The sequence below is a fragment of the Oryctolagus cuniculus genome, chromosome 7, assembly GCF_051225735.1.
Source record: "Oryctolagus cuniculus isolate XC-2025 breed Fujian yellow rabbit chromosome 7, ASM5122573v1, whole genome shotgun sequence".
NCBI classification, from domain to species: Eukaryota; Metazoa; Chordata; class Mammalia; order Lagomorpha; family Leporidae; genus Oryctolagus; species Oryctolagus cuniculus.
The window spans coordinates 78,223,020-78,367,198 of NC_142873.1; the positions used below are offsets into that span (position 1 = coordinate 78,223,020).

The following is a 144,179-nucleotide window of genomic DNA, read 5'->3' on the forward strand; positions in this document are numbered from 1 at the left end:
ATACCACAAATATTGAAGATATAATGTTATATGTTACAATATTTTTTTTTTAATCCGTGGACCTGATAGAGGTATGTTCTTGGTTCTGGAAGAGACCCGTGACAAAGGGATGTGCAAACTGAACTTAAATCTTAGTCACAACTTTTGTCTTAGCTGACCTAACAGGATGTCTGTCCCTCTCCCAACCCTCTGGAACAAGCTTTACTTCCTTAAAATGTCCATGTCTCCTCAAGGAAAAAAAAGTTCATTTTCAAAGTTATCTAAGAAGGCTTAATGTATTTTCAAGAGGGACCCAATTTCTCAGCAAATTTCTTTTTCTGCTTGTTGTCTCAAATTCTGCATAGGAAAAACTACCTTACGTTCATTCCCCTAAAAATATTAAAGACAAATTATTTAAATATCAATTATTGTTAGAACAACACTAATTATAATTCATCACTAAAGGTACACTGCTACTTCTGAAACCTCCTGGTAAATCACTTAACTTAAATTTACAAGTACATGTTGCATCTTTAGTATAATTTACTTGTTTTAATTTATATATGCAAATTAATGATTTATATAAATACATATGGCAATGGAATCAAATGTTTAAAATCATTCAGAAATGCTATTTTTCCACCAAAACACTTCAAAAATTTATAAGCTTTTTAGTAAGCTAACGTTTAACCTCCACTTGATATGAAAATAGCCGCTGGGTATTCATTCACGTGTTGCCAACATTAAATACTAAAGATTATCAGGTAGGGTTGAACTTCAGAACTACAAACCATTATCTGAGGTGTTTTTGTCCTTTGTCCTAATCAATTTTTCCCATTTAGAGACATTGTCATACCCACTGGGAATGTTATGTCACAGGGTAGGAAAAAAAGATTGAACAGGTTTCTAGTAAACAGAAGGAAAAGGAAGTAGACTTAGAATTGTAAATGGGATACATTTAGTTTCATCCAGAAGTACATTTTATCATGTGTGAAGGTTTTGTTCATTTGTTTGCTTGCTTAAATCCAGTGGAAAGGTCTCTTCGATGACAAGTTACATTCCTTGAAGATACAGGACAAATAAGTAGCTAGTAAGTATCCAGTTTTCTTCTTTTTTAAAAAGATTTATTTATTTGAAAGGCAGTTACAAAGAGGGAGTGTAAAAAAGGGAGGTATCTTCCATCTGCCGGTTCACTCCTCAAATGGTGCAGCCACCAGGGCTAGGTCAAGTGGAAGACAGGAGCCTGGAACTCCATCAGGGTCACCCACCTGGGTGGAAGGGTCACAAGCAGTTGGGCCATCCTCTGCTGCTTTGGGCCATCTTCTGCTGCTTTTCCAGGTGCAGTAGCAGGGAGCTGGAAGGAAAATGGAGCAGCCAGGACTCAAACCAGCACTCATGGGATGCCACTGTCAGAGTGGCAGGTGGCCACTTAACCCACTGTGCTACACCAGTCCCAGTATTCAGTTTCTATACTTACCATCTCCAACAAACAGAAAAATACAAAGGTAACTAACAAAGGGGGATTCTGAGGGAGTTGAAATGAGGGGAAGGGATGGAGAGATAAAAAAAGTTATGAATTAATCTGTAATCTTATTCTAATTTTAAATATAAAGACAGCATAATATTTTGATCTAGCTATTACTCTAAAACATTTCAATTTTATATAACTTAAAAGTCACAATCAATTTGTTTATACAGCTTCTCCCATCTACAAATTTACATGAGAAAGACATCTGGTTTCCTGTTACAAATTAGAAAAGAATCCATGATCAGATAAAAGTCTTAGTTTACATTTAACTTTCAACTTTTTATTCTCCTGAGGAAATACCATGGACTGATCACCAAAGAAATCAAAGGAAATTGTGGTACTCAAATACAATTAAGAAGAGCTTTTGTTTCTCAAAGTTGCATGGGCACAACCTCGTTCAAACAACTCATGAACCACACTATAAAACAATTTGGTAGAGGCAGGCATTTAATCTAGCAGTTAAGGTTCAGTTTAGACACTCAGGTCATACATCAGAGTACCTTGGTTTGATATCCAGCTAAGGCTTCTGTCTCTAGCTCCTAACTCCAACTTCCTGCTAATGAGTGATGGCTCAACTAACTGGGTTCCCACCACCCACACAGGAGATGTGGCTGAGCTTCTTATTTCATCTTGGCCAGCATGGGCTGTTGCATTCATTTAGAGAGTGAACATGAGGATGGAAGATCTCCGTCTCTCTCTCTCCCTTTTAAATAGACACATCTTTAAAAAACAAAACAAAAAAACAAACAAAAAAACCTGATAGAAGCTACAAAGTGAAATCACGTTCCAATCAAAATTTAAGTACTGCATAGAAACTCAATAAAGTAGCCCAAAACACAGTTTTACTCGCCAGCACTAATAGAAAACTTGTACATACATGATAGAAACCACACACATACTTGCACATACCTTCCAAAAAAAAAAAAAAAAAAAGATGATGATACCCTTAACTAACTCATGGACTGAATATTCACTTTTACAAAAACATTTAGTGCTAAAATACACCTAGCAAGTTCTGGTTTCATCAGCCCTGTATCAGATTTGCAGAATAAATCTTATAGCTCCTATTCTGCTCTAGTTATGTCATCTAAGGATCTAAAAATTCATGTTTATCACTTAATACCAGATTCTAAGAAATTTGTTTTGAATAAAAATGGAAGTATAATAAGTAAGGTATATAATTTATACCTCTTCTCCTTCTGTAGCTTAGAAGCAAAGCTTTTTGAAAAAAAATAAGAAATCCTTTTATATGAACCCTGGCACATTCTATGTAAGAAGAAAACACAGTTATAAAGAGACAAGACAGAGATATAGTGTCTTTCAAATATAATATAAAGTGTGCAAGCTGGCCACACATAACTTTTTTCCAAATGATTATTTAAGGTGAATATGAAATAGTTATTAATATTATATGGGGGACAGGAGAAAAGTGAAATCAAAGTTTTCTATAAATTAAAGTGAAATTGGGAATCCTTACTTCCCTAACTAAATAAAAGCAGTCAACTACTGCACCAGTGTGTATTTTCAAGCAAATACAGAAGCAAAACTCATTAGCTCTTTTAAAAATACACACATTTAATGTTGGTCTGTTTTAATTTTCTAAGTAAAGCAATTCCAAAAATACAAACTGAACATCAGAGCCATGTGAACCACCATGATAAAATAAAACAGACATTCACAATAATTACGTCTAAAGACAGTTCAGCTTGATAAGTCGTCTTCAAAGTATGGTAACGTTAAAGAATTACTAAAAATACTGCTGGTGTTCAGTTAGAATTAAAGGACTTCAGGGAAAATGAAATAGTATGATACAGGTGGAGTGAATAAGGTTACATGGGATTTACATTTTCCATTACCCCTAGATATAAACAAACATTCAAAAAAATCAACACAAACTGTGTGTGTTATTCAAAATATTGCAGCTGCAGGAAAGGCAACTTTAAATTAATAGCTAGGGGAAAATCAAGTTTTGGTGGAGGTAAACAGAAGTGACAGTTTTTAATTTGCACTTTTGTAAAGCTCATTTATACCTGGCCAACCAGGAACCAAATGCAGGACAACCAAGTTCTCTGCTTCTTTTGGCTATACTGTGACAAGAAAAGGTCATCTTTTGAAGATGTTTAAAGAAATAAAGCAACTTCTTTATAAAGTCAAATAATCAATTAATGGAATAAATAAGCACTAACCCACCACTCTGTAATCACTACTTTACATATTTTTCCATTTTGGTGGCAAATACCCCAATTTTTATTCTAAAATCCACCAATCTTAAAAGTAAAATGAAAGCCAGCAAATAAGAATACTCTTCTGTTTACTCTTTGGCTAAAAAAAAAAAAAAAAAAAAAAAAAAAGGCAAAAAAGAAATAGAAGACAACTCTAACACTGGTGATAAAAGAAACTGTTTTCTTTTTTACACGTAAAATAAAGTTATCAATTTAAATCTTGGTACATTTTATAAAAACAAGAGGTAATGTTGTAATAAACAGCAGTAGCCTCAGCTGGCAACATACTGTTTGTTAACCCTGTGCAATAAAATACTTTGTTCATACTACACTTATCCAAACATGACTAACAGTTACTACAAACATTTTAGGAGTCTTCATGGGACTCCTATAGACTGTTAAAACTGAGAGACATTTACAATCATAATGTGCCATGAAAACTTGAAAACGTTACTTCTAGTAGGAGATAATGTTCATCTTATTTGAATGTTTTAGGTACTGAACAGCTGAGTTACAAGGACTGAAAGTGAAAAGCATTCTAAAAGCCCATGAACACTTCTTCACATTCTTCTTCAGAACACACTAGACTGGTTTGACACATTTCTCTTCATACATAGCAAGCAACAGCACCCAATAAAAGCCTGAGAAGAAATGCTGCTGTGTAAATACTGCAACTATTCCTGAAAAAAGAATTATGGGATATATATACTCCAAAGCTGCCCATTCCCATAATTTGTATTGCATAGGTCACATAATCACACACATATATACACACCTATGTGTATATATATGCACATGCAAAGAATATATTAAGACGACAATGAAGTCTAGTCACAGAGCAATTTACAGGCTCAATATATTTTTTACACTTTGCTTGAAAGAAAATTTCAATATTTTACAGTCTTTCAGTAGGCATTATATACACTGCACTTTATGAAATCTAAAAGGTATTGAAATAAATTTTTTCCAACATTTTGGTAACAAAACAGACAATGTTTCTCCAAATACTTGTGCTATCTACATGATCTGTTTGATCTGATAACCACTAATCACAAAAACTGACCAAATGGAATAATTAGAAAATTATCTAACACCATGCATGGGTTTGAATCATTTTTAATATCCTATCCTAGAAACAGTCTACAAATCTTAAGATTTAAAAAATTAAGTCTCTGTTCTGATTTTTAAAAGATATCTTTTTTATGACAATATCCATAACATTAACAGGTTCATGTTAAGGCTAGTATCATCCCCATTCATGAATTTTTTTTTTACTTTTTTTTTTTTTTTTTTTTTTTTTTTAAGAAAGATAGTAAAAGCCAGACTCCTTTAGGGCTTTGAACTGTACCTACAGAAAATGAGAGTGCAGTGAACATAATGTTCAGTCCTACAGTCAGGATGCAGTTGCTCCTTCCCATTCCACAAGATACTGCACCTTTCCGTCAAGTGTCACCCGACGAGCCAAAACTCGGTATTTTTCACCACATGCTATTCTACCTGCAGCACCAAAATAACTGGTAATGGAGTTTTTCAGATGATTGAGTTGTAACTCCTGATCTGCTAAGTTATTCAGAATCTCTGTGTTGAGTTCATCAAATTGATAATCTTCTTTGCCTTCATCATCTTTTACGATTTCTGAGTTCTGAGTCTGGAGTGCTCTTCTTGGAAGACGACCTCTTCTTCTCCGCAAATGTGGTATTGCAGCAGGCCAAGATCTTCCTGTTCGAGTTCTTTTTCTGGAGTCAGACAATCTATGGAACAGAAAAGGTAAAAAATTGTCTACTGAGAATTTAAAGCATCCTTTGCCCAAACAATGTGGTCTCTGACTTTAAGTCACTCTTCTATAAGAATATATCCTGGGGCCGGCACCTGCAGCGACAGCATCACATATGGGTGCCGGTTTGGGTCCCGGGTGCTCTACTTCCAATCACGCTCTCTGCTATGGACTGGGAAAGTAGTAGAATATGGCTAAGTCCTTAGGCCCCTGCACCCATGTGGGAGACCCAGAAGAAGCCTCTGGCTTCGGATCATTGCAACTCTGGCCGTCATGGCCAACTGGGGAGTGAACCAGCGGATAGAAGACCTCTCTCTCTGCCACTCCTCCTTTCTCTGTGTAACTCTTTCAAATGAATAAATAAATCTTAAAAAAAAAAAATTTATCCTTGCTGACATAAAAATCAGCCAAAGCAAAACAATAAATGCTATTATAAATGGACTATCACTTGCTTTTCTTACTTTAGATACTATCATCTTCTTGGGACTAACCTTTCTACAGCGTTTCCTCCTAAATTATACTATTAAGCTTAAAAAGAATGAGAGCCAAGTTTTGAAGCAGGGGTGGGGGTGGAGTTAAGGAGTCAGTCTTACTAACAAGTCTTAAGTCTCATCAACAAGAATGTTTATTCATTGCAACAAATACTAAGTGTCAACTATATACAAGACACTGTTCCATGTGCTTAGAAAGCAGAACTAAACATCATCTTAGTACCAGTTCTAGGCCTACTGAATGTAATGAACTGAAATAAGTACAACCTAGAAGTAACAATACTCTATTACTTTGTCAAATTCAAATCTCTTACACCATATGTTCACTTATTAAAGAATTGAGCTACATAATCCTTGAGGTCCTTTTTAGCATGAAAATGAAATGACTAATCTGAGCAAAAGAAGAATACAGCATACAGCTAAATTCAAAGACTTTCCAATCACACCGCCTAAGTTTACAACCCAGCTCTGTTATATATGCTAAACGAGCAATGTTGAGCCTGTTACTTAACACCTTCTTAGTCACAGTTTTCTCATTTGTAAACTGGGAATACCAGGACCTGCAACTCAAAAACAGCGACTCCAAGTAGACTAAACTTCTCATACCTGACAAGACATGCTTTAGGGAAAACTGGACCTGCTGAAAAGTTGGGTTAAATAAAATAGTCAGTCATGTGTTGCTCAACCAGGGGAATATGTTCTGAGGAATTCACCAAACTAAAACATCATAACATCATTTAGCAATATAATTTTATGGGACCATCATGTATGAGATTCATCGACAGAAATATTATGTGCTACATGACTGTACCATCAGGTAGAGTCTGCTATTGATAAAAACCCTGAGTTTTAAAATCCTTTCACTGACAAAAAGACTTACACAACCAATTCAACTTCAATTTCCTGGGCACCAGTGCTGTGACATAGCAGGTAAAACCAAAGCATACAATGCTGGCATTCCATATGAGCCCTGGTTCCTGTCCCAGCTGCTTGACTTCTGATCCAGTTCCCTGATAATGGCCTGGGAAAAACAGCAGAAAATGGCCCAAGTGTTTGGGCCCCTGCCATCCACACGTGAGACCTGGATGAAGCTCCTGGCTTCAACCCGGCTCAACCTTGGCTGTCGTGGCCTGTGGAGTAAACCAGCAGATGGAAGATTCTCTCTCTCTCTCTCTCTCTGTAATTCATATAATAAATCTTTTAAAAAATTTTCTAATCTCTGAAAAGCAAGTCATACTTGCATAGCAGAAACAAAAAAAAGCCTAACAGAAAAAAGAACTGCTTCCACCACTGGTATGCCTCCTCTTCCTTGTCCCACAAAGGAAATTTCCAAACTTGAAAAATGTCATGCTTGTGGCTCTAAAAAGCAAAAATATTCAGATTATTTATTAACAATTTAGGCAACATGGAACAAGGATTTGGTGTAATGGTTAAGACATTGCTTAGGACACAGACATTCATAGAGTGCCTGGTTCAAATCCTGGCTCTTATACTTTTGATCCAGTTTCCTGCCAGTGTACACCGTGGGAGGCACCAGATGATGGCTCGAGTATTTGCGTCTCTGCCATCCACACGGGAGACCCAGACTGAGTACCTAGCTCCTGGCTTCAGCATTTGGGGAGTGAACCAGGAAAAGATCATTCTCTGTTTGTCTCTCTGCCTTTCAAATACAATGAAAATAAATAAAAATTTTAAAATAAGGGAATATACATATGGATTATTTCTCAAAAAGGTGAAAAACACATATCATTTTCAATTACTAAAAAAATACTCAATCATCACTTTGCAAACAGAAAAAAATAGAAAAAAAATTAAGAACATAAAATATCTACCCATAATGCCTGGGAATACTAGACGAGGTAGTTTCTTTTGTACTGGAAGCACCCGTGAAATCCACATCTGAGGTATTGGATGAATGTGCAGTTCCCTCAGTTCTCCTGAGACAAAAGAATTTAAATGGTATAAAAACTATATTACATAACAATAGAAACACTAATTTCCCCCCAAAAGAAAATTCCTAAGAAAGGAATAATAATTTTCTATTTACCCTATAGAACAAGGTAAATCCAAAGAAGGATTCTCTGAAACTGATTCCTTATCCTGAAAAATAAATTATGTACTTAAAGCATGGTTCTAAAGAAAGCAGATAAAATATTAGCTTCTTGGTGATTTCATGCATCCTTCCTCCTCTCTGAGAACATATACCAACATATCTTCTTACCAAAGGTGGCTCAGCAGTTTTTTGAATCATTTTTCGTGTATATGGGCCAGGAGGACGACCCACAGACTTTTTCTTTCCTTTTTTTTCTATGCCATTACTTACTTCCCTGAAACAGAAATCATCATGTATTTAATCTATGCATAAAGAAAAAGACAATGGCTTTACATATGAAACTACATATGTACATATTGTATGTTTATATTAATGGATATAAAAACTACATTAAACATAAGTTCAATATGTAAATCTAGTCAAGTACATAGCTAATACATTCTAATTTACATAAATATTTAAGAGATTTTTACACTTATGAAAGGTTTATGGGGGAAGTATTCTCTTTATTATAATTACAAAAAATACATACCATCTAAAAATCAACAACAAAAATCAGGTAACTATATTGGATGTGAGATTTGAAAACTCCTAAAAAATATCTAGTTTGGGTTGTTCTACTTTGGGGATGTATCAAAAATTTACTACTAAACAATGTGAATTTCAGTAGTTAATCTTCTGGAGCCAGGAAGTATCTATGTTAAAATTATAGTAGCTTTGAAGAGAGATTGCCTTTAGAAATAAGTGCACATATATATGGATTCCTGAATGCCATTATCATGTAGAGAATGAAGCCCAGGCTGACAGAATATAAAGGAGAAAAAAATTATTCATACTGGCAGTAAGTCACTCAGAGGGCAAAAGTAAAGAAAAAGGGGGCAATATCCAAGGACACTTCTAATTAATAAAAAAGAAGGAAAAATGGCAAATAGCAATATATAAAACATCTATTTCATTTATTCAACAAACAGCAGCTACCATACAAAAGGGATATTAGATAACAGGGATACTGAAACACTCCAGTGCTAAGGGATTCAACAATATAGCTAGAAGGTAATAAATGTGCACACAAGCAAGGCAATAAAATGGGGAAACAACTGTAAGAAACTTAGCCATGAAAACTGAACTTCCAAAAAGAGGGGCCAGCGCTGTGACGCAGCAGGTTAAAGCCCAGCCTGCAGTGCAGCCATCCCTTATGAGCACCAGTTCAAGTCTTGGCTGCTCCATTTCCCATCCAGCTCTCTACTGTGGCCTGGGAAAGCAGTGGAAGACGGCCCAAGCCCTTGGGCTGCTGTACCCGTGCCGGGAGATCCAGAAGAAATTCCTGGCTCCTGGCTCCAGATCAGCTCAGCTTAGCTCTGGCCACAGTGGTCAGCGGGGGAATGAACCAGTGGATAGAAGACATCCATCTCGCTCTTGCTCTCTCTCTCTCTCTCTCTCTAACTCTTTCAAATAAAGAAATAAATCTTAAAAAAGAAGGAAAAAAAGGAACAATACTACATAACAGGTCTTAAAAAAGGTAAATGGAGAATATTAGGGAAAAGCCTACTCCCCCCAGACAACAAACTAAGATCAGAGAATAAGGATGGAATATGAAGGAGAAAGTAAAGGAGCTGTAATAACAAAATACAACTAGACCTGTAATCAAAAGTCTCAAGGAGTGCTAAGATAGATGGGACATAAAATTTTCTGAGAATTAAAAAAAAAAAACCTAACGCTTACAAAATCACTGGACTAAAGAAAATACTCAAAAGACTCAAACCCCAACATTTATAAGATCACTGGACTGGAGAAAATACTTATACTAAAAGGACCTATCCATACACAGGGCCCAGAAGAAACTGAGAAAACCTATAAAGAAACCTGAACTCTGGTCTAGTGGAATCACACATGACCTGAGAGCTATCAAAACCATGACAGGAGGACAGAGAACATTAGTGAAATTCTTTTTCTCTAATTCATAATAAGGGTAACTACTAGCAAAGATCACAGTAATAAAGCCTCAAAGTGATAGGAATAATAAGCATGTTTTCTTTCAGGAAAGAAATTTTAAGTTAACCACTTTATTACTAACTTCAAATGGCTATGATACACTGTCAACATTTTATTATTTTCTTATTCTCCAAGACAACTATTCCATATCTTTTATTTACTCCTTAGAATTCTCTCTCTCTAGAACCCTTTTCGCTATCTTTGCCTATTTCATTGAGAAAATAGCTTGTCATCTTCTAACTGCCCAATCTACAACATAACCAGCATCTGTAACCACCTTGTCTTTTCACCTCGTTTAAAAAGTTTACCTTTCCTTTCAAAAGCCATACCAATATGCAGACTGAATCCCTTCCATTTTAGATTCTCAAAGGCATCACAGTATCTTCAATAAGCTCTACTCTCTCCTACACCAATTTCTTCTCCACTGGTCATTCCTACTAACACACAAAAACAGATTCCAACTGTCTCCTATCTAAAAAACCGCCAATTAACTAGGTCTATTCCCCTCTTCAGCTGTCATGCCATTTATTTATGCTTTCTTTCACAACACAGCTTCTGAAAGTTAATGATATATACCAACCCCTTCCACCACTTTCTCCTTCAGAATTCTAAAAATGTTTTGTTTTCCCTTTTTATTATTATTATTTTCAATCTACCTATATCCCTCATATTCTTCTCTCATGTTAATCTACCTTTCACTGGCATTTAATACATTTTAATTCACCTATCTTTCTTCAAACATTCCCCTTTTGCTTCTCATGACCCCAAACTTTCCTGGCTTCCTCCTTATCTCATTGATCAATCTTATTCAGTCTCCTCTACTCATTCCACCTCTTCAAAATGCATCAATATCAAAACATTACTCTGACCACATAAATTCTCTATTTACTCTAGATAATTTCATTCATTCTCATGACTTTATAAATACAAATTTTTATAACTTGCCCTGATCTTTCACGAGTTCCTGACCTACAAATCCACGTGCATTTATCTCACACTATGACTTACATATCCCTCATAAGAATGTCAAACTCAGAGGTCATCAATGTGGCGCAGTGGGTTAAAGCCCTGGCCTAAAGTGCCAGCATCCCATATGGGCATCAGTTCTAATCCCGGCTGCTCCTATTCGAATCCAGCTCTCTGCTATGGCCTGGGAAAGCAGTAAGAGATAGCCCAAGTGTTTGGGAAATGGCTACAGCCTTGTGCGAGACCCAGAAGAAGCTCCTATCTCCTGACTTCAGATTGGCTCAGCTCTGGCCGTTGCAGCCATCTGGGGAGTGAACCAGCGGATGGAAGATTTTTGTCTCTACTTCCCTCTGTAACTCTTTCAAATAAATAAAATAAATATTAAAAAAAAAAAAAAAAGAATCTCAAACTCTGCTATGGCCTGGGAAAGCAGTGGAAGATGGCCCAAGTCCTTGGGCCCCTGCACCCACATGGCACCTGGCTCCTGGCTTCGGATCGGCGCAGTTCCAGTCGTTGCAGCCAAATGGGCAGTGAACCATCGGATGGAAGACCTCTCTCTCTGCCTCTCCTCTCCCTGTGTAACTCTGACTTTCAAGTAAAATAAATAAATTAAAAAAAAAAAAAAGAATCTCAAACACAATGAGTAGAAACAGAAGAATTCTTTGTTCACTTTGCCATAATCTGTTCTACATCTGGGTAACAAATACTACCATCCACCAGTTAGTTCAACCCACAAATATGGGCAATATCTGACTTCATTCCTCCCTTTCCTTCATAAATTTATTTATCAAATTCAATCATCTCTGCCTTCAAAAGATATCCTGGTTCTATTTTCTCTGTGACTGTTAACCACCCACCCATACATAATGAACCATCACCTATCTCTCATTAGACAATTACAGGAAGCCCAATTTCCTCCTGTGTCTACTAGTATTTCAAACAATATCCAAAGAAGTGGTTATAAGAGATGATTAAATCTGCTTACATTCCTTAAATGCCTTCCTACTGTCTTTATAAAAAACCCAAATTCAAGAGACCCATAAGACCCTATGCAATAAAACCCTACCCAACCTTCCTAACACCTGATGCTATACTCTAGCCCTACTTCATACAACGAATAGTCATCTATGAGTCCCTAAAACAGTTTACAAGGTCTGTGCACTATTTCTGCTACCTGGAGTAAATTTTCCTTTGTTCACCTTTGTTCTTCAATTGTTAGATTATTCTCATTAAGTGGAGCTTAAATATTATTTTAAATTGCCCCTACTTAAAATATAAATTTCCCTTCCCTACTGATCTCAGCAAATTCTAAGACAGCATGCTATTTCCTAAATGATCTGTAATTATTTTACTTATCACCTTTCCCCCCCCTATTCATATAAACTCCCCTATTTATATAAACTCTACCGGGCAGAAGGAAAATCTATCTTAATGAATCCCCACCACTCAAGACAATAAGGCATTGACAAATAAATGGTCATGAAAGAGTTGAGTGAATGAATGAATGAATGAATAAATGAACATGCCAGTTTTTAAGTTGAGATAATTGATATATATCTCAACAGAATTTATTCTTGGAAGGTCAAAGACCTAAAACAAGCAAATATCTAACATCAATTCTATGTACCTTGCCTACGCACAAAATTATAAACAGGAAATAAAATCAGGGTTACTGCCACTTATTCTTTAAAATATACTATGAGACTAAACAATGTACATTTTTAGTTACAAGTCACTAAAGAGAAAAACTAAGCCACAGATCAACTTTTACCTTGAATCAGATATAGGTTTGGATGCCTTTCTGCCTTTAATTTTAAATTCATGGGATGTTCCTTCAGGTTCTTTCTCTGCCTTGAAAGCCACATTTGGTGGCACAGGAGGAACACGAATTCGCAACCCAAACAAATGCTTCTTCTTCTTTATTTCTTTCCCAGACATAAACCTAAAGTTTGAGAAAATTAACTAAAAATTTAAAAACTGAACACATTTACATTACAGACCCTAACTCATAACTTTCGGATACAGGCCTTTACATATGAAAGCTCACCATATACTATAAAAACTCTTTTTCCCCCTTGCTTTCCTTGATTCTTGTCTGTTCCAGACAATCCTTAGCAGAGTAAAATAGGAGGAAGGAATAGGACCAGAAGAGAGAAATGCACATGTCCACTTTTTTTTTTAAACATGGCCTCTAACTTTTTAAAGGAAGAAAGAAGAGCACAAAATGCTATTTTTTTAATTCCAGTATGTTTTACCATTATTTTAACACCATGTTAGAAATATCTCAAAAAAGCTTTAGAAGACAGGATCTTAAGGATAGGAATCTTGGTTGAAATCATAGGTGATACTACTAGAAAAGAAAGTAGAAGGTAAATCCTAGAGTCAAGAAAATTAACGGAGTCACTAATATGGTAATAGTGTTACTTCAGTTGACAGTGGACTTGGTCCTCTACAGACGATGCTCCCTAGCCCTTTCCTTTAGTTCTTTAGGGTCCTTGTTCCCAAGGACCTCCATCTACTTTAGCTCTACTGGAGCCTAGCTGCACCTATTGTTTGCAACATTTTTCCATTTTTACATAGGTTTAAGAACAGGGATTTCCATCTCTACATAATAGCTATACTTCTGTCATTCTAAGTTGGAGTTCAGAATTCACTGTTCTATAAAGTATCTTTACTGGTCTAAAGATCTAGCCACTATAAATTGTAACATTATTTAACAAAAAAACACTGTTAAATTCAAAACAGTAACTTGTGGCCGGCGCCGTGGCTCAATAGGCTAATCCTCCGCCTGCAGCACCAGCACACCGGGTTCTAGTCCCGGTTGGGGTGCCGGATTCTGTCCCGGTTGCCCCTCTTCCAGGCCAGCTCTCTGCTGTGGCCCAGGAGTGCAGTGGAGGATGGCCCAAGTGCTTGGGTCCTGCACTCCATGGGAAACCAGGAGAAGCACCTGGCTCCTGCCATCAGATCAGCGAGGGGCGCCGGCCACAGTGCACCGGCCACAGCGCGCCAGCCATTGGAGGGTGAACCAACGGCAAAGAAAGACCTTTCTCTCTGTCTCTCTCTCACTGTCCACTCTGCCTGTCAAAAAATAAAAAATAAAAATAAAAAAAATTAAAAAAAAAACCAGTAACTTGTTACAAACAAAAATTTTATAACTCAAGAGTTTAGGTGTTGGCGCCGCGGCTCACTAGGCTAATCCTCCGCCTTGCGGCGCCGGCACATCAGGTTCCAGTCCCGGTCGGGGCGCCAGATTCTGTCCAGTTGCCCCTCTTCCAGGCCAGCTCTCTGCTGTGGCCCAGGAATGCAGTGGAGGATGGCCCAAGTGTTTGGGCCCTGCACCCCATGGGAGACCAGGGTAAGTTCCTGGCTACTGCCATCGGATCAGCGCGGTGCGCTGGCCGCAGCACGCCAGCCGTGGCGCCCATTGGAGGGTGAACCAATGGCAAAAGGAAGACCTTTCTCTGTCTCTGTCTCTCTCACTGTCCACTCTGCCTGTCAAAAAAAAAAAAAAAAAGAAAGAAAAAGAAAAAAGAAAAAAAAAGTTTAGAGGAGTCAGCATATACAAGTATAAACTTTCTACTGCATTTTGAAAATGTTTTTAAAGAAACATACATATGCTGGTTTAAAAAGAGAGATATCGATATGGGACTATATCAAGTAATATCACTTAATTATCTTAGGCCACTCAACCAGAAAAATTACTTCTCTGTAACTGATAACAATCACACATCTTAAAACCAGATTTCAATCCGTTTAAAAAATCTGCATTCTCTGGAATCTTTTCACATACCTTTTGCACATTCCCATCAGCTACCAATAGTTTTACTTTCAGTAGACTACATTATAGAAATAGGTTATCATTGAATATGCTTTTTTAATGGTTCAGGCCAATTCCCCCAATAAATATTAAAATGCCTCTCAACCCACACCCATAAGGATCACGCTTCTCTTCACTCTCCAACCCTAGAGATCACTGTTTTACTATGACCAAAAGACAAAGGAAGGTCACTTGAAAGTTTAAAATGGTATATACTTGTTCTATATGCCAATCCCACAATTGTTTAAACAATGCTATCAATGCTTATACTTACTAAATTTAGTCTCCCTCATAGGGATACATAAAATAAATCAACTTACATGGTCTTGTAATCATTTAATGCTTCCAGAACATGCTCATATCTTTCAGATTTTGGTGTGTCTGCCAGCTGTGAAGTATCAAGAAACAATTTAACGCACTAAAATTTCATCAATTAGTAATATACAGGTGCCAGAAAGAGGCAATGTGATGTAGATGAGAAATGTACTGGTAGTCAGAAGACCTAAGTTCTAATTCCAGGTCTTCACTAGAGTGACCTAGAGCCACCTCACCTCTCAAGTCTTATTTTCTCATCTTTAAGGAGGAGAGTATAATGCTTGCACCAATTATATTACTAGTTCACTATATGGATCAAATGATATGACTGCTAAAAAACTGTAAACTGGAAATACTATAAAATGGGATTTTGTTATTATTAAATTTTTAAGATCTATAAGCTGAGGAAATACATTAAAATATTTTAATATTTACAATGAAAGCTTTTACATACGAAATAGACTAAAAGTAATGAGAAATACACCACTTTATTTCCTATTAGCTCCATTATTTTCATAAACTAATAATCTAATTTGTAAAAATTTTATGGGGGCCAGCATTGTGGCATAGCAGATTAAGCCCCTGATTTCAACAGTGGGATGCCGGTTCAAATTCTGGCAGCTCCGCTTCCAATCCAGCTCCCTGCTAATGCAACTGGGAAAGCAGCAGAAAAAGGCCCAAGTGCTTGGGCCCCTGTACACACGTGAGAGGAGACCCTGATGAAGTTTCAGGCTTCTGGCTTCAGCCTGGCCCAACCCCAGCTATTGCAACCCTTTGGGATTAAACAGATGGATGATCTCTCTTTCTGTAACTCTGCCTTTCAGATAAATCTTTAAAAAAACAATCTCTGAGTTGGAGGATTTTTATTTTCATTAACAATTACAGACCTTAGCACTAAGTGGCTTGGTAATTTTTCATCATCTTAAACCATTTTAAAATTCAAATATTGGGGTAGGTCTTGAGGCACAGTGGGTTAAGTTTCCACTTGAGATGCCAGCATTCCATATCAGAGTGCCTGTTTGAGTCCCAGCTGCTCTGCTTCCAATCCATCTTCCTGTTAATACACCTGGGAAGAAGTAGAAAATGTCCCAAGTGCCTAGGCGCCTTGCGACCCATGTGGGGAGAGGAAAAGAGTGTTCCTGGCTTTAGCCTGGCCCAGCCCTGGCTGTTCTGGCCATTTGGGTAGTGAACCAGTAGGTGGAAGATCTGTCTTCACCACCCCAACTCCCACCTTTCAAATAAATAAATAAATCTTTAAAAAACTACAACAAATTCTAAATTTTCAATTATAGTAAATATTCATATTGTTGTATTAGGGTTTTCCCCCACAACTTTCTGCTTCTTTCAAAATTTAAAGACTGAGGCACATCAGCAAAAAAGTCTAAACAATAAAAGGACCATCCTGAATTAAGGCCACAAAAAAAAAAAATCTAAAATATCACAGTTGACTTTGAAAATAATAGGCAGTATATTCTTTACCACTTAAAATTTCTAAGCTTCATAACTTGAAAAACCAAATTTGTGAAAAAGAATGTTCAGGCTAGATTAGACTTAGAAGTCATCTACTCCTATTCTATTTTACACAAGTTAACAAATACAAAAGTTAATTGAACTGCTCAAATTCACCTGACAAATTAGGAAGAAAGCTAGAACCTGAACCCAAGTGATGATAAATCGACTCTTTCAACATTCACTGAGAGCTCACTCTGTGGCAACATGTTGGGTGCTACAAAATATATAAAAGAGAACAGTTAGGTGCTCATTCCTCTATACCATACTACCACCTACTATTATAATTTGGAAGAGTCCAATAACAAAGAATTTTTAATAGGAATAGAGAATCCAATTTTAAAGTTTCAAATGGACACTTAGTTCTAAATCAACGTTCCTGTGGATAGTCATTCAACTTGGCTTAATGATTACCACAGCTAATAAAGAACCTAATTAGGAAAACCACTCCATAGGTATGCAAAATCTTCCTCCCTACAATGTTTTTATTCTCTTTTCTAAGTTAGCTCTTTGAATATTTGAAAGCAGCAGTTCTCGTTCCGGTTGCTCCTCTTCCAGTCTGGCTCTCTGCTGTGGCCGGGGAAAGGGGGGCACAGTGGAGGATGCCCCAAGTGCTTGGGCCACTGCACATGCATGGGAGACCAGGAAGAGGCACCTGGCTCTTGGCTTCGGATCGGCGCAGTGCCAGCCATAGCAGCCATTTAGGGAATGAACCAATGGAAGGAAGACCTTTCTGTCTCTCTCACTGTCTATAATTCTACCTGTCAAATAAATAAATTAAAAAAAAAGTCGGTTGAACTTTTCTAACAGCAACATTGTATGATTACTCCACATCAACCTTTTGGCTAACTGTATCATCCTCTGACTCCCCACCCCAAACAAACTGCTATCAAATCAAGTGTACTCTATCATTTATCTGTACCACTTATGCCAAAGAGCAGAACTCTGTAACTGTTAATTTGATTTTTGTCTTAGCTCAATGTTCCAGATGATCTTTTCTCTCAATCCTAAAATGCTTAATGAATCTAGGATACAAAGACAGGGCCTTGTGGTCCTTTAGCCCTCAATATTTTGTTACTTTTTTTCAATTAGTTACAAATTCATTTAATTTTTACTTCAATCAGTTCCCATTTCATCTCACATTTCATTGTCTCATGAGAATCAAGTTATCCGATGTCTATAGCAAACCCACAGCATTTGAAAAACCAATGCTGCTAACTGTATCAAAAAAGAATCCACAGTATTTAACATCATTAATATCACTAAACTAAGATTTCTAATGAGATTTTCCTCATTTTTCTACATTTTTACAAAACTATATCTCTGAAAAACTCTGCTCAGTTTTGCTGGAAATCAATTATATAACTGATTTCCTAATTTCTAAAGCCTGCTTACTGAAAAATCAATGAGCTCTATTATGCTTATTTCCTAGTTTCTCAGAAATTTTATCTATTAAGATTCTTCAGAAGTCCATGACTTTTTAACTCAGAGATGCCAAGACCTCCCTTTGTGTGTTTTGTGAACTAAAAGTGCAAATATTATGTACTGTAAATCAGATAATTTGCACTGGAAGAGCTTCATTTTCTATGCGTTTCATCTAACCATGAAGTTTATAAAATATGACTCTGGGCTGGTGCCGTGGCTCACTTGGCTAATCCTCCACCTGTGGTGCTGGCATCCCGGGTTCTAGTCCCGGTTGCTCCTCTTCCAGTCCAGCTCTCTGCTGTGGCCCGGGAGTGCAGTGGAGGATGGCCCAAGTGTTTGGGCCCTGCACCTGCATGGGAAACCAGGAGGAAGCACCTGGCTCCTGGCTCCTGGCTTTGGATCGGCGCAGCGCACCGGCTGAAGTGACCATGTGGGGGTGAAGGAAGGAAGGAAGACCTTTCTCTCTGTCTAACTCTGCCTGTCAAAAAAATAAAAATTAAATTAAAAATAAAATAAGACTGAAAATCAGAATTATTTCTGCTACTTTCCAGACACTAATCTTACACTGTACTTTGACTTTCAGGTTTATGTATTTCTGTATCTGTCTTTATACAGACAAAAAAGAGTCTAAATCTTACCTTCAATAAAACACATCCTTTATCAATATTGACTTCCATGCCATTTGGGCTTCAAGTATGCCAAGAGCTTAAGTAATCTGTTTGCCAACCTGTACACTATGTGCTAATATATAACTCAAAGCCCAGGGACTGCTGTTAAACAGATTTTTTTTTTTATCTTCAATTTAGAAAAAAAAAAAAAAATCAGGCAGGCATTTGGCAGTTAAGACACCAAATCACACCCTACTGGAGTGACTCTGTTTGCTCTTCACCCAATTCCAGCTTCCTGCTAATGTACACCCTGGGAGAGAGCAGGTGATAGCTCAAGTATCTGGGTCCTTGTTACTAATGAGGGAAGACCCAGAATGAGTTCTTGGTCCCTGGCTTTGACCTGGCCTAGCCTATCCCCAGCTGCTATAGGCATTTGGGAAGTGAAACAGCTAAATGGAGATATCACTGTCTCTCAAATTAGTTTGGAAAGTTACCACCTCTACTATATACATTTTTATCTAGCCATAAAATTTGAATTTCACCTATGCTCTTCTCCCCACCTCCCTCAAAATTTAGGTATCACTTAAGTATTCTACTACACGCATTTATTTTATTTGAAAGGTAGAGAGAGACAGAGTGAGCAAGGACGGGAAGGCACAACAGTGTAAGTTGTGCCTCCACATGGTTCATTCTCTCAATTGTCTGCAACAATCAAGGATGGGCCAGGCTGAAGCCAGCAGTCAAGAACTTCCCATGTGGGTGGTAAAAACTCAAGTACTTAATCCATCATCCCTGTTTCCCAGGCAGATTAGCAGGGACCTTGATCAGAAATGGAGTAGTGAGGTTCTAACTGGATACAGGCGTCACAAGTGGAGGTCTAACCTGCTATGCCAGAATGCCCGCCTCAACCTTAATGTTTTTAAAATAAAAAATTTTAAAAAAAAAGTGCACTGTAACAGAAATAAAATTTCAAATCACATTAGAAATCAAAGACAAATGACAATAGGCAGATTCCAAAAAGTAGCTTATTTAATTTAAGCTCTCCAAAACAACTTGATAACAGCCATACTACATTTTCATTGTAAATAAAAGCCTCAAGAAACCTTTATTGTGGTCTCAAATGTTACACTATTAAATATTTTTATTATCTCAAAGAAAATATTTCAAAAAACAGTAGTCTTCTAGCAGCTACACTCAGTCTATATGATAATAATTAAGGCACTATGATGCCAAGATGTTTGAAACCACATAAATAAACATGGTGTAAACTATCATTATCTTGGAGCAGGTATTCGGTACAATTGTTCAGTCACTGCTTATGATATCCACATTCCAAATGGTTCATCAAGTACCAGCTCCACTGCTTCCAATCCAGCTTCCTGTTACTGAACCTCTTGGGAGATAGCAAGTAACGGTTCAAGTACGTGGGTCCCTGCCACCCATATAGGACACCCTAGCTCCAGGCTCCTGGGGTTGGCCTGGGTCAAACCTAGCTGTTGCAGGCATGTGGGGAGTGAACAGGTGGATAAAAGATCTGTCTCCCTGACTTTCTCTCTTCCAAATAAAAAACAGAACATTTAAAAAAAATCATTGAATATGAAACAAACAATTCAAATACAGGGCAAAAGTTTTAGTTTCTTTTCATACAATCTTATGAAACAGTCAAGTTAAGAAAATCCATATGACCAATGGTTTGAGTCCCAGCTGTTCCTTCTAATGCAGCTCCTTGCTAATTAGCCTGGGAAGGCAGCAGAGGATGGTCTAAGTGCTTAGGCCTCTGCCACCAGGGTCCTGGCTTTGCCCTGGACTACCCACTGCCATTGTGGCTATTTGGAGAGTGAACCAGCAGAAGGAATACCTTTCTCTGTCTTTCCATCTCTCTTTCAAATAAATAAATAAATAAACAAACCATTTTTAAAAATATATATATTTTTTAAAAAATATATATGAGATACATGAATGTTAAATTTGTCTTTAAATGTGAAAAAATATTGTCTCCAAAAGAATTTTATTATTTTTGAGCTTTGGGAAGTAATAATATGTCAGTGTAGTTTCATCAACTACAACATACCACTCTAGTGGGGAATATGCTAATAATGGGGGAGGGCAATTCCAACTGTGGGAAATGGAGATAAACGGGTTATCTCTACACCATCTGCTCAATTTTGCTGTAAACTCACATCTGCTCTCAAAGAAAACTTAAAAATAGGTCACAATATCTCCTTTATGATACCTTTATTATAATCAAAAAAAAAAAAAGTACAGCACACAAAACAGAATGATTCAATACAAGGTTGAAGAAGCAATATTTACAAAAGTAAATTAGGGGCTGGTGCTGAGGCATAGCAGGTAAAGCCATCCCCTGCAGTGCCAGCATCCCAGTTCCAGTCCTGGCTGCTCCACTTCTGATCCAGCTCCCTGCAGATATGCCTGGGAACATGATAGAAAATGGCCCAAGCCCTTGGGTCCCTGCACCTACGTAGAAACCTGGAAAAAGCTCCAGGCTCCTGGCTTCGGATCAGCCCAGACCCTGTCATTGCAGCCATTTGGGGGAGTGAACCAGTCTGTCTCTGCCTCTGCCCCTGCTTCTCTCTAAGTATGCCTTTCAAATAAATAATTAAATCCTTTAAAAAAAAAAAAGTAAATTAACATACAAATATCACTAAAATTTAACCAGTGTCATCAAATATAAAATTGATTTACTCCACATTAAACCAAAAGAAAAATCTCAACTATTGTGTTTTGTTTCATTTTTAGGAGAAATTTCTAAAGTAAATGCTTATATAATCTATATTATTTTCAATAAGATGATGTTCAAAATCACTTCAAGTACTCAAAGGTACTCAATTATAAAATATAAACATAATAATATGTTTAGTATACACTATTTCCCATGTTTGTACAGAAATCAATGGAATTTACAGAAAAACTTTTAAGAATATAAACAAATTGTGTAAACCTAAATATGAATTAGAGATTAAACTGAATTTGCAATTTGCAAGTCAATTTCAATAAAAGACTGACTATTAAAATCACATGTACGTAATTCATATCTCTGAATCTATGACCACAAACATTTAAAAGTAAAATAAAGGGGCTGGCGCTGTGGCACAATAGGTTAATCTTCGACCTGCAGTGCCAGCATCCCATATGGGCGCCAGTTTGAGTCCTGGCTGCTCCACTTCCAATCCAGCTCTCTGCTATGGCCTGGGAAGCAGTAGAGAATGGCCCATGTGCTTGGGCCCCTGCACCTGTGTGGGAGAACCAGAGGAAGCTCCTGGCTCCTGGCTTCAGGGCACAACTCCAGCCATTGTGGTCATTTGGGGAGTGAACTAGTGGATGGAAGACCTTTCTATCTGTCTCTACCTCTTACTGTCTATAACTCTACCTCCCAAATAAATAAAGAATATTTTAAAAAACTGAATAAACATTATAGACTGGCACAGACTCTATGATCTCTTTATTAAAAGCTTTTCTGAAAAATTAATTATAATTACAATATAAAGATATAAAAGATTAACAGAGAAAAATTAAACCCCTGAACTTGAGTCAATAGCCGCTCTGCATATGAGATATTTTCTTTTTTTAATGCAGAGATGCAGTAATGAGAAATTATTAGAAGTCACATGTTCTGGCTGGCGCCGCGGCTCACTAGGCTAATCCTCCGCCTAGTGGCGCCGGCACACCGAGTTCTAGTCCCGGTCGGGGCGCTGGATTCTGTCCCGGTTGCCCCTCTTCCAGGCCAGCTCTCTTTTGTGGCCAGGGAGTGCAGTGGAGGATGGCCCAAGTGCCTGGGCCCTGCACCCGGCATGGGAGACCAGGATAAGCACCTGGCTCCTGCCATCGGCAGCGCAGTGCACCGGCCAAGGCGGCCATTGGAGGGTGAACCAACTGCAAAGGAAGACCTTTCTCTCTGTCTCTCTCTCTCACTGTCCACTCTGCCTGTCAAAAAAAAAAAAAAAAAAAAAAAAAAAAAAAAAAAAAAAAAGTAACATGTTCTAATAATAGATTTTGGCTCAAAAAGTGGAAACCTTCCTTTAAAAACATTTTATTTCTAAGACAATACTCTGACAGTCCACAGAAAACAAAAATATGTATTTACTTGCTGAGGTGAATTTTTCTAATATGTATCAGAAGATGGTCCAAGTATTTGAGCCCCTACCACCCCCATGGAAGACCAAGATGAAGCTCTTGGCTTCCAGCTGGCCCAGCTCCAGCCATTGCAGCCACTTGGGGAGTGAACCAGTGGATGGAAGACCTATCTCTCCCTTTCTCTATAACTCTGCTTTTCAAATAAAATAAATTAATCTCTAATTTTTAAAAGATTTATTTTACTACCTTGAAAGGCAGAGTTAGAGAGATAGAGAGGGAGAGATCTTCCATCCGCTGGTTCATTCCCCAAATAGCCACGACAGCCAGGGCTGGGCCAGATGGAGGCCAGGAGCTTCTTCCAGATCTCCCATGTGGGTGCAGGGGCCCAAGTACTTTGGCCATCTTCCCCTACTTTCCCAGGCCCATTAGCAGGGACCTGGACTGGAAGCAGAGCAGCTGGGATTCAAACCTTTGCCCATATGGGATGCCGGCAAGCATCACAGGTGGTACTTTACCTGCTATACCACAACACAGGCCCCATAAATCTTTAAGGAAAAAAGAATAAAGATAGTGGTTGGGATGCCTGCATCCCCATAACAAGTACCTGCGTTCAAAACATGGCTCCACTCCAGATTCTGGTTTCCTGCTGATGCATACCCTAGGAGGTAGGTGATAGATGTTGGATTTGGGCTCCTACCACCTACGTGGGAGTCTCTGACTGCATTCCTTCCATCTTGGACTAGACGTGGACCAAGGTTGGTGTGGGCATTTAGAGGGGGTCAATCAGCAGGTGGTAGCTCAATCTGTTTCTCTCTCTCTCTCCCCCTTTCTCTCCCTTTCCCCCTACCTATCTCCTTTCATCCGTTCCAAAAATTTTAAGAACTTTTTTAAAAAAGCATTTAACAGTTAGTATTATAGTCCAATATGTAACACAACATCTTATGTCAACAGAATTTCAACAGCTTAGGGGTTGGTGTTGTCATGTAACAGGTAAAGCCGCCCACCACCTGTAACACCAGCATCCCATATGGGCACTGGTTCATGTCCCAGATGCTCCACTTTTGATCCAGCTTCCTGCTAATGGCCTTGGGAAAGCAGCTGAATATGCCTCAACTGTTTGGGACCCTACTACTCATAAGGGAGACCTGGAAGAAGCTCCTGGTTTCAGCCTAGCCCAGCCCTGGTCATTGTGGACAGCTGAGAAGTCAACCAGTAGATGGAAGATCTCTCTCTGTATGTCTCTCCCTCTAACTCGATTTTCAAATATGTCAATAAATCTTTAAGATAAATATTTTGTAAAAATTTCAACATCCTAGGTTTGAAAACTTAAGTACCTTCAGGTACTTGTATTTTGTGCAGCTGACTAACCAACCACATGAACATTAAAAAAAAAAGTAACAAAAAAGAGCATATTCTCTGATGTCCCATAAAATTACTCAAATTCAGAAACCTTCTTCACATCCTATTTGATATGGACTTTATAAACCTCCCTCAGGGCTGGTACTGTAGTGTAGCAGGTAAAGTTGCCACGTGCAGTATTGGCATCCCACACGGGCAAAGGTTCAAGTCCCGGCTGCTCCATTTCTGATCCAGCTCCCTGGTAATACGTCTGAGAAAATAGTGAAACATGGCCCAACTTCTTGAGACCCTGCACCATGTGAGAAACCCAGAAGAAGCTCCCAGCCTCAGATCAGGCCAGCTCCAGCTGTTGTGCCCATCTGGGGAATGCACAAGCAGACGCTACGATTTCTATCTCTGGCTCTCCCTCTTTCTCTGTAACTCTGCCTTTCAAATAAATCTTTAAAAAAGACAAACTCCCTCATGTCTAAAACCTGCAAATGAGGAAATCTGTCCTAAATTGCAAATCAGTTTTCCAATTTTTACCTCAAAAACTAATGATTAAAATATATGTATATGGTTTTTATATTTTAAAACAAATTCTTTAGTTTTAATCTGAAAATCATTAATAGCGTAACTAAACTTTATTCTAGTCACTTTCCTCTTTGTGGTATCCTATAATTCCAAAATATTCTTCAACAAACATGAGTTACTTTAATATTCCTTTGGAGAAAAAACAAAAGGCTCTGTAGACCAGCATAGGTAGTGACAATTTACAAAAGAGAAGCAAAATGAGGTGACAGAATGACAACCATTATCTGCAACTCAGGTGGCTTTACTCTGTAACTCATGATTCTAACACTATTTCTATAAGAAAGCGCCAACAAGAAAGTAAAGAATATTGGTTATACATCTGAGTTAATAGGGAAAAAAAAAAAAAAACACACAGAGGGAGGTGGAAATCATGAGTTAGATACCCAATACTAAGGATTTCTCCCTCCCTCTTATTTTTAACTACAATGATTCTCACTTTAGAAAACAGAAAACTCAAATATTTTACTTTCTCCAGCAATTTTCCTGAGTCAACAATGAAATGAACAATGGATGAAAGGGCTGTCCTTTCATAACTTTGCCAAAGTTGTTTCTCCCCAGAGCCAAAACAAAATGCTACTTTAGTTGTCTAACTTATATATGTCTTTAGTTGTCTGACTTATATATGTCTTAGTTGTTCTTCAGAATCAAAACAAAACAAGAAATTCATCCAGTAGCCAATAAAGTTAGCTCTAAGACCACCTACCTCTCCAGGGTGCAATCTATCCCAGTTTTCATTAATGTATGTCATAAGCTCAAGTTCAGAATCAAAGTATTTCTTCTTGTGAATAACACTTAGGTTGTAAAGGCATAGGTGTGCTATATCTACCCTGGAATCCAGAAGTAATCAAAATACACAAAAACAGTGTTTGTGGTTATTATTAAATTACAGTTTCTTTATAAAACCTGAAATTAAAAATCTAAAGTAAAGTATTTTAAGTGGATGGGGTCAATATTCTAAGTCGTATTCATAAACAATGAATTATATATAAAAATAATTAGAATACACTGACTAAAAACCTTATCCTGCGTAAATTAAAAGATATCTGAATTAATTCTTTAAAGCATTCAAAGTGGACAGGACTAAGAAAAACAACTTACAATCGAGATTTTTGTGTTTTCACTACTACATAAAAGCTACAGAATAGATCATACTTTGCCAGGTTTATTTTATTCATGAGCTAAAATTGTATCTGTTCCTAAAATATATAACAAACATTGCTGTAAGCATTTTATTACTAAATCTCTAAATTTGTCACCTCCCACACACAATACTTACTACACTGAAGCACAATCTGTCATATTTAATATACTTATCTCTTCTACTGTATGATATTCTGATGGCCCAAAAGAAATGGAAGCATGAATAAGGATATTGAAAAGTCTACAAGACATCAAAAAGCTACATTTATGTCATTTAACATGAGCAGCCTTATCAATTTAGCAATAAAAGTAGGTAACAATAATAAGATGATATGAGGCTTTAGGACAAATAAAATAAAGCCAGGCATAAAAAATAATTTTTTATTTGAACCAAGTAAATGCATACATAAAGTTTCATCTTGTAACAGTAAGATGTAAGGATATGGCTTTTTTTTCTGAACAGACTGCCCATGCTTACCATTGTAATGGTAGACGTTTGAGGTATTCTGGTCCAGAACTGCAGACAGAGCAAATAAATGTATAAAACCTAAGGAAAAAGGGAAACATTTTATACTGAATATTCTAGGGCACATACAAATTGTTGACTACAGCTTGTAGTCAACAAATAAATATCCTACAATTGCTGTAAGGAGTGTTAAGCTAAAATACAATTTGAATCATAGCAATTGATCCAAGGAAATTTCTTCTTCAATAACAAAAAAAGTTCATAGTGAGGGGAAAGGGACAGTTTTTTTAAACTATGAGTCCTTTGAGGACTCATACATCATTTCATTCAATGTTCAAAATAACTTGGCAAGATAAAGCCCAAAGGAAACAATTTGATCTTTCCAAGGTCAAAAAGATAAGCAGAACAAACCAAATTAACCCAGGATTTAGCTTCTCTCTGTCTCTCTCTCTCACTGTCCACTCTGTCAAAAAAAAAAAAAAAAGAGAGAGAGAGAGAGAGTGCCTAGGTTCAAGTCCCACTCCATTCCCAATTCCAGCTTCCTACTACTGTGTACCCTGGCAGGCAGGCAGCAAGTGATCACTCAAATAGTTGGGTCCTTGCCACCCACATGGGAGACCTGGATTGACTTCCCCACCTCTCCCATCTTTGGCCTGGCCCAGCCCTACCTATTGTGGACATTTGGAGAGTGAGCCAGCAGATGGGAGATCTCTGTTGCCTATTTCTCTCTCTCAAATAAAAAAAATTATAAAAATAATAAATCAAGGTTTTTGATGGTAAATTTATTGCTCTTTTTCTTCCTGAAGTTCACTCCACTATTCCATATTACCTTAATATAGAAAGCAAATTAACTCACCCTAATATAGAATACAAATCAACTCTAGTTTTGGAAATTCTTTATGTCCAAGATTCGAATTCTGTCTATAGCAAGGTCCTGTGGCCTTTTCCAACTCTCTGTCACTCTATCCCTTTAAAGTTCTTTTACTAACAATACTTAAAAGCTTTCTGTAATAATATTCAGAAGCAAAACAATTATGTGATTTTAAGTACATTATTCCATATTTACCTTCTTAGGTGACCTTTACTGTTTTATTTTTAGAAACCAGAAACTGCACTGTCTGGTGCCTCGACTCACTTGGCTAATCCTCTGCCTGCGGCACTGGCACCCTGGGTTCTAGTCCTGGTTGGGGCGCCGGGTACTAGTCCCGGTTGCTCCTCTTCCAGTCCAGCTCTCTGCTGTGGCCCGGGAGTACGGTGGAGGATGGCCCAAGTGTTTCGGCCCTGCACCCACATGGGAGACCAGGAAGAAGCACTTGGTTCCTGGCTTCGGATCGGCACAGCGCTCCGGCTGTAGCGGCCATTTGGGGGGTGAACCAACGGAAGGAAGACCTTTCTCTCTCTCTCTCTCTCACTGTCTAACTCTGCCTGTAAAAATAAATAAATAAAAATTAAAAAAAAAAAAGACCTCTCTCTCTCTGCCTCTCCTCTGTGTAACTCTTTCAAAAAAAAAAAAGAAACCTGAAACTGTGCCATACGCATGATTTATAAGCTCACAAAAATCAATCAGTGAAGTTTAAATATAGTTCTCACCTGTCTCCAAATAGCATTGGTTTTTGAAGGCATTGCACACAAGCCTCATGAAACCACTGCTTACATTTGCAGCACTGTAGCATCTTTAAATACCAGCTATAAGAAAAAAAAGTTAGGATTAAAACTTCTTGATCAAGTAAAATGTTCATTTTTTAAGCCACAAAGTGGCATTATCTAGAATACAGTTTAGATTAAAATATTACATTTCTACTGCACTTAGTGTTGGATGTTTTCTTTCCAAAAAGAACTTGTAATTCTACCATTTCATTCCTCTTCTCTATTTTTTATTCATGGAAATTTGTAAGTCCTTGAAAATGCATCTACCATTTCTAGTCAACAACGTCTGGCCTACACTAGTAAAAGACATTTCTCTCAAAGCACAAGCCTGGGATTTTCTTCATTTCAATGTGCTGCACCAAAGGAAAGGTCAGACTCAGCCATTACACTGATTGCCCCAAATACAAAATGACCTTAGGGAGCTTTCAGATTAGAAACATACCATTTTATATCTTCTACTGTGTTTCCATTATTCTTGTATATAATAAAGAAAAACAATGTGGTAATTTAATAAACCTGGCTAACCTAATTATAAATCAAAGACTCTACAAATGTAATGGTTTTGTGACAGGTTTAGCTTTGTTTCAATACACAGATCTGTTTCAGATAGGTAAAGATGCTAAAACAGAATTTTTCTCTAAGAAAGATAACCCTCTCTCTTTAGTTAGTACATGGTTTTCACATGATGATATTCCTATTTGAAAATAATAAGACAGGAGAAGGTATTTAGCCTAAAGGTTAAGATCCCCACATCCCACATTGGAATGCCTAGGTTTGATTCCTAGCTCCAGCCTTCTGCTAATGCAGATCCTAGGAGGCAGCAGTGAGGGTTCAAGCTAACTGAGCCACCCAAGTAGGAGATCTAGACTGCATTCCAGCTCCTGGCTTCAGCTCTAGCCACTGTCACATTTGTGGGCTAAATCACAGGAATACTCTCTCATCTACCCGCTCTCTCATGCTCTCTTCACAAATAAATTAAGAAGAAAATTACTCTGGCCTCAGCATCAGCCCTTAAGGCATTCGGATCCGCCTAAAAAGTACATGAGATTATTTCAGGAATGGAAAGCCAAGACACCCTGGCAAAAAAAAAAACACCTAAATGAAAGATCTCTGTGAGTGAGATCCCAGAGGAAAGAACGGGCCATCAAAGAAGGAGGTACCTTTCTCTGAAGAAAGGAGAGAACTTCCACTTTGACTATGCTTTGACTATGGCCTTGTCTAAAAAAGATCGAGTCGGCAAACTCAAAAGGCTTCCATAGCCTTGGCAACTCATGACAAGAGCCTCGGGTGATTACTAACGCCATAAAAGCAAGAGTGTCAATTATTAAATCAATAACAGGAGGCACTGTGCACTTACTCCCCATGTAGGATCTCTGTCCTTAATGTGCTGTACTATGTGAAGTAACGATATAACTAGTACTCAAACAGTACTTTATACTTTGTGTTTCTGTGTCGGTGCAAGCTGTTGAAATCTTTACTTAGTATATATTAAATTGATCTTTTGTATATAGATAATTGAAAATGAATGGTGATGAAGAATGGGTTGGGAGAGGGAGTGGAAATGGGATCATTGCAGGTGGGAGGGTGGTTATGGGGGGGAAAGCCGCTGTAATACAAAAGTTGTACTTTGGGAATTTATATTTATTAAATAAAAGTTAAAAAATAAACTCAAAAAAAAGAAGAAAATCAAAAAGAAAATAAGACATTCTTCCTAAATAATGTATTTCCTCTCAACAGCCAAGCCCTCCATTAATTTTAACCCATAAAGAGGCAAAGGCAAGAAGTTCATTATTTGGTCAGGTCACTCATTCATCAAGTGACTGGTAAATACTAACTGCATTCCAAATACTCTGCTAAGTGCTTAACAAAAACATTCATAGTTCTCATCCTCATGATGCTTAATGAATAATGATCTGCCTCATAAAATATTACGTATAATTACATTTACCTACTTTGAAGGAAAAGGATCAATCTTGAGGCCTACTGATTGTATCTCCTTTTATTAAAAACCCAGACGCGGGTCGGCGCCATAGCGAGCAGGTAAAGCCGCTGCCTGCCATGCTAGCATCCCAGTTCGAGTCCCAGCTCCTCCATTTCTGATCCAGCTCCCTGCTAATGTGCCTGGGAAAGCAGTTTAAGATGGCCCAAGTGCTTAGACTCCTGCACCCACATGGGAGTGAGTCCTGGAAGAAGCTCCTGGCTCCTCGCTTTGGATCAACCCAACTTCAGCCTTTGGGGCCACTTGGGAAGTGAACCAGCAGATGGAAGATCTCTCTCTCTCTCTCTCTCTCTGCCTCTGCTAACTCTTTCAGTAAAAAAAAAAAAAAAAATTAAACAAAAAACCTAGACAGAATGTTTCTTAAATCTTCAGGTGATCAAAAACTAAGCAGTGCTACAAAATGTTAACACAAATAAAAATTGCATGAAATCAGAAATGACACAGAATAAAGAACTAAAAATTTATTCACTTGTATATAATTTTCATCACCAAACACTAGCTATTACAGCATTCTCCTATAAGCATCCCTGCCTTAAAAAATAAGGTGATAGGGAAGAAAAACACAAGAAACCAGTAATTAAAATTTAAATAGGCTCAAATATAAAATTGTTCGCTGATGATTTTTTTAAAATGTAGTATATGATATACAACTTGGAATAATATCAATTTTTATAAAAAAGGACGATGCCAGAGTTGTAGCATAGCAGGTAAAATTGCTGCCTGTGGGGCTAGCGCTGTGGTGCAGTGGGTTAACGCCCTGGCCTGCAGCACCAGCATCCCATATGGGCGCCAGTTTGAGACCCGGCTGCTCCACTTCTGATCCAGCTCTCTGCTGTCCTTGCCTCGGATCGGCACAGCTCCACCCATCGTGGCCAATTGGGGAGTGAACCATTAGATAGAAGACCTCTTTTTTTATTTTTATTTTTTGACAGGCAGAGTAGACGGTGTGAGGGAGAGAGAGACAGAGAGAAAGGTCTTCCTTTGCCACTGGTTCATCCTCCAATGGCTGCTGTGCTATGGCCGGCGCACCGCGCCGATCCGAAGGCAGGAGCCAGGTACTTCTCCTGGTCTCCCAGGGGGTGCAGGGCCCAAGGACTTGGCCCATCCAGTCACAGCAGAGAGCTGGACTGGAAGAGGAGCCACCGAGACTAGAACCCGGTGTGCCAGCGCCGCAGGCAGAGGATTAGCCTAATGAGCCAAGGCGCCGGCCGGAAGACCTCTTTATCTCTCTGCCTCTCCTCTCTCTGTGTAACTCTTTCAAATAAATAAATCTTCAAAAAAGAAAAATTGCTGCCTGTGATGCTGGCATCCCATATGGGTGCCAGTACATGTCCCAGCTATTCCATTTCAGATCCAGCTCCCTGCTAATGGCCTGTGAAAAGCAGCAAAAGATGGTCCAAGTGTTGGGGCCCTGCCACCCATGTCAGAGAACCCATATGAAGCTCCTGGCTTTAATCTGGCCCAGTCCTGCCCATTGCAGCCATCTAGGGAATGAACCAGTGGATGGAAGATCTATCTGTTTTTCTATAGATAATATTCAAATAAAAAAGCAAAATTTTTTAGGCCGGCGCAGCGGCTCAGTAGGCTAATCCTCCACCTTGCGGCGCCAGCACGCCAGCTTCTAGTCCCGGTCGGGGCGCCGGATTCTGTCCCGGCTGCCCCTCTTCCAGGCCAGCTCTCTGCTGTGGCCAGGGAGTGCAGTGGAGGATGGCCCAAGTGCTTGGGCCCTGCACCCCATGGGAGACCAGGAGAAGCACCTGGCTCCTGCCTTTGGATCAGCGCAGTGCGCCGGCCGCAGTGTACCAGCCGTGGCAGCCATTGGAGGGTGAACCAACGGCAAAGGAAGACCTTTCTTTCTGTCTCTCACTGTTCACTCTGCTTGTCCCAAAAAAAAAAAAAAAAAAAAAAAAAAAAAAAAAAATTTTAAAAAGGGACTAAAGTTGGCCAGCGCCGTGGCTAACTAGGCTAACCCTCCACCTGTGGCGTCGGCACCCTGGGTTCTAGTCTCGGTTGGGGCACCGGGTACTAGTCCCGGTTGCTCCTCTTCCAGTCCAGCTCTCTGCTGTGGCCCAGGAAGGCAGTGGGGGATGGTCCAAGTGCTTGGGTCCCTGCACCTGCATGGGAGACTGGGAGGAAGCACCCAGCTCCTGGTTTCGGATCGGCACAGTGCAGGCCATGGCGGCCATTAGGGGAGTGAACCAACGGAAGGAAGACCTTTCTGTCTCTCTCTCTCTCAGTCTATAACTCTCTCTGTCTCTCTTTCTCTCACTAACTCTGCCTGTCAAAAAATTTTTTAAAAATCTAAAAATTAAAAAAAAAAAGGACTAAAGTTACTAGTTGATCAGTATAAACTCAACATAAGAAACAATGTAGTACAAGCATGTAATGTACAACATGGCTTATTAACAGTTTACATTAAAAAAAAAAAAAACTAAAGTTAGAAGTTGATCACTTGGGGCCGGCGTCATGGCTCACTTGGTTAATCCTCCACCTGCCACACCAGCATCCCATATGGGCACTGGTTCTAGTCCTGGCTGCTCCTCTTCCAGTCCAGGTCTCTGCTGTGGCCCGGGAGGGCAGTGGAGGATGGCCCAAATGCTTGGGCCTTGCACCCGCATGGGAGACCAGGAAGAAACACCTGGCTCCTGGCTTTGGATCGGCACAGTGCAAGCTGTAGCAGCCATTTGAGGGGTGAACCAATGGAAGGAAGACCTTTCTCTCTCGCTCACTAACTCTGTCACCAAAACAAAACAAAACAAAAAACAAAACAAACAAACAAAAAATTCACCACTTATAAACCCAATATAAATCAAGAGAATACGAGATGACCAAAATAGGTAATATAATCTCTCTTCACAACAGATGCCTCCCAATGCCAGAATTCTAACATACACTGACTCATTATATTCCATTTCTGGAAACACTATATGTTGCAATCATGACATCCTATTTCAAGAGTGATTTTTCACAAACTGGAGAACAAAGACAGACTTTAGACATCACATCACAAAGAATGTTCAATATAAGGGAAATTTAGCATGGAAAAGAGACTATTATTGCTATATGCATAATAGAATTGGAAAATGTAAGTGCTGACTTGAAATATTTGAAGATTTACACTTACGAAGGGTAAGACATATTTGCTTAGTTCTAAAAGCAGAACTAGGACCAGTGATCAGAAGCTAAAGGTAAATTTCTAAATATTTTCAGTTAAAACTCTGGTTTATTTACTTGGCAAACACAATGATATACAAAATTACTGTCTATAATTATGGATGAATAATTAATTAGAATAGTCAATTTCATGTTTTCCTTTTATAATCTTGTTAGATGATAATTAATAACTATTTTATAGCCATCAAAGAATTAGGGAACCCTAGAAATGAAACCAAACACACACAGGCATTTAGCATTTTGGTGTGGTGCGTTAAACTGCTGCCTGAAATACTAGCATCCCATATCAGAGCTCTGGTTCAAGTCCCTGCTGCTCCATTTCTAGTCCAGCTCCTTGCTAGTATGCCTGGAAAAGGAGTGAAAGATGGCTTACATACTTGTACCACCCACGTGGGAAAATCACACACAGTTCTGGGCTCCTGGCTTCAGCCTGGCCCAGCCCTGGCAATTGCAGCCGTTTGGGGAATGAACCAGCAAATGGAAGATCTTACTCTTTTTCTCTCTTCTCCCTCCCTTTTCCCGTCCCACTCTGCTTTTCAAATAAAAATAAATAAAACTCTAAAAATATTGCTAACACACAAAGTATATGGTGAATGTTGAAGTCAAATACCTTGATTTAAGTTTAAATATCCTACTTATTAAGTCTTTATGACTCCCATTACAACTCTCTAGTTTATCTGGATGGGATATTTTCAGGTAAAAACTTAGGAAAACTATTTGTATCTTCTGAAAATGATACATATGGACCCCTAAGAAATTCAATGTGTAGGAGAGAATAGTAATGGATACTCTCTCTTCATTCTGTGAAGAGTTTTACCTTGATTCTATAGTTAAATACCAAACTGCCTCTTTTTCTCTCAAATGATAATATCAAGTTTGCCAGTTTCTAAATGGTTAATCATATTAAATATGACATCTAATAACACTAGGTAAACACACCTCACACTGGGCCTTAGCAGTGTATGTTTTCCTTCTATAGTTTATTTTTTGAATTAAATATTTACAGCTCAGCTCATTTCTAAAAATCAAACATTATCATGAGGTTTTTAAAATACATGGATATGTTCAAAAATTAGATGAGAACTTTTTTGGGTGTAAATAATGGTTTTTTTTTCTCCTATTTTATTGACATGTTCAAGTATCTGAAATTCACTATCACTCTCACATCACAATCATTAAAATAAAAGTGTAAGTAAATAAAATCATTTAAATAGCATTAAATAGCTGTATTTACTTACTCTCCAGGGCCTCCACAATAGCAGTAACACTGCTGGACATTGGTTTTATGACCTGCATCCCATTCAAGGTCAGCCACACTATAGGGTAATGTCTGCTTCATGACTTGCAATGCTTTGGCATTTGGTCCTTTCTTAAGTGCACCACCCCTCTACATTACAGGGAAAAAAATCATTTGAAAGAACGAAGGCTACAATTTTAAACATTAATTTTATAATTCAAAAATAATTTTACCACTCCTGAAAACATTTTCATCCCAACTTTCTATTGTATCACAAGCATTATTGCCCTAATTCCAATATCACTAAAGTAAGTACAGAAATAATTCTAAATCACTTAGGCTTTATAAGTTAACAACAAACAGCTCCTCTAACAGCACTGATCATTCACTTCATTCAAATAAATTTCCAACATACACCATCATTACTTTGCTAGTGTCTTACAAATTCCATTTAGGGCTTTAGCCCAAAAACACTTAAAAAATACCTTTGTTGTTGTTGCAAAAACACACTGTCGACACAGCCATTTTTCATCTGAATCAATCACACTGGAATCAATATGAGGTGTGTGACACAACTGATGATATCCTTAATTCAAAAAAAGCATAAAGCAAATTCTATTTATTCATAAATACTGCAACACAATTTTAAGAAGGCATTTAATATATTTACAATAGATGAATAAATAGGATAGTATCTTCAAATTACCACCGTGAAATATTTTTGTCATTCATCTTCAAAGACATTCAGTAGACAACAAAACTTTTCCACAGGATAAAAAGAAATCAATGTTTACCTTGGCCACACTTATCACATATAACCATTTCATTGGGAGCTTCTGAATACTCTTCTTGACATATTGTACAGACCATTTCCCCACTTCCACTGGCTCCTGAAATATTTAAAACATACATTAAAAAGAAAGCCATAAAGAGTTTCATATAAAACTACTTTTTTGACTTCATGGGTAACCAATATGTACAATATTTACTAACCAGATCATAATGCCTCACATGGCAAAGTACTATACATAAAACCCTCCCTTATCTGTTTTCTCCTCAGCTTTAAACTGACTGTACATTTGTAATTTGAACTGCTTTTTGGCAGAAGGAATAATTTAAATTGCACTCAGGTAGCTTCCCTTATTCATTTCTAATATTCCCACCCTCAGAGGTTAGACTGGAGGAGGAGCGTGGGAGGCTTGCTGAGTACTTTATTTCCAGAACACACATCTATCCATGTATACATACTCACTCATCCTGTAATATTAATATTATGAAGACTCAAAAAAGGGGCAAATAGATATGTTCTTGTAGATTATCCCTTTCTCTCTAGATTCAGAAGTTGTTTTTATTCATTAATTTAAGAAAGAAACCCCAATAAGTTACGCTCCACCTTCTGAAATCCAGAAATACAGTATCTAACAATGTACCGTAAACAGAATTACACTGCAATAAAAATTAGGCATGCCACAGTTTTTTAACCTGGACCAAAAAAATCACTTCTTCCTCAAACATTTGTAATCCACACAAGAAAAAACACACAAAATTTTAGAATATGATTTTATCAGTCTAACACAACCATCATTTCTAATATTCTCTTCCTGTCTATTTCAATATAGTCAAAATCATTAAACTAAAACTTTATTTATAATTTTGTGCAATAGGTCAAACACTGTATTAAGCTTTTGGTACATATTATTTAATTCTACAACTAACTTATTAAATAAATAACTTTGCATTGAGATGACAATAGCTAACTAACTCAAGAACTTTCAGAAAGCCCCAAGGCTAGGATTCAAACCCAGATATGCCAGACTCCATTTCATCTCTACCATGAGGCTTCATTACAAATTTTTGTTGCTTAAAATAAAGCTACAGTAAATATTTTGCAAGTTTTTTCTTTTGAATTCTTATGAAAACTACAACTAGAAGTAGATTAGATAGATGAAATAATACAACCACTTTTATGCATTTATTGCAACTGCTTAAGTAATAACCAAAACAGAAATTTATATTGCCACTAGCATTTCAGGCATGTAACAGAAACCAAAACAGCATTAGGTATCAAAAGTCCTTTTTAAACTTATGTATCTTAGCATATGTGTATCTTTTTTTTTTTTTTTTTTATTTTTTATTTTTTTGACAGGCAGAGTGGACAGTGAGAGAGAGAGACAGAGAGAAAGGTCTTCCTTTGCCGTTGGTTCACCCTCCAATGGCCGCCGCGGCCGGCGCGCTGCGGCCGGCGCACCGCGCTGATCCGATGGCAGGAGCCAGGAGCCAGGTGCTTTTCCTGGTCTCCCATGGGGTGCAGGGCCCAAGCACCTGGGCCATCCTCCACTGCACTCCCTGGCCACAGCAGAGGGCTGGCCTGGAAGAGGGGCAACCGGGACAGAATCCGGCGCCCCAACCGGGACTAGAACCCGGTGTGCCGGCGCCGCTAGGCGGAGGATTAGCCTAGTGAGCCGCGGCGCCGGCCGCATATGTGTATCTTAATGCTGTTTATTAACATTAAATATTTTTCCTCATTTATGTAAACTTTTAAAAAATCTTATTAGTCTTGATATAAAGTTATCTTGATATATATGTTACCAGAAGGTTTCTTACAGAGAAGAAAAATACTAAATCTACTTCCCATTGAAATTTGCTAAATTGTGGTTTTCAGAGTAATTTGTTCACTTCTGCAAGGTTTGTGTGTGCTCCTTTCAGGGTGTTACAAATAATTGAATGGCCAAAGAATAATCCTTTATCTTTCTAAGGACAATGTAAGAGACCAAGGAAGAAAGAACTACACTAGTAAGTTGTATGGGGCATCTGTTGGACAAATCCTTCACTTTCAGGGCTTTCTAACTCCACATACCACTGGGTTTCTACTTTTCTGCCACTTTTAAAAAGAAAAGGGGGAGAAGACGACAAAAAGGCAAATAAACAGACCTATATTAAACCCACAGGAACCTCCGGAACATGGGAAAGCAGAAAGGGACACACAGCTAATAGAACAAGACAGGAAGCAGTGTAAGATGTTTTACTCCCACTAGAGATCCAGATCCATGTTTATAAAATGAGGAAAAGGAACACTTTAACCTCTTCTCAAAGTGTTAGTGAGTCACTATAGTCAACAAACATTGGAAAATGACATGTTAAATTTCAGTAGAAATCATTTTTAAGAGAAACAGTAACACCTGCCTGTTTGAATGTCCTTCCAGAGAACCCAGGATTTAGAACTGTCTTCAAATATGATGAAGCAGCTCTGTTTCAATATGTTTATCTGCAATACAGAGGAATACTTATGGAAATCTCTTAACAATTATAAACATGAAATTAAATTTTAAGATTATTAAAAGTTTACTGCAAAACAGCAAAAGCTATCTTAATATTAAGGTAACTTGCCTTTTTGATAGTTCCAAGATAAAATAAGCCATCTGACCATCTAGCTAGGACATCCTGACCCTCTTCAAATTTACATGCTGGCTTTTTGGCTTTATGTCCATCCTGTAAAGACAGCTTGGTCAAGGATGTTGGGGTCTTTTGGTTTCGACGTAAAGGAGACCGCTTGTGGACCAGTGAATTACCTGCCCCTGTAGAGTCTCTGTTTAGGGAATAAAAAATCTATTTAAGATTTACTTGTAGAGCTTATTTTATACCAATGATATATTTCATGTGTTGAATCAAGAAATCCAATTTATTAAAAACCTTAAATTGAGGAAAAATATAATAATACCTCAAATCACAAATGTTCTCCAGAGGGTATAAAATAAAATGACAGCAACTTTCAATATTCACTCATTGCCTACCCTAAGTGAGAAGAGGATTCAGCAGCCCCTGAATAACATATTCAGGGCAGCTGTCATCAAAATAACAGCTGAAAGTTCAGGTAGGTAGGCCCTAAGTCATAAGCAAAGGATGCCTTAAATCTCATGACTGGGTTTAAGAACTTAAGTTTAAACCTCTTAATTATGACACGTGCAGCTAAAACACACTAACCAGTGACTTTGGGGGTAGACAGGTATATCCACACTCACTGGAAGAGCAATTATGACCCTGTTTCTACAAGGAATCACCAGATAAGCAATCATCACCACTTTTTAATACATCCATCAAAAAGCTGAGCCTTCATTGACAGTGTATCACAATCCTTTAAGTATGCAGATTCAGAGTTAAAAAAAGAACCACCAAAATTTCATAAATGCATACTTAAATGAAGTGTATTATTAAGAGCATTTATCTTTTTTAAGCAAAAGACCTGAAAACTATATCCTGCAAAACTACATTATAATACATATTAGTCATTCCATTAACACTGTAGTATACCTCTATGAATTTTCTTCAAAGTACCAAAGCAACACATGGTTTCATTTATCTAACTTAAATTTTCCACTAAATAAACATACAATGACATATAAAATTACATTGACAATAATCCTAAAATAGCATAAAAGTTTAGTAAAAATAAAACAAGCAGGGGAGGGAAAAAACTCAATACCTGAGAATTAGGAATGCCTAATTTCAAGACCTAAAATTAAATATATTCCAGGAAACTGTAATATAGTATAGCACAGATGAACCTTGAAGACACTATGATAAGTGAAATAAATCAGACAACTATTGTTTAATTCTACTTACATGAGGTACCTAGAGAAGCCAAATTCATAGAAATGGAAGTAAAATGGGAGTAAGAGTATGAGGCGGCGGGAGATAGAGGATTTTAATAGGTGTAGAGTTTCAGTTTGAAAAAAAATGCATTTAAAACATTTGAAAAAAGAGTTAACTGCTATCTTCCCGTATCTGTTGACAAATAAAGCTTACATCCAAGAAGTTCAACAAACACCAATCAGGATAAATTAAAAGAGATCTACAACTATCACATCATAGAAAAAAATGAAGACAAAAAGAAATCTTGAAAGCAGCAAGAGATAACTGATGTATCACATGCAAGAAAATCCCAGTAAGATTAACTGTTGACTTTTCATCAGAAACAATGAAGGCCAGAAAGCAGTGGGAGGACAAATTCAAAGTGCTGGGGGGGGGGGGGGGGGGAGGCAGACTAAAAATCTTACATCCAGCAAAATTTTCTTTCAAAAACGAAACAGATCTTCCAGAAGAACAAAACTTGTATTATATAGTACAGAACCTTACAAGAAATATTAAAGGAAGTCCTTAAGGTTGAAAGCAAACAAATCCAAATGAAAATTCAAATTCACATAAAAGAAATAAAGATATTAACTAATTTTGAGACAGTATGAATTTATAGCTCCTCCAAAGCAAGTATACAAAGCAATTTTACATAATTGCACTGTTAGGTTTAAAACATACACAAATCTAACATTTTTGACAATAACAGCACGAAGGAGGAGTATGGGAGCAAAACTGTCTTATAATGACACATGGAGCCCTCACTGTAACACAGTGGGTTAAACCACAGCCTGCAGCATCCATATAGGAGTGCCAGTTCAAGTCCAGGCTGCTCGGCTTCCAATCCAGCTCCTGGCCAAAGCATCTTGGAAGACAGCATCAGCTGGTCCAAGTACTTGGGCGCCTGCCATTCACGTGGGAGACCTGGATGGAGTTCCTAGCTCCTGACTTCAGCTTGGCCCAGCCCTAGCTGTTGCAGCCACTTGGGGAGCCAAAAGGAAGACAAATCTCTCAATCTCTCTCTCTCTGCCTTTCAAATAAATAGAATCTTTTTTTTTTATTTTTTATTTTTTTATTTTTTGACAGGCAGAGTGGACAGTGAGAGAGACAGAGACAGAGAGAAAGGTCTTCCTTTGCCATTGGTTCACCCTCCAATGGCCGCCACGGCCGGCGCGCTGTGGCCGGCGCATCGTGCTGATCCAATGGCAGAAGCCAGGTACTTATCCTGGTCTCCCATGGGGTGCAGGCCCCAAGTACTTGGGCCATCCTCCACTGCACTCCGTGGCCACAGCAGAGAGCTGGCCTGGAAGAGGGGCAACCGGGACAGAATCCGGCGCCCCGACCGGGACTAGAACCCGGTGTGCCGGTGCCACTGGGCGGAGGATTAGCCTAGTGAGCCGCGGCGCCGGCCTCAAATAAATAGGATCTTAAAAAAGAGAAAGAGAGAGAAAGAAAATGATACAAGATGTTAAACTCAAATGAACAAATGAAGAAAACCAAAACTGGTAAATAAAATAAATATAAAATGAAGTCATTTCAACAAAATATCTACCACATACAGAGGTCAGTTACTATTTCAAGTAAAAACTGTGTTATTTACTTTAAAAACAAAAACTTACATTTATTTGAAAGGAAGAGGGGATAGCCAGAGGGAGAAATAAAGGGAAAGAGAGATCTTCATTTGCTGATTCACTCCCCAAACGCTGCAACAGCTGGGGCTGGGTCAGGCAGAAGCCAAGAGCCAGGAACTCCATGTGAATCCACCATGTGGGTGGCAGAGAAATGAGTACTTGAGACATCATCTGTTGCTTCCCAAGCACATCAGCAGGGAGCTAGAACAGAAATGGAGTAGCTGGGACTCAAACCAGCACTCAGACATAGGATGTGGGAATCCCAAGTGGCAGCTTCACCGGCTGTGCTGCAATGCAGTCCCCCAATCAATGTTCAAAGAAAAAGCTCCTGGTTCAGCTGGCAATTCAAACAATGGCACTTTATACATACTTCCCATTTCATGAAAATTGACATTAAAAACTTAAAGTTCAGATTTAATGACAATAAATTTTACTGTTTCAACAAGAATGTTCTTGCATGAGATCAGACTGTGTTTTTTACTGTGCTACATGACAATGAAGAATACTATGACAATTTGATATCACTCCCTTGACCCATGTTAAAGCACAAAGGAGTTTTATCTAACACTGTTTTTGTGAAATCTGTACAAACACCATTATAGTGGAAAAGGCAGAAACATCTTAGTATTACCATGAAAATAGTTATGACCTTGCAGATCCCCTGAAAGGATCCATGGGTCACATTTTGAGAACCACTATTATAAATAAAGGAATGAAGACATTGCTACTCAATATACTACTGTCATAGTCAGCAATGAGGAAAAGGTACTTTAGTACAATGATTAGAGGGGTTAAAGGTTTCAGCATTTGACAGAATGAGTGTTAAAAAAAAAAGTAAAAGTGGAGGATCAAGCACAGGAATTTTACCCACAGGAATGCTCAAGACCACGCTGAGAACTTTTTCCCAGTAAAACAATTCAATGCCTTCAGAACACAGTATGAAAATGACTCTAGTGGCAAGCAACTTTTTTTAAAAAGCTCTAAGTCCAGTGGCTATGTGAGGGATTTTGTGTCCCGTAACTAACCAAACCCTGAACAACATAATTATGGGTGAGAAAACGCCTCAACAGAAGGCCAAGCAAATTGTGCTAGTACCTACAATCTTTCAATTCTAAAAAAGTAAACTGTACAAGAAAACCAAAGTTACAAACATTCCATATTTCATAGGTTCTATTATTTGAACAAATTCTCTTTATTCATAATTTTCTTTTCTCCACTGTACCACTCGCACTGCACAGCATATCCTCAGATGGGCCCTAAGATATCAAACATTTTTAAATATTTCCACCTCCTAGCGTTTCCACTCTGTTTCTTAGTATTCCTGGTGTGATGGGTTTCAAAAGGAAGGGCAGGAGTTTGGCCTGGTGGTTAAGCTGCCACTTGGAATGCCTACACTGGAATGTCTGGGTTTGAGTCTCAGCTCTGCACTCAATTCCTGTTTCCTACTAATGTGCACCCTGGGATACAATAGGTGATGACACAAGTAGTTGGGGCCTATCAAGTACGTGGAAGACCCAGACTGAGTTCCTGCCTCCTGGCTTTGGTCAGGACCTAGCAAAGGCATTTTAGGGAGTTAACCAGTGGACGAAAGCATACATAAACACATCATGCGCACGCGCACACACACCCACACACTCTCTCTCTCTAACAAATAAATTTTAAAAAATTTAAAATTCCCAGTTCTTTAAAAAAAATACTTGCAAGGTTGTTGGTGGGGGTAAAAAAGAAAACTAAAATTCTCTTGATATTCTGTGACCTCTTCCTACCACTTCCATTTTCTCTTCTCCCATTTAGAGTCAAACCTTTTAGGAAAAGTTTTACACTCTGTCTCTATTCCTAGTCTTCCCTATTTAGTCTTCAGCTCACTGCAACCTACCCAACTTCAGTCTCCACCTAACAGGAAATATCTATCATACTTTTATTCACAATTATAGTCTCAATGTTCTCCATAGGACACAGTATATAAGTAAAACATAGTACGTGTATGTGGATTTACAAAGTTCAAGAAAAGCATATTGAAGGTACTATATTTTTTTCTAACAATGACTGTACAATCTCAGTTTTGTGCTAAGGAGTAATTTTTTATTTAAGGTAAATACATACCAATCTTTTATCCACATAAAGAACAAAAAATTTCATTATAAATAGATCTCTAAAAGCCTTTTCTCTTTAAAATTTCTTCATCCAAAGAATCTTACAGACAACAAAAAAGGGTAAATGGTCTGTAATACTACAGCAAAAACATAAGCAGAATAAATACCTCTGTACATCCTGCCCAAGTTCCTGTCCCCCATTCAGAACCCCCAAGGTGAATTGATTACTACCCTCCTTTCTTGAATATGACCTTTATTTAGAAGCAAAGTTAAATTTTCTATTTTTTTATGTCCTTTTTGATTACAACAGTAAAATATGTAATACAGAAACACATAACTAAAGGTATCTCCAAGGGTGGATGCTATGGTACAGCAGGTCAAGCCACCACTTAGACACCCATAACCCATATCAGAGTCATCCATCTCTCTGCTAATGTGCCTGGGAAGCAGTAGATGATGGCTTAATTTGAGTTCCTGTCCCACAGTGGGAGACTCACATGAACTTCTGGCTCTTGGCTTCAGACTGGCCCAGCCCCAGCTGTTGTGGGCATTTGAGGAGTGAACCAGTGGATGAAGATTGATCTCCTTCTCTCCCTGTCACTCTGCCATTCAAATAAATAAATGTTTTTTAAAGATTTTATTTATTTATTTGACAGATAAAGTTACAGACAGAGAGACAGACTGAAATAAAGGTCTTCCTTCCATTCGTTCACTCCCCAAATGGCCACAACAGCCAGAGCTACACCAATCCAAAGCCAGGAGCCAGGTGCTTCTTCCTGGTCTCCCATGTGGGTACAGGGGCCCAAGCACTTGGGCCATCCTCTGCTGCTTTCCTAGGCCACAGCAGAGAGCTGGATTGGAAGATGAGCAACTGGGTCTGGAAACAGCGCCCATAAGCGATGCCGGCGCCGCACACAGAGGATTAACCCAGTGTGCCACAGCGCCAGCCCCAATAAATAAATAATTTCATTTTTTGACAGGCAGTTAGACAGTGAGAGAGAGAGACAGAGACAAAGGTCTTCCTTCCGTTGGTTCACTCCCCAAATGGCCGCCATGGCAGGCACGCTGCACCGACCCGAAGCCAGTAGCCCAGTGCTTTCTTCTGGTCTCCCATGCAGGTGCAGGGCCCAAGGACTTGGGCCATCCTCCACTACACTCCCGGGCCACAATAGAGAGCTGGACTGGCAGAAGGGCAACCAGGACAGAATCTGGTGCCCCAACCGGGACTAGAACCCAAGGTGACAGCGCTGCAGGCAGAGGATTAGCCTAGTGAGCCACGGTGCCGGCCACTAATTTTTAAAGTGAAAATTTCCTGTGCTATCTTCTCCAGCAAAACAAAACTATCAATATGTTCATTTTTCTTATGTATATAATTCATATAAGCTTAATTTTTTAGTAAAAGTTAAAGATTATATATACTGTTCTATAACTTTTCTCACATGTCAATGGATCTTGGACAACATAACTACCATCTGGTAAGTATTAAAAGCTTAGGAAGGGGCAATAAGCCTAGCCATCAAGTCACCCTTGTCCTACATCGGAGTACCTGAGTTTGATTCCCAGCTCCAGCTAACTCCAGCTTCCCACCAATGCAGACCCTGGGAGGCAGCAGCGATGGTGCAAATAACTGGGTTTCCAGCACTCAAATGGGAAGCTTGGGTTGAGTTCCTGGCTCCCAGTTTCATCTTGACTCCGCTCCAGCTGTTGTGAACATTTGGGAAGTGACTTAGCAGATAGGATTGCTTAAAAAACTGTGTGTGTGTATGTGTGTGTGTGTCTTTTTGCCTATCAAATAATTTTCAACAATAAAAGTATGCAAGAAAATCTTTTCATCAGCTGATATGCTACTGTCCACCTATTATCCAACAGAGAAACATTTAGGATCTTTCCAATGTCTTAATATCACAAGCAGTAACACAAAGCTCATTCTTCACATTTCTAACTAACACATAAATTCACAAAAATTACTATATCAAAAATGCATATTCTTCCTTATTATGAAAGTACAACATATATAAAAATAAACAAAACAAATATAATAAAACCATCCAGTACCTACTACTAACTTTCAATTTTCATCTCATGGCCAACACTGTTTCATTTATACACCCATGTCCACCTACCATCCTCAAATAATGTATAGTTTTTAATGTCATATATACTAAAATTATTCTCTCAGAAGTTATTAACTCTCAATGACACTATCAGAATAGGGAATGTTATCATTCCTTTGCTCTTTGACAAACCATGAGTGTGTACTCACTCTCTATCTCCATTTCTGTTGTTATTGTAAAAGCATTTTTTACAGGTCTGTCAACACTTTCTTTGTCTTCTTCTGAAAACTGAAGTTCATGTTCTTTGCCCATTTTTAAATTGAAACATTAATCTGTTTCGTAATAGTTTAAGTATATTAAATATCATCAATAATAATCTTTTGTTAAACATACTGCAGCTACTTTTCCCAATTCAAGTACTGTAAAGTGCCATGATAAATATACTTTTATTAGGAGGGTCAGTTTGCCTTTGAGGGGTAGGCAACTGACTTTTTTTTTTTTTTTTTTAATTTATTTCACAGATGAGTTATAGACAGTGAGAGAGAGAGAAACAGAGAGAAAGGTCTTCCTTCCATTGGTTCACCCCCTAAATGGTCGCTATGGCCGGCACTGTGCCGATCTGAAGCCAGGAGCCAGGTGCTTCTTCCTGGTCTCCCATGCGGGTGCAGGGCCCAAGGACCTGGGCCATCCTCCACTGCCTTCCCAGGCCACAGCAGAGACCTGGACTGGAAGAGGAGCAACCTAGACTAGAACCCGGCGCCATATGGGATGCTGGTGCTGCAAAGAAGAGGATTAACCAAGTGAGCCACAGCACCAGCCCCTAGAAACTGATTTTTCCAAGTAGTATTCTCAAGTATGTATTCCTCTTACCATCTCATTTCTGACTCAAGCTGCCTCTTCAGTTTTTTCATTTCTGATTCAGGCTGCTCCTCCAACTTTAAGAAGCCAGTCCAGGAGCTGGCACTGTGGCGTAGTGGATTAAGCCACCACCTGTAGTGTCGGCATCCCACATGGGTGCCAGCTGGAGTCCCAGCTGCTCTACTTCCTATCCAGCACTCTGCTATGGCCTGGGAAAGCAGTAGAAGATGGCCCAAGTCCTTGGGCCCCCGTATCTGCATTGGAGACCTGGAAGAAGCTCCTGGCTCCTGGCTTCAGATGGGTGCAGTTCCAGTCACTGAGGCCATATGGGGAGTAACCAGCAGATAGAAAAACTCTCTTTCTCTGCCTCTGTAACTCTTCCTTTCTGCCTTTTAAATAAATGAATCTTTTTTTTTTTTGTTCTACTTAATACTATTGGTTGAACTCTTTAATTAACACACAATTATTCTTAGGTGTTTAAATTTAACTGAAAAGTGATCCCTGTTAAATATAAGAGTGGGAATAAGAGAGGGAAGAGAGGTACAGTTCGGCACATGCTCAATCGGACTTGCCCCAAATGGTGGAGTTAGAAACGTGCCAGGGGATTCCAATTCAATCCCATCAAGGTGGCATGTACCAATGCCATCCCACTAGTCAAAGTGATCACTTTTGTTCACAACTGATCATAATGATAAGGGGGAAGGGGGAAGAGGGAAGGGAAGAGGAAGGGGAAGGGGGAAGGGGAAGGGGGGAGGGAAGGGGAAGGGGGAAGGGGAAGGGGGGAGGGAAGGGGCAGGGGCAGGGGAAGGGAAGAGAAAAGGGAAGAAAAGGGAAAGGGAAAGGGAAAAGGAAAGGAAAAAGACCTAAATGAAAGATCTCTGTGAGATCCCAGTGGAAAGAACAGGCCATCAAAGAAGGAGGTGCCTTTCTCTGAAGGAAGGAGAGAACTTCCACTTTGACTATGACCTTGTCTAAATAAGATCGGAGCTGGCGAACTCAAAAGGCTTCCATAGCCTTGGCAGCTCATGACAAGAGCCTCGGGTGACTACGGATGCCATAAACAAGAGTGTCAATTTCTTAAATCAACAATAGGAGTCACTGTGCATTTACTCCCCATATAGGATCTCTGTCCTTAATGTGTTGTACAATGTGATTTAATGCTATAACTAGTACTCAAACAGTACTTTACACTTTTTGTTTCTGCGTGGATGCAAACTTTTGAAATCTTTACTTATTATATATTCTAAATTTATCTTCTGTATATAAAGAAAATCGAAAATGAATCTTCATGTGAATGGAATGGGAGAGGGAGTGGGAGATGGGAGGGAAGTTATGGGGGGGGAAAGATACTGTAATCCAAAAGCTGTACTTTGGAAATTTATATTTATTAAATAAAAGTTAAAAAGAAAAGACCACAGAAAATTTAAATTTAAAAACAAAAACAGAAGAGTTGGCCCACACATCATTCCCTTAAGCCCTTGATCCTCCAAACATCCATTCAAAATCTCCACTCCACTGCCCCAGGCCTTTATGGTTATGGTTTCCGAAATAAGCTCCCAGAAAGTTTTTTCTTTTTTTTTCACAGAGTGGACAGTGAGAGAGAGAGAGAGAGAGAGAGAGAGACAGAGAGAAAGGTCTTCCTTTGCAGTTGGTTCACCCTCCAATGGCCACTGCGGCCGGCGCACTGCGCTGATCCAAAGGCAGGAGCCAGGTACTTATCCTGGTCTCCCATGGGGTGCAGGGCCCAAGCACTTGGGCCATCCTCCACTGCACTCCCAGGCCATAGCAGAGAGCTGGCCTGGAAGAGGGGCAACCAGGACAAGAAGCCGGTGTGCTGGCGCCGCTAGGTGGAGGATTAGCCTGTTGAGCCGCGGCACCAGCCAGCTCCCAGAAAGTTGTAATGTGGCTTATTTCACATCTCAGAAGTGTCAGAATATATTTACTTTCCTAAATTTGGTAAGCGTTGAGATAAAGTGTTAAATATTACAAAAGACATAGCTGGCGCCGTGGCTCAATAGGCTAATCCTCCACCTGGCGGCGCCGGCACACCGGGTTCTAGTCCCGGTTGGGGCGCCGGATTCTGTCCCGGTTGCCCCCCTTCCAGGCCAGCTCTCTGCTGTGGCCACGGAGTGCAGTGGAGGATGGCCCAAGTGCTTGGGCCCTGCACCCCATGGGAGACCAGGAGAAGCACCTGGCTCCTGGCTTTGGATCAGCACAGTGTGCCAGCCGTAGCATGCCGGCCGCAGCGGCCAATGGAGGATGAACCAACGGAAAAGGAAGACCTTTCTCTCTGTCTCTCACTGTCCACTCTCTCTCAAAAAAAAAAAAAAAAGACAAAGTAAAATGTAAACTTTGAAATCTAACAAAAAAATGTAGAATACTGTTGTGATGCTGTGTTAAGAGCACACATTCAACACAGATCTTTCAAGCTTATTAATGAAAACAGAAAATTTATATAATTTATGCACACTGTAAACATACATAGAAAATGCCATATATTTTTAAAAGACAACATACATTTGCAACAATATACTCAAAATGAGTATGTCCAGACAACTGATAAATGAGAATGGGGATCCAACCAGGGACTGAGAAAACTAGATCTAAGTAATCATGGTCTTAGGATAACATAGTATTTTCTTCTGCTATCACTATGATTTAATTTCATCAGCTGCTCATAATATGAGTCAAATCACACTAGCAGATATGACACCTAACATCTAGACAGGCAACAAAAGAAAAAACAGACTCCATCAAAACTTTAAAAACTGCATCAAAACAGTTATCAACAGAGTAAAAAGGCAACCCACAGAATGAGAGAAATGTAAGGGATTAACAACCAGAATATACAGTGATTCCTAGAACTCAACAACAAAACGAGAGCATTTGTCCTAGCAGTATACCAGCTAGGATAATCACATCCCTTAACAGAGTGCCAGGGTTCAATTCCCAGCTTCCCTCTGATGTGGACCTTGGGACACAGGATGATAGCCTAAGTGACTGGGTTCCTGCCACCTAAACAGAAGACCTGTGAGTTCTCAGTAGTAGCAGGCATTTGAGGAGTGAGCCACAGAATGGGGAGTGCATGTTCTCTTTCTCTTTCGGGCTGCAGGATGGGCTTTCTCTCTCAAAGTGATTAGCTTTAACACTCTCTCTCTCCCCCCAAAGACGACACACATAAATGACCAAGAAGCACATAAAGATGCTCAACATCACTAATAGAGAAACGTAAGTCAAAACTGTGATAACATCTGTCACTGATTACGATGGTTACTATTAAAAAAAAAAAAAAAAACAGGAATAGGTGTTGGTGAGAATGTAGAGAATCTCCAACCATTGGGCACTGCTGACAGAACCACTGTGGAAACCAATATGGCAAGTTTCCCACAAAAAAATGAAAAACAGAATTACCATATGACCCATCAAGCCACTATTGGGTATAAAACCAAAGGAACTGAAAGCAGAATCTTGAGAGAGATCAGTACACCAACATTCACAGCAACATTATTTACAAAAGCTAAAATGGGGAAGCAACTCATTGTGTCATGGATAGGCAAAATGTGGTACATACATACAATTGAATATTATTCAGCCCTCTAAAGGAGGGAAATCCTGATATACACTACAACATGGATAAACCTTGAAGACATTAAGCTAACAGAAATAGGCCATTCACAAAAAGACACTGTATGATTCCACTCAAGATACTGAAGAGTAAAGATCACAGAGACAGGGCCGGCGCCACGGCTCACTAGGCTAATCCTCTGCCTGCGGTGCCGGCACACAGGGTTCTAGTCCCGGTCGGGGCGCTGGATTCTGTCCCGGCTGCCCCTCTTCCAGTTCAGCTCTCTGCTATGGCCCGGGAGTGCAGTGGAGGATGAATGCGAGACCAGGAGAAAGCACCTGGCTCCTGGCTTCAGATCAGCGCGGTGCGCTGGCTGCAGCGCACTGGCCACTGGGTGATGAACCAACAGAAAAGGAAGACCTTTCTGTCTCTCTCTCTCACTGTCCACTCTGTCAAAAAATTAAAATTAAAAAAAAAAAAAAAAAAAAAGAAGATCACAGAGACAGAATGTAGAATGGCAGTTGCCAGGGGCTGAGGGTCAAGACAAATGGGGAGTAAGTTACTGTTTAAAAGGTATGGCATTTTTAGTTTTACTAGATTTAAAGAAATATGTAGATGGATGGGAGTAATGGTCATTAACCTTTTCAATGTATTTTAATACTACTGAACTATATGGTTAAAATAGTAAAATTTAGCCGGCGCCGTGGCTCAATAGGCTAATCCTCCACCTTGCGGCGCCAGCACACCGGGTTCTAGTCCCGGTTGGGGCGCCGGATTCTGTCCCGGTTGCCCCTCTTCCAGGCCAGCTCTCTGCTATGGCCAGGGAGTGCAGTGGAGGATGGCCCAAGTGCTTGGGCCCTGCACCCCATGGGAGACCAGGAAAAGCACCTGGATCCTGGCTCCTGCCATCGGATCAGCGCGGTGCGCCGGCTGCAGCGGCGGCCATTGGAGGGTGAACCAACGGCAAAGGAAGACCTTTCTCTCTCTGTCTCTCTCTCACTGTCCACTCTGCCTGTCAAAAAAAAAAAAAAAAAAAAAAAAGTAAAATTTGTTGTTTGTATTCTGCCTCAATAGAGAAAAAAATGAGTAAGAAAAAGAACAGTCATTGCCACTGCATCAATATAGCCATATTCTGAGACTGCCTGGATAAAAAAGTTTCTTGAGACCACATGGAAATCAAGGATTCAAGCCATTACTTCCTTTTAAGTTTAGTATGCTCACAATAAACAAGACTCTAACTCAAAAACTTGGAAATTGGATAATTAAAAACTAATGTGATTTACGGGAAGCCTGTGACTAATTCTTCCCAATCTACTCCTTGATTTATTACTTCAGCTAACTAGGAGACTATCTAAATAATTAGTTGTGAGACATTGAAGAGTTTATTTAATATAAGATAACCTCTGAGTTATTGTGAGACTAATATTTAAAAAAACAAAGGTTAAGGCTGGCACCATGGCTCACTAGGCTAATCCTCTGCCTGCGGCGCTGGCACACCAGGTTCTAGTCCCGGTCGGGGCGCCGGATTCTGTCCCGGTTGCTCCTCTTCCAGGCCAGCTCTCTGCTGTGGCCCGGGAAGGCAGTGGAGGATGGCCCAAGTGCTTGGGCCTGGCACTCGCATGGGAGACCAGGAGAAAACACCTGGCTCCTGGCTTCACATTGGTGCAGCACCGGCCGTGGCGACCATTTGGGGGGTGAACCAACAGAAAAAAGAGGACTTTTCTCTCTGTCTCTCTCTCTCTCACTGTCTAACTCTGCCTGTCAAAAAAAAAAAGGAAAAACAAAGGTTAAGAACATAGCATAGTATAATTTCTCAATAAACGATGGAAGAAGAAGCCATCAAGAAACTAGACCTACTTTCAGTTCGATCTTTATTTTCTTCAAAAAATATTTAATGATTGCCTGGGCTAGACTCCTAGGGAATGGTGAATAAGATAGACAAGGTACCAATCCTAAGGGCACAACTTTCTGGTAGGAAAAAGTAAGCTAGATACTCCTTTTTCAAGGCTTCTCTCCTGGTTAAAGGCCACCTATGAACTTTAAGTTAGATGTCCTCTTGGTTTGTATTTTCTCCATTATTATATTTCTCTGTGATCCATTTACCTACTTAACTTTTTATCTACTCCCAACCTCTCAACAGTCTATACTCTGAGAAAGGACCATCCCATCTTGTTTAACATTACTTCCCGAGTACTTAGCACAGTGACCATAATGTAGTAAATTATCAATATCTTACCAGCAATACCTGGTAATGTAATTAAAGGTAGTCTCTAGGAACCAAATTCCACTACCCCAACATAGGACTCACCTCCCCAGTAGAAACTTTCATCCCTCTACTGTGCTGCTGAGGACTGCCCTCCTCTTCTCTGGTAACCCCAATCAGCCATGACAGATTCACCATGACCGTGTCTCCAGTACCCCTGCCACTACTCTTCAGCCCACGAAGTACCATTTGGCAGCTAAGGGAGAAAAGGAAGGAAAAATCTAGTCCCACTTTACACTGCCACTTAACCCCATTAGAGTACCCCCTCCCCTTGACTCACCAAATCACAAAACTGACAGCAGGAAAAATAAAACAAAACAGCACTGCTGACAGAGAAAGGGAAGGAAAAACCTACTCTGCTGATAACACAAGCTTCAAAGGTATCATCTGTTAAAGATCACAAAGCTGTCATCTTTCCCATGCTCTTCCCCTGCAGAAAGTAGCAAACACGTGCATTAAATTCATGGGAAAGATACAGTGTAACTTAACAAAGGTGCCACTTTGGGTGGGATCTTGCCCAAGAACAGATTCAAGAGACCAAGCGAGGCCAACATAGGGACCAGGTGCAAGGGAAGCAGCTAGCAAACCACATTATGCTTGGCCCTATACAACAGCTACTGGGAAGAAATTCTCTGATCTCTTTGAGACAATCATAGCAAAATGAAGCCTGAGACCAGCTGCCTTCTTTCTGGCTGAAGTTTCCTTGAAAGTAGAATGTCAAAGAGACAGCAGGGGTTTGGTGTAGTGGTTACACTCCATTTAGGAGTCTACATCCCATAGCAGAGAGCCTGAGTTGTTTTGCTGCAAGTCCAGCTTCCAGATTCCAGCTTCCTGTTAATGCACATTCTAGGAAGCAGCAGATGATGGCTCAAGTACTGGGATCCCTGTCACCCATGTAAGAGATCAGGACTAAGTTCCCAGCTGCTGGCTTTTGCCCAGCCCCAACTATTGAGGCATTTGAGGAATGAACCAGCAGATGGGCGGTCTCTTCCTCCTAGCTCCTACACCCACAGCCCCAGGTGTGTACCTTTCAAATAAATAAAGTTGTTTTTATTTTTATTTTTTAATTTATTTGAAAGTCAAGAGTAATGGGGGGGGGGGATGTGAAGAGGGGGGGGGGGAGAGAGGTCTTCCATCCAATGGTTCACTCCCCAATTGGCCACAACGGCCAGAGCTGGGCGATCTGAAGCCAGGAGCTTTTTCCAGGTCTCCTGCATAGGTACAGGGATCCTTGGGCCATCTTCTACTGCTTTCCCAGGTCATACCATACCAGAGACCTACATCAGAAGTGGAGCAGCTGGGACTCGAACCGGCGCCCACATGGGGTGCCAGTGCTTCAAGGCCAGGGCATTAACCCACTGCCACAGCGCCAGCCCCTAAAATTGTTTTTAAATATCAAAGGGAATCAGAGTTGAACCTAGAGGGCAGAAAGCATAAACAGGCACCTTAAAGGCTAGCCTTACTCTATTTCTTATTTTTAGGAACACCACAAACATAATAAAACATACGTGGATAAGGTGTTTTTTTTTTTTTTAAATAGTACATACAAAAAAGATTAAATGAAAAGCAATAGTTCTCATGACATCACTTTCCACATCCCAGTCCTGCTATCTGATTAAAACAAAAACATTATTTGGTTGATGATTTGAAAGGCAGAGTGAGAGAAGAAGGGAGAGACAGATTTTTCAACTGCTGGTTCATTCTCTAAACAGCACCAACAGCCAGGTCTGGGACAGGCTGAAGCCAGGAGTCAGTAACTGCATCTGAGTGTGGCAAGAGCCCAAGTTCTTGGGCCATCATATGCTGCCATTCCAAATACATTAGCAGGAAGTTACACTGCAAGATATAGCTGGGACTCAAACCAGCAGTCCAACATAGGCAAGCAGTGGTTTAACCTAAGGACCACGATGCTAGCCCCCACCCCAGTCCTGCTTTCAGAGAAGGGTACCTATTTTAAACTCTCTCAATATTTCTTCTGGGAGGGATTTCGGTATTTCTTAACAATATGCTTCCAATTCTCTTTTTATTTATTTTTTTAAAAAGATTTATTTATTTATTTGAAAGTCAGAATTACACAGAGGAGAGGCAGAGAGAGAGAGAGAGAGAGAGAGAGAGAGATCTTCCATCTGCTGGTTCACTTCCCAAGTGGCCCCAAAGGCTGAAGTTGGGTTGATCCAAAGCGAGGAGCCAGGAGCTTCTTCCAGGACTCACTCCCATGTGGGTGCAGGGGCCAAAGGACTTGGACCATCTTCTACTGCTTTCCCAGGCCATAGCAGAGAGCTGGATCGAAAGTGGAGCAGCCAAGTCTCGAACTGGCACCCATATGCAATGCCAGCGTTTCAGGCCAGGCCATTATTAACCCACTGCCCCACAGCACCGGCCCCCCAATTCTCTTTCTAAATTAATCAATTTCACATCGACTTTTTGCTATAAAAATAGGTAATTCACATCTTATAACACCCACTTCCTACTTTCCATTCTCCACACATTTTATTGAACTATTTTCAATCAGTTAAGTTTCACTGTACAAAACTGTAAATATTGGGCCCAGCGCCGTGGCTCACTTGGTTAATCCTCTGCCTGCGGCATCGGCATCCCATTTGGGTACCGGGTTCTAATCCCAGTTGCTCCTCTTCCAGTCTAGCTCTCTGCTATGGCCCAGGAGGGCAGTGGAGGATGGCCCAAATGCTTGGGCCTTGCACCCGCATGGGAGACCAGGAAGAAGCACCTGGCTCTTGGCTTCGGATCAGCACAGTGCTGGCTGTGGTGGCCATTTGAGGGGTGAACCAACGGAAGGAAGACCTTTCTCTCTTTGTTTCTCTCTCTGTAACTCTACCTGTCAAATAAATAAATAAAAAATCTTTAAAAAATATATTAAAAAAACTATAAATATTAGTCACTGAGAAAATAAATGGTATACTTATTAAATTTCCTTCTTAGACATATATAATTATTCCCAAAATTGTCTAATATACGTCACTCTACTACCTCGTTTCAAATTGCCAAGGATAATTTCAAACCTTTTTCCCAGCAGTAATTCATGTTTTGAGGGTTCCCATGTTCCAATGCCAATCTGGAATTACCCTCTAAGCCTTTTCCTTGTAATCTTGGAAATTCCTCTTTTATCACTTTGCTTTTAATAACATCTTCTTTTGCAGAGCAGTGGCTTGCGATAAAGAATATGCCCATATAAACTTTCTGAGCACCTATTTATCTAAAAATAACCCAGTTCCACCCTCAACTGACTGGCAGTTCCCTAGCAATAAATTTTATGTTTTATTTTCCTCAAAACTTTAATGGTATTCTTCTACTACACTCAACATCCACCATTGATAAAGAAAAATATGATGTCACTCTTAATGTTTACTCCTCGGTAGTTTATAATTTTCTTTCTTCCTCAGGAAGCTTTTGGAATCCTCTGAAAGACAAAATATGGAGGTCTTTATTCAGGACCTTTTCAATGTGAAAAACCTTCACGGGCCAGTGTTATGGCACAATAGATTAAGCCACCACTTGTGATGCCAGCTTCTGTATCAGAATATGGGTTTGAGTCCAAGTCCCTTCCACTTCTGATCCAGCTTCCTGCTAATGTGCCTGGGAAGGCACCCCAAATGGCTGGGCCCTGTCACCTTTGTCGGAGACCAGAATGGAGTTCCTGGCTCCTGACATCAGTTTGGCCCAGACCTGGCTGTTGCAGCCATTTGAAGAATGAACCAGCAGATGGAAGATCTATCTCTCTTTCTCTGGCTCTGTGTTTCTAATAAATAAATTAAATACAACTGGAAAAAATAAAAAAAACACCTTCACATTCTTCACCTGAGGGGCAACTTGGAATGGGTATACAGGCAAATGTCTCGTTCTTACCATCTGTGGATGTTATCCTCTCATCCCTCACCTTGCTGGAACCCTTGGTCAGGGTTGCTACTAGTGGCTCAGAATCAGCAGACACCCTAGTCTCACAGCTGGGCAACACTGAGAAGAAATGCATTCATTAGAGCATAGGTTAAATTCTGAAACTCTTAGAGCAGGTATTAAGTATCAGGAACACTACAAGTACACTACATTACAAACTATTGATCAGGTGACTTAGAATCCGAATCCCCATTTTATAATACTTTATGTGCAAAAATGAAAACCTCATTATAAATACGCTCCTATACACACTTTTTGCCTCCCAAGCTGCTGATATTTTATAGTTTGAAAATTGGTATATCAGAATATACTTTTTAATTAACTAGACATTTTTTATTTTTTATTGACAGAGTTAGACAGTGAGAGAGAGAGAGAGAGAGAGAGAGAGAGAGAGAGAAAGAGAGAGAGAAAGGTCTTCCCTCTGTTGGTTCACCCCCCAAATGGCAGCCATGGCTGGAACTACACCGATCCGAAGCCAGGAGCCAGGTGCCTCCTCCCAGTCTCTCGTGCAGGCGCAGTGCCCAAGCACCTGGGCCATCCTCCGCTGCCCTCCCGGGCCATAGCAGAGAGCCAGACTAGAAGAGGAACAACCGGGACCAGAACCTGGCACCCATATGGGATGCTGGTGCCGCAAGTAGAGGATCAACCAAGTGAGCCACAGCGCCAGCCCCTAGCACATTTATTTTAAGATATAGTTATTTCAAGTCAGAGTTACAGAGAGGGAGAGATCTTCCGCAGACTGGTTCACTCCCCAATGGTTGCAATGGCTAGGGCTGAGCCAGGCTGATGCCAAAACTTCATCTGCGTCTCTCACGTGAGTGGCAGAGGCCAAAGCATTTGGGCTATTTTCTACTGTTTTTCCCAGGCTCACCAGCAGAGAGTTAGATCTGAAGTGGAACAGCTGGAACACAAACCGGCAACCCTATGGGATGCCAGCATCAGCTTTATCTACTACGCAACAATGCCAGCCCCAACTAGCACATTTTAACCAACCAAAACAATCTATTTCTCCAATCATTTTATGACAAGAGACCAATGATAGTGAAGGAAAACATGATTTTTGATAATGATAAAGTAATTTTTGAATGTCTGCTACGTGTCAGGTACTACAATGTATTTAAGAAAAGCGGTGGGGCGGGGGGGAGGGATAGGGGAGGGGACGGCGTTGTGGCATGGCGGGTAAAGCCACCGCCTGCAGTGCCAGCATCCAATATGGGCACCAGTTTGAGTCCTGCTGCTCCACTTCTCATCCAACTCTCTGCTATGGCCCGGGAGAGCAGAAGATGGCCCAAGTTCTTGGGCTTCTGCATCTACATGGGAGACCCAGAAGAAGCTCCTGGCTCCTGGCTTCAGAATGGTGCAGCTCCAGCCCTTGAGGCCTCCTGGGGAGTGAACAAGCGGATGGAAGACCTCTTTCTCTCTGCCTCTCCTTCTCTCTCTGTGTAACTCTGATTTTCAAATAAAATAAATAAATCTTTAAAAAAAAAAAAAAAGAAAAGGAAAGAAAAATAGGGGGGCTGGCTCTGTGGCACCTGGCTCTGTGGCATGGTGGTTTGAAGCCACAACCTGCAGCGCCAGCATCCCACATGGGAATGGGTTCAATTCTTGGCTGCTCTACTTCTAATCCAGTTCTCTGCCTTGGCCTGGAAAGCAGAAGATGGCCCAACTCCTTGGGCCCCTGCACCTGCGTGGGAGACCCAGAAGAAGCTCCTGGCTCCTGGCTCCTGGCTTCTGATCAGCTCTGCTCTGGCCGTTTTGGTCATTTGGGGAGTGAACCAGCAGAATAAAAGACCTCTCTCTGGCTCTACCTCTCTCTGTAACTGTCTTTCAAATAAAAAAAATAATTATTAAAAAAAAAAAGAAGAAGAAGAATGAAAAACAGGCTGGCACTGTGGGGTAGCAGGTACTACCGCCTACAGTGCCAGCATCCTAGATCGGCACCAGTTTGAGTCCCAGCTGCTCTACTTCCAATGCAGCTCCCTGCTGATGGCATGGGAAAACAGAAGATAGCCTAAGTCCTAAGGGCTAAGGCTCCTGCAGCACATGGGAGACCCAGAAGAAGCTTCTGGCTCCTGGTTTTAGATCGGCCCAGCTCTAGCTGTTGCTTACATTTGGGGAGTGAACCAATGGATGGAAGACCTCTCTCTCTGACTCTGCCTCTCTGTAATTCTGCCTTTCAAATAATTAATAAATAAATAAATAAAAATTTTTAAAAAGAAAAACATGTGGAAAGCTATAAAGTACATATACCAAAGGATCACAGTCTAAATAGACAGAGACACAAAGACACAAACACACTCCCAAAAACTGTATGTAATTTAATTCCTAAAATGACCACACACAAGAATAATACCTAATCTATTTAGGAGCAAAAGGTAGAGTCAAACAAGCTTTCCTAAGACTCAACTTCTAATTTGAGACCTGAAGGATAAGTAGTTTCCTAGATGAAATTTAAAGAGGGCTTCATATGCCCAGGGAACACATGCAAAGGTACCAAGTCACAAGACAACAGATGTTTTTCTAAAAACAAAGCTTTACTACAGATATAGCTCAAATTATAGTAAAGAGAAAGTGGTAAAATTAACACTGGACAAATGAAAAAGACTACAAGAGCTCCATTACAGATCTTACCTCTTTGTCTTATTGCCATATATCCCCTACACTGGGCATATAATAGGATCTCAATACTAGTCGAATAAATGAAGAAATATTATGTAGAAAAGATGGGAACCCTAATCAATCTACAATAATTATGAAAAAGAAGAGAGAAATTGGAATTACTGCCATGAAGATGTAGAAAGAGAAAAAACTCCTGGGTAGTAGGGCTTTCAGTAATTTTTATATTTTACAAAGTTTTAAAAAATCATAGCATTATTCTTATAAAAAGAAATAATTGGGAGGGGTTGGCATTGTGGTATAGTAGGTAAGTTGCAGCCTTCAATGCTGGAATCCTATATGAGCACTGGTTTGTGCCCCAGCTGTTCCACTTCTGATCCAGCTCCCTGCTAATGTGCCTGAGAAAGCAGTGGAGGAGGGCCCAAGTATCTGGGCCCCTGCCACACATGTGGGAGACCCAGATGAAGTTCCTGGATCCTGGCTTCAGCCTGTCCCAGCCCTGTCTGTTCCAGCCATCTGGGGAGTGACCTAGTGGATGGAAGATTTTCTCTCTCTCTGTCTCTCCCACTCTCTCTGTAACTTGACCTCTCAAATAAATAGTACAAAAGAAAAGGAAAAAAGGAGAGAGAGAGAAAGGAATTAACTAATTAATTAATTAATCTGGGGCCGGGGTTGTGGCATAGCAGTTTAAGTTGTCACTTGTGATACCAGCATCCCATATTGTAGTACTGGTTCAAGTCCTGGCCACTTTGCTTCTGACTCAGCTCTTTGCTAATCTGCCTGGGAAAGCAGCAGATGATGGTCCAAGTACTTAAGCCCCTGCCACCCACGTGGGAGGCCCAGATGAAGTTTTTGGCTCCTGACTTTAGCCTGGCCCAATCTTGGCCAATGTGGACATTTGAAGAATAAACCAGCAGATGAAAGATCTCTCCCTTTCTGTCACTCTACTTTAAAAATAAAAAAAAATTTTTTTAATATTTATTTATTTACTTGAGAGGCATAGTTACAGAGAGGGGAAGAAACAGAAAGAGAGAGAGAGAGAGGTCTTCCATCCACTGGTTAACTCCCCAAATGGCTACAACAGTCAGAGCTGAGCCAACTTGAAGCCTGGAGCTTCTTCCCTGTCTGCCACACAGGTGCAGGGGCCCAAGCACTTGGGACACCTTCCACTGCTTTCCCAGGCCATCAGCAGGGAGCTAAGTTGGAAATGGAGCAGCCAGGACTCAAACTGGTGCTCATATAAGATGCTGGTGCCGCAGGCAGAAGCTTACCCTACTACACCACAGCACCAGCCTCTTTGTCACTCTACCTTTCAAATAAATAAATAAATATTTCATTAAAAAAGGAAACAATTTAAAAGTAGAATAGCTATTGTGAATTAACCTTATTGGTATTAAGAACAAGGGAGAAATGTGGAATAACTCTCAGATTTTTTTTTACTGAAAAGCAAAGTTACAGACAGAGAGGAGAAACAGAGAAAGCTTCCATCAGCTGATTCACTCCCCAAATGACTGCAAGTGCCAGGGCTGGGCAGGCTGGAGCCAGGAGCCAGGAGCCAGGAGCCAGGAGCTTCTTTCAGGTCTCCCATATGGGTGCAGGGGCCCAAGTCCTTGGGCCATCTTTTGCTGTTTTGTCAGGCACATTAGCAGGGAGCTGGAATGGAAGTGAAGATGCCCATATGGGATGCCAGCATGAAGACACCTGCTTAACCCACTAAGCCACAGCACCAGCCCCAGCCCCAGATATTTTTTTTTTTTTTTTTTTTTTTTTGACAGGCAGAGTGGACAGTGAGAGAGACAGAGACAGAGAGAAAGGTCTTCCTTTTTGCCGTTGGTTCACCCTCCAATGGCTGCCGCGGCCGGTGCATCGCGCTGATCCGATGCCAGGAGCCAGGAGCCAGATGCTTTTCCTGGTCTCCCATGGGGTACAGGGCCCAAGCACCTGGGCCATCCTCCACTGCACTCCCTGGCCACAAGAGAGCTGGCCTGGAAGAAGGGCAACCGGGACAGAATCCGGTGCCCCGACTGGGACTAGAACCTAGTGTGCCGGCGCCGCTAGGCGGAGGATTAGCCTAGTGAGCCGCGGCGCCGGCCCAGATTTGTTTTTAATTTTAATTTTACTTGAAAAGCAGAGGGGCACGGAAACAGAGAGAGATCTTCTATCTACTGCCTCACTCCCCAAATGCCCTCAATAGGCAGGACTTCGCCAGACCAAAGCCAGAAGTCAGGAACTCAATCTGGGTCTCCTGCATGGATGGGTGGCAAGGACTCAACTACTTGAGTCATCACCTTCTGCCTTTAAGGAAACACACTAGCAGGAAGCTAGGCTAGAAGCAGAGCCTGGACTCAAACCAGGCACTTGGACAGGGGATGCAGGTGTCCCAAATGGCATCTTTACTGCTGAGCCAAATGCTCACCTCAACTCTCACATTTTTTAATTTGGGTAACTAAAATGATGACACAGAGAAATTAGGGGAAAAGCAGCAACAAGATTAAATCATCTATACTTAATCTAAGAAAGAATGGCTGCTAGATGAAATATTTATAAAACTGACCATATATTGATCCATAAAGAAAATCTCAACAAAACAAACTAAAAACCATATAGCACATATGTTCTATGACTACAATGCTGTAAGACGCAAAATGAGTGTTTTGAAGTTTTAAAATCAAGACAGGGGCCGGTGCTGTGGCATAGCAGGTAAAGTCGCTGCCTGCAGTGCCAGCATCCCATGTGGGTGCCGGTTGGAGTCCTGGCTGCTCCACTTGTGATCCAGCTCTCTGCTGTGGCCTAGGAAAGCAGTAGAAAATGGCCCAAGTCCTTGGGCCCCTGCTCCCACATGGGAGACTCAAGAGAAGATCCTGGTTCCTGGCTTCAGATTTGCACAGCTCTGGCTGTCACGGCCAATTGAGGAGTAAACCAGCAGATGGCAGACCTCCCTCCCTCCCTCTCTCTCTCTCTCTCTTCCTTTCCTTCTCTGTGTAACTCTGACATTCAAATAAATAAATAAAAATCTTAAAAAAAAAGAAAGAAAATCAAGACAAACATTTCCTAACAGAAATTACCAAGTATCTGGAATTGAACAATAAAAACTACATATTAAAACATATAGGATGCAGGCCAGCGCTGTAGCTCACTAGGCTAATCCTCCACCTAGCGGCGCCGGCACACCGGGTTCTAGTCCCAGTCGGGGCACCGGATTCTGTCCCGGACGCCCCTCTTCCAGGCCAGCTCTCTTTTGTGGCCTGGGAGTGCAGTGGAGGATGGCCCAGGTGCTTGGGCCCTGCACCCCATGGGAGACCAGGATAAATACCTGGCTCCCTGCCATCGGATCAGCGAGGTGCACCGGCCGCGGCAGCCATTGGAGGGTGAACCAACGGCAAAAAGGAAGACCTTTCTCTCTGTCTCTCTCTCTCACTGTATACTCTGCCTGTTAAAAAAAAAAAAAAAAAAAAAAAAAAGGAGCTAATGAATTAAGTATCCATCTCATGTCAAGGGGAAAAATAGGAAAGCCAAGCCCAAGGAAAGTAGAAAAAAACTAAAAAGCAGAAATTAAAAGAAAAATTATATGGAGTAGCAAAAAGTTGGTCCTTTAAAAAGACTAATAACAAGTGGCAAATATCTAGGGAAGATTCATCAGGAAGTCTAGAAAGCAGTTGGAAATCATGATTCATGGCTCGTAAAGAAAATTGGGTTTGGAAATGAAGACCTGTAAGTCATGAAAATACTCATCGTATTTGAGGCCTGGATAGAAATAAGAGAAAAAAAAGGCATGAAGACGACTTTTTTTTTTTTTTTTTTTTGACAGGCAGAGTGGACAGTGAGAGAGAGACAGAGAGAAAGGTCTTCCTTTTCTATTGGCTCACCTTGCAATGGCCGCTGCGGCTGATCCAAAGCCAGGAGCCAGGTGCTTCTCCTGGTCTCCCATGGGGTGCAAGGCCCAAGCACTTGGGCCATCCTCCACTGCACTCCTGGGCCACAGCAGAGAGCTGGCCTGGAAGGGGGGCAACCGGGACAGAATCCAGCGCCCCGATCGGGACTAGAACCCGGTGTGCCAGCGCCGCCAGGTAGAGGATTAGCCTAGTGAGCCACGGCGTCGGCCAAGACTTTTTTTTCAATGAGAGCAAAGATTTCTCTCTTCCTTCCCATCCCATAATGAAAAAAAGAACAAGTTAAAACACATTCCATCCTACAATACACGTGAAACCTCAAATCATAATATACGAAGATGGAAAACAGTTGGAATAATAATATGGTGCCATGGCGCACTAGGTTAATCCTCTGCCTGTGACACCGGCATACCATATGGGTGCCGGTTCTAGTCCCAGTTGCTCCTCTTCCAGTCCAGCTCTCTGCTGTGGCCTGGGAAAGCAGTGGAGGATGGCCCAAGTGCTTGGCCCCTGCACCCACATGGGAGACCAGAAAGAAGTTTCTGGCTCCTGGCTTCAGGTCAGCGTAGCTCCGGCCGTTGTGGCCATTTGGGGAGTGAACCAACAGAAGACCTTTCTCTCTTTCTCTCTGTCACTCTACCTGTCAAATAAATTTAAAAAAAAAAAAAATCATAAAAAAAAAAGAAAAAATTTAACTTATATTGAAAAAATGGCAAATGAAACTATAATCTTTAAGATGTAAAAATGCATAGCAAGACCATAAAGAAAAAAAAAGTAATAACCATAAAAGTCAGGAATGATGGCTACTGTTGGGAGGATAGAAGGGCTGAAATTTGGGCAATGTTCTCATTGACTCTGTGATGATTACAGAAGGTTTCACTTAGGGAGCCAGTACTGTGGCATAGCAGGTAAAGTTGCTGTCTGCAATGCTGGCATTAATATGGGTGTCATTTCATGTCCTAGTTGTTCCATTTCTGATCCAGCTCCTTGTTAATGGCCTGGAAAAAGCATTGAAAGATGGCCCAAGTGCTTGGACCCCTGCACCCACTTGGGAGACCTGGATGAAGCTTCTGGCTTTGGCCTGTCCCAGCTCTGGTCCCTAAGGCCATCAAGCAAGTGAACCAGCTGATGGAAGATCTCTTCGACTCTGAGCCTTTCAAATCAATAACTAAATTTTTTTTTAAGTCTTCACTTATAATAATTTATTAACCAGTAAATTTATTATATGCAATCTATTTGTGCTACACACACAAAAAAATTTTTTTAAAACTATAATAAGGGTGGGTTACGGCACAAGAGGTTAAGTCAGTGCTTGGCACACCAGCATTCCATATTGGAGTCCTGGGATCAAGTCCCACACCTCTGCTTCTGCTTCTGCTTCAGCTTCCTGCTCATGCACCTGGGAGGCTGCAGATGAAGGCTCAAGTACTTGGGTTCCTGCCACTAAGGTATGAGACTCTGATGGAATTCCTGACTCTTGACTTTGGGCTATTCTAGTGCAAGGTGTTGTGGCACTTGAGGAGTGACCCAGTGGGTAGACAATCTCTCTCCCCAACCCTCCCTGTCACTTTGCCTTTCAAATAACTAAAAATGAATACATAACCATCAAAAAGAAAAAAAAAAAAAAAAAAGAAAACCTTCTTTTAAAACAACACTTGAGGGGCAGGCGCTGTGGCATAGTAGATTAAGTATCTGCCAGCGCACCAGCATCCCATACAGGCACTGGTTCATGTCCTGACTGCTCCTCTTCTGATCCAGCTCCCTTAAGGCCTGAGAAAGAAGTGGAAGATGGCCCAAATGCTCAGGCCCCTGCACCCACATGGGAGACCCAGAAGCTCCTGGCTCCTGGCTTTGGATCCACTCTGCTCTGGCCGTTGCAGCCATTTGGGGAGTAAGACAGCAGATGAAAGCCCTTTCTATCTGTCTTTCCTTCTCTGTTTACTCTACCTCTCAAATAAATAAATAAAATCTTAAAAAAAAAAAAGACACTTGAAGGCAATGCTTAACACAGAAGGAAGAATGGTATAACCTTAGCTATCATCAGGGGATGTTTGTCTAACAATGAAAAAAAAAACTGTAATACTATCTTCAAGAGATCTGAGAAAATACTGCATAAATTTAATGAGAAAAAGAACAATCAACTCCGAGAAATAAAATTAGAGCTAAACGGCACTGAAGCGTAGCAGGTGAAGCCACTGCCTGCCTGTAACACCAGTATCAGTGCCAGTTCCAGTCCTAGCTGCTCCACTTGCAATCCAGCTCCCTGCTAATGGCCTTGGAAAAGTAGCAGAGGATGGCCCAGTTCTTGGGACCCTGCGCCCAAGTAGGAGATCCAGAAGAAACTCATGACACCTGGCTTTCGCCTGGCCCAGCCCCAGCCATTGCAGCCATTTGGGGAGTGAACCAACAGATGGAAAATCTCACTCTCTCTGAGTCTCTTCCTCTCTCTGAGTAACTCTTTCAAATAAATAAATAAATCTTTTAAAACTAAAATGAAAGCCAAGATGAAATTTTAATATAGCAAAACTCAAATATGGATAATAAAAGAAGTCAGATTAGGAAAATCAGGGTGGGCACAGAGGTATACAGCAAGTTACACTGCCATTCAGGAAATCTGTACCCATATCGAAGTGCTGGTTCAAGTCCCCACTGCTCCGTTTCCAATCCACCTCCTTGCTAATGCATCTTGAGGCTATGACAGATGGAGCAGATGATGGTTCAAGTGGTTGGGCCCCTGCCACCCATGTGGGAGATCCAGATGAAGTTCCTGGCTCCTGGCTTTGGCCTCACATGGCCCTGGCTGTTGCAGGCATTTGGGAAGTGAACCAAAGGATGGAAGATCTCTCCCTCCGTCAGTTTTTCTTTCATAAATGTTTTAAAAATAGGGGGCAAGGATCTCTCTCTGCCTCTGCCTCACCTTCTAATTCTTTCAAATAAATATTTAAAAAAAAAAATAGGGGCAGGCATCGTGGTATAGCTAGTAAAGCCTTTGCCAGCAACATCAGCATCCCATATGGGAGCCACTTTCGATCCAGCTCTCTGCTAATGAGCCTGGGAGAGCAGATGATGGCCCAAGTTCTTGGACTCCTGCACACATATGGGACCCCCGGAAGAAGCTCCTGGCTCCTGGCTTAACCCAGCTCCAGCCATAGCAGCCATCTGGGGAGTGAACCAGCAGATAGAAGACCTCTCTCCTTCTCTCTCCCTCTCTAACACTGCCTCTCAAATAAATACATAAATATTTAAAAATAAAAATAAATAAAAGATCCTCGTACTAGAAATCAAGAATATATACTACATGCTTAGAAACAGAGAAAAAGGTACTTTTTGAAAGTGCTAAGAATGGCAATCATTTTATCAAGATTAGAAGCTAGGGGCCGGCGCCGCAGCTCACTAGGCTAATCCTCCACCTAGCAGCGCCGGCACACCGGGTTCTAGCCCCAGTAGGGGCACCGGATTCTGTCCCGGTTGCCCCTCTTCCAGTCCAGCTCTCTGCTGTGGCCCAGGAGTACGGTGGAGGATGGCCCAAGTGGTTGGGCCCTGCACCCCATGGGAGACCAAGAGAAGCACCTGGCTCCTGCCTTCGGATCAGCGCGGTGTGCCGGCCGCAATGTGCCGGCTGCGGCAGCCATTGGAGGATGAACCAATGGCAAAAGGAAGACCTTTCTCTCTGTCTCTCTCTCACTGTCCACTCTGCCTGTCCAAAAAAAAAAAAAATCTGAGTGAAAAATAACTTATACAAAGTCAATCAAAAGGGCAAAACTAGTAGATTTTTCAGGCATATAAAGTATGAATGAAATATACTTTCTTTGGGCTTGAGAGCCAATACTAATATCAAAGACAGTAAACCAAGTAAAAACCAGACATGGTATGCAAAGAATCCAACACAGCAGACATACAAAATAATTCCCAGGCAAACCCCAAGACAATTCCTATGCAGCTCTAAGTCCAAATTAGAGCAAAACTTCACAAGTGCTCCAGGGGCGGGTATCTCTGAGAAAAAGGAAATGCAACTGATAAATTTTATGACTGGCACTGTGGGAAAGTAGACTGTGAGATACTTTATATAACAGTTGAAGATCTGTGAAGATTTCAATACTCCAAGAAAACTAAGCAAACTGTGTTATATTATGTTTAATATTTATTTATCGGCCGGCGCCGCGGCTCACTAGGCTAATCCTCCGCCTTGCGGCGCCGGCACACCGGGTTCTAATCCAGGTTGGGGCGCCGGATTCTGTCCTGGTTGCCCCTCTTCCAGGCCAGCTCTCTGCTGTGGCCAGGGAGTGCAGTGGAGGATGGCCCAAGTGCTTGGGCCCTGCACCCCATGGGAGACCAGGAGAAGCACCTGGCTCCTGCCTTCGGATCAGCGCCGTGTGCCGGCCGCAGCACGCCAGCCACAGCGGCCATTGGAGGGTGAACCAACGGCAAAGGAAGACCTTTCTCTCTGTCTCTCTCTCTCAATGTCCACTCTGCCTGTCAAAAAAAAAAAAAAAAAAAAAAAAAAGATTTATTCATCTATTTGAAAGGCAGAGTGACAGGGAGGGAGATTCAGAGTGACAGAGGTACCTACTATCTGCTGGCTCACTCCTTAAATGCACCCAACAGCTAGGTGTGGGCCAGGCCAAAGTGAGGAACCAGGACTTCCCCATCCTAGTCTCCCACATTAGCAGCAAAGGCCATCTTCTGCTGCCTTTCCAAGTGCATTAGCAGGAAGCTGGATCAGACGCAAATGAGCCAGGACGCAAAATGGCACTGATATGGTATGCCAGCATTTAAAGTGACAGTTTAATCCACTGTACCACAATACTGCCCCCCCAACTTTTCCCCCTAGGGAAAATGGCAGAGGTCAGCACATCCACAGTGCAATGAGGTAAGCCTTGCCCTGGGAAAACCACCTTCCTGATCATGATATCTCCCCTGCTAGGTAAGTAACAAATTTTGGTTTTTAATGAGATAATTTTTAAACCCAATTGTATAAGAAATATAATTCTAGAAATAACTAAAAGTTAAAAAGCATGACACTGTTTTTTAAATTCTTTGCATGTATTTGCTCTCTCATCACTACTTTGAAGTATCACATATAAATAATTTTTATATAATCATAAATGAAAACAGGGTTTGAAATTTTTTATACGGGGCAGGCATCTGACCTAGTGGTTAAGATACCAATTAGGACACATGCAGTGTGCCAGTGATTAGGACATCAGAGTGCCTGGGTTCAACTCCAGGCTCCAGCTCTTGATTCCAGCTTCCAGATAATGGAGACCCAAGCAGCTGGGATCCTGACACCAATGTGGAACTCAGTTCCTGGCTCCCAGATTTGGCATCCTGCCTGCCCCTATTATGGTGAGTGTTTAGGAAGTGAACTAGCAGATGGGAACATTCTTTCTCTCACTGCCTTTCAAATCAAAATTTTAAACAGAAATTTTTTGTATAACCATGCTGGAAGAAGGGGATAGGGGCTGGGAGAAATTTCTCATTTAACATTACAGGAAGATCTAAAATTGATGAAGATGCAATAATATTTTATTTAGAGAAGAATCAGAAGTAGTTGTCTCTGATGAGCAGGGAAGCATGAAAGGAAGAAACAAGAAACTGTTATCATTCTAGTAAAAAAATTTTTTTAAGATTTATTATTTATTTGAAAGTCAAGAGTTACATAGAGAGAGGAGGAAAGGCGGAGAGAGTGAGAGAGGTCTTACATCCACTGGTTCACTCCCCAATTGGTCGCAAAGCCAGAGCTGTGCCAATCCTAAGCCAGGAGACAAGAGCGCTTCTTCTGGGTCTCCCACTTGGTTACAGGGGTCCAAGGACTTGGGCCCTCTTCTACTGCTTTCCAGCAGAGAGCTGGATCAGAACTGGAGCAGCTGGGACTCGAACTGGAGCCCACAGGGGATGCTGGCACTGCAGGTAGTGGCTTTACCTGCTACACCACAGCGCAATCCTCAATATTCTTTTTTTTTTTTTTTTAAAGATGTATTTATTTATTCCAAAGGGAGAGACAGTGAGAAAGAGATCTTTTTCCCACTGGTTAACTCCCCAAATGGCACAACGGCTGGGGCTGGTCCAGGCCAAAGCCAGGACCCTGGAGCTCCATCTGAGGCTCCCACATGGATGGCAGGGGCTTACTACGGGATGCTAGCATTGCAGATGGCACCTTAGCCTGTTGCAGCACAACCCTGGGCTCCTTACAGGTATTTGAACACCAGTGTTGACCGTCAGTCTAAGGATTTTGACAGTAATTCTTGAATTCTTCATCACTGGATAGATAGAAGGATACTAGTTTATGCTGAGGTGGTTAAAAGCACTTACCTAGTACTAAAAATACTTTTTATAATTTGAAAACATTTTATTAGTGTAGTTTTGTATCCTAATGACATTATTTCTTAATTATAAAACCAGGTTAGATTCCTGGCTCAGATTCCTGTTTATAGCTTCCTCCTGCTCATGCAGACCCTGGGAAGTAGTGGTGATGGCTCATGTAATTGCAGTCTTGCCACCCATGTGGGGGACCTGGATTGAGTTCCCAGCTCCTGGGCAATGGACCAGTGAATAGGAGCATTCTCTCTCTGTTTCTCTGTCATTCTCTGCATCTCAAAATTTAAAAAAAAAAAAAAAAGAAAGAAAAGTTATATGAAAATTAAATGCAACCTGTAAAACTTGATTGAATCTTGGATTTCGGAAAAAAAAAAAAAAAAAAAAAAAAAAAACAACTTTCGGGGCCGGCGCTGTGACGCAATGGGTTAATGCCCTGGCCTGAAGCGCCGGCATCCCATTTGGGCACCAGCATCCCATTTGGGTGCCAGTTCTAGTCCCAGCTGCTCCTCTTCCCATCCAGCTCTCTGCTATGGCCTGGGAAAGCAGAAAATGGCCCAAGTCCTTGGGCCCCTGCACCTGCATGGGAGACTGGGAAGAGGCTCCTGGCTCCTGGCTCCAGATTGGCGCAGCTCCGGCCATTGCAGCCATCCGGGGAGCGAACCAGCGCATGAAGACCTCTCCTCTCTGTCTCCACCTCTCTCTGTAACTCTTTCAAATAAACAAAATAAATCTTTAAAAAGAAAAAAAAAACTTTCATGAAAGACTTTTTTTGTCATTTTGATATTTCTTTGCCATGCTGAAAACACTTGATATATTTAACAGCATCATTTACAATTTTTAAAGTCTTTCTGTGATCATAAAAACATACTTGTTGAAAAAACCTCAACATACAAAAATGTTTTATAAAACTACTAATTAACCCTAAAATTTTAGATGTTTAAGGATATTTTCTGTAATCTCATGGACAGTACTAAAGGCACCTTCAACAGAAATGTAAATAAACACCTGTCATTGCCTAACCTGTTAAGTGGCTAAACTATTTTTAATTGTAGAGGGCTTGGGCTAACTCCAAAGTCAGGGTAAAGAAGTTTTAGTCTCCAAGTGACATGAAATTAGCTACAATTTTAGAAGACTTTTTGCTTTTTAATTGTGGATAATTACATGAATAAATTTGGAGCTGTGTGTAGTGGAATATGTGCTTTCATAGTGCAGTGATACCTGCTTCATTAAATGTAGGATTTATTTACTGGTAGGTGTACTTTTTTTTTTTTTTTTTTTGACAGGCAGAGTGGACAGTGAGAGAGAGAGACAGAGAGAAAGGTCTTCCTTTGCCGTTGGTTCACCCTCCAATGGCCACCGCGGCTGGCGTGCTGCGGCCGGCGCACCGAGCTGATCCAAAGGCAGGAGCCAGGTGCTTCTCCTGGTCTCCCATGGAGTGCAGGGCCCAAGCACTTGGGCCATCCTCCACTGCACTCCCTGGCCACAGCAGAGAGCTGGCCTGGAAGAGGGGCAACCGGGACAGAATCCGGTGCCCCAACCGGGACTAGAACCCGGTGTGCCGGCGCCGCTAGGTGGAGGATTAGCTTAGTGAGCCGCAGCGCCGGCCAGGTGTACTATTAAGTACAGGCTTTCTTTAGTACACTCAGGAGATATTTTTAGGTACCTACTTTATAAATCAGGCACTATGAAAATTTTTAGCGATCCAATGAAAAGCGGACTGTTTTAAGCTGTCATTTACAATGGAAATTCCATGTGTTTACCTGGAATTAATAGGTTTGTAAATTTCTAGAAAATTGTTTGATTCTGCTTTTAATGTGTATTTTATGTCAAAGACTCAGGCTTGTCTATCAAAGTAAGACTGTTGGAATATGCATATTATCGGTTAGATTATTTTTCTTATTTTTAAAACCTCTCCATTTTTGTGAACAGTAACATATGAATTGACTCCCATGGCCAAGCCTTTTTTTTTTTTTTTTTTTAAGTTCAATTTGTTTTTATTTATTTGAAAGAGTGACAGGGAGAGAGACAGACAGTGAGTGAAATCTTGCATCTGTTGGTTCATTCTCTAAATGTCTGCAACAGCCAGGATTGAGCCTGGTTGAAGCCAGTGGCCTGGAACTCCATCTTGGTCTCCCACATGGATGGCAGGGACCACAGTACTTGAGCCATCATTTGCTGCCTTCTAGGATGTGCATTAGGGGAAGCTGAATTGGAAGTAGAACTTGTAACCAGGCCCTCCTATATGGGATGTTGATGTCCCTAGCAATGCCTTAACCCATTACTCCACTATGCCTACCCTTCTTTCTTTATTTTCAAAAGTTAATTTTTAACATTTGTCAAAATATTAGTTGCTAAGAGTTTGAGACATCAAAGGTAAAGTTAAAAAAAAGAATTTTAGGGCCAGCATTGTGGATAGTGGGTAAAGCCACCACCTGTAGCGGCGGCATTCCTTATGGGCGCCAGGTTAAGTCCCAACTGCTCCAATTCCGATCCAGCTCTCTGCTGTGGCCTGGGAAAGCGGTGGAAGATGGCCCAAGTCCTTGGGCCCCTGTACCCAAGTGGGAGACCCAGAAGAAGCTCCTGGCTCCTGGCTTTAGATGGGCCCAGCGGATGGAAGACCTCTCTCTCTCTGCCTCTTTGTAACTCTGCCTTTCAAATTAATTAAAAAAGAAAAAAAAAAAGAATCTGAAGCTAACATGAGGACAGAAAAAACTGATATTCTCTCTTCTAAGAAATGAAAATTGGTTCATTTTGCTTCTATATGTTTAAAGCAACTTTAATTTGCAGAAAAATGAATTAAAAATTTTTGGCTAAAAAATTGTATACCCATGAAGTTTTTTCATAACACGCATTCTCATGAACTTTTTGAAGACTTTTCATATGCACAGATTTCAAAAAAATTTTTGTGTCACAATAAATATCCTTTTGCTGCCTTTTTTTTTTTTTTTTTTTTTTTTGAAAGAGCGAAAAAAGAAGAGAGGTATTTTCCATTTGCTGATTCATTCCAATAAAGGCCTGCAACAGTTCAAACCAAACCAGGCCAAAAGCAGCAGCTCTTATCCAGGTCTCCCATGTGAGTGGTAGGGATCCAACCACTTGAATACCACCTGCTGCCTTCCCAGGGTATATGCCTGCAGGAAGCTGGAATCAGGAGCAGAACCAAGACTTGAACCCAGGCACTGATATGGAATGTGGATATCCCAAGCAGCATCTTAATCAATACACCTAATACTTGCTCGTCAATGCCATTTTTCCACAAACCTTTTGAAGTACCCTTATATTATAAAACTAAATTTAAAAACAAACAGCCAAATGTCACAGAAAGAGGAAAGTGGTACTTTTGCCAGAATCTCCTCAATGAGCTTAAAGTTCAAGATGACAAAGACCTACTCTTGTGGACTCAAGGAACTTGAAATCAGCAGAAACCCACTAATTACATTTATTTCCAAAAAGTGTAGACATATATACAAAGTAATTAATGGGCAAGGAGATAACTGTCCCAAAATATTATAATCAGAAAGAAGCTGGTGAAATTCCTATCCACATCACAAGGTGTGATAGTTTAGAGAAAACAGAAGCTACAAAATGTGAAATTCATTAACTTTCTTTCCATGCCCCTTTTCCCTAAACCCACCCACAAAAGTTCTTACTTCATCTATTCCTCTAACAACATGTTGATTCTCATCGGTATTAGTTCATAGCCTCAAAAACCTCATGTCATCAATAACCTCCTTTCCTTTTTTTTTTTTTTTTTTTTTAAAGATTCTATTTATTTGAAAGGCAGATTTACAGAGAGAGAGGTAGGGACAGAAACAGAGAGAGCTCTTCCATCTGTTGGTTCACTCTCTAAATGGCCACAATGGCCAGAGCTGAGATGATCTGAAGCCAGGAGCTTCTTCTGGGTCTCCCATGTGAGTGCAGGGGCCCAAGGACTTGGGCCATCCTCTGGTGCTTTCCCAGGCACATTAGCATGCAGCTGCATCAGAAGTAGAGCAGCTGGGGCTCAAACTGGCACCTATAGGGGATGCTAACACCCATTAAAGCTGGGGCTTTAATCTGCTGTGCCACATAGCCAGCCCTCCTTTCCTCTTTTTTAAATCCCCTCAAACTCCCTTTGGTGAATGAGTATCTGTCACAATCAAAATCAAATTAAAACAACAAAAATCCTTAGAAGTTACTTTTTCATTTTTCTCATTCTTTTCTCCACTAAACATAGAAAAGCGCTTTCTGCTTAAATAGTTGTAAACTGACTTCTATCCTGGTAACTGTTAACAATGGCATCAGAGATCTCTAAATGGCCAAATGCCAAACAATGTTCTAATTTCAGTTCTCACTATACCAACCTTTGTATGTTAACTGATGATCACAACCTATTTGTTGAAATTTTTTTTCTTCCTTTCTGAGATGCCTGCCACCCATAATACATGACTCTTTCCCATTCCTCTGATCATTTCTTTACTGATTGATTGCTCCTTCTGTCAACCCCTTTAAATGCTAAGAGTTGCCTAGAGTTCCCTGCTCTTATTCAATATGTTGTGCCTATCCTGACTAGTCATGTTTTCCTAATGATTAACTAATTTTCAACTGTTGCCACTTTCTAAATCACTTTATCACTAGCTCAAACCTATCAAAAGCTTCAGATCCTTATTTCCAATCACCCACTAGACATTTTTACCTGGATTCTTCCAATACCTTTACCTTAACAATGACGTTTCTTTATTTTTCTTCCCTTCCTCCAATATTCTCCATCTAGCTAATACCATTAATATCTTCAATCCAGAAATTTGTAACTGATTCCTCTGTCTTCTCAACCAACCATTCACCGTATCCTGCTGATTTTTCCTTAAAGATCACCTCTGAGATATATTCTACAACTACTCCCATATTTGAGGAGCAGCTCTTACCTGTACTAGTACCACTGACTCCCAACTTACCTTTCTGCCTCTGGCTTCCTGGTGTATTTAATGTATTTTCAATTTACAGTTAGGAAAACCATTTTAATTCCTCACTCCTTTATCTGAAGAGCTTTAGTGAATCTTACTGACTAATGTTCATATTTTAACTTTATGTACTATATAGCATTTACAACTGATTTCATTTTATGATCACCAACTGGCCAGCTGACAATAGCAGAGTACTCAAAATATATGCACACAACCAAGAATCCTAGCATCAAAACACAGAAAAGGGGTAACACTAGCCACTAGGAAAACTGGGTATTTTTTACTCCCCTTCCCATCAAATGGCTATAGGAGTTAATGGGAAACATAGTAAATCATAAATATTCAGCTCATTTCCCAAAATGAGACTCAAGAATACACTTGATCTACCTAACTATAAACCTACATTACTCTTATATATTAATTCTTGTAGATTATCTTTTAAACATATGCCACAGATATATATGCCACAAAAATTAATATTGTGGGAGCTACCTGCAATGCCAGCATCCCATATCAGAGCCCTGGTTTGGGTACAGGCTACCTTGCTTCCAATTCAGCTCCATGATAATGCACCTGGTAAGGAAGCAGAAGATGGCTCAAGTGCTTGGGCCCCTACCACCCTTGTGGGAGTTTCTGGGTCCTATCTTTGGCGTCAACAATCCCCAGCAATTGTGGTCATCTTGGGAGTAAACCAGCAGATGGATATCTTTCTCCATCTCTCCCTCCCTCTCTCCTGACTAGTCTGGAGACATGACTCTGTCACTCTGTCTTTCAAATAAATCAAAATAAGTAAACCTTTTAAAAAATTAATACTGTAAAGAAAAACTCTGCCCTAGGGGCCGGTGTAGCACAATGGATTAAGCCAACACCTGTGACACTAGTATCACATATGAGCAGTGGTTCAAGTCCCAGATGCTCCACTTCTAAATCAATTCCCTTCTAATGCACCTGGGAAAGCATCAGATGATGATGACCTGAGTGCTTGGACTCCTGCCACTCACACAGAAGACCTGGATGGAGTGGATGGAGTTCAGGTTCCTGGCTTGAGTCTAACCCAGCTCCAGGCCACTGTGATCATTTGGGTAATGAATCAGCAGATAGAAAACTTTTTTAAGATTTATTCATTCGGAATAAACGAATAAATTAAATTTATTCATTTGGAAAGCAGAGTGAGAGAGAGGCAGACGCAGAGAGAAATCTTCCATTGGCTGGTTCACTTCCCAAATGATTGCAACAGGTGGAGCTGAGCCAATCTAAAGGGAGGAGCCAGGAGCTTCCTCCAGGTCTCTCAAGTGGGTGCAGGGGCCATAGCAGAGAATTGGATCAGAAGTGGAGCAGCCATGTCTTGAACCGGCGCCCATATGGGATGCTGACACTGCAGGTAGTGGCCTTACCCACTACTTGAGTGTCGGACCCAGAAAACCTCTCTTTAGTTCCCTCTAAGTCTGCCTTTCAAATAAAACATTTTTCTCTTTTTTTAGTGATTTATTTATCTGAAAGGGAGAGTTACAGAGAGGCAGAGGCAGAGAGAGGTCTTCCATCCACTGGTCCACTCCCCAAATGGCCACAACGGCAGGAGCTGCACCGAAGGGAAGCCAGGAGCCAGGAACTTCCTCTGGGTCCTTACTTGTGTCTTTCCCAGGCCATGGCAGAGAGCTGGATCAGAAGTGGAGCAGTCAGTAATCAAACTGGCACCCAAATAGCATACCAGCACTGCAGGTGGTGGCTTCATCCATTACACCACAGCACTGGCCCCAAATGAAACATCTTAAAAAAACTATTGTAGGAGCCAGCACTGTGGCATAGCGGGTAAAGCCACTGGCTGCAGTGCCAGTATCACATGTGGCTGCCTGTTCAAGACCTGGCTGCTCCACTTCCAATCCAGCTCTCTGCTATGGCCTGGGAAAGCAGCAGAAGATGGCCTAAGTCCTTGTACTCCTGCACCCACGCAGGAGACCCAGAAGAAGCTCCTGGCTTCAGATAAGCCCAGGTCTGGAACTTGCAGCCATTTGGGGAGTGAACCAGCGGATGCAAGGTATCTCTCTCTGCCTCTCTCTAACTCTGCCCTTCAAACAAATAAATAAATCTTAAAAAAAAAACAAAAAAAAACTGTGCTATAAAATGAAGTTGGATCCCTACTTCAAACCATAAACAAAAATTAACTCAAACTTGAACAGCGTTTGTCATGACTGTTGAGGAACAGGTTTTTTGTTTTTCTTTTTTCTTTTTTTTTTTTTTTTTGACAGGCAGAGTTAGACAGTGAGAGACAAAGAGAGGTCTTCCTTCTGTTGGTTCACCCCCCAAATGGCTGCTACAGCCAGCGCGCTGCGTCGATCTGAAGCCAGGAGCCAGGTACTTCTCCTGGTCTCCCATGGGGTGCAGGGCCCAAGCACTTGGGCCATCCTCCACTGCACTCCCTGGCCACAGCAGAGAGCTGGACTGGAAGAGGAGCAACCGGGACTAGAACCCAGTGCTGACACCACAGGCAGAGGAACACGTTTGTTTTTTGTTTTCTTAAAGAATAGAGTGGGACTGGGAATGGGAGAGGGAGGAAGGGATAGGGTGGGAATGGGGGTGAGAGGGCGGGTATGGTGGAAGAATCATTATATTCCTGAAGTTGTACTTATGAAATTTGGCCTCATTAAATAAAAGGTTTCTTTCGGAAAAAAAATTAACTCAAAATAGATGGAGACATAAATATAAGAACTAAGCTATAAAACACTTAGAAGCACAGAAATAAACCACTGTAAACTTCATATGCAACAATTTCTTAGAGATAATATCAAAAGCACAAACAAGGAGTGGGCATTGTGATAGAGGGTTTAGTCACAGCTTGGGATACCCATATCCCATAACAGAGTACCCAGTTGGGGTCCCACTTCTGCTTCTGATCCAACTTTCTGCTAATGTACCTGGGAGGCCATCCATATGGGAGACCTGGATAGAGTTTTTGGTTCCTGGCTGTTGTGGGCATTTGGGGAGTAAACCAGAATACTGAAGATTGATCCCTCTCTGTCTTTCAAATAAATATAAGTTTTAAATATAAGTTTTTTTTTTTAAAAAAAAGGCACAAATATAAGCTGGACTTCACCAAAATTAAATACTTCCGCACTTCAAAGGACATCATCAAAAAACTAAAAAGAGGATTCACAGAACAGAAAAAGAACACTGCAGGGCTGGCATTGTGGTGCAGCAATTTGGACTGCCGCCTGTGACACCAGCATCCCATAATGGTACTGGTTCAAGTCTCACCTGCTCCACTTCTGATCCAACTCCCTAATGAGCCTGCAAGGACGGCAGAAGATTGCTCAAGTACTTGGGCCCTTGCAACTCACATGGGAGACTAGACGGAGTTCTAGGCTCCAGGTTTGGCCGGGTCCAGCTTCAGACATTTCTGCCATTTGGGGAGTGAACCAGCAAATGGAAGATCTCGCTGTCTCTCCCTAACTCTTTCAAATAAATAAATCTTTTAAAAATAAAAAAAGGTTTAAAGGCTTAAAAAAAAAAAAAAACATTGCCAATCATGTATCTGATTAAGGACTTGTATCCAAAATAAGTAACTCAGCAGTAAGACAATCCAATTTTTAAATTAGACAAAGGACCTACATAGTTCTCTGAAGGTGGTCTACAAACGGGCAACAAATACATGGAAAGATGCTCAAAATCATTAGCTACCAGGAAAATGAAAATCAAAACCACAAGTACTATCATTTCTTTTTTTTTTTTTTTTGACAGGCAGAGTGGACAGTGAGAGAGAGAGAGACAGAGAAAGGTCTTCCTTTGCCGTTGGTTCACCCTCCAATGGCTGCCGTGGCCGGCACACCGTGCTGATCCGAAGGCAGGAGCCAGGTGCTTCTCCTGGTCTCCCATGGGGTGCAGGGCCCAAGCACTTGGGCCATCCTCCACTGCACTCCCGGGCCACAGCAGAGAGCTGGCCTGGAAGAGGGGCAACTGGGACAGAACCCGGTGTGTGCCGGCGCCGCTAGGCGGAGGATTAGCCTAGTGAGCCACGGCGCCGGCTAAGTACAATCATTTCATACCCACCAGGATAATTACAATCAAAAAGACAGATAACAAGAAGTACTGGTAAGGATGTGAAGTAATTGGAAACCTAACTGCTGGTGACACTGTAGAATGGTACAGTCTCCTTGAAAAACAATCCGGCAGCTCCTCAAAATGTTAAACAGAGCTAGTATCTAATCCAACAATTCCACTACTAGATATGTACTCAAGAGAAAAGAAAATGTATGCCCACACAAATCCAATGCATGAATGTTCATAAGTGGCATTTCTTTTAACAGCCAAAACACGGAAACAACCCAAGGTCCAGCAAAGGTGATACTTTTTATGGCCAATACTACTTGGCCATAAAAAGAAATGAAGTACGGATACATGCTACAACAAATAGGTACCTTTAAAACATTATTCTAAGTGAAAGAAGCAGACAGAAAAGATCACATACCATACTCATGATTCCATTTACAGAAAATGTCTAGAGTAGGCAAATCTACAGACACAGAGAGTAGATTATTGGTTGTCAGGGAATAAAGGGAGTGGGGAATGGGGAGTGACTGCTAATGGATACAGATTTTTTCAAGTGATTAAAATGTTCCAAAAAGAGAGAACTGTGATGGTTGTACAATTCTGTGAATGTATTAAGTTACTGAGTTATAAACCCTTATTTTTAATATTTATTTCTTTGAAAGGCAGAGTTAGAGAGAGAGATCGATCTTCCATCCACTGGTACACTCACCAAATGGCCATAACAGGCCATAGCAGGGCTGATCCAAAGCCAGTAACTTATTCCAGGTCTTCCACGCGGGTGCAGGCACCCAAGGACATGGGCCATCTTCTGCTGCTTTCCCAGGCACATTAGCAGGGAGCTGGGTCAGAAGTGGAGCAGCAGGGACTCAAACCAGTGTCCATATGGAATGCCAGTGTCACAGGTGACCGTTTTACCTACTACGCCACAGCATCAGCCCCTGAATTATAAGTCTTAAAATGGTACTTGTGAATTACATACATATAAATACGGCATGTGAATTATGTCTCGTTAAAATAAATAAAACTATAAAGTTACAATTTTTGCATTTTACTGTTAAGTAAATTTTATTCCCAACACCAAAAACAAACATCTAAAAAATAACTAAAAAGTGTAGTAAACTGGAAAGTGGGTGGAGATACAGATAACACAAGAATAGACACATTAATTATATTGCTCTGTTCATTTGGTATGTCTGAAATTTTCCTTAGTAAGTTTTCCAACCTCCCTAAAGTATAAAAATAACATAGTAGGGGCTGGCACTGTGGCATAGTGGGCTAAACTTCTGCTTGTTCCACTGGTATCCCATATTAGAGTGACCACTCAATCCCAGTTGCTCTGATTTCAATCCAGCTCCAATGCAAATGCACCTGGGAGAGCAGCCGATGACGGCTCAAGTGCTTGGGCCCCTGCTCCCATGTGGGAGACCAGGATGAAGTTCCTGGCTCCTGGCTTCAACCTGTGAGAAAGTCCTGTTGTCCCTTGCATGTGCTCTCTCTCACGTGCACATACTCTATCACTCTGCCTTGCAAATCTTCAAAAAATAAAAGTAACACAGTAAATTAACATTCCTAACATTTTTGTTCTTTTCTGACATAGGAAGCAGAATCCTGTGTATTCAAGACCGGCAAGGTCAGGCCGGTGCTGTGGCTCACTTGGTTAATCCTCCACCTGCAGCGCCGGCATCCTCTATGGGCGTCGGGTTCTAGTCCCAGTTGATCCTCTTCCCGTCCAGCTCTTTGCTGTGGCCTGGGAAGGCAGTAAAGGAAGGCCCAAGTGCTTGGGTACCTGCACCCATGTGGGAGACCAGGAAGAAATACCTGGCTCCTGACTTCGGATCGGTGTAGCTCCAGCCGTTGGGGGGTGAACCAATGGAAGGAAGACCTTTCTCTGTCTCTCTCCCTCACTGTCTGTCAAATAAATAAATAAATGAAAAATAAAGAGTAAACCTCTTAAAAAAAAAAAAAAAAGACTGGAGAGGTCACAAGCTTCATTATTCCTTTGCAACACAACATAAGACACAGTATGTGACAAAAATGAGGAATAGTCCATCCTTTTTTTTTTTTTTTTTTGACAGGCAGAGTTAGGCAGTGAGAGAGAGTTATAGACAGTGAGAGAGAAACAGAGAGAAAGGTCTTCCTTCCGTTGGTTCACTCCCCTAATGGCAGCCACGGCCGGCGCTGTGCCGATCCGAAGCCAGGAGCCGGGTGCTTCCTCCCAGTCTCCCATGCAGGTGCAGGGACCCAACAAGCACTTAGGCCATCCTCCACTGCCCTCCCAGACCACAGCAGACCGCTGGACCAGAAGAGGAGCAACCAGCAACCGGGACTAGTACATGGCACCCCAACCGGGATTAGAACCCGGGGTGCCGGCACCACAGGCGGAGGATTGGCCAAGTGAACCACCGTGCCTGCCAGAATATTTCATTTTAACTTCCTCAATCCTAAGGCAGCTCTTCACCTTAGGTTCCTGCATCTTTCAGAGTTAATAGATATGGCAATTCCTAACACATGGATACAACTGCTCCTAATATCATACTGTCCAATACAGCCTTTAAATTCTAGTTTCGGGCCGGCGCCGTGGCTCACTAGGCTAATCCTCCGCCTAGCGGCGCCGGCACACTGGGTTCTAGTCCCGGTTGGGGCACCGGATTCTGTCCCGGCTGCCCCTCTTCCAGTCCAGCTCTCTGCTGTGGCCAGGGAGCGCAGTGGAGGATGGCCCGGGTGCTTGGGTCCTGCACCCCATGGGAGACCAGGAAAAGCACCTGGCTCCTGGCTCCTGCCATCGGATCAGCGCGGTGCGCCGGCCGCAGCGCGCCGGCCGCGGCGGCCATTGGAGGGTGAACCAACGGCAAAGGAAGACCTTTCTCTCTGTCTCTCTCTCTCACTGTCCACTCTGCCTGTCTAAAAATAAAAATAAAAAAAATAAATAAAAATTCTAGTTTCAATAAATCAAATTATAAATTTAGTTCTTTGCCTCAATAGTTACACTTCTAGTGTAATCAGTGTCTACCATACTGAATAAAGCAAATATAGGACACTGCCATCATTGCCAAAAGTTCTATTGGACAGCACCACCCTAATACATAAGAAATGTCACTGGGGCAGGTGTTGCACACAGGTATCAGAATTGGTTAGTTACTCTGCTTTGGATCCAGCTTCTTGCTAATGTGCCTGGGAAGGCAGCAGATGATGGCCTAAGTACTTGGTTCTCTGACACCCTGTGGGAGACCCAGATGGAGTTCTAGCCTCCTGGCTTCAGCCTGGCCCAGCCCCTGCTGTTACAGGCATTTGGGGTAAGAACCAGCAGATTAAATGCTCTCTATCTCTCCCTTCCAAATAAATAAATATTTTAAAAAGAAATATCAACAAAGCAACTTCCACATTCCAAGAGAGAGCTGTTATACTGTACTTCATTTTAAAAAAACAAATTTTCCTAAAGAAAGCCAAGGAATATTATTCATGAAGGGTAGACCAACACAGCACTTAAGTTCTACACTCAGAACTACCAATGCTACAGATGCTGGCCATGGCAATTCCTCAGAGGCAAATTTCTGTATTTGTTAAAACAGATTACCAGTATACTTTCAATTTCCTCAAGTCAGATGTGAAGAGTATGCTAAAATATAAATAAAGCAAATTATCCTTTCAAAGATCTAATGAAAAGGTATATGAGTATTTGTAATCCATGACATTAAAGAGTTTATGACCCATAGCAAAATATACAGAATAAAATTCCTTTCCAAAGACAGCTTGGAGGCCACAGACATAATTTAAAAGACTATTAAATACATTTGTTTCATCTAGAAACAAGGGTTAGCCAGATAATTTCTATACATCAAGTTCTAAAATTATGTGTGCATTTCATCTGATATTTCCGTTAATGCCGATTCACATAAAAATCTGCAGCAGCAGGAAACAGGTGCATTCTTAATTCAAATATTTAGAACATTTTTAGCACTTTAAAAAAATCAGGTGAGCAAATTTTAAAATCTGAATTCAGATTTTTATATTTAGGAACTTAACAAGCTGTATTCCCTCTCATGCTATCACTGCAAACACTTGGGAAGGTACCTAACATTCCAAACACAAAACATAATACTTTGATTTATGAAATTTAAAACCCTTTCCTTGCCTGAACTATCAAACACTTAAAACTTATGGTCAAAATGGTTCCATTTTAAAGTATTTTCAAACATTTGAAAAGGCCAATAAAGAATTTTAAGAACATACTATTTATCCACCGTAAATACTTTTAAATTCAACTGTCTTTGCAAGTCACTGCCCCCTCCCAAAACAAAAAATAATTCTCAAGAGAGAATCAGAAACATGGAAATTGAAACCAGCCTGTAGGCGAGGTAGTACACGGGAGAGTCACATGGAATTGATCTGAAGGAGAAAGTTACTACTACCGGAGCATCTGGAGTCAAATTAAATCAGGCACAATTTACATATTTCTAGCTCTGTACTGACCTCACATGGTGTTTTCCTGTATGTTATACATAGGCCTACCTAGGCTTTTACATTTGAATTGGTATAATAAGATGGTTTCCTGTCCTAAAGTTAAACGCTCTCAAGAATAAAATAACATTCCATAACCGTTTTCCCATTGTTCATGAACCTTCACTGTTCATCAAATCACCCCGATAAAACCATCTGTTCCCTCTAATTGCTTCCAAAGAAAAATTCTAGCAACCAAGGACACCAGATTGTAAAACACAGTCGGAGTAGAGTTCTGGCACTGCCGAAATATGTTAAGAAATCTTGGCAAATTAGTAGAAATCCCTTAGACCGTAATTATCTCAGTTGCAAAAACGAATACAATACAAACCTACATCTGAGCAGGGGTACGAGTTGGATTTAATTAAAAAGAAATGCCTCAGATACTGGATGCACTCCAAATACAGGGTACCTCTCGCCCATCTCATTTTCCCTCCCACTACTTCCCTTTAGGCTTCCAAGCTCTACTTATCCCCATACCCCATCCAGCCGCTCACTCCAATCCCACACAACCCCACCAGCCCCCAGTTCCAAGCTGCTACTTTGCTTTGCACCTCCTGAGCTCCCCGCATCTCCCTCAGCCCCCATTTCCTACCGGCTCCTCCCCTCGGCTCCCCACCGCCTCGTCACCAGGTTCATCCTGCCCCTCCAACCGTCTCCCGCCCCCAGGTTCCTTCCTGCCCTCCAAACACAGCTTCCCCGTCTCAACGTTTTATCTCGTTCCTCCAACGGACTTCCCCAACGTCCTCCTAGCGCCTTTGGTCCCAATGTTCTCCAACACTCAACTGACTACTGCTTTCCACCCATTCTCTTCCACACACACACACACACACACACACACACACACATCTGCAAAGGCACCCACGTACGAGAGCCCCCACCCCCACCTTGATCCTCCATCTTTCCCTTTTATACTTGCTTCCTTTCTTCCTGCTCCCCCCACCCCCACCTCCTCCGGAAGAGTCGGTTCCCAGGCCAAGGTCTCTCACCTCATTCGGTCACTTCAGTGGTGCCAACCGCTTCATACAGGAAAAAACAACCAATCACGTCCCCGTGGGCGCTTCCCTTGCGACTCCGAGCACTTACCGGGCACCCGCCCCACCGGGCACCCCGCACATACGCACACACAAACGGAGCTCCTTGGGGACGAGGGCTGCGGGTAGACTGAGCGCTCTTACACCGGCCTCAAACACAGCCCACTTCGCTACAGCCCTTCGCCATTTTGGTTTCCCGCGGACTACCGGTGCATTCTGGGATCGCAGAGCGACTCCGGTGCCGAATGGCAGCTCTCCAGGGCCGCGGCGGGGGCGGGGACTGCGCGGCGAGCGCGGAAGAACACCGCGCCCTGCGTCCCGAGCCGGGGCTGAACAAAGACGGACTCTTTAACGTTGCGGTGAGACCGAGTCCTTCCGCTGCCGGGGCTAACACAATAGTGAGCGCACGGCTCCTGGCTGTCGCTTGAGCAGCGCTGCTGTGTCTAGTGACGGAGACGGTCGCAGTGGACCTTCAGTGTGATATTCCTTCCCTGGGAAATAAGACGGTGCTCTGTGTCCCTTGCTGGGCCGATTTCCTTTCCGCGGGGAAAACTTCGCCTGAAGCACGTTCTTCTGCCTTCACCCTGCGGCCTGCTGTTAGAATTTCCTCCAGCGGGGAGGAGACCCAGCGTGTCAGAATTATATTTTGTTAAGCCCCAAACTCCTTAAGAGGAGCTGCTGATATGGAAGGCTTTCAGAATTTTCCCTCCTGATATGTTTTTTCGGTTTACCTCCTTTGCGATTCTTCTTAATTTGAATGAAATTAGAATAATCCTGTGCAAGGTGTTTTATTTTAGGAATACAGAACTTTTTCATAGTAAGGCAGACCCTTACCCTGCCCGATATTCTGCGGCCGATAGGGGTCCCAACTGACAAAACCGTGAAAGTGCGTGCTTGTCTCTTCGAGGGACATTTAAATACAGTCTCGCACCTCTTCGTAGCCAGGTATGGTCCTACATTTATAACTTTGTCAAAATATTTCTTAATCATTTTATATTTTGGCTGATACTATGCCCAGGGATAGTAAATCCCATATTTTTTTTTCTGTCTCGAAAAAAATACCTCTTAACTGCCTAACCACACTTTGCTCATATTTCAAAAGGGGTTCCCTCAGCCTGTGACCTCAGAACTTGGCAAATAAGCATATTCATGTTAGCCAATATTATTCAATATTCTAAATATCTTGGTCATTCCCTTCCGCTGTGTTTCCAACAGTTCTAATTTCAGCTCCATCTTCTTACACTCTTACTGCATCTGCCTTTCGATTTTCACTTTATCTCAATTCTCTTATAACCTACTTGGTAATAAATTCTTCTTGAATGCCTTTTATACGTTGAAAATTTTGACTTTAAAAAAAAGCAGTTCAAAAATGGATGATGTTAGCCGGCGCCGTGGCTCAATAGGCTAATCCTCCACCTTGCGGCGCCGGCACACCGGGTTCTAGTCCCGGTTGGGGCGCCGGATTCTGTCCCGGTTGCCCCTCTTCCAGGCCAGCTCTCTGCTATGGCCAGGGAGTGCAGTGGAGGATGGCCCAGGTGCTTGGGCCCTGCACCCCATGGGAGACCAGGAAAAGCACCTGGCTCCTGGCTCCTGCCAGGATCAGCACGGTGCGCCGGCTGCAGCGGCGGCCATTGGAGGGTGAACCAACGGCAAAAGGAAGACCTTTCTCTCTCTGTCTCTCTCTCTCACTGTCCACTCTGCCTGTCCAAAAAAAAAAAAAAAAAAAAAAAAAAAGGATGATGTTACAAGACAGGTATATTTCTATGCCACTAAATCTAATAAAACATTTTGTCTAAGTTCTCCACAACACTTCTGTCAGATAGCAAAGCTCGCCTTCACTATCTTCAGTGATTTAATACCTCAGAGCCAGTCTAATTTCGTTTACACAGAAACTCTGATACTGTAGTCCCCCTTCATCTGTGAGGGATGTGTTTCAAGACGCCCCCAGTGGATGCCAGAAGCTTCTGATAGTACCAAACTCTAAAAATATTATGTTGTTTCCTAGGTATAAATGTCCATCATAAAATTTAATTTATAATTAGGCACAGGAAGAGATTAATGTAGATAATAAGATAACAACATACTGTAATAAAACTTAGGTGAATGTTCTCTCTCTCAACATATTTTATTGTACTATTGATCTTAGCAAACTCTAAATAGACAGTTTTTTTCTTAAGGCACTAACTTCCATCAGGAAGCACTTTACAACTTCTCTATGGCATATTTGAATTGCTTCATTAATACTTGGGTGTTCTGACAGTACTATTGAGTAAAAAAAGGTCACTTGATCACAAGCACTACAATACTAAGACAGTTAATCCTTTAACCAAGACAGTTACTAACTAACAGGTACATACATGGCCTATATAAAGGGATTTAAAATAGTTCATGGAGGGCCAGTGCTGTGGCATAGCAGGTAAAACCGCCACCTGCAGTGCCCACAACCCATATAGGCACCAGTTCAAGTCCTGGCTGCTCCACTTCCGATCCAGATCTCTGCCATGTCCTGAGAAAGCAGTGGAAGATGGCCCAAGTCCTTGGGCCCCTGCACCCGCATGGGATACCTGGAAGAAGCTCCTGGCTCCTTGCTTTGGATCAGCGCAGCTCTGGCCATTGTGGTCTTCTGGGGAGTGAACCAGTACTGGGGTGGAAGACCTCTCTCTCTCTTTCTCTCTGCCTCTGCCTCTCTGTAACTCTGCCTTTCAAATAAATAAATAAATATTTTTAAAAAGTTCATGGAAATTGAATTTAAAAATAAATTTATTTTAGTATAAAAAATGTTTAATCCATACATAGGTTTTTGTATTTTTTAAGATTTATTTATTTATTTGAGAGGTAGAGTTACAAACAGAGGAAGAGACAGAGAGAAAGGTCTTTCTTCCGTTGGTTCACTCCCCAAATGGCCGCAGAGGCCAGAGCTGCACTGATCCAGAGCCAGGAACCAGGAGCCAGGAGCCTCTTCCTGGTCCCCCTCGTGGGTGCAGGGGCCCAAGCACCTGGGCCATCCTCCACTGCTTTTCCAGGCCATAGCAGAGAACTGGATTGGAAGTGGAGCAGCCGGAACTAGAACCGGCACCCATGTGGGATGCCAGCACCACAGGCGGAGAATTAACCTACTGCACCACGGTGCCAGCCCCAGGTTTTTGTATTTTTTATGAACTTTTTGAAGGCCCTTTATAGAATATAGATGTGCCAAACAAAAGGAATGATTCATGTCCCAAGGGGGATGAAGCAAAACTGAGATTTCATCATGCTGCTCAGAATGGCATACAACTTAAAACTTAGAAATTATTTATTTCTAGAATTTTCCATATAGTATTTTCAGGCCATGGTTGACCACAGGTAACTGAAACCTTGAAAAGCCAAACCATAGGTAAAGGGGAACTACTGCAAGCCAAAATTTCTCCTTTATATTGAGTTACAATCTACCTTCCCATAATTTCCACTCAGTGGTCTAACTTTCAGCTTCTTTCACCACAAAAAGAGAGTCCCTCATGCATTAGATAAGTCAAGGATGCCTGTCTTTAAAAGGGGGAGGGAGGATTTTCTTCCTATGCTAGTACAAGAGTATAAAAGTATAACCAAATATTATTGAGGAAACCAGGTGCTTAGGGATTCATGGACACTCAGGAAGTCACAGTAAAATATACAAAACACCTGTAATGATAATACCAGTCTTAGAAATTTCTGCTAAGCAACATGCTATGGAATAGGACTTTCAGAAGAAAAAACAGTCAAGTCCCTCAGAAATATGATGCACAGTTAACTCCAGTCAAAGTAATCTCTTTATGGTTGTAATTTATTTCAGGGATTATCATTAGGGTTGTTCACAAATATCCTGGTTCTCCTCTCTTATAGACACATAGTGAAACTGCGCTCATTTGCACTTGAAGTTAGACATAGCATTGTGACTTGCTTTTCTCCAATGAAATGGAAGGGGTAAGTGATGTATATCACTTTCTGGGAGAATCTTTAAAAGGCAGTCACAACTCCCTCCCCCTTGCTGGAGTAATTATGGACGCGTGTGTTGCAATCCCTAAATTACTCCAATAACCAGAGATAGAGTTGTGCATTCTTCAACCACAATCCAGTTTTAGAAAATTTCCATCATCCCCCCAAAAAAAAATCATTGTACTTATTATGGTTTGAATATCATTCCCTTCCTTGCCCTGCCAATTTGAGTTTTGTCTGCAAAGTCTTATTTTTTTTGAAAAAAACATTTTTTAAATTTTTTTAGTTTATTTATTTATTTTATTTGAGAGGTAGAGTCATAGACAGTGAGAGGGAGAGAGAGAGAGAGAAAGGTCTTCCTTCCATTGGTTCACTCCTCAAATGGCTGCAACGGCTGGAGCTGCGCCAATCCAAAGCCAGAAGCCAGGAGCTTCATCCCAGTCTCCCACATGGGTACAGGAGCCCAAGGACTTGGGCCATCTTCCACTGCTTTCCCAGGCCATAGCAAAAAGCTAGCTTGGAAGTGGAGCAGCTGGGACAAGAACCGGTGCCCATATGGGATGCTGACACAGCAGGCGGAGGATTACCCTACTGTGCCACAGTGCCAGACCGTGCAAAGTCTTATTTTAACAGTATTAAGGCCGGCGCCGTGGCTCAATAGGCTAATCCTCCACCTTGCGGCGCCGGCACACCGGGTTCTAGTCCCGGTTGGGGCGCCGGATTCTGTCCCGGTTGCCCCTCTTCCAGGCCAGCTCTCTGCTATGGCCAGGGAGTGCAGTGGAGGATGGCCCAGGTGCTTGGGCCCTGCACCCCATGGGAGACCAGGAAAAGCACCTGGCTCCTGGCTCCTGCCAGGATCAGCGCGGTGCGCCGGCTGCAGCGGCGGCCATTGGAGGGTGAACCAACGGCAAAAAGGAAGACCTTTCTCTCTGTCTCTCTCTCTCACTGTCCACTCTGCCTGTCAAAAAAAAAAAAAAAAAAAAAAAAAAAAAAAAAAACAGTATTAAGTAGATAGAAACTTCCAGTTACGGTGTTTAGAGGTAGGACTTGGGGTGGGGGAGATGATTAGATTGTATTAGGATGAGACCCCATTGTTCAATCCTGGATACTTCATAAGGAAAAGGAGAGAGACTACATAGACAGATACATACTGCCTTGTCTCTTGTGCTATGATACTCTTTGCCACCTTGAGGCTCTGTCATCAAGAAAGCCATTGTAAGGGGCTAGCATTGTGGCATAATAGGTAAAGCTGCTGCCTGCGACACTGACATGAGCCCCGGTTCATGTTCCAGCTGCTCCACTTCCAATCCAGCTCCCTGCAAATGGCCTAGGGAAAGCGGCAGAAGATGGTCCAAGTGTTGAGCCCCTGCCACCCACGTGGGAGACCTGGATGAAGCTCCTGGCTCCTGGGTTTGGCCTGGTCCAGCCTTAGCAATTGCAACCATCTGGGGAGTGAGAAGCAGATAGAAGATCTCTCTCTCTTTCTCTCTCTCTCATCTCTCCCTCTCTGTAACTCTTTCAAATAAATAAATAAATCTTTTGAAGAAAAAAAGTCATTATCAGATGAGACTCCTGGATCTTGCACTCCTACAATCATGAGCCCAGATAAATTTCTTTTCTTTATAAAGTAGCCTGTTTCAGGTATTTTGTTATAGTAATGAAAGACTGAGTAATAACAATATCCATTTGCGGTCAGTTTTGCTTTTCACCCTCAATCCAGGGTGCTTTGTCTGCTATCTGTCTCTATAGGTTTGCCTTTCCTGGCAGTATCATACAAATGCACTCACATATTAAATAGTCTTTTGCATCTGACTTCTTTCCTTCAGCATGTTTTTGAATCCACATTGTACCAATCAGTAGTTTTTTCCTTTCTATTGCTACTTAAAACTCCATTGTATGAATGGACCACATTTTGTTTATCCATTCATCAGCTGAAGAGTATTTGGAATGTTTCCAATATGGGGCTATTATGAATAAGTATGCATTTGTGTACAAGTCTTTGTGTGGCCATTTCCTTTAAGCAGGTTCCTGAGGTGGAGTTGCTGAGTTGTATGGGAAGTTTATCTTTAAGTGTTGAAGCCACTGTGTAGTGTGAGCAATGTGTAACAGTTCTAATTCCTTCATAATCTTGCTAATACTTGTCATCGTCTGTCCTGATTGTACTCATTGCAGTAGAGGTAAAGTGGCTTCTCATCTTGGGTTCAATTTGCATTTTTCTAATGGCTAATGATGTTGACTATCTTTTCATGTGCTTATTAGCCACCATTGTATCTTTGCTGAAATGTCTATTCATATCTTTTGCCCATTTTTAAATGAGGCTACTTATCTTTTTAGATCAAATTTAAGAGCTCATCATATATTCTGGATACAAGTCTTTACCAGACACATGACTTGCAAATATTTTCTCCCAGTCCATGATCTGTCTTTCATTTTTTTGCTGGAGTTTTTTTGGAAATGCAAAAACTTTTTATCCAATTTATCTGTTCTTCAAATGCCACATGCTTTTGCTCTTATATCTAAGAACTCTTTGCCTGACACAGTCCATTTTTCTACTTATTTTCTTCTAGAACTATTGTACATTCCTCTCTTACATTTAAATCTACGATTCATTTTTAGTTAATTTTATGTACATTTTAAGATATGGGCCTACATTCATACATTGGTGTGTATATTCACTCAGAAAAAATATTTTTTGTTGCATTAGGCCACTATAATATGAAGTTGTATGCCACCCAGCATATTTTAGTGTCCTCTGACTGATAGGATCTAAATATTTGAAAATCTAACAGAACTCAGTAGTAGGATAACACTGAATTCTCTGTCATATTCAGAACCAAAAGTGAAAAAGATGAAAATTGGGCAGAACATTTAAGGCATTAGATAATTCTCAAACTTTCTCGCTGAAAAATCACAAAGAATATTATAAACAATAAACATACAAGTTCCCAATTATTAGTTATTAGTCTCTTGTGTAAAAAGGCTAGAAAACCTTTGACATTGTTCAGAGATAAAAATGCAAAGAATTAGACAACTTAGAAGCTAGAAAGACACTCAGTTGCCCAGCACCTCGGCTCACTAGGCTAATCCTCTGCCTGCAGCGCCTGCACCCTGGGTTCTAGTCCCAGTCGGGGCACCGGATTCTGTCCTGGTCGCTCCTCTTCCTGTCCAGCTCTCTGCTATGGCCCGGGAGTGCAGTGAAGGATGGCCCAAGTCCTTGGGCCCTACACCCGCATGGGAAACCAGGAGAAGCACCTGGCTCCTGGCTTCAGATCAGCGCAGTGCGCCGGCCACAGTGCGCCAGCTGCAGCGGCCATTGGGGGGTGAACCAATGGAAAAGGAAGACCTTTTTCTCTGTCTCTCTCTCTCACTGTCCACTCTGCCTATCAAAAAAAAAAAAAAAAAAAAAAGACACTCAGTGCCCTTAGAGAGTCTGCTTTCACTGGTCTGAAAAAGGAAATAAATCTGAAACATCAAAAGGAAATGACTTTTCTATAATAATCTAATTAAAAAGACATGTTAAAATACCTCTACTTCTAGAGGATGCCATTGTTGCACAGTGGGTTAAGCCACCACCTACAATACCAGCATCCCATAGCAGAGCACAGATTCAATTCCCTGTTGCTCTGCTTCCAATCTAGCTCCCTTTTAATGCTCCCGGGAAAACAGTCCAAGAGCTTGGGCCCCTGCAACCCATATGGGAGACCCAGATGCAGTTCCTGGTTCCTGGCTTCAGCCTGGCCCAGAGTTGGCTTTTGGGGACAATTGGGAAATGAACTAGTGGATGGAAGATCTCTCCCTCTGTCACTCTGCCTTTTAAGTAAATAAAATAAAACTGGAAAACATTTTTTTCTTTACTTCTGTGAAGAATTATATGCTAATAAACTAAAAAACCTCAAATAAATGTATAAATACCTGGAAACATATAACCTACCAAGATTAAATCAAGAAGATTTAGACAATCTAAACAGACCCATAACAGCTGATGAGGTTGAAGCAGTAATCAAAAGTCTTGGGACAGGTTCTGTGGTGTAGTAGGCTAAGCCTCCACCTGCGGCATCTGCATCCCATTTGGGTTCCAGTTCATGTCCCAGCTGCTCCTTATTGATCCAGCTTTCTGCTGATGGCTTGGGAAAGCACTGGAAGATGGCTCAAGTGCTTTGGCCCATGAACCTACATGGGAGACTCAAAAGAAGCTCCTGACTCCTGGCTTCAGTTCGGCCCAGCTCCAGCCCTTGCGGCCATTTGGAGAGTGAACCAGAGGATGGAAAACCCTTCTGTCTGTCTCTCCCTTTCTGTGTCTACAACTTGCCTCTCAAATAAACAATTTTTAAAAATCTAAAAAAATAAAAACTTTTCCATCAAGGAAAAGTCTAGGACCTGACAGCTTTACTACTGAATTCTACAAAACATTCAAATAGGAACTAACTCCAAACTGTTCCAACTATTGCAAGATATTGAACAGGATGTAACTCTGCCAAACTTTTTTTATGAAGCCAGCATCACTTTGATACTAAAACCAAAGACATGACACAAAAACAAAAATACAGGCCTATATCCTTAATGAACAGAGATGCAAAATTTTTAACAAAATACTAGCAAATCAAATCCAAAACCACATCAAAAACATCATACATCATGATCCAGTGGAATTTATCCCAGAAATGCAAAGTTGGTTCAACATTCGCAAATCAATAAACATCATAAATCACACCATCAGAATGAAAAACAAAAAACATATAGTGTTATCAATAGGTAGAGAGAAAGCATCTGGTAAGAATCAACACTCCATGGCCGGCACCACAGCTCACTAGGCTAATCCTCCACCTTGCGGCACCGGCACACCGGGTTCTAGTCCCAGTCTGAGCACCAGGTCCTGTCCCGGTTGCCCCTCTTCCAGGCCAGTTCTCTGCTGTGGCCAGGGAGTGCAGTGGAGGACGGCCCAAGTGCTTGGGCCCTGCACCCCATGGGAGACCAGGAGAAGCACCTGGCTCCTGCCATCGGATCAGCACGGTGCGCCAGACTCAGCACAGCGGCCATTGGAGGGTGAACCAACAGCAAAACGGAAGACCTTTCTCTCTGTCTCTCTCTCTCACTGTCCACTCTGCCTGTCAAAAAGAAAATTAAAAAAATTTAAAAAAAAGAATCAACACTCCTTAGTGATAAAAACTCCACAAACAAGGTTTGGAAGGAACATTTCTCAATATCATGGAGGCTATATATGACAAACCAATAGCCAATATCATTCTGAATGAGGAAAAGCTGAAAGCATTTCTGCTCAGATCTGGAACAAGACAAGGATGTCCACTTTTGTCACTCTTATTCAATATAGTACTGAAAGTTTTAGCAGGGCCAGCGCTGTGGTGTAGCAGGTAAAGCTGCCACCTGTGGTGCCGGCATCCCATATGGGCACTGGTTCGAGTCCTGGCTGCTCCACTTCCAATCCAGCTCTCTGCTATGGTCTGGGAAAGCAGTAAAGGATGGCCCAAGTCCTTGCGCCCCTGCACTCACATGGTAGACCAGAAAGAAGCTCCTGGCTCCTGGCTTCAGATCAGCATGGCTCCGGCCATTGCAGCCATCTGGGGAGTGAACCAGCAGATGGAATACCTCTTTCTCTCTCTGCCTCTCCTTCTCTCTCTGTGTAACTCTGACTTTAAAATAAATAAATAAATTTTTTAAAAAAATAAAAAGAAAGTTTTAGCAAGAGCAATTAGGGAGGAGAAAGTAAAAAAGGGCATAAAAATTGGGAAAGAGGAAGTCAAAACATCCGTGTTTTCAATGACATGACATTGTACATGGAAAAACCTAAACACTCGACCAAAAAGCTGTTAGAATTGATAAACCAATTCAGTAAAGTTGCACGTTAGATAATAAACATACCAAAAAAGGTAACTTTTTTATACACTAATGATGAACTCATTGAAAGAGAAATCAAGAAAGAAATCCCATTCACAATAACCACAAAAAAATCAAATATTTAACAATAAATTTAACCAGAGAAGTAAAAGATCTCTACAATGAAAATTATCAAACATTAATGAAAGAAACCATCAAGGACTCAAAAAAATGGAAAGATATTCCTTACTTATGGATTGGAAGAATCAATATCATTAAAATGTCTGTACTACCTTAAAGCAATCTACAGATTCTATACAATCTGTATCAAAATACCAATGACATTCTTTACAGAAGTAGGAAAAAACAATCCTACAATTCATGTGGAACTACAAAAGATCCAGAATAGCCAAAGGATCCTGAGCAAGAAAAATCTAGCTGGAGGGATTACAATAACTTATTTCAAAGCATACTATAAAGCTATAGTAATTAAAATAGCATGGTACTGGCCGGTGCCACGGCTCAATAGGCTAATCCTCCACCTAGCGGCGCCGGCACACCGGGTTCTAGTCCCGGTCGGGGTGCCGGATTCTGTCCCAATTGCTCGCCTTCCTGGCCAGCTCTCTGCTATGGCCCGGGAGTGCAGTGGAGGATGGCCCAAGTGCTTGAGCCCTGCACCCGCATGGGAGACCAGGAGAAGCACCTGGCTCCTGCCTTCGGATCAGTGCGGTGCGCCGGCTGCAGTGCGCCGGCCGCAGCAGCCATTGGAGGGTGAACCAACGGCAAAGGAAGACCTTTCTCTCTGTCTCTCTCTCTCTCACTGTCCACTCTGCCTGTAAAAAAAAAAAAAAAAAAAAAAAAGCATGCTACTGGCATAAAAGCTGATACATAGAACAGAATAGATAGCCCAGGGGCTGGCACTGTGGCATAGCAGGTAAAGCCGTTGCCTGCAGTACCAGCATTCCATATGGGCTCCAGTTTGAGTCCCAGCTGCTCCACTTCCAATCCAGCTCTCTGTGATGGCCTGGGAAAGCAGTGGAGGATGGTTCAAGTGCTTGGGACCCTGTACACGCATGGGAGATCCAGAAGAAGCTCCTGGCTCTTGGCTTCATCTTGCAACCATTTGGGGAGTGAACTAGCAGATAAAAGACTCTCTCTGTCTTGCCCTCTCTCTCTGTAACTCTGCCTCTGAAATAAATAAATAAATCTTTAAAAAAGATGAACATGAATCTTTGGGGAAAAAAAGAATGTCATAATACCATAAAAAAGTACCTATGATGTGAATATGGCAAAATGTTAACAATTATTAAATCTATGTAGGGCCAGCACTGTGGTGTAGCAGGTAAAGCCACTGCCTATCGTGCCAGCATCCATATGGGCACCAGTTCGAGTCCTGGCTATGTATGTTCAATTTTTGTGCCAAAATAGACTTACCTTGGCCAGCGCCACAGCTTACTAGGCTAATCCTTCACCTGCAGCACTGGCACCCAGGGTTCTAGTCCCGGCTGGGGCACCAGTTCTGTCCCGGTTGCTCCTCTTCCAGTCAAGCTCTCTGCTGTGGGCTGGAAAGGCAGTGGAGGATGGCCCAAGTGCTTGGGCCCTGCACCCGCATGGGAGACCAGGAGAAGCACCTGGCTCCTGGCTTTGGATCAGCACATGCCGGCCATAGTGGCCATTTAGGGGGTGAACCAACGGAAGGAAGATCTTTCTCTGTTTCTCTCTCACTGTCTAACTCTGCCTGTCAAACAAACAAAAAAAAAAAATAGACTTACCTTTTAATTGCATTTTTTGAAAGAGTTATTTATTTTATTTATTTGAAAAGCGAGTTACAGAGAGGAAGAGATAGGGAGGGATATCTTCCATTCGTTGGCTCACTCCCTAAATGACTGCAACAGCCAAGGCTGAGCCAGGCCAAAGCCAGGAGCCAGAAGCTTCATGCAGATCTCCCATATGGGTAAAAGGGCCCAAGCACTTGGGCCATCTTCCACTGCCCTCCCAGGCACAGGGACCTGGATCAGAAGTGGAGAGCCTGTACTCAAACCAGTCCCCTTGTGGAATGCCAGGATTTCAGGCAGCATATTAAGCTGTTAGGCCACAATGCTGGGCCCCTAACTGCATTATTTAAACACACACACACAAACAACTAAAAAAAGCCCAGAAGTATGCAGAACAGGAACCACAGCTCGACATCAAGGCAGCATCACATATTACTATTCCGTAGGAATAATTCTCAAAGGAGTCTATGCGGCAACCCACACAGCTGTGTAGAAGCTCTTATTTGACAACCAGAGTAACAGTTCAGGTACAAGGGAATGAGACTCATATTTGGCCTGTGTGGGAACCACATGGCTTAAAATTTCTTTTCCTACAAGGACTGATAACAGAAGCACACTTTCCAGGGTATGCCAAATACAAGAATCACCACTCAGAAAAGCTCAAAGCAATAGCTTCCTATCATGTATTTAGGGTTCACTTATAACCCCTAGCATAGTGAGTCACGGCACCGGCCAGTAATGAGATTTTTAAAATGATTTATTTAAGGCCGGCGCCGTGGCTCACTAGGCTAATCCTCTGCCTGCGGCGCTGGCACACCAGGTTCTAGTCCCGGTCAGGGCGCCGGATTCTGTCCCAGTTGCCCCTCTTCCAGTCCAGCTCTCTGCTATGGCCCGGGAGTGCAGTGGAGGATGGCCCAAGTCCTGGGCCCTGCACCCACATGGGAAACCAGGAGAAGCACCTGGCTCCTGGCTTCGGATCAGCGTGGTGCGCCAGCCGTAGTGCACCAGCTGGAGTGGTCATTGAGGGGGTGAACCAACGGAAAAAAGGAAGACCTTTCTCTCTGTCTCTCTCTCTCACTGTCCACTCTGCCTGTCAAAAAAAAAAAAATCTCATTACCACTCATATTATTTCCTCTCATGCTTTGACTACGCTAAAAAATGCAAGTATACTGCACATACAACATTCCATCAAGTGAATATTCCATTGCAAACTTTTTGTTTGCCTCATTAGGTTGTGCTTCTTCAACTATGCTTTAATGAATGAATGTCTTCATAGTTACATATTTTTCATTGGAGAATTTTTAAGGAATTATTTTGATTTATTGTTTATTTCAATTTTATTGTTAAAGCAGAGAGAGGGAGGAAAAGTGGGAGAGAGAGAAAAAGACCCTCAATTTCCCATGCACTGATTTATTACACAATAGCCAAGGCTGAGCCAACCGAAAGCCAGGAGAACAGAACTCAGGTCTCCCACAAGGGTAGCAGGAACTCAAGTACTTGAGCCATCACTTCCTGCCTCCCTGGAAGCTGGAGCTGAATGTGAAGCCAGGACTCGAACCCAGGCATGCCAATGTGTGATGTGGGCATCTTTTTTTTTTTTTTTTTTTTTTTTTTTTTTTTTTTTTTGACAGGCAGAGTGGACAGTGAGAGAGAGAGACAGAGAGAAAGGTCTTCCTTTTGCCGTTGGTTCACCCTCCAATGGCCGCCGCGGCCGGCGCGCTGCGGCCGGCGCACCGCGCTGATCCGATGGCAGGAGCCAGGAGCCAGGTGCTTTTCCTGGTCTCCCATGGGGTGCAGGGCCCAAGCACCTGGGCCATCCTCCACTGCACTCCCTGGCCACAGCAGAGGGCTGGCCTGGAAGAGGGGCAGCCGGGACAGAATCCGGCGCCCCGACCGGGACTAGAACCCGGTGTGCCGGCGCCGCTAGGCGGAGGATTAGCCTAGTGAGCCGCGGCGCCGGCCGATGTGGGCATCTTAACCATTGTGCCAAAGTGCCAAAGGTACCCCTTTAGTTGTAGAATTCTTAGTTAATAAGGCAATTTACATTCTGGCAAGCCCTGTGAACAGTATGTTTGGTTTGCAACATGTCTTCTGTTGTCAGATCAAATTCTGTACTGAATGTCCTGGTCTGTACATTATCTTGTGTTTTTCCCCCCGACAGGTCTTGATAATTCATGGGTCAGTTCCCTCACCATAAGTACTTTGTACTTACCATTTCCTGGTTACAGCCTCAATGTTTTCTTTTCAACAGTACATCCATATACCAACTTCTTAGTGCCTTTCCAAGCTTATCTTTGTCAGCAGAATCCTCCCATGAGTTGCATCCCAATTTAGATTGCCTGGTGCTGGTAATACCCAAGAAATGTTTAAAATTCTAATGGTTCCCAATACATATAATAAAAAATTGCTTTCCAAGTTTTGAGCCAATTTAAAATGTTACCAATGTATAAGAGCACTGGTTTCATAAGTGTGGGGAGCAACTGAGACTAGACTAAGTTACTGGAATTAAGACTTATTCTATGCATCTGCTCTCCCACAATATGGCGCTGGGGAGGAGTAAACTTGTACGAAGCTGCCTCTCCCCAGTTTGACTGATAAGCTGCAGGAGCTGATCCTGCTCCTGATTGGAGGAGAGCAGCGTGCTCGGCGTGTGGGCAGCAGAGTTGGGATTGGTGGAAGAGGACTATAAAGGAGGAGAGAGACAACATGCACGAGGAACATCTGAAGGAACACCTGAGCAGCCCCCGAGAGAGCCGGCCGGCGGTGTGCCGCTCCTCCACGGAAGCGGGGAAAGTGGCAGGGGGAGCCGCCCCTCCATGGAGGTGGAGGGGTCGGCAGCCAACCCGGGAAGGACCAGCAGCAAACCCGGGAAGGGCCGAGCAGACGAAAGAACAGCGCAGGGTCCAGTGTCGTTCCTCCACAAAGAGGGGGAGCGACAATAAGCCCTCATCAGCAATGGTACCTAAGCCATGAAATGCATTGGTATCACCTTAATTGTAGGTGTACAAAGTAGTTAATGAAGAAATAGTGTCATGTTAAACTCTAAACCCCAAAGGCTATTCACAACTCCACTCCTCAAAGAGGATGCTTTTTTTAGACATTCTAGAAAACTAAAACATTAAACTTCACACAATTTCCTATAACTAAAGCTAAGTAGTTTAAATAATTCCATTGTTTTATATATATATAAGTATATATATATATGTAGTAATGTGGAATGGAGAAAAGGGAAGCTTTTTCTAAAGGCTTTAGCATTTTAGAAAAAGGCTTTCAGTTGGTATGTCTATTTAGACTTCCCATTGTTTCTCTTTTTCCTTTTCCATTCTATTGTAACATGAATGCAACAACTATATTAACAACAGCTATCTTGTGACCATTAGGACAAAAGCCAAATGCTGATTATGCTGAAACAGAAAAATAGGAGACTGCTTCATTGTTAAATCCTTGAAAACTGTATTAGCCCTAAATTCCTGAACTTTTTGTTATGCAAAACATGAAAAACAACTTAATTTCTCCATGCTATATTTATCTATTTCCTCATCTATAAAATGAGAGTTTGGGCAGGCATTTGGCACAGCAGTTGACACCTGGGATGCCCACATTTGTTATCAAAGGGCCTGGGTTCAGCTTCTGATTTTAGCTTCCTATTAAACCTGACACTGGGGGGCCAGCGCTGTGCCATAGTGGGTAGAGCCACCACCTGCAGTGCCCGCATCCCATATGGGCTCCACTCCCAATCTGGCTCTCTGCTACGGACTGGGAAAGCAGTGGAGGATGGCCCAAGCCCTTGGGCTCCTGCACCTGCTTGGGAGACCCGGAAGAAGCTGCTGGCTTCTGGCTTTGGATCAGCTCAGCTCTGGCAGTTGCAGCCATCTGGGGAGTGAACCAGCAGATGGAAGAGCTCTCTGTCTCTACCTCTCTCTGTAACTCTTTCAAATAAATAAAATAAATCTTTAAAAAAAATACCCAAAATAACTTTAACACAAATCCTACCAAAGAAAATACACACAAGGCAAATAAGCATATGAAAAGATGCTCAGCACAATAAACCATTAGGGATTTGCAAATTAAAGCAACAACAAGCAGAAGCAGCAACAGACCTCCCAAATTCACCTACCGCGGCGTGGAGCCCGACCAGCGGCTGGACATGCTCTGTGAGCACCTAATACAGAGCCTCACGGCCCACTGCAACTGCTGGAGCCGGGGCCCCCAGCGGAAGCAGCGCTGGCTTCGGACGCGTCTGCGCGTGAGCGAGAAGGCCGCGCCACCCGTGGAGAAGCCAGAGGTCGTGGGCGCGTCAGCCAGCCTGAGGTGGTGGGCAGAATGATGGGCGCGCACAAAGGAAGACCTTCAACCAGGTGGAAATCAAGCCAGAGACGATCTACCGCGGGAGTTCTCCACGGCTGACAAGCCTGGCAGGTACCGCCCGCTCCTCCCGCTTCATCCCCTGTGAGTAGCCTGCTCAGCCGTGGTGGCGCACACAGTTCAAAAAATAACTCAATGAAATAAAGCAACCATGAGGTATTACACACCTATTAAAATGGTTGAAATCCCAAACATTGATGTGAAGCAGTGAGAACTCCCGTTCATTGCTGGGGGGAATGCAAACCAGAATAGCCACTTTCAAAGAGAGTTTGTCAGTTTCTTTTTTTTTTTTTTTTTGTTTTTTGACAGGCAGAGTGGACAGTGAGAGAGAGAGACAGAGAAAGGTCTTCCTTTGCCATTGGTTCACCCTCCAATGGCCGCCGCGGCCGGCGCGCTGATCCGATGGCAGGAGCCAGGAGCCAGGTGCTTCTCCTGGTCTCCCATGGGGTGCAGGGCCCAAGCACCTGGGCCATCCTCCACTGCACTCCCTGGCCACAGCAGAGGACTGGCCTGGAAGAGGGGCAACCGGGACAGAATCCGGCGCCCCGACCGGGACTAGAACCCGGTGTGCCGGCGCCGCTAGGCGGAGGATTAGCCTATTGAGCCCCAGCGCCGGCCAGTTTGTCAGTTTCTTAGAAAAGTAAACATATGGTTACCATACAGTTCATCGTTCATAGTCCATAATACTTACTCCAATAATATTACTCATTGGAATTTCAAAATTAGCGATATATACCACTCTTGGAGCATTTATCACAGAAAAATTTCACGGCAAGATGAAGCAAAATTTTTATCAATTATATCATCTCATGATATGAAAATGTATTTCCTTGCACTTTCAGGAATGACAAATCTTTTGCTCTGTTGAAGTGGGAGGATACCATCTTGCTGGTTTCATCAGCTATCTCTTAAACTAAATGTGCTGTGGAATTGATATCAAAGAGATTGGGGGAGAATATAAAAAGCAAAAATAGGAAGTTATTGTAGCTGGTTGCCATCATGTGCCTGATGCATTACAAATGTTGTGCTGGTTCCTATCAATTTATATATAGGTTTCCAAAGTAATTATGTGAATTTGTAGCACATACTTTTTTTACCTCTATCCTGTAGAGCACAAACCAGCTTTTTCCTCTCCTGTTTTCCTTCTAATAACTAAGATCCTAGAAATGCCCAATGGTGAGTCCAGTAACAGAAAGGGAAGAGATGAAATTCTCCACTCATTCATTTAATAATAATTTGTTGAATATCTACCATGTATTTTTCTATCATTTAATATGCATTTATTTTTTAATTTTTTAACTTTCTTTTTTTAACTTTTATTTAATATAAATTTCCAAAACACAACTTTTGGATTATAGCAGCTTTTTCCCCCCATAACCACCCTCCCACCCACAACCATCTACCACTCCCTCTCCCATCCCATTCTTCATCAAGATTGATTTTCAATTATCTTTATATACAGAAGATTAATTTAGTATATACTAAGTAAAGATTTCAACAGTTTGCACCCATACTAATATGCATTTATTAGATCACTGTATACCCTCAAGGAAGGCCCAATCTGATTTAGGAAATAAAATATATGAAACAATAAGAGACATTAAATTATTAAATGCTGGACTGTGTGGCGAATATTACAATTATTGTATACATTCAAGAGAGAGAATATGGTTTCTCTGTAATAACCAGGAAAGGATTCATTCCCTCAGCACTTATTTATTCAACATGTTGAAGAAAAGACAGCAGGCCCCAAAGGAAGTCACTCATTCTAAACTTTTGCATCACCAAACCAAAACATAAATTGTGCACTTGTAGAACTGGACATCTGAAAAATCGGGAAAGAAATGATAGCCAAATCCCATTAAGCCAATAAATTTCACTTCTATTCCTATGAAGAAACTAACCTTGAAATGCTCAATCTGTTACTTGTTCCTGTTTGTCTCCATATTTTTCTGCCTATCTGATCCATCCACTCTGTTTAGCTCCTCAAAGCTCCTTTCTGTTTTGTAGGTTGGATGATTCCCTGTTCATAAATCACTAATTTAAAAGCTAAAGGGCAAGGCCGGTGCCGAGGCTCAATAGGCTAATCCTCCGCCTTGCGGCGCCGGCACACCAGGTTCTAGTCCCGGTCGGGGCGCCGGATTCTGTCCCGGTTGCCCCTCTTCCAGGCCAGCTCTCTGCTGTGGCCAGGGAGTGCAGTGGAGGATGGCCCAATTCCTTGGGCCCTGTACCCGCATGGGAGACCAGGAGAAGCACCTGGCTCCTGGCTTCAGATCAGCATGGTGTGCCAGCTCGGCGGCCATTGGAGGGTGAACCAATGGCAAAGGAAGACCTTTCTCTCTGTCTCTGTCTCTCTCACTGTCCACTCTGCCTGAAAAAAAAAAAAAAAAGCTAAAGGGCAGATATTTGACCTGGTAATTAAGGTGCCCACATCCATATTGAAGTGCCTGGGTTCAGTATCCACCCATGGCTCCTAATTACAGCATCCTGCTAATGCAGATCCAGGGAGGCAGCTCCCTGTAGTAGCTCAAGTAGTTGGGTTCCTGATACCATGTGGGAACCTGGATGAAGTTCCCAGCTCCCAGTTTCAACCTTGGTTGTTGCAGGCATTGGGCGAGTGGACCAGAGATGAGAGTGCTTGGTTGCTTTCTCTTTCTCTCTTTATCAAATAAATACATTTTTTAAAAAGAGAAAAGTCAATATATTTCAATGATATTTGAAATTCAATTTGTCGACTTTTTTTTTTTTTTCTATTCAGGTAGAGAGACAGAAATCTCCCATCCAGTGGCTCACTCTGCAAATGCCTGCGATAGTAGGGGCTGGCCGAGACGGAAAGCAGGAGCTGGGAACTCAATCCAGGTCTCCCATGTGAATAGTAGGGACCCAACCACTTGAACCATTATCTGCTGCCTCCTAGGGTGCACATTAGCAGGAAGCTGAAATTGGAAGCAGAGCTGGGATTGCAACCCAGGAACTTTAATATGGGATATAAGCATTCCAGGGGGCATGATAACCATTACGCCAAACACCTGCCCTGAAATACTCTTCTTTGATAAGGAATCTTTTACATACTGGCCTCTAGGAATACACGATTAGAAGGACCTATTCTCTCAAGGAGTAGGACAAAAACTACAAGATAGTGTGGCAAATATTGTAATACTGGTAAGAACAAGGTGCTACAAGAGCAGTAAAAGGTACAAATTAGGTGGTTTGGTAAAGCAAAAAGAAGGAGATTGAAATAATAGTCAATATTATTGAGTGCTTGCTGTGTTAAATGTGTTATCTCTTTTCATATTAATAACAACCCTATTATTATCACTGTTTTTCAAACATGCAACTGAGGTTCAGAAGTTGATTTGGAGGCTAGTATTATGGCAGATGATTAAGCTGCCCCTGTAATGCTGGCATCCCATATGGGCACCAGTTCAAGTCCTGGCTGCTTCACTTCTGATCCAGCTCCCTGCTAATGCTCCTGGGAAAGCTATGGAAGATAGCCAAGTACTTGGACTCCTTCATCCACGTGGGAGACTCAGCTGAAGCTCCTAGCTCTGGCTTTGGACCAGCCCGGCCTCAGCTGTTGTGGCCATCTAAGGAGTGAACGAGCGGATGGAAGATCCTCTCCCTCTCCTCTCTCTCCCCTCCCCTCTCCCCTCTCACTCTCTCTCTCTCTCTGTAATTCTGACTTTCAAATATATAAAATCTTTTTAAAAAGAGAGAGCGAGTGAAAGAGAAAATCTTCCATCTGCTGGGTCACTCCCCAGATGGCTGCAACTGCCAGGGCTAGGCCAGGTCAAAGCCAGGAGCCTGGAGCTTCAACTTGATCTCCCACATAGATGCAGGGGCCCAAGCACTTGGGCCATCTTATGCTGCTTTTCCCAGGTGACTAGCAGGGAGCTGGATGGGAAGTGCAGCAGCTAGGACAGGAACCAGTGCCCATATGGGATGATGGCATTGCAGGCAGTGGTTTTACCTACTATGCTACAAAGTTGGCCCTGTAACTCTGCCTTTCAAATAAATAAAATAAATCTTTTAAGAAAAAAGAGTTAATTTGATCAGATCATTATGATGGTTAAACTAGGACTCAAACCCACATCTGTATAACTCCAGATCCAAAATTACTAAACATTGAGTTTTATTTATTGCTGTTAGTGTAGTTGAGGAGAAAACCTAAGAAGAAAAGGGAAATGGATGTTGTAGAGGAGGTTTTTGTGGTGTAACACTAGGGAATATGGCTATATCAAGAGCTAGGTGTTTAGGGTTTAGTTTATATGTTTAGGGCTAGTTTAGGATAGGTATGCAGGATAGAAGTTGGGGGCAGAGGGCCTTAAGACCTTGTTGGAGATACTAGTATTTGAACAGAAGAATATAATAAACATTATATATTTGTTTTAGAAAAAAGGTAACATCATTCAATCATTATTGGAAAATTAGTCTGAGGGCAGTATGCAAGATGAACTAAAAAAGGGGACAACATGCCATAAAGACTAGTGGGAATATTACTGCAGATTAAGGTGGTAAAGGCTCAGCGCCAGCGTGGCTAAAGAAAAAGGTATGGCTCTACTAGACCTTTTGAAATGGAGTAACTATAACCAAAATTGATCGGTAAACAAAGTTTATGGTAAATAAAAGGGAAAGTCCAGGATGAGCCCAAAGATTTAAACCTGGAATATTAAAGAGTGATGATGTAGAGAAAAAAAAAAAAAAAAGGAGCCCGAAAAAAGCTAATTTTCAGAAGGGGATGATGACCTTGTTTTGGATATATATATTATGCTTATTTTTGATAATCTGAATCTGAGATGTCGTGAAATGTCCAATTAGAACAATTCCAAATGGAATTGGGAGGAAGGGCTTGGAGTTCAGGTAAGAGAGAATAAGCAGTATCATTGGGAATAATTAATCAAAATTAGTAAATGAACATAAATGTTTTAAAGTTGAGAGAATGACAAGCTTTCTACGAAGCAAAGGACCTGGAAGATAGCAAGTGATGAGCTAAGCCTTGGGACAGCCCCCAGAGAATAAGCAGGAAGAAGAGAATCAGAAGCCAAAAAAGTAACAGACGGCCACGCAAATAATAATGGTAGCATCCAGAGTGATTTCTGCTCTCGTCCCCTTTTAGGGCTTCAGGATGACTCAGATACTGATTCTGATTAATGAAAAATTCAGAGTTTCATGAAAATTAGTGTGCAAAATCCCTCTGATTCATTATTTATTGAAGGTTTCTCATTGCTCAGCCTTATCCCACCCTCCCTGATTTATCTTATCTGGATCCAGAATGCTAAGAAACTGACAACTTCTATATTGGACTTTTGGACCATTCTTTCTGGGAGTCCTAACCTTGCAGATAAGAAATCCAGATGCCCTAAGACCCTCATAAGTCAGAAGTCACCTGTAATACTCTTGAGTCTCAGCTGGACTCAGGCTTCCAGCTCTGCACACCAAGGTCAGATGTGAGTCAGATGTGATCAAACTGATTTTGAACCCTCTGGGGACCATCTGATTGCTAAATACCACTAGTCAATACCACATGGAAAAGAATCACTTGGCTGATCTCTGCCCTGGTTACTAACCACAAATTTTTTAAATGTAATAAAAATTGTCATTTTATGCCACTCTGTTCTATGGTAATTTGTTATGCAGCAAAAGATAACTAGAACACCAAATAAACATATCATCTCTCTCTCTCTCTCTCTTATTTTACTTGAGAGACATAGTTAGAGAGAGGGAGAGAGATCCTCCATCCACTGGTTCACTCCTCAAATAGCCACAACAGCCAGAGCTGGGCCAATTTGAAGCCAGGAGCCAGGAGCTTCTTCTGGGTCTCCCACTTGGGTACAGGGGCCCATGCACTTAGGCCATCTTCCACTGCTTTTCCAGGCCATAAGCAGGGAGCTGGATTGGAAGTGGAGCAGCAGGGACTCTAACCAGCACCTATATGGGATTCAAGCACCACAGGTAGATGCTCAACCTACCATGCCACAGCCCCGGCTCTTGTCATTTCTCTCTTGAATCTCAATGTTTTCATGCATAAAGCAAGGGAGTTTGATGTCTACATGATCTCTAAATTTCTTCTCACTTTTTATTGCTATGACTCTATTTCTTTTCAGTGACTCATCTGGAATGGAAGCACTTTTGTATGAAGTCTTCTATGTTAAAAAAATAACAATTTTAAAAATCCTCTAAGCAGGCCAGTGTCGCAGCTCAATAGGCTAATCCTCTGCCTGTGGCGCTGGCACACCGGGTTCTAGTCCCATTCGGGGCGCCGGATTCTGTCCCGGTTGCCCCTCTTCCAGTCCAGCTCTCTGTTGTGGCCCGGGAGTGCAGTGGAGGATGACCCAAGTTCTTGGGCCCTGCACCCCATGGGAGACCAGGAGAAGCACCTGGCTCCTGGCTTCAGATCAGCGCAGTGCGCCAGCCACATCGCACTGGCCACAGCACACTGGCCGCGGTGGCCATTGGAGGGTGAACCAACGGCAAAGGAAGACCTTTCTCTCTGTCTCTCACTGTCCACTCTGCCTGTCAAAAAAAAAAAAAAAAATCCTCTAAGCATATCAGGGTTCCTGAGCACACTGAGGTGTTTCAGATTGAAATAGCAAAAAAAAAAAAAAAAAAAAAAAAAGTGATAATTTTCTCAGTGACAGAGAAGGGGCAGGAGGAGAAGTGACAAATATGGGGAAGGCAGGGGCAGCAGCAGCAGAGAAACAGGAGAAAGCTGGGCTTAAGAGCTGGAGGTTCCTGTGTTAGCTGAGGAACTGGTGGAGGCGGAGAAGGAAGACGTTGAAAGCAGAAGCAGAGGCAGTGGCATGGAGATAAGGGTGGTCTCCAGTGTTACTGAAAGAAAGAATAATCTGTCCATCTGCTCCCATCCTTCACTGGTCAGCAGCTCTCTCCATAGGGTAGTAAGCCTCCTGCCCTGCATTTCCAAATTGTGTGCATAGGTACTGTAGGTTTTATGGTGTCTCATGCCTCAAAGTCAACAGTGAAATCCCTAGGTAGGGGTCCATATCATGGACATAAGACCAGGGGCTGCCAAGTTACAAACTCATGAAGCTTGTCAGAAAGACATTATTATTATTATTATTTCAGAATAAATAGTCTAAGTCTCCCTGCCTTAAGTCTTACTATCCAGAAAGTTTTGTTTTTGCTATAAAAAATGAACCTAAAATCTATTGTAAGGAAAGCAGCATGGTGTGAATTTATAGGAACATGGAAAAATTAAACTGTGACTTCTTGTTAACTAATAATTTTAGGGTTGTCAAATCATCTTCCTCCTACCCCAGCCCCAGAAGAATTTGTAAGTGCTATCATCAGATGATGTTAATTAATGCTGTCTTGGCAGATGAAAATTTTAGGTGAGCTGCTGGAAAGTCAATGTGCAATCAAAGCAGATCACTCAATGAAGAGTCATATCAAAGGTGGGCGTTTAGCACAGCAGTTAAATTACCACCTGGGATGCAGGGTACTGGTTCAAGTCTTGGCCATTCCACATCTGATCCGCACCTTGGGAGGCAGTAAATAATGGCTCAGTATATGCCACCCATGTGGGAGAACTGGATGGAGTTTCAACCTTTTTTTTTTTTTTTTTTTTTTGACAGGCAGTTAGACAGAGACAGAGAGAGAGACAGAGAGAGAGAGAGAGAGAGAGAGAAAGGTCTTCCTTTTGTTGGTTTATCCCCCAAATGGGCGCTATGGCCGGCGCGCTGTGGCCGGTGTGCCGCGCCAATCTGAAGCCAGGAGCCGGGTGCTTCCTCCTGGTCTCTGATGTGGGTGCAGGGCCCAAGCACTTGGGCCATCCTCCACTGCTTTCCCGGGCCACAGCAGAGAACTGGACTGGAAGAGGAGCAACCGTGACAGAACCAGCACCCCAACCGGGACTAGAACCCGGGGTGCCAGCACAGCAGGCAGAGGATTAGCCTAGTGAGCCGCAGCGCCAGCAGAGTTTCAGCCTTTTGACTTCAACCCAGCCCTAGCTGTTGTGGGCATTTGAGGAGTGAACCAGTAATGTAAGATATCTTTCTGTCCTCTGCCTTTAAAATAAATTGAATTTTTTAAATTTTAAAATAAAAGAATCACAAGAGGGTGAGTATTTGGCACAGAAATTAAGACACTGCTTAGGATACCTGTATTGGAGTGTCGGTTTGATTCCCTGACTCCAGTATCTTGCCAGTGTGTACCCTAGGAGGCAGGTGATGGCTTAAGAACTTAGGTCCCTGCCACCCATGTGGAAGACCTGGATTGAGTTCTGGTCTCCTGGCCCAGCTCTGCCCTATCTGTCTCTCTGCCTTTCAAATAAATAAAAATTGGGAGTGGGTGAGGGCAGGGAGTCAAAATAACCAAGTTCCAATTCCCATCTCCACATACCCTGCTTATGACACATAGCTTTGAAGATGAACTTACCAAAATTTGGGAGGGGTAAGAGAGAGAGGTGAGCATTCAAGAATATGGGCAAAGTGAGAGAGACAACATGAGGTAAGAGGCAGATTGATAAAAGGTAGAATCGCAGAGGTGAGACCACTTAGTTGCTCACTAGCCTCTGTTACTTTATTGAGTCATTTTAGCTGAGTTGCCTAAGCTCTCACAGTTTCAGCTTGAGTAAGAATATCATCAAGAAGGCTTTATTGTGCAGAATAAATGAAATAATATGTGCTTTGGGACCACCTGCATTTGTTGGCATCTCATTTCAGCACCAGTTTGTGTCCTGGCTGCTCTGCTTCCAATCCAGCTCTCTGCTTATGGCCTGGGAAAGCAGAGGAAGATGGCCCAAGTACTTGGGCTCCTGCACCCATGTGGGAGACCCAGAAGAAGCTCATGGCTCCTGGCTTTGGATCATCCCAGCTCCAGCCATTCCAGCCATTTAGGGGAGAGAACCAGTGAATAGAAGACCTTTCTCTCTGTCTCTCTCTCTCTCTCTCTCTCTCTCTCTCTCTGTAACTCTGCCTTTAAATAAAAGAAATAAATGTAAGACAAGGATGAAAAAAGCATTAAAAACATATCAACAATGTAGGCTGAAGGCTTAAAGTCTGGCTACAGTGACATTAATAAGGAATGAAGATATGATACAAATATACGGAGGTATGAAGAAACCCAATCATGAAAACAAATTCATGAAACCTAATGTGAAGCACAAAAATAAGGGATAGAAATGTAGTTGGTTTCACTATGAGAGACTTCATATGACAAATGCAATTGATCAAGACTCTTTTTCATTGCCAGGGTCATGATTACACTCTGAACAAGCCTCAGAAGGGCAGCAACACTTGCATTGGTTGCCTGGAAATAGCGAATGAAAAATAAGTCAAGATTCTCTCTCTCTTTTCCTCTTTCTCTCCTACTCTCTCAATTTTTCCCTTCCACCTCCTTCTCCAACTTCTATCACCCATACTTAGAGTTCTAGCTAAAGAATTCCCAGAGAAGTGTTACGATGGACACATGCCCAAGCTGGACCAGAAGCTGTAGCCCAAGCGATGAGATATTATATTCAATAAAAGTTGTATCAGTACCCATCCCTGTAGCCAGAGAAGTGCAGTCTGTTATTAGCTGCCATTATTAGAGTTGTAAAGAAAATATTTCTTCAAAGAGAGATGCCATTCTGAGCTTCTAAAATATTTTGAGACTGCTAATATGCAATGAAAACTTGAATGTCCATAATCATTACAGTAGTAGCAGTAATAACATTTAGTAAATATTCACCCTGTGCCAAACTGTGTAAAAAGTACTTTATATGTGCTAGTTATTTAATTTTTCCAACTACCCTATAAATAAGATATTATTAATTTCTATTTTACAGATAAAGCAGTTGAGGCCCAGAGATGATAAACTAATATTCATAGGTCACACAATAGGAAGTACTGATTTGAGTCCAGTTCTGTTTGGCCACCTTTTTTCTTTTAAAGATTTATTTATTTGAAAGGCAGAGTTATGGAGAGGCAGAGAGAGAGAGGCTTCCATCCACTGGTTCACTCCCCAGGTGGCCACATGGCTGGAGCTGCACCCATCTGAAGCCAGGAGCCAGGAGCTTCTTCTGGGTCTCCCACACAAGTGCAGGGGCCCAAGGACTTGAGCCATCCTCAACTGCTTTCCCAGGCCATAGCAGAGAGCTGGATCAGAAGTGGAGGAGCCAGGACTCGAACCAACACCTGGACAGGCAGCCATATGGGATTCCAGCACTGCAGAGGGCAGCCCAACCAGCTATGCCACAGTGCCGGCCGCTTGACTACCTCTTAACCACTATCCTTTATTTGAACACGAGAACCACCAGAAGCTTTAAAATAGATCCATCCTTTGTAAATAACTTTCAGGCATTGTGCAGAAATTTGATTTAAAAGGGGAATAGTGCCAATAAAAAGGACATTATGACAGCAGTGCATTTGAAGCTCAAAAAAGGAGAGGGCTGGAGCAGGCATTTGGCCTAACAGTTAAAATACCTGCATTCCACACTGGAGTACCTCAGTTCAGTTCCCAGCTCTACCTTCCCATCAATGCAGATGCCAGGAGACAGAGGCTGATGGCTCAAGTGGTTGGATCCCTGCCCTCCATGTGGGAGATGTTGGCTGAGTTTCCAGCTCCTAGACTGAGTTCACGACTCCCAGTAGATAGAAGCTGTGTGCCTGTGGGCATTTGGGGAGTGAGTCAGTGGATAGGAGCTCTGTCTCGTCTGTCTTCTCTGTCTCTCTGCCTCATGAATGAATATTCTTTTTTAAATTTTAAAAAGGAGAGGACTGATATTTAATGGAAAACTGTACATCTAATCAAACCTTGATATTCCAGTCAGGTTGATTGACTGATGCCCTTCATGCCTCTCTCATGCCAAGGACATTGGCACAAAAAGTAATTATAATTGAATTAGAATATATTCAGTTATATAATCTTAGTTATTCACATCTAATTCCACAAAATTTACACATGAAACTTGAACATTCGAAGAATTTCTAACAAGGGAAGACATGACTGAATAAAAAGGAGCCTTTTATGGATCTTGTTTCACTGTTGTTATCAGTTAATAATGAATGTAGTTAATACTTATCTCTAATGAGCTAGGATTTTATTTTCAACTTTATGTTCCTATTTCTTAATTTTTTATCTGTTGTAATATTTCAAAAAAGTTATTTAAAACTCTTATAGCGCAATTATATGGATTTCTGGTTTTGTGAGACCGTGGAAGAATTTAATGCTGTCAGCGAGGGGCATTTGAAAGTTCCCAGTTGATCAAAACATGGACTCTTTTGGGGAGCTATCCAGGGTACTGGATTGTCACTCCTGAATCTGATATGTGAACCAGATGCTGCATCTCTTTTTTGACCTATTGGTCTGCCCTGAATCTTGCCTTTCTGATAAGCTGCCTGTCTCAACTATAAAGCATATTCATTCTCTAGATAAGTACCCAGTGGACTTTAACCATTAACTTTATCCTGATATCTTCAAATCTTCAAAATAGAACTTTCTTCTTTTTCATTATTATTGCAAATAGCCTACTTAGCTTATTTAACAAATATTATTATTGAGTGTAGATAGAAATGTAAAATACAGAAAGAGATAAGAAGAAAAATCTATGTGGTATGACTTTAGCAATTAATTTTTTAAAGATTTATTTATTTGAGAGAGTCAAGGAGAGAAAAAGAGAGATTGATTGATTTATCTTCCGTCCACTGGTTCACTCCCCAAACGGTTATGATGCCCAGGTCTGTTCCAAGCCAATGCCAGCAGTCCAGAACTCCATCTAGGTCTCCTGCATGGGTGGCCCAAGTACTTGTGCCATCTTCCACTGCTTTCACAAGCACATTAGCAAGGAGCTGAATTTCTAGTATTGGTGCTGTGTCTAGTGTTTGTTACATGAATGATTGGGTGAATCTGAGTGAATGTGTTCATCCCCCTTGCCATCATACTCCAAGGACTAGATTAGCATTCACAGAAAGTGATCTGAGGATGGAAGTGCCTGTATGTGTAGCCTCAGAAGCTTCAAGTGTCACTTTCTTTTAAACAACTCAGTCAATTTAATTTGGGTCTCTTTGGTTCCATTATTTAGAGAAGAAGCAAGGAGAATACTTAGATGTACATATTCCACAGTTTGCTCAAGGGTAGGGCAGGGTTTTCAATTAAGTTTTCCACTAATTTTTGTTCACAACCCATCTTTTACTAGGGTATTGGCTGTAATCGTTTGAGGAATACTAGTTTAAGGGGATAGTTAATAATGACTTACAAAGCCATTATTCTATAAATATACCTATATTAAATGTTACTTTGCACTTGTTCATACTGAAATTCATCTGATATGTTTCTGCTCAACTCTCTGTCTTACAATAGCTCTCTAATTTATTCTCATGAGTTCAGTTTTCATTACAAAGAGGAGCTAAGTGTCACCTACCTGTCACTTTCTCCTTTTGAATCTCATTTTCTTCATTTGTGAAATAGGATAATAATATATTACTCATGGGACAGTTAAGAAAATTCATGTAAAATATCTAGCATGATATTTGATATGTATGTAGTAGTACTCAAGAAATGTAACTTTTCCCTCCCTTATTGAGTTCCTTGACAATTGAACATGTCCACAGTTCCACTGTTTCTTTTCTTCAATTTTTTTTCCTGATAGAACAAGTCAAACTCCTTGATGAACTACAGACCTATTCAAGGGTGGTTATTGCCAACCATATGTGTTTGAATATTTAGAATTAGATAATTACAATTATATTGACCTAATATTTGAAGATAACATTAGAGTCAGTTAAGTATACATTACAACTAAGGTTAGGAATTAGTCAATACAGCAATTTGTCAGAATCTTTTCTCTCTCCAACCATAGACAGATTTGACTAAACTATTCAGCACAAAACTTCAATTATATTGATATTTGAAGTACATAAAACTTGTAAATAAGTAACATCAATTTTACCCAAAAACAATACTTGTGCTTTCTCCATGCTTTTTTTTCCCAGGCTGGTAGGACATATTATAATGATTGACCGGCTGCTCACATTTTCAAAAATGCATTTTCAAATGATCTTTTGTAGCTGAAGTTTTATGGTTGGTACCTATTGTGCCTTGGCTACTATTAAAATTTCTAAAAGGTTATAGTGTATCAGTATTTTCCACATGCTTTTCCGATTTCTTTTGGGTTGCTTCTAAATCCCTAGGAAGGTTTTGCTTTTACATATTTTTTGTTTGGCCGGCGCCGCGGCTCACTAGCCTAATCCTCCGCCTTGCAGCGCCAGCACACCAGGTTCTAGTCCCGGTCAGGGCGCTGGATTCTGTCCCAGTTGCCCCCCTTCCAGGCCAGCTCTCTGCTGTGGCCAGGGAGTGCAGTGGAGGATGGCCCAAGTGCTTGGGCCCTGCACCCCATGGGAGACCAGGAGAAGCACCTGGCTCCTGCCTTCAGATCAGTGCGGTGCGCCGGCCGTGGCAGCCATTGGAGGGTGAACCAACGGTAAAGGAACACCTTTCTTTCTGTCTCTCTCTCTCACTGTCCACTCTGCCTGTCAAAAATAAAATAAATAAATAAATAAATAAATACATATTTTTTGTTTGGTTGTTTGGCTTAAGATTCTCTTTAGAAAAAAGGAACAAAACATTACAGACAAGATTGAAACCTTGTGCTTAAATTTTTATTTACTTATTTGACAGGCAGAGAGACAGAAGCAAACAATCAGAGACCTTTGATTCTCTGGGTCACTCCCCAAATGCTAGCAACAGCCAGAACTGGCACAGGCCAAAGCTAGGACCCAAAAGTCAATTCAGGTCTGTGATGTGAGTGGCAGGACCCAGTTACTTTGAGATACCACCTGCTATTATCACCTGCACATTAGCAAGAAGCTGGACTGGAAGCACAGTACCCGGAAATAAACCAGGCCCTCCTACTCGGAATGTAGGCATCCCGAGCAGTCTTAACCACTGTGTCAAATGCCCACTCCAGGGTTTGCTTTTAAATTGTTTAGTTTTGTTTTTGAACATTCAATCCTTGAAAAAATATAAATGAATGAAAAATTTACAGACTACAAGTAGAAAGGCAGGCCATAAATATTAGTCAACAGCCATAGTTAATAAGTTTGGAGAACTCTAGGTCTATGTAACTTTGCTAAACTGAACTTTATAGCCAGAATTGATTTCATTAAGGACCTTTTGTCAAATGAGCGACCATAGTTTCTATGTATGTCTCATTCTTGCTTTCCCAAGCTTTCACTTTGACTCTAGAATGGGTGATTAGTATATTAGATTTCACAATAATAGGAAAATTATTGGTCTGAATTTTGTTTTACAGCACCAACTGTTGTGGTTTTTGCTTCTTTTAAATCAACTATAGTGTATCTCGTCAAAACAATACCTTGGGACCAGTAGCTCTTAGAGTGAAAATTACTCCTGTGCAGATGGCAGTGTGAGGGATCACTTAAACTCTGGATGAATAAATACATATTCAGAGCTGTGAATGGAATTAAGATTCCCACAGTATTAACCCACCTTCAACAAACTGTGCAAATAAAGAGAGGGAAACACAATCTGTTCTATATATTTTTCAGAAATCTCAATTGCTGTAACATGAGGAATATTCTTTAAGTATGGAAGTCCTCAGTTGCTTTTAGGCCATAGAAGTCCATCTGTTTACAGCTGGGGACTTCTCTCCACTCAGCATATTTAGTGTTCTTATGGACAATAGTTCCACTGTTTAAATTAATAGATTTTCTATCTTTGGGAGTAAAGTGATTAAGAGTCATGGCATGACTTTTGCTTTGCTCTTGATTTTTCTTTTATTTCTAAGAAGCTTCTGTACAAGGATTTCTTTGTTAACAGGCACCATTTTCATTTTAATACAACATTAGTTTTTCCTCTATATTTTCAGAAAAGCCAAAAAAATTGTTGTATGAGCCAATAGCTATCTCTAAAACATGTTTTTTCTGATTCTAAAATTTTGGTGTTATTTCTGAAATATATTTTAAAAATCAAGAAATAAAACTTAGAGTAACATTTTGATGTTGATATTTTCCATATCAAATATTTCCTTTAAAAGGAAGAAAGGAATGTGATATTGGTCTAAGAATCGATTAAATAGATTGTGAATATTTTCTTTTCTAATACATATTTTAGAAATTACCAGTAAGTAGCTCCAATGAACCAGAAGTGAAGAGAGAAAGTGATTTTCTTTCTTTTTCTTTTTTTTAATTTATTTGAAAGGCAGAGTTACAGAGAGGCAGAGGCAGAGAGGTCTTCCCTCCGCTGGTTCACTCCCAGATGGCCACAACGACTGGAGCTGTGCCAATCTGAATCCAGGAGCCAGGCTGCTTGGGGAGTGAACCATCGGAGGGAAGACCTCTCTCTCTCTCTCTGCCTCTTCTTTCTCTCTAACTCTGTCTTTCAAATAAATAAAATAAATAAATAAAAAGAAAGAAGTGATGGGAACTGCAAATAGGACACAGACTCCAAAAATTAACACAGAGAGAAACAAAGCACATCCCTGCGGCCACTGCTACTGCTGCCACTCCTACCCCAATGCTCAAACCAGGAGACACCATCTTGCCAGGAAAAAGAGTCTGCATGTGAAGTATTAGGACTGAGGAACATTTCGGTAAACACTGATGAGAACTACAAACAGCACAGGCTGAAAACCAGCAGAGAGAACAAGGCACACCATTACCACTGACACTGTGGCTGCTACCAACCACCACTCCTACCTTACTCCCCAGCTGGATGATGCCATCTTGCTGAAAAACAGTTGTATATCTAGAATACTAGAACTGAGGAGACTGAGGGGGAAGTGTCAGCAAGGATGGGAGCTGAAATTGTGGTGCATTGGGTAAAACGGCCTCTGACAAGGCTCCTGCATCCGTGTAGGAGACTCAAACGAAGCTCCTGGCTCCTGGCTTTGGCCTGGCCCAGCCCCGGACTTTGTGGCCATTTGGGGAGTGAACCAGTGGGTGGAAGATTCTCTCTCTCTCTCTTGTAAATTTTATCTATTTATCTATTTATTTATTTATTCATTTGAAAAGCAGAGTTACGGGGTACGGGGGAGAGGGAGAGACAGAGACAGAGAGAGTTCTTCCATCCACTGGTTCATTCCCCAAATGGCTATAATGACTGGGGATGGGCCAGGCCAAAGCCAGGAGCCAGGGGCTGCTTCTGGGTCTCTCATTGGCTGCAGGGACTCAGGCACTTAGGCCATCCTCCACTGCTTTCCAAGGCACATTAGCAGGGAGCTATATCAGAAGAGGAGCAGCCACAACTCATACTGGTGCCCATATGGGATGCCAGCAATGTAGGCGTTGGCTTTACCTGCTATTACACAGTGTCAGCCCCCAAAAATAAATCTTTAAAAAAAAAAAGATGGGGCCAGTGCTGTGGCGTAGCGGGTAAAGCTGCCACCTGCAGTGCTGGCATCCCATATGGATGCCAGTTTGAGACCTGGCGGCTCCACTTCCAATCCAGCTCTCAGATATGGCCTGGAAAGCAGTAGAAGATGGCCCAAGTCCTTGGGCCCCTGCACCCGCATGGGAGACCCAGAAGAAGCTCCTGGCTCCTGGCTTCAGCTCGGTGCAGCTCCAGCCATTGAGGCCAAGTGGGGAGTGAACCATTGGATGGAAGACCCCATCCCCCCGGCTCTCCTCTCTCTGTGTAACTCTGACTTTCAAATAAATAAATAAATCTTAAAAAAAAAAAAAAAAAAAACATTAGTAAGGAAGACTTCCACGAGTCCTGGAGCTATGCTTGCTTGCTCTGTGCAAAGTAAGAAATTTCCCCGTGGCTTCTTGGGACTACTTGCCAGCAGTAGCCCATATACAATCCCAGGGGACCAGACCTAAGGAAGCCAGGTGCCAGAACTCCCCAAGTAACTTGTGCTCACCTGTGAGATCTAGAGGACCCTTTTGGCTGATGACTGCCAGTCCACAATTCCCAGCATAACTGGCACTCACCTGTGAAATGTGGGTAAGGGCCCCCTGTATCCTGCAGCTCCAGGGCTGTGACTATTAGTATCATATTCCTCAGAATCGTTGGAACACACCCTCTGGCCTAGGGAAGAGCCCACCTGCATTCCAGTGCTCCAGACCCACAACTGCCAGTGTGCATTCCTCAGCACACTGTATTCACCTTGTGAGACGGGAACAAGGTTCCCCTAATATCTCCAGTGCTGGGACATGGGCTCATGGTGCTGTAAGTCACAACAAAAGTCACATCCACACACTAGGACCTGGGAAGGTTCTATCTGCATCACACAGCCCAAAGGCCATCGCTATTGGTGCCACAAACCCCAGCATCACTCTGGCTTCTCAGGGTAGGGGGAGGGAACAGCCCCTTCTGTGTCCCACAGCACCAGAAACATGGCTGCAGCCAGCATAAACTCTAGTGTGACATTTAACTCTCTGGTGACTACCTACACACACCCCTTTAGAAGCCCACAAGCACTTCAAAGTCATACTACTACCTCCATTTAACTGCTGCAGATTAGACAACTGTGGCACTTACAGATACTGTTGACACAGATAATTGTTGAAGAAATCACTCAGAGATTATATTTTGAGGCTCACGCAGAACCAAAGCCAAAGCTACAACCCAAATGATATCCCACATTCTATCTAAACAATAAAGTCTTTTTCAATGAAACCTACTTCATTAGAAAAAGGAACTATGACGCCAGTTGTGCAGATGTCAGTGTAGGGGCACAGGAAATCTGAAGAAGCAAGGAAGCAGGACTTCTCCACAAGAACACTGTAGCTATCCAGAAATAGATCCTTATCTGAAAAAAAATTACGAAATGCCCAAAAGAGAATTCAAAACAATGATCCTACGGAAGTGCAATGAGATTCAAGAAAATACAGAGATAATTTAAAGAAATAAGGAAAACAACAAATGACATGAGTGACACATTCAATAGATAGAAATCATTAAAAAGAACCACAAAGAAATTTCTGCGCTCAGAGTTTCAAACAATGAAATAAAAAATACAATTTAGAGCTTTAACAAGAGAATAGATCAAATAGAAGAAAGTTTCTGATTTGGAGCGTAGAACTTTTGAAATAACTGAGAGAAAGATAAAGGGGAAAAAATGAAAAAGAATGAAGAAAGCCTATATGACATATAGGGTACCATTAAGTGAACAAATACTTGTTTTATAGGGATACTTGAAGGAGAGAAGAGAAGGAAAAAGCCATTGAGAACCTACTGAATGAAATAATAGTTAAAAACTGCCCAAGTTTCAAAAGACATGTGGACATCCAGATTCAAGAAGCTCAGGTGACCCCAGACAGTCTCAATGAAAAAAAGACCTTTCCAAGGCATATTATGTCAGATTTTCAAAAGTTAAGGGCAGGAAAAGAATGCTAAAGACTCTAAGAGAAAAATGTCCAAGCATACATAAAGGAAAACCAATTAGATTAACAACAGACTTCTCAGCAGAAACCCTACAGGCAAGAAGGGAGTGGGATGATATACTCATCCCACGCTCATAGGAGAGAAAAGATATCCTGCTGATAATACATGTAAGTGACATTGCCACATGAAATCCAATGTTCATTTATCCTGCAGCTGGTCTCCGTGGCTGTTTGTGTATTTGTTCTCTCACTCAACATCATATTAAGTGTCTGGTGTGCACCAGCGGTATGTTAGGTACTGAGAATTCAGCTCCATCCATGAATGATGTGTTCCTTCCTCTCAAAGATGGAGAGGATTGGAATTTTTTTAAAAGACTTATTTATTTTAAAGGTGGAATTACTGAGAGAGAGAGAGGCAGAGACCAGAGAGAGTCTTCCATCTACTTGCTCACTCCCCTAAATGGCCACAATAGCCAGGGCTGAACCAGACTGAAGCAAGGAATCAGGTCTCACCCAGGTCTCTCACATGGGTGCAGGGACCAAGCACCTGTGCCATCTTCCGCTGCATTCCCAGACACATTAGCAGAGAGCTGGATTGGAAGTGGAGCAGCTGGGACTCAAATTGGCACCCATACATGATGCCGGTGCTATAGATGATGGCTTAACCCATTAAGCCACAGGACTGGCCCCTAAGAACTGGATATTAAACATCCCTATGTACAGGGGCCAGTGCTGCAGCATGGTGGATTAATTCTCCGCCTGCAGTGCCGGCATCCCATATGGACATGAGTTTGAGTCTCGGCTGCTCCACTTCTGATCCAGCTCTCTGCTATGGCCTGGAAAAGCAGTAGAAGATGGCCCAAGTGCTTAGGCCCTGCACCCGTGTGGGAGATCCAGAAGAAGCTCCTGGCTCCTGGCTTCAGATCAGATCGCTCTAGCCGTTGTGGCCATCTGGGGAGTGAACCAGCAGATGGAAGACCTTTCTCTCTGTCTCTCCCTCTCTCTGTTTATAATTCTACCTCTCAAATTAAAAAAAAAAGTCTTTTTTACAAAAATCCCTATGTACAGCTTGTTATGGAGAACAGCAGAGTATTTGCATATGAATTTGCCTTGTTTAATTTTTAATTTTGGTCATATCTTTCACATATATAGTGAATGCCTTGCATTGCCTACAAGAAAATCCATGCCTCATCCAGAATCCAGTCTATCTTCTGTAAGATTCAACTTCCTTACAGAAATCTTCCTGGACCATACTCAAGCTATCATAAATGTGATACTTGTCATGTGCCAATCATATACCTTGCACATTGCCCTATCCATGCAATACTTGTAGGCCTTCACATCAACAATTTAAGGGAGTGATTGTCATACCCACTTTACAAGAAAATGAAGCTTAGAGAGGCTGAGTAACTCACCCAAGTCTTCCCTGCTAGTAGTTGGCTGTGCCAAGATTTTTAAAAAGGCCTAAATCCATAGCCTGTTTTCTTAACCATGGCACCTAAAGGCCTGATAGTGTATTATCTGAGCTCTTGTAGTATTTGTTAACTATTCCATTCACTCACTCATCAAGCATTAAGGATATACCAGTTGTGATGAAGGACTCTAACCAGGCTATTATCTGTTTGCTGGAGTGTGTGTGTGCATGTGTGCAATTGCCTTGTCTTCTCAGTTTGATTGTAAACTGCTATTATGGGTGAGCACTTTCAGTTAAGTCCTACCATGTAGCTTTCAGTTTGCGGATGACTTACATTCCCTGAATCTTTTATATTCTACTTGCACTGTCTCTCAGCTCTCTTCTTTCCCTTCTCACTGCAGTGCCTTAACACAATTCAGGTTGTTTCTTACCTTGTCTCTGTCTTGAGCCTACTTTCTCTTCTACCTTCAGAGCTTCTTCCTCCATGAAGCCTAGAGTTGTCTTCCTAGAATATGCATCTAATCATATCTTTTCTCTCCTTAAACACCTTTGATTCCACAAGACAGAAGTGACATTCCAGGGCCATGATATCGGGACCTTTTTCCATAGCCCTGGAATGAGCTTCCTTTCTTTGTTCCTGTGGTAACTTCATCTTCATCTTCCTCAGTGTACTATTGTATGGCCAGGTCATGGTGTAACCGTGATGAAGAACAGTCAGGCGAACAACATTTTCAACAGTATTTCTTTTTGCCTGTGCATTTTTTATTAGAATTAGTCTCTATGTACCCTTAGCAGAGCAGATAAAAGAAAAATTGACATTGGTTTCTTGTTGTGTGTTTCTGTCTCATAGATTTTTTTTTCTTTTTCCACTTCTGTACCCAGGAATCACACTCATGAGTGTCCTGGGGGCCATCCTTCCTCAGTCCTCACTCACTAATTCTGAAATGTTAAAGGAGCCTGCAGGCTTGTCCTTACTCAAGTCATAGAGGTGCTGTTTGATTCAGAGTGATGTCTTGGTCTTCTTTTTTATCTGTACCATTCATCAGTCAACTGTAATTTACTTTAATGCAAGCACCAGCCACAACAGAAACACAAAGACAAATAAGTCAGTATAACGTCTTTTACCAAAAATTAAATCCTTTCTCTTCCATCTTTAATGGACAGAGGACCTGGTAGCTTCAGTAGTTGGCTTTCCCTGATCCTTATCAGCATGCCTACTGTTTTCTGCTTATTTTAAGGAAAATGCATTCATGTTCATCAAACTTCAGGGAGTCAGTAGTATAGTGAAATTGACGAAAGATCCTAGAAGTTTGAACACACTTTTCCATGGAGAACTCCCTGACAGGTCTAACTACACTCTACATATTGAGGTGTTTTAGTACTTAGTACATTTTTAATATTGAAATTTCCTCAAAATTAACAATCCAAGTATGATACATATTTGATTTATATTTGTTTATCATACTGTAGATCACTTCAGGGAAGGTACTCAGGTACTGCTTGCTTTTTTTTTTTTTTTTTTGGTAGAATGAGAACATTTTCTTTTCTTTTTATTTTATTCATTTGAAAGACAGAGTTACAGAGAGAGATAGAGACAGAGACAGAAAGAGGTCTTCCATCTGCTGGTTCACTCCCCAAATGGCCACAACGGCCAGAGCTGAGCCTATTCAAAGCTAGGAGTCAGGAGCTTCTTCCAGGTCTTCCACATGGTTGCAGGGACCCAAGCACTTGGGCCATCCTCCACTGAATTCCCAGGTGCATCAGCAGGGAGCTGGATCAGAAGTGATACCCATATGGCATACTAGCACTCCAGGCCAGGGCTTTAACCCGCTGTGCCACAGCGCTGGCCCCAGGTGCTATTTTCTTAATGTTTGTGTCTACTCTATTATCTTGGGTAGAATAGACACCTTACAAACATTTCTTGAATTAAATTAAGAATTGAGGGGCTGGCGCTGTGGCATAGCAGGTAAAGCCACCGCCTGCAGTGCCAGCAACCCATAATGGTGCCAATTCGAGTCCCAGCTGCTCCACTTCCAATCCAGCTCTCTGCTATGGCCTGGGAAAGCAGAAGATGGCCCAATTCTTTGGGCCCCAGTATTCGCGTGGGAGACCCAGAAGAAGCTCTTGGCTCCTGGCTTCAGATCGGTGCAGATCTAGCCATTGCTGCCAACTGGAGAGTGAACCAGCAGATGGAAGACCTCTCTCTCTCTTTGCCCCTCCTTTTCTCTTTGTGTAACTCTGACTTTCCAATAAATAAATAAATCTTTTAATAAAAAAAGAGAATAGTTGGGTAGTTGGGGCATATATTAAAAAAGAAGAATTGAAATCAGAACTGGCTATATAATTTGTGGCGGTCAGTAGGGAAAAGTTGAAATACAGAAGAGTCTTTTTCAAAATCCAAAAGAAAATTGCCTCTGCAAGTTCTAAAATATATTGTGGCAGAGTTATTCATACTACCCCCAAAATAGAAACAACCCAGATGGCCATCTGCTAACAAATAGATAAACAAAATAAAGTGTATCCAAACAATTGAATGTCATTTGGCCATATAAAGGAAGCACATACTGATAGGTAATACAACATGGATGAATCTTGAAAACTAGCTAAATAAAAGAAGGCAGTCACAAAGACCACTTATTATATGGTCCTATTCACATGAAAAATTCAGAATGGGGAAATCTACGGACACAGAAAGTAAAGGAAGGGGCTGGTGCTGTGGCCCAGCGGGTCAATGCCCTGGCCTGAAGCACCAGCATCCCATATGGGCGACGGTTCTGTTCCTGGCTGCTCCTCTTCCGATCTAGCTCTCTGCTGTGGCCTGGGAAAGCAATAGAAGATGGCCCAAGTGCTTGGGCCCCTGCACCCATGTGGGAGACCTGGAAGAAGCTCCTGGCTCCTGTCTTTGGATTGGCGCAGCAGCTCCGGCTGTTGCGGTCAATTGGGGAGTAAACCATCAGATGGAAGACCTCTGTCTCTCTCTCTCTCTCTCTCTCTCTGGCTCCACCTCTCTCTGTGTAACTCTGACTTTCAAATAAATAAATAAATCTTAAAAAAAAAAAGAAAGTAAAGATAATGGTTTACAAGAACTACGTTGGACAGGGAGATCTGTATGGGTAAGGAGGTAACAGCTAAAGAGTACATGTTTGGTTTTGCTGTGGAAATTTGGGGAAATGTCCCCAAATTGTTGTGATGATGATTGCACCTATCTTGAATATATCAGAAATTATCAAATTGCACATTTTAAATGAATGGGTTGTATAGCATGTGAACTATATCCCAATAGAGCTGGTTTATTTTTTTAAAGATTTATTTATCCATTTTGAAAGAGTTACACAGAGAGGGAGAGACAGAAAGAAAGAGATCTTCCATCTTTGGTTCACTCCCCAAATGGCCATAATGACTGGGTCTGGGCCAGGCCAAAGCCAGGAGCCAGGAGCTTCTTCCAGGTCTCCCATGCGGGTGCAGGGGCCCAAGCACTTGAGCCATCTTTTGCTGTTTTTCCCGGGCAAGTTAGCAGGGAGTTGGATGGGAAGTGGAACAACTGGGACTCTAACTAGTGCATATGTGGGATACTAGTGTCGCAGGTGGCGGCTTTACCTGCTATGCCATAAGGCTGGCTCCTGGAGCTTTTTTTTTTTCTTAAGATTTATTTATTTATTTGAAAGACAGAGTTATAGAGAGGCAGAGAGAGAAAAGTCTTCCATCCACTGGTTCGCTCCCCAGTTGGCCGCAATGGCTGGAGTTGCGCCAATCTAAAGCCAGGAGCTTCCTCCGGGTCCTCCAACTAGGGTGCAGGGACCCAAGGACCCGGGCCATCCTCCACTGCTTTCCCAGACCAGCAGAGAGCTGGATAGGAAGTGTAGCAGCTGGGATTCGAACCGGTGCCCATATGGGATGCCGGCAATATAGGCGGCGGCTTTACCTGCTGTGCCACAGTGCCAGCCCCTATTTTATTACTTTTTAAAAATAGCTATGGGGGGCCGAAACTGTGGCATAGCAGGTAAAGCCGCTGCCTACAGTGCCAGCATCTCACATGGGCACCAGTTTGAGTCCTGGCTGCTCCACTGCCAATCTAGATCTCTGCTAGAGCCTGGGAAAGCAGTAGAAGATGGTCCAAGTGCTTGGGCCCCTGTACCCATGTGGGAGACCGGGAAGAAGCTCCTGGCTCCTGGCTTTGGACTGGTCCAGCTCCAGCCATTGCAGCCATTTGAGGAGTAAACCAGCAGATAGAAGATTTCTCTCTGTCTCTCTGCCTCTCTGCCTTTCTGTAACTCTGCCTTTAAAATAAAAAAAAAAAAATCTTTTTTTAAAAAAGCAATAAAATATAAAGCTCTTTTATTTATCCCAAACTCTCTTTCTTGACTTGCAATTGTGATTTTCATTTGCTATTTTGTTAGACCCACGGAGTGAGGATGCTAACACGTTGAGAGGCACACCCCAGAGACTCAGACTCCAGCCCAGCTGATGCAAAAGCAAGAGGATTTATCTGGCGTCTGCGCAGACGGGCCTCCTGAACTCCGGAGTCCGGAGAGCACCCCCAGGACAAGCCACCCAGTTTATATACCCGCAGCGACCAATCAAAAGCACTATAGAGTCCATGCACACAGCAGTCCAATCCGTGAGTTGTTCATGTGAAGGGCATGTGTCTTCTATCCAATCAGCTACGGGATCACACGGGAGGCATGCACCTCGTCACCATTTTGTTGTTTACTTCTTTAGTAGTTCCTTTCCCTGCCAGCGCCATCTTGTTCACCCTGGTGGGGACGACGTCTCGCTTCCCACATCGTTATTTGAGTATTAGGAGGCATACAAACTGGGTTAGGTCTTAGCACAGCCAGGCACAAGTGTCACAGCCAGCTAAGCATAGGGTCCCTTATTTTTATAGCTGCACCTAATTTTAGCTTTGGGGGAAAAAAGTTTAGGACTGTAATTTTAAACTTTAATTTTTTATTTGGGGCAAAGGTGACTTCTTGTTTTTAATAGTGTTAGCTTAAGTCACTCCATCTTGGTTTGATTTTTAAGGTTCTTCATTTAATGTTATTCTAAATAAAGAAAATTTTAAACCAATAATTATTAGTATGAATGTTAATGTTCATCTTTGTATTGTGCAATGCTAGTTTTAAATTCAAATATCAGGAGCTGACATTGTGGCATGACAAGTTAAGCCACCCCCTGCAACATTGCCATCTATATGGGTGCCAGTTCGAATCTCACTGTTCCACTTTCAATTCAGTTCTCTGCTAATAAGCCTGGAAAAGGAATAGAAAATGACCCAAGTCTTTGGGCCTCTATGTTCATATAGGAGACCCAGATGAAGCTCCTGGCTCCTGGTTTTGGCTTGGCCCAGCCTCAGCTGTTGTGGCCATTCGAGGAGTGTTGGGGTTTAGTTACTATTATACAGCTTAGTGTAGAAGTACAGGTTCTAAAGCAGAAGTAAGTTCCATGCGTCTAGATGGTGCTGGACTGCCCTGAGCTTGACCTTTCCCAGTCAGACACAGAACGATGGAGGTGATAAATCTTGTGCAACAGCACCTGATTTTCCTTGTTTCCAGTAAATGACGTAAGTGGAATTGGTTGCCTGTTGTTCATCTGACAGCATGGTGCTCCCCACCTCAGATGTTTGACAAAGTAAGTTGATTAGGGTTACCTTGTTTCTTGTTTCATCCTGTTCCTAGTTCTGCTACTGATCACCTTAAAGAGCTTCCTGATATTTACTAAGTTTTCCTGTTATTGTTGGTGTTTGTTACTAATAGTTAATGAGTAAGCCCTAGCAGTTCTGAGATCATGGAGTAAAGAAGATAAATGGCTTTGTTTATCCCTTGCTTTGTTCTGATAGATTTAAGGAGTTTCAAACTATGTGTTGCGTTTCCATGCTATTGTATCTGTACTTGGATGATGTTAATGATTAAGCCATGTAGTTCAATAAAAAAATGAAGAGCAAGGGAGATCTTAGGGGCTCTCAAGTACCATTATGCAGAGAGTCCCCTGATCCCTGCTTTTCTTCTCTCTACCTTGTGTTTCTTTTTCTTTTTTTTTTTTTTGACAGGCAGAGTGGACAGTGAGAGAGAGAGACAGAAAGAAAGGTCTTCCTTTGCCGTTGGTTCACCCTCCAATGGCCGCCGCGGCCGGCGCGCTGCGGCCGGCGCACCGCGCTGATCCGATGGCAGGAGCCAGGAGCCAGGTGCTTTTCCTGGTCTCCCATGGGATGCAGGGCCCAAGCACCTGGGCCATCCTCCACTGCACTCCCTGGCCACAGCAGAGGGCTGGCCTGGAAGAGGGGCAACCGGGACAGAATCCGGCGCCCCGACCGGGACTAGAACCCGGTGTGCCGGCGCCGCTAGGCGGAGGATTAGCCTAGTGAGCCGCGGCGCCGGCCTTCTACCTTGTGTTTCTTGTAATTCTTTCAGCACCTGTTACTCTGCCCTTCAGTTGTCCCACAGCCATCTCTGCTTATGGCCTGGGAAACAATAGAAGGTGGGCCAAATGGTGGGCCTGTGCCACCCCCCTGGAAGACCTGGAAGAACCCCCTGGCTCCTGGCTTCAGCCCAGCCCAGCCCAGCTCCAGCCATTGTGGTCATTTGAGGAGGGAACCAGCAGATGGAAGATCTCTTTCTCTCTTGTCTCTTCCTTTCTCTCTCTGTAACTCTGACTTTCAAAAAAAGAAATCTTTTTTTAAAATACAAATACCAGAGCATTTAACTCATACAGTCACCAAAATGGTACAGTTTTGCATACTGCACCATATTAATGCACAAGCTATTTCTACCAAAAGAATAGAAACACTGCACTAAACTAATTCAACCATTTTTACTTCAGTTCTTTTTTATTTTTTTAAAGATTTATTTATTTATTTGAAAGAGTTACACAGAGAGAGGAGAGGCAGAGAGAGGTCTTCCATCCAATGGTTCACTCCCCAACTGGCCGCCGTGGTCAGAGTTGCACCAATCCAAAGCCAGGAGCCAGGAGTTTCTCCCACGTGGGTGCAGGGTCCCAAGGACCTGGGCCATCTTCCACTGCTTTCCCAGGCCATATCTGAGATCTGGATCAGAAGTGGAGCAGCGCCCATATGGGATGCTGGTGCTTCAGGCCACATCTCTGGCTCCCAGCTTCAGTTCCTGATATGCACACATTCTATCAGCATTATCTTTCATTCACTGATGAGTAAGGAGGAACTAAAAACAATGGAAGTATGGGGGTTCTTTCCCTTTTCCTGCCATGGCATCATTTTCAGTGTAAGCGGCTGCTAACACAGTGAAGCAGTGAGAAGTCGGAAGGGTATGAGAAGGCTTCTTTGTCATTTGTGTTGCTTGCTTTCTGCATTCAAAGCAGTTTGAATGGAGAACTTGGCCCCTCAGGATTGTGAGCACACAACTTAGTTGTGGAGCTAACATGCTAATCTTGGATTTTCCTTGGAGCTTGCTAAACTCACAGACATTGTGGTAAGTCTACACTGGAATTTTATGTTTATGGGCCAGATCTAGAAGGCTGTATGCAAACTTGGCAGCAAAGAAGGAGGACACTCATATATCTGTCATCGTCCCATTGATCTTCACTTCTAAAGTACAAATTCGGAGATGAAGTTATTGAGAAAGAATTTCAAGATGGAAGCAGCAGAGCATTCAACTAAGTAGGAGGTCTTCTGAGCATGGGCCTGTGTGAGTACACAGGTTGGTTGAAATACTGAATCTCTGAACAGTTTTAGATAACCTCTTCGGAGAAGTAATGCATCTGAGAGCATAACACTTCTTGAGGTCTAATCTTTCTTACAACTGGGTGGCTTGGAGCAAATGACATTGTTCAGCAGGCTCTTGGAATTTAATTCCTTGTTTTCATTGCTCCCTTATCCTGTCCTAACCTAAAAATAAAAAAAAAGGAAGAGTGAATTTCTGAGTCATTTGGCTCAGTTCACCCAACTGGGGAACAGATGGCCTTGTGCAAAAGGTTTGAACCCCCAGGAGGGGCTGTGGTTGACTGAGAAACCAGGGCTGGGCTGAGCAGTTGGAGGTAGCTGGGAGCATGGCTGGAGGCTCCAGGGGGCATGTGTCTGATCTGCATGTGCATCACGTTAGCCTTCAGGCAAACCAAGCTCTCCCCTCGCCTCTCTCAGAAGCACAGAGAACATCAAAATAAATGATTTATGAATTAAAATTGGGGATGCTCCATAATAATGTTTTAAATACTGCTTCTTGTCCACATCTAATTTAATGGCCTTAATAAAGTTTCTCTGTACAAATTGCCTGAAGGAAATATTTAAACAATAAGCTTCTTATAATATTTACTATTCAACCTGAAAAATACTTTCATCAGTTTGAGAGAGCCAAAGCACAGCACATTTCTAAGTTATTTTATTACTGTTATAATAATAGGAGTTCAAACACATTTACCAACTGTAGAGTTAGATGAGAGGATCTAATTTTGAAGAAAAGCAGTTTCGACTGTGGTGTTGGCTGCTAGATGCTATTAAATGCGATAAATTCTGCTATCCTCTATTGGGTTAGTAGGAAAGGCCTGTTTGGCAGGCGTGGTGGTGCAGGTTAAGCCACTGCTTAAAGACTCCCACATGCCATATCAGAGTGCCCTGGGTCATGTTCAACTTCTGTTTCCCATCCAGCCTCCTGCCAATGCACACTCTGGAGGGGGCAGATGATGGCTGGGTCCCTGCCAACCACGTGGGAGACCCAAATGGAGTCCCTGGCTCCTGGCTTTTGCTTGGATAAGGCTGTTGTAGGCATTTGGGGACTGAACCAGCAGACGGAAACTCTCTCTCTCTCTCTCTCTCATTTCCCCTCCTTGTCACTCTGCCTTTCAAATAAATAAAAATAAACTTAAAGAAAAAGAAATGCCTGTTAACTGACACTTCCCTTTTAAATCCAGTACTACATACAATTATAGGATTTTATATATGGCCTTGGACTCAAGTAAGTACTTCAAAAGTTTAAAGTGGCAATGAAACATTGTTTTTGTTTTTGTTTTTTTTTTTTACTTTTTTAAAATTTATTTGACAGGTAGAGTTATAGACAGTGAGAAAGAGAGAGACAGAGAAAAAGATCTTCCTTCCGTTGGTTCACCCCCCAAATGGCTGCTATGGCTGGAGCTGCGCTTATCCGAAGCCAAGAACCAGGTGCTTCTTCCTGGTCTCCCATGCAGGTGCAGGGGCCCAAGCACTTGGGCCATCCTCCACTGCCCTCCTGGGCCACAGCAGAGAGCTGGACTGGAAGAGGAGCAACCGGGACTAGAACCAGTGCCCATATGGATGCTGGCGCCGCAGACAGAGGATTAACCAAGTGAGCCACGGCACCGGCCCAAAACATTGTTTTATTCTAATATGATCCTATCTCAGTGCTCTTAAGATTTACCTTCTAGAATATTTTATTTATACCTTGCTTGTGTGTTGAATATCAGTATTTCCCATGCTCTGACCAAATATAAAAACTCTAGTAGGCCGGTGCCGCGGCTCACTAGGCTAATCCTCTGCCTTGCGGCGCTGGCACACCGGGTTCTAGTCCCGGTTGGGGTGCCAGATTCGTCCCTGTTGCCCCTCTTCCAGGCCAGCCCTCTGCTGTGACCAGGGAGTGCAGTGGAGGATGGCCCAAGTACTTGGGCCCTGTACCACATGGGAGACCAGGATAAGCACCTGGCTCCTGCCATCGGATCAGCGTGGTGCGCCGGCCGCGGCGGCCATTGGAGGGTGAACCAACGGCAAAGGAAGACCTTTCTCTCTGTTTCTCTCTCTCACTGTCCACTCTGCCTGTCAAAAAAAAAAAACCTCTAGTAAGCAGATATTTTGTTTAGTTTCTAAGTCTGGATTTGCAAACCTCTCTATATATCATTAAAAACATACTTCTGCTTTAAAAAATAAAAACCTGTTTTTATTACTGTCAAATAAATGTTGTGCATTTCTTTAATTCCCCAGACTTCTGCCCTTTCATGGCTATAAAGTTTAATTTTGTTGCCTTCTTGGGTTGTAAGCCCTGTAACTGGAACAACATACTGTTTTCAGAACTGGTGCTGCAAGTATAAAGTTTATACGTGTGCAGATGGTTGACGTGCAACTGACTGGCAAAGGGAGGCCGAAGCCTGGGAAATACAATCTCAGACCAATTTTCACAGCATTGTTCAAGTCCAGAGCAATCAGAGTCCACCTGGGATTCTCCTCTACGTTAGGAATCCTCAGTGTATGAAAAGATGCAAGGACGCACCCTTTAAAATCATGGTGCATTCGGTTTGATTCGTTTTTGAAAAAAGAAATCCACTTAATGCCAGAGGTATTTTAACTTCTCTATGACAGACTTACTGGGCATAAAATCATAGAAACCAAAGCTTTTCCTACACCTACTCTCTGATCTCCTTTATATGAATTGTATAAATTCCCTTTGTATTGGACTTAGTATTCAGGAAACAGTTTTATTTGTGCCATTAACCCAAGCTTTATCTAGAATATTCTTTTTTTTTTTCTTTTGAGAGGCAGAGTTAGACAGTGAGAGAGAGAGACAGAGAGAAAGGTCTTCCTTCCGTTGGTTCACCCCCACAAATGGCTGCTATGGCTGGCACGCTGCGCTGATCCAAAGCCAGGAGCCAGGTGCTTCCTCCTGGTCTCACGTGGATGCAGGGCCAAAGCACTTGGGCCATCCTCCACTGCACTCCCGGGCCACAGCAGAGAGCTGGCCTGGAAGAGGGGCAACCAGGATAGAACCAGCGCCCCAACCGGGACTAGAACCCGGGGTACCGGTGCTGCAGGCGGAAGATTAGCCTAGTGAGCCACGGCGTCGGCCTAGAATATTCTTCATGTGTAAAAGGTAGGTTTATATTAGTAATCTAAGAACTTGGTTGCAGCCAATTGGGGAGTGAACCAGCGGATGGAAGACCTTTCTCTCTGCCTGTCCTTCTCTCTCTTATAACTCTGACTTTCAAAAAATTAAGTAAATAAATCTTTAAAAAAAGAAAGAAAAGAATCTATGTATAATTTATGCTGGCATTGATTATCTGTGAACTGGGAAGCTGCAATGAAGCTGAAGAAAGCAACATCACTTTTTTTTTTTTAATCAACCAGATTGACAGATGAAGGAAATGTTGAGAACACCATGTTTCCTAAGGAGAGCAGGGCAGCTGACAAAAATGTCCCATTGTCTCCTTGTGGATAGGAGATTAAGCTGCAAGCAGGGAGATGGATAACAAGCGTCTTCATTGTTTATGGGATGCTCTACCCAAAGGGTATCCACCAATCTGGAGGGAATTTCTAGCTAAGTGTCCCTGGCAACGTCTTTTTTTTTTTTTTTTAAAGATTTATTTATTTGAAAGTCAGAGTTACACAGAGAGGAGATGCAGAGAGAGAGAGAGAGAGAGAGAGAGAGAGAGGTTTTCCATCCGATGGTTCACTCCGCAATAGCCAGAGCTGCGCCGATCTAAAGTCAGGAGCCAGGAGCTTCTTCCAGGTTTCCCATGTGGGTGCAGGGGCCCAAGGACTTGGACCATCTTCTACTGCTTCCCCAGGCCATAGTAGAGAGCTGGATGGGAAGTGGGGCAGCCAGGACTCAAACTGGCGCCCATATGGGCTGCCAGCACTGCAGACAGTGGCTTTACCCGCTATGCCACAGTGCCGGCCCCCATGGTGTCCTTTGATCAAACCTGGCACCTTGTGGTTAAAACCAGGCTTCCTCCGTGATGTTCCCACTGTTTCTGCTCATCTGTAGGACCCACACATCTGTTTTCAGGTATGTGATGTCCCAGCTGGGGCCACCAGAATGTCAGATGTGGGATAACAGTTTCCAACCAACAGATTAAGAGTGAACATCAGAGGAAGCATCTCTTTTGCTTAAAAAACACAAGGTACATTTGAGATGAAATTGTATGATCCAGTTCCCACAGGTCATCCTTCAGAATAATTTGCTAACTTGAATAAACAGGTTTCAACATCACTTTGAACAGAAAAAGTTAGTTATGACATACTGCCACCAAACAGTCGCTAAAAACATATTTCTAATGTGTCCCAGCTACTCTGTTTCTGATTTAGCTTCCTGCTCATGCACCTGAGAAGGCAAAGGAAGATGGCCCAAGTGCTTGGACCCCTCCCACCCATGTGGGAGACCCAGATGGAGTTCCAGACTCCTGGATTTGGTCTTGCCCAGATCTGGCCATTGGGTGAATGAACTAGCATATGGAAGAATATCTTGTTCTCTCTCTCTCTCTCCCTTTCTCTCTCAAATAAATAAATAAGTATTTTAAAAATACTTTTAAATAAAGAAATCTTTAAAAAATACTTTTTTTTTTCTTTTTCAGGCAGAGTGGAGTGAGAGAGAGAGAGAGAAAGAAAGGTCTTCCTTTTCCGTTGGTTCACCCCGCAATGGCCGCTGCGGCCGGCGCACTGAGCTGAACCGAAGCCAGGAGCCAGGTGCTTCTCCTGGTCTCCCATGCGGGTGCAGGGCCCAAGGACCTGGGCCATCCTCCACTGCACTCCCAGGCCACAGCAGAGAGCTGGACTGGAAGAGGGGCAACCAGGACGGAATCCGGCACCCCAAATGGGACTAGAACCCAAGCAACTTGAGAAGGGTGGATGTTTGGTGCAGAGACTAAATCGCCACTTGGCACACCAGCATCCCATATCTGAGTGCCTGATTCAAGTCCTGCCTCTGCTTTCGAGTCCAGATTCCTGTTCATTTGCATCCTGGGGGTTGGGGGAGCAGCAGATGATGGCTCAGGTACCTGAATCCCTGGGAAGCTGCCTGCTGACCCTCCTCCACGTTTATCTGTCAGGTCATTCATTGTGCCTCCCATTGAGGAAGAGGGGGTTTAAAGCAGAAAAGACCCGAGACAGGAGCCTGACCAACTAACTGGTCAAGGGCTTGAGGGATAGACAAGAAGATGGGAGGCAAGGAACAGAGGCACTTGCTAAGGCATCACATGGCAGATTGTCACATCACATGTCAAAGCTGCCTGGAGGGGCGGTGCTGTGGCACAGCTGGTTAAAGCCACGGCCTGCAGCACCAGCATCCCATATGGGCACCAGTTCGAGCCCCAGCTACTCCACTTTCGATCCAGCTCTTTGCTATGGCCTGGGAAAGCAGTAAAAGATGGCCCAAGTCCTTGGGCCCCTGCACCCACATGGCAGACCCAGAAGCAGCTCCTGGTTCCTGGCTTCAGATAGGTGCAGCTCTAGCCGTGGCAGCCAATTGGGAGTGAACCATTGGATGGAAGACCTCTCTCTCTCTCTCTCTGGTTCTACCTCTCTCTGTAACTCTGTATTTCAAATAAATATAATAAAATAAAATTTTTTTTATTTGACAAGTAGAGTTATAGACAATGAGAGAGAGAGAGAGAGGGAGGGAGAAAGGTCTTCCCTCCATTGGTTCACTCCCCAAATGGACACTATGGCCGGCACTGCGCTGATCTGAAGCCAGGATCCAGGTGCTTCTTCCAGGTCTCCCACGCAGGCACAGGAGCCCAAGCACGTGGGCCATCCTCCACTGCGCTCCTGGGCCACAGCAGAGAGCTGGACTTGCAGAAGAGCAACCAGTACTAGAACCCGGCGCCCATATGGGATGCTGGTGCCGTAGGTGGAGGATTAACCAAGTGAGCCACGGCAGCGGCCCCATCAATCTTTTTTTTTTTTTTTTAAGCTGCCTGGAAGCACAGAATCAAGTAGACAAACTTCTTGGCTTGGTGCTAGCTGGCCTTTGCCATTGCCAACCCTGCTATGGGCACAACAGGTTTATGAATAGACTGGCTGTGGTGGCAGAAATAGAGGCTCTCTATTAACCCAAAAACATGGTCTTGCACTTCTCCAGGCTAATGTAAATACTGTTGCCTCTTAGTGTCCCAACTGACAGCAACATAGACCAACACTGGGGTCCTCACGTGGCACTCCTCCACAAAGAGGCCAGGTTGAGGGTCCGTTCCATCCTAGGCTGGGCTTCCTGTCCACAGAGCCCCAGAGAGCACCATCTCAGGGGCCTGCATCCCAGATAGACATGGAATCCCATCTAACATAGTCCCAGGGCAGGGGACCATCCATTTCCAAAGAAAGCAGGTTCGGGACTGGGTCCCTGCTTCATTTCCAGGCTGGTTGCTATGGTCAGAAAGTAACGTAGGCTTCCAATTTTCATCTGTGATTGCCTGAGTAGACACTGGGGAGTCTTTTTTTTCAATCTGTATTATTTGAAAATCGGAGTGTAAGAGAGAGATCTTCCATTTGCTGCTTCACTTGCCAAATGGCTGCAAAGACTGAGGCCGATCCATGCCAAAGCCAGGAGCCTGCACCCACATGGGAGACCCAGAGGAAGCTTCTGGCTCCTGGCTTCAGGTGGGCTCAGCTTTAGCCATTGTGGCCATTTGGGGAGTGAACCAGCAGATGGAAAATCTCTCTTCCTCTCTCTGTCTCTCCCTCTCTGTCTTCCAAATAAATAAAATAAATCTTTATTTAAAAAAAAAGCCATCAGTGGCTTTCAAATGGCATACAAGGTCTCTCACATTCTGGCAAGCCCCAGACTCCGTCCATCATCCTTAAGCCCCTTTCAACTCATGCGCTATGGATACAGAACCACCTGCTACTCTCCACAGATGAAATGCACCTTGCTCTGTCACACCATTGTGGGAGCTCTTTCTCCAGTGGCGATGCTTGGGTGCTTTCTCAGCTTGACAAATTACCGTGCATTCTCCAAGACCCAGCTCAGATGATCACCCTTCCAGGAATCCCATCTGTCTTCTCTGGGTTCCACTGTTCTATATGTTTCTACAACTGCACTTAGCTCATGAGTTTGGAAAGCAAATTCACCGAATGCAGACAGCCAGAGCTTTGGATCCAAGCACACTTAAGGTTAAATGATGACTCTTTCATGTTTCCTTCAATCAAATGGCTTTTATTGAGCACGAATTCCACCGAAGGCTACAAATGTTATAAAGCTGTCCTCTCCTTGAAGGAGTGCGCTCCTAACACAATCTGGTTGAGGATTCAAATAGTAAAATAAAATTGAAGAGGTGAGTTTTCTGCAGGGGAGAGTGAGAGGATGGCAAGGTAACTGCTTAAGCCCTGTTTCTACCTTGCAAACAGGGAGATGTGCACCTGCCTGTTTATGATTAGATATGAGCGACTGGGGAGGGGTTGTAAGGCCCTCCTCCAGGAGTGAATCCAAGGACTCTGCTCTCTGCCAAGACCCACCTGGGATCACCACTCTGCAGCTTAACTTGTTAAACAGGTGAGCTGAGACCAGGTGCCACCAGGAACCTGAGGCCCAGGGCCTCCAGGGGACCTGGGCCTGCCAGTCTTCGCCTAACCCCCTGCCAGACATGCCCAGCAACCGAATGTCCCATGCCCCAGGATGCTGCCCCACCTGTCTGTGTGGTGTGCAGACTCCAAGCCTTGACTAGAAAAGCCTAGTTTGTATCCACATGTACAGAGAGTGCAAAGGTATGCCACTCCCAGCTGTCAATCACAAATGCCAGTCATGTGCATCACAGCCATATCATTAGTCAACGCCCCTCATACCCTTAGGGATTAAAATCCTAAACAAGAAGAAATGGGGCAATATTTTCTCTCAACTGGCCTTTTCCTCCCTAGAAGGAGCCACGTGCTCTTTCCATTAGCTCATCCCTCTGTTGGAACATATTTCAATAAACGATTGCTTTGCTAGCCTTGCTTTCATCTCTCTAAAATGCAATTTATTACTCTGTTGGCAAAAAGCAACAAAGGCAAGATGGCTGCCGCCAGTGACAGTAGGATTCAATTAGATTTCTATGTGAATTGTGTAGGAAAGTGCCTGACATTAACAACTCAAAGTGTGCGAACTCTTATGTCACACAGCAGTTACTGCCATGTTTCTGTGTCTGCTTCACCAAGAGGGCTCCTTGAAGGCCAGGAGCAATCTTTTTTTTTTTTTTTTTTTTTTTGAAAGGCAGAGCTACCGGGTCAGGGTGGGGGAGTGAGAGAGTGAGAGAGAGAACTTTCCATCTATCTGCTGGTTCACTCCCCAAAAAACTGCAATAACCTGGGGCTAGGCCAGGCCAAAGCCAGGAGCCAGGAGCTTCATCCAGGTCTCCCACATGGGTTCAGGGCCCCAGGACTTGGGCCATCCTCGCTGCCTTCCCAGACCATCAGCAGGGGTCTGGATGAGAAGTGGGGCGTTGGAGCTGCAGGCCAAGGGCAATCTTATTCGTCTTTGTTCAACTACCATTTGTTGAATGAGCTCATGAATGTGTGAGGGCCTGAGAATGTGTTTCAGGATCTCATGGCTTCTAAGACCAAGGCAGGAAGGTTAAGTAAGGGACTGCAAGAAGTGGAGCAGCACCACAGAATTCCTCAGACTTCTCTCTCTCGCTCTCTCTCTTTTTTTTTTTTTTTTTTTTTTTTTTTTTTTTTTTTTTGACAGGCAGAATGGACAGTGAGAGAGAGAGACAGAGAGAGAAAGGTCTTCCTTTGCCGTTGGTTCACCCTCCAATGGCCGCCGCGGCCGGCACACCGCGCTGATCCGATGGTAGGAGCCAGGTACTTTTCCTGGTCTCCCATGGGGTGCAGGGCCCAGGTACTTGGGCCATCCTCCACTGCACTCCCTGGCCACAGCAGAGAGCTGGCCTGGAAGAGGGGCAACCGGGACAGAATCCGGCACCCCGACCGGGACTAGAAACCGGTGTGCAAGCGCCGCAAGGCGGAGGATTAGCCTAGTGAGCCGAGGTGCCGGCCCCTCAGACTTCTCAAAACATTCCCCTATTCAGTGATGTCTCCTGACGCATCAGAAATTACCACCTCTGCTGCCTTAAACAGTTGAGAGAGCAACAGATCCGGGTCTGGATGATTGTGCTGTGTGGTATGAAAAAGAGGAGTAAGCGTAGGTCAGACCAAGCATAACTCCAAACCTCTGATCGTAGCCCCTTCAGCAACTGTCAATACAGGATCACAAAGAATTTAGACATAAGTAACTGAAAGGTCCATCAGTAAGGAAGGCCAGAAGGCTAATGTCTCAGGAAACCCCTCTTTTCCCCCTTCAATGGTGACCCCTAAGCGGGATCCAGAGAACATGGTTAAAAAAAATGTTCTTTAGTATATTCTATAAAGCCTCTAGGTTTTCATTACAGCCATTCTTTTTAGCACTAAAAATGATTATGATAGATAAATACACATCAGTCTTCAAGGTCAGATTCTCTTGAAAGAAGCCCACGCTATCCAGTGGAGAGTGATGAAACTGCAACTCTGCACGTTTTGAATAGCCTACCGCGTCTTTGTGCGGCGAAGCATCCCCAGAAGAGTTGCACTATTTCTGGATTCATCTGAAAGATTCTCCAGCTGGATGTGCAATCAACTTATGCGCCAAATGACCAACTCCAGATTCCACTCTCTACCACTCCATCTATTTTCTTCCCTTTGTATGCAGATCCTGCTAAGCAGGTGATCTGTAGCTTGCAATTGATGACACTTACCAGCTGTTAAATTCACACATGGCTCTAATTTAAAGGCTTAATTGTTCTCAATGCACTCAATTTACAGCTCGTAACTCCCTCCCAGATGGCCCCAACCCTCTTTGCCTATGATAGATTCTAAAGTTAAATGAACCATAGTATCCCTTGGTAGAAAATGAAATATGTGAATAATATTACACCTTTCAAATGTTTATAATTCTTTGTGGGAACAAATTAATATCTGGAAGGTGTTTTTTTTTTTTTTTTTTTTTTTGGAATTGCTTTGGAGCCAAGTAAAATTTTAGGTTCAACAACTGTCAGATCTTTATTACTCTCATACACCTGCTCTTTGGAACACAAGGATCGTATTTGCCCTTATATTTACATAGCATCTGGTATGACTGAGAAAGATAAAGGGAACATTCAATACCTAGTGAGCAATGACTCTATCATTGCAAACTATCTCCAGGTGGCATCTAGCTAAAGCACTGAATGCAGCTGCAGTAAGTGGAGCCATCTTGTGCTAGGGCTTGGGTGGGCTCTTTGATCTTCCCCCTTACCTGGGAATTGAATGTTGATTTTAAAAAAGCTCAACTCATTCAACTCCATCTTTTTATGGATGAAGACACTGACCCCAGAAAGTTCAAATGGTTTGCCCTACAGTGAGTGAAGGGGACAGGACTCAAAGGTCCTTGCCTCCTTGGCATCATCTAGATCACCTGACACCCAGGGCTCTCCTGAGCTCCCAGTTTGTTGCTATCAACTGCAGGAGAAAAGGCAGAATGCGAGCAAGCCTTTCCTAAACCCTGCACAAGGTACATAAATGCGTTTTTATTCAACCAAGGATACCCAGGTGCTTTCTGCTTTAAGCCAAACTGCATATGAAAATAGATTTACAAAGGCCAGATTACACGGTGCTTTTGACTTAATTAAAAAGGATTCACTGTTGGATTCCCTTAAATGTCTATCTCCCCTAATGAATTTTTAAATTGGCTTATGCTGGCCCCAAAACCATGTGTACTGTGTAAATTAAGGTATTTATGCATCCAAACCCACCAGCAAGCAAGTGTTTATAAGGCAGCTCACACAGTGCCGGGTGTCATGCGCTGTTTGAAAGTAGTAAGTGCAGTACTGGCCGTGTCCCCTGATGCCAAGAAGCGTGCATCTTAGTTGTGGGCCCAGGACCGATGAAACACCTCGAAAACAGGACAGTAGATAATATAACTGTGAAAAACTCTGGGACAATGTAAACAGCTCTGAAGTAAGTTTGGTGTGTGTTATTATGTCTACTTATGGGCTGGCAAGTGAAAACAGGTTCAACCAATGCAGAACCCAAACCCTTCACTCCTTTTTAAATACTGTTCTTAGGCAGGTTAAGAAGAGTTTTGTCTCCCTCTAGTGGCCAGTCATAATACCATGACTACCACTGTCTTCACTTCAACTGTTTAATTGTTAAGTGAATTTTTTTTCTTTTTCTTATTTCATTTGAAAGGCGGTGGAGGGGGTGGGGAGAAAGAGGAGAAAGGGAGAGAGAGCACTCCCATCCACAGGTTCACTCTGAACTCCCTGAATGCTTGCAACAACCAGGGTTGGGTCAGGCCCAAGCCAGGAACCCCAACTGGGTCTCTCACACGGGTGGCAGGGCCCCAAGAATTTGAGTCATCACAAGGTGCCTCCAAAAGTAGCATTAGCAGGAAATAGTATCAGAAGTGGAGGAGCCGGCGCCGCAGCTCACTAGGCTAATCCTCTGCCTGCGTTGCCAGCATCCCATGTGGCCGCCGGTTCTAGTCCCAGCTGCTCCTCTTCCAGTCCAGCTCTCCGATGTGGCCCGGGAAGGTAGTGCAGGATGGCTCAAGTGCTTGGGCCCTTGAAAACGTGTGGGAGACCAGGAAGGGGCACCTGGCTCCTGGCTTTGGATCGGCGCAGCGCCGGCTGTAGTGGCCATTTGGGAAGTGAACCAACGGAAGGAAGACCTTCTCTCTGTCTCTTCCTCTCACTGTCTATAACTCTACCTGTCCAAAAAAAAAAAAAAAAAAAAAAAAATCAATGGGAGCCGACACCGTGGCTCACTTGGTTAATCCTCCGCCTGCAGCACCAGCATCCCAATTGGGCGCCAGGTTTCTAGTTCCGGTTGCTCCTCTTCCAGTCCAGCTCTCTGCTGTGGCCTGGGAGGGCACTAGAGGATGGCCCATAGTGCTTGGCCCCTGCACTCGTGTGGGAGACCAGGAGGAAGCACCAGGCTCCTGGCTTCAGATCAGAGTAGCTCTGGCCATAGCGGCCATTTGGGGAGTGAGCCAACGGAAGGAAGACCTTTCTCTCTGTCTCTCTCTCTCTCTCACACTGTAACTCTACCTGTCAAGTAAATAAATAAATAAAAATCTTAAAAACAAAAACAAAAAAACAAGCCATTGGTTTCCTGCCACCCATGTGAGAGACCTGGGTTGAATGCCTGGCTTCGATTCTGTCCAGCGCCAGTATTTATGGGCACTTGGGGAGTGAACAGAGAATGTGCTCTCCCTTTCTCTGTCTCTGCCTCTCAAATTCAAATAATTTTTAATTAAAGATTTATTTATTTATTTGATAGGCAGTGTTACAGAGAGAGAGAAGGAGAGACAGATCTTCCATCCGCTAGTTCAGTACTCAAATGGCCGCGACGGCCAGGGCTGAGCTGATCCGAAGCCAGGAGCCAGGAGCTTCTTCCTGGTCTCCCATGTGGGTGGAGGGGTCCAAGGACTTGGGCCATCTTCTACTGCTTTCCCAGGCCATAGCAGAGAGCTGGATCGGAAGAGGAGCAGCTGGGACTTGAATCAGCGCTCATATGGGATGCTGGCACTGCGGGCAGCGGCTTTACCCACTATGCCACAGCTCCGGCCCCTGAATTTGTTTCTTAACATACAAATTCTTCTGAAAGTTAAATTCAAATGTGTTGCAGAATAGAATTTCAGGACCTAGGGAATTTTTTTATAGATATGTTTATTTATTCATTTGAAAATCAGAGAGAGAAAGCCCTTCCATCTGCTGGTTCACTCCCCAGATGGCCACAATGGCCAGGGCTGGGTCAGGAGGAAGCCAGAAGCTTCTTCAGGGTCTCCCTCCTAGGTAGCAGAGAGCTGGATCGGAAATGGAGCAGCCGGGACTTGAACCAGTGCTCGTATGGAATGCTAGTGTCACAGGCAGCTGCTTTACCCACTACGCCACAGCGCCGGCCCCTGGACCTGGAGAACTACAGTCACAATGACACAAATGTAAACATGTGTCCTTGTACTCATTTGGTTAATTAGTATTTAGGTTTATGTCTTTGTCATTATTTGTAATCATACCTTTCAGGAAAAAAAATATTTTAGTGAAGTGAAGCTCCAGGGAGTAGTGTATGCAAACAATGATTGAACCAAAGTGAAGCCTCCTGAGTAGGCCTGTGTTTCAAGTGTCCTTGCACCCTCATGCTGCAGACCTTAACACTCAGAGCAAAGAGCACACGTTCCCAGCCTGCCTTACGGACAGCTGTGGCCAGGTAACTTTGCCAGGCAAGTGAGACGCAAGCACAGGTGTGTAGAGCAGTCTTCCGGAACCTTCCTTCATTTCGCTTTCTCCTTGCCTTCCCTTTTCCTGGGGCTGAATGGCTAGCAGCCACGGCAGGCAGCTAGCTCGGACTGTGAAGCAACCTTGAGAGGCAAGGCCAGGCCCGGCAGCCCAACTTCCCTGAGCACAACAAGTGCCACGTGAGTTCTGGTCTGCCTCACTCTGCACTGCCGTGTGGAATACACTTCTGTTGCCTTAGAGCCGCTGTCGCCCACAGGGGAACAGAATTCTAACCGACAAACTCCACGATCTTGAACATATCCTGGCATATCACCAGAGCAGAAGATACAGATAAATATATATATGTATTATATATATAAATGTTTCCTGGATAAGTGCTGCAAATTTGGAGTTTGGAAATGTACATCGTGTTCATTGGTGCAGAAGTTTATGGGTGAAACAGGACAACAAGGAGGTCATCCAAGGTCACAGGAAAATGAGCTCCAGCTGCCCAAGCAACCAGGAGACCAATAACCAGTGGCAAATAGGAGAGAAAGCTAAGGTTTCACATAAGTCAAAGCTAAGGCTCAGACACAGAAGACACAGCTCAGCCAGTGAGGGGACCCAGAGGAGCTTGGGAATACCTCTCTGTGGCTTGGAGGATGATGAGCAAGTAATTCAGGGTCTAACAGGGGGCAATTTTGCTCCTCCGTCCACACTGGCAACACCTGGGAATATTAGCAGTTGCCTCGGCTGCTCAGGAGAGCAGTGGTGCTGTGGATACCTGATGTGCACGGGTCAGGGATATTGCAGAAAATCCTCCCAGGCTCTGGACAGCCCATGACAAAGAAACACTGGGCCCCAAATGCCCAAGGTGAGGAAAGCCTGGGGTAGCTGACTGTGGCTACGCAGCACAGACCTAAATTCCAGCTGGTGTGCTGGTTCAGGCCAAAGGCAACACGGGACGCTTCGCCAGCGTGGACATGAGCTTGGACATGCACAATCCAGACTTCGGTTTCAGCATCATTAGGCAGGCTGGGACGAAGCTAAGGACCTGCACGCTGCCCTCTGCATGTTAAATAATTTACACCTCCGAGTCCCTCCCACTGCACAAAGATGATGGTGCGCAGCTCCTGGCTGGCAGGGTTGTGCACACAGGGCATTAACGAGAGCTGGGTATTTGACACAGGTGTACGCTGGGAGGGGTGTGTCTTCCGGTGTCCGATGAAGAAGCTTCCACCCATCTGAATATTTGAATGTGGAGGGGAGGTTGGAATCATCCAGCAGCTTCTCTGAGCACACTGTGTGTTAGCTGAGTCCCAAGTGTGAGGGCCAGCCCTGCATTCCCAATGCCAGGGCTTGTATAAAAGAAGGCCAACCCCAAGGAGCCTGGGAGGGCAGATCTGTTGAGCCAGCAGGTTTTTTTGTTTGTTTGTTTGTTTGTTTAATTTTATATATTTGAGAGGGAGTTAGAGAGAGGGATAGACCGAGAGGGAGAGAGGTCTTCCATCCACTGGTTCACTCCCCAAATGGCCACAACGTCTGGAGCTGCGCCAATTCGAAGCCAAAAGTCAGGAGCTTCTGCCAGGTCTCCAATGCAGGTGCAGGGGCCCAAGCACTTAGGCCATCCTCTACTGCTTCCCCAGGCGGTAGCAGAGAGCTGGATGGGAAGAGTAGCAGGCAGGACAGGAACCGCCGCCCATAAGAGGTGCCGGCACTGCAGGTGGAGGCTTAACTCACTATGCCACAGCAGCAGTCCCTGAGCCTGCAACAGACTTGCTGTTGAACTGGAACAACCCTCTGACTTGTCAGGCACCATTTTTTCCTTGCAGTGTGAAAGTCACAATTATCTTTAGCTGGAGGGGAGGCCTGAGGGAAAGGGAGAGGAAGGGCAAGCTGATTGAGCTGCTCTGGCTGCTAGGCCCTGCGTGCATAAATCAGCAGGCTGAAACCTCAAAATCTCCCTGCTGGCTCTGGGATGACAGGACTGAGGGAAGAAAGGTCCCATTTATATTCCTGCATCTGTGTTGAACCTACATGCATTTATTTCTCCTATTAATTAGATCACAGTAAATACTTCTGTTTCTCAAAAAAATTTTTACCCAACTTCATTAAAATATTAATTGCATGCTTACAATACACAAAGCCCTAAGCCTGGTGTTATGTGGCTCCTGCCCACAAAAGGGCTCTATAGACAGTCATGCCATAAAAAAGACATAAACAGTGATGTCGGTTCACAGGAAATGGAATGACTACTGTTGTTGGAAGAAGTTGGTTCTGTTACTGATTATTGTGTTTAAAAAACATTTATTGCACCTGTGCCACATGCCAGGCATTTGGCAAAATGATGGAGATTCAAACATGAGTGAGACCGGGATGAGGGTTTAACCTGGTGGTTAGGGCACTGGTTAGGAGTTTGCATGGGAATCCCTGCATTCTGTCCTTGGCTCCGGCTCCTGACTCCAGCTTCCTGCCAATGAAGACCCTGGAAGGTGGCAGTGATGGCTCAAGTCACTGAGTTCCTGTCACCCACATAAGAGACCTGGATTGAGTTCCCAGCTCCTGACTTCAGCCCAGTCCAGACCCTGCGTTATGGACATTTGGGAAGTGAAGGAGCAACTGGGGGAGCGCTCTCTCTCTCTCTCTCTCTCTATGCCTTTCAAATAAATAAACCAATCTTTTAGAAAAGGGTAAATCAATAAATAGATAGACAGAAATCCAGAGACAGAAAGACAGAAATATTTTTTAAAATAGCATGAATGTGAAAAAAGACTGCAAGAAAACTTGTCAAAATATTAGCAGGAATCCATCACTGTGCAACTCTCCTTCACTAAATAAAAGAACAAAATTAATCATAAAAGTGGAAGAATTAAACTATTGCCAAAAAGTCATTGACTATACTGAACTGATGGAAACTTCTTTCTCCATTTTTTCTGCAGTACCAAACTCATATTACTTTCAGTTCCTAAGCCTAGAATTCCTCTCTCTCCCTCTCCTCACTCTCTCTCAATTTTCTTTTTAATACAGCGCTATGTTCTGAAAATCTCTGAAGAGAAGAGATGTGAGCATGACCTTGTGGTATGTCTCGACTTTCCAGAGTCATTTTCGATTCAGAACTGATTACATATTATCTCTCCCCAGCAGTGTGATTCAGCTCTTTGAAAGAATTGAATTTTAATGTCTCTTTCTATTAATATCTCACATTTTTAATATGCTTTGTAGAGTAATTAGTCTTAGCATCCCACAAAAATCTACGACAAAAATTTATTTGATTATAAAAGTCTTTGACAGGTCCAGCGAAGGCTCGGAACCCCTTTTAGCACTCAGAATTACAGCAATCACATGTCTCATGCTGTCTGAGCTCCAGAGTTGTCTAGGGCAGGGAGTTTCGTCTGCTTTGTCCACTGCCACATGTTTTCCAAGTTTCTAGAACAGTAATTAGGGAGCATAGAAAGTGCTCAATGAAAGCGTGCTAAATAAAAAGTGGACTTGACACATTTATGAAATCCTTATGTACGGCCTAGTTTAAGACTTGGTCTACTCTTTCTGTGTGTAATAAAGCCCCAGGGAATGGAGACCACACTGATCAGAGTTGCGTCCCACACCTGCGGCGGAGTAGGCGGCAGTAGATCCGAATGGGCCTCACTTACATCAGGAATGGAAATAGTCAACCCCAGAGGGCGGGACAGAGTAGAGGGGGAAGGGAATCAGGGAGGTCTAAGTCAGAGGCTGCCTGGTTTCACCCACGCAGGTGAGTAAGCCTGAGTGATCCGCTGTGCAGGGAAGTGCACACAGTTAACAACACTGTGGAACACTTACCATGTGAGGAAGGGGCTGGCATTGTGGCACAGCAGGTAAAGCTGCCACCTGTGACGCCGGCATCCCATAAGGGCACAAGTTTGTGTCCTGGCTGCTCCACTTCCATCCAGCTCCCTCTAATGGCCTAGGAAAAACAGCAGAAGGATGGTCCAAGTGCTTGGGCCCCTGCATGCACAGGGAGACCTGGAAAAAGCTCCTGGCTCCGGGCTGGCCTAATTAGCTTCCTACTAATGTGCCCTGGCTGTGCAGCCAGCTGGGGGTGAACTTGTGGATGGAAAATCTCAATCTCTCTCTCTCTCTCTCTCTGTAACTATTTCAAATAAATAAATTTGTTTTTAAAAAAATGTGCTCAAAGGGAGATCATATGTTTTGGCTTTTAATTTTTTTTTTTTTAGATTTTTATTTATTTATTTTAAAGAGTTACTGACAGAGAGAAGGACAGAGAGAGAGGTCTTCCATGTGCTGGTTCCCTCCCCAAATGGCCACAGCTGGGCTAATCTGAAACCAGGAGCCAGGAGCTTCTTTAAGGTCTCCACGAGGGTGCACAGGCCCAAGCACCTGGGCCATCTTCCACTGCTTTCCCAGGCCATTAACAGAGAGCTGGATTGGAAGAGGACACAGAACTGGCACCCGACCTTATGTTAAATGTTCTTAGCACACACACATACAAAAACAAAAGAGACTGGAAGAAATTTTTGGAGGTTATGGTTATACCTATGGTACTGTTTCTGGTGACAGTTTCACAGGTGTACATTTATTTTCAAACCCATCAAGATGCATATATTAAATCTGCACCCTATTTTACATATCAATCATACCTCAATTGGAAAACACAAAACGACTGGAGTGGGAGAGGATCTGCTAAGGGAGGGGAGTTTGAGTACCCAAAGAATAGGAGAGAGAGCATGAGGAAAACAAAACACAGCTGTGTGCATGGGAATGTGGGCGTCCCTCCCAAACCACTCAGGTACACCAGAAATCCGGAGACAGAACTTCAGGTGAGAAAGAGCAGCAGGAGGAGGAGCAGCAGAGAGTGCAGGCTGAGTGAGGTGCAGAGCTGGGGGACGAAGTCGGAGATGGCGCCAGCAGCCCCTGCAACAGGGCAGCAGCCAGAGTGGGCGCGGG

General features: G+C 42.5%; 1 protein-coding gene, 1 long non-coding RNA gene and 1 other non-coding gene across 26 annotated transcripts; 1 reads left to right on the forward strand and 2 right to left on the reverse strand.

The window, feature by feature from the left end:
• Window positions 1-1,081: 1,081 nt before the first annotated feature.
• On the reverse strand, window positions 1,082-82,918 carry MTF2 (metal response element binding transcription factor 2). Of its 24 annotated transcripts, none has more exons than XR_016210899.1 (20): window positions 82,669-82,918; window positions 55,324-55,431; window positions 51,505-51,655; window positions 44,266-44,420; window positions 37,936-37,952; window positions 37,754-37,855; window positions 37,550-37,631; window positions 35,161-35,256; window positions 34,852-34,952; window positions 34,368-34,516; window positions 27,900-27,995; window positions 26,322-26,390; window positions 25,407-25,530; window positions 16,025-16,203; window positions 15,143-15,210; window positions 12,777-12,947; window positions 8,216-8,321; window positions 8,042-8,094; window positions 7,827-7,931; window positions 1,082-5,480 (listed from the first exon to the last, which is right to left on the reverse strand). XR_016210899.1 is itself a non-coding variant. In XM_089300329.1 (20 exons), exons 5-20 carry the CDS (start codon window positions 44,402-44,404, stop codon window positions 5,123-5,125), a joined length of 1,836 nt encoding a protein of 611 aa, XP_089156455.1. In that variant the 5' UTR covers window positions 44,405-44,420; window positions 51,505-51,655; window positions 51,815-51,889; window positions 55,324-55,431; window positions 82,669-82,918; the 3' UTR covers window positions 1,082-5,122. The 24 variants fall into 24 exon arrangements, 18 of the variants coding, with proteins under 18 accessions (XP_089156455.1, XP_089156456.1, XP_051713454.1 ...); XM_089300329.1 differs by lacking the exon at window positions 16,025-16,203 and adding an exon at window positions 51,815-51,889; XM_089300330.1 differs by lacking the exon at window positions 16,025-16,203.
• On the forward strand, window positions 5,362-7,785 carry LOC149125613 (uncharacterized). The gene is made up of 2 exons (XR_016210906.1): window positions 5,362-5,496; window positions 7,499-7,785. It is a non-coding gene; the product is annotated as an uncharacterized LOC149125613 (long non-coding RNA).
• LOC127493893 (U1 spliceosomal RNA) lies at window positions 66,652-66,809 on the reverse strand. Its single transcript, XR_007924430.3, has one exon. It is a non-coding gene; the product is annotated as a U1 spliceosomal RNA (small nuclear RNA).
• Window positions 82,919-144,179: the final 61,261 nt, after the last annotated feature.

Bases quoted from the DNA above. Each gene is read 5' to 3' on its own strand.
- MTF2 (XM_051857491.3), bottom strand. The intron at 27,996-34,367 runs GTAAGTAAATAC...TTTTTCTTATAG, and splicing joins TATTGTGGAGGCCCTGGAGA to CTGGTATTTAAAGATGCTAC. The intron at 8,095-8,215 runs GTAAGAAGATAT...TTTATTTTTCAG, and splicing joins AAACTGCTGAGCCACCTTTG to GATAAGGAATCAGTTTCAGA.